Raw genomic sequence first — 124,990 nt, forward strand, 5'->3', positions numbered from 1 at the left:
AGGCTTCCCGCAGAGCAGGGAGCCCAATGTGGGGCTTAATCCCAGGATCCTGGGATCTCCCACGACCTGAGTCGAAGGCAGAGGCTTACCCAGGAAACCCTCATTTTTACTTATTAAGATTAATGGTAGAATTATTTAAACTAAGGAGGTATTGACACAGATTAAAGCAAGATGTCATGACGAGCAATGAGGAGGGCATAAGGGAAATGATATATTTATAGTCATGTGATATTTGTGATACTCTGATTCATAAGGAAACATTGATTACCATTAAAATCTCCTGTTATAAGAAATAATGATTGCAGTTCATTAAAATTGGACAGTTCAGAGCCTAAACTTAATGACATATGATGATTAAAATACTGGAATCTAGCATAAACACTCTTGATTTCGATGTTCTAATCTTCTCTCTATCATTTACTTAATTTGTGATCTTGGAAAATTTATTTTCTTCTCTAAACTTATTTGAAGAAATAAATTACAGGGAATAATAGCGCCTGTTTATAAGAGTGTTGTGAAAATTAAGTGTAGCTTTATAGAGTAAGGCTTATTATATTCTAAGAGTTAATTATCAAAATGTCATCAAAATCATTTGATAGTAATAGAATTTCAAGGAAGAATTGTAACTACGCACAATCAAACATATAGAAATATCTCCAAATAGCATATTATATTAGAATAAAAGTTGTTCATCTCTTAGTTACTGAACTCCAGATTATGATAGGATACCAGATTGCTTTCATTATATTTTGAATAGTAAATAATTATTTAAAGCATTTAAGGAAAAAAGGGCCACTAAAGAGATTATATTTCCATGGTTTGCCTTTTGTTCCCTGCTTCTTCATAAAATAATATAGTAATTATTTTAAAATGTCAATTACATTTGACAATTAGTTCAATTATGACAATGTTAATGAGAATATTGAATACTTAAGCAGAGTGGTAAGATTGAATATGGCTCACTTAATTTTTGAGAGAATGAATAGTAAAGAAGTGAACAAAATGAGTATAGACTACTGTTTTAAGAAGCTTAATGGTCAAGAGAAAGAGGGAGACTAATGGTCATTGATCATGTTGGGTGAAGAGCAATTCCAAAAGGTATCTGGAAACATAAGACTGAAATATAAATTCTTCAATGTTGCAGTTCCCCAGGGCTTTGAGTGTGTACCAATAATCTATTGCTATGTAACAGTTACCACAGACTTAGTAACTTAAAGCAATATGTATTCACTAGCTGCCATTGGTCAGGAGTCTGGAAAAAATTGGAATTCTGGTCAGGGTCTCGCAAGGCTAAAATCAAGTTTTTGCTCAAGTTGTTGGTTCTCAACTGGAGGCTGAACTAGAAGGTTCTACTTCAATTTCCTTGGGTTTTGGGCAGAATTCATTCCTTAATGCTATCAAATTCATTTTTGTCATTTGTTTCTTTAAAGCCCAGAAATGGAGAGTTGGAGAGAAAGGACAGAGAGAGAGAGAGAGAGAGAGAGAGGTAACGAATGCTGTTTTGGATTAGTGAGGTATATTCAGGATGTTATCACTTTTGATTAACTAAAAGTCAACTGTTTAGAGACCTTAATTACTTCAGCAAAATGCCTTCACTTTTGCTATATGAGGTAATCTAACCCTGGGAATGATATCCCATCACTTTTATGATAATCTACTTGTTACAAGAATGTTATAGGTTCTGCCTATATCCAAGGTGAGGGGATTGTAGAAAAGCATAGATTCCAGTCAATGAGAATCATGAGGGCCATCTTAGAGTTCTGTTGGCCATGGCCGGTCACCTTATGTATTATCTATGTCTAATAAGAACTTGGTGTTTATTAAGACATTCAACAAAATTAATTAAAAATACACTATAAAACTAATTGAGAGAGGAGAAATGTGAGAAACAAATGCAGAAAAATACTTGGCTTCAGGGAGAATGGAGGGAAGATGGCTACTTTGTAATGGATAAAAATTATCGAAGTTTCCCACTCACGACTGAATAATAAAGAGTTTTTATAAATCTTTGAGAACTTGAAGCTTTGCCTTTTGCTTGGGTAGTTTTGACTTTTGGTACTATACTATAAGCAAACAACCAAAAAGAAAAGGAAAGAAAAGAAAACTCTTAGAGTGACCCCACTTTTTCTCTCTATATTCTATTTTAATTTAATTTAATGTTTTTAAGAGAACAAAAGGATAACGATATTTTGTACCTCAGAGAAGATACACAATAGGTTTTTGAGCTAGTCACAGTGACCTACTTGCAAAAGGAACTATGATTAAATCTTTAAAAATAAAAGTAATAGAAGACCAAGATATGGGAAATAGAAGAAAATAATTTAATACTAAATTATCAGATATGTTGAGTATTGGCATTTGAAAATGGAAGCATGGGGAATTGCTTTAGATTCTAGAATAAAAAGAAGCCTGTCTCATAGTATTTAGAATGGTAGGAATTGGGAACACCTGGGTGGCTCAGTTGGTTATGTACAATTCTTGCTCTCAGCTCAGGTCTTGATTTTAAGGTTGTGAGTTCAAGCCCCGTGTCAGGGTCCATGCCCCAGTGTGAAGCTTACTTAAAAAATAAAATAAAATAAAATAAAATAAAATAAAATAAAAGTTAAAAAAATGGTGGGAATGGGAGTAGGAAACAGTGTGTGTGGTGATACACATTTGAAGACTATTAGATACGGCGTTTCATTTGCTTTGTCCAACTCAAGAGGCTATAATCATAATGAATATTTGGAAGACTCAAGGGATTAGACTGTTTGATATAAGGAATTACTTTAAAAATTAGTTCTGTCTGCAGAGTAGATCAGTGGCATGCCTTGTTCCCATATCTGAAGGTATTAAAGAAGCCTAAAACATCAATCAATAGACATATAGACAGTATCTAGGAGAAAGGCAGGACTCATTGCCCTCACAAGTGTTTTCTTACTGTAGCACTCTGGAATTCTATATACAAAGAGTGGCATTGAAATATAAAGGTTTGAGAAGAATGATGATAATGAATCTAGAAACAGAAAAAATTAACATGATTTTGTACAAATTTCTATAATGGAAGGAAAAATCAAATAGTTGTTATTGGTTTTAGAAATCTCATCACATTGTGGACAGATATCTTCTAGCATTGAATAATTTTGAGATCCAAAGCAGGGAGCAGGTAATGCGTGTGTGTCTGCTTTGAAGAAATCCAAAAATCCTCCTTCTATGGGCCAATCTCTATTTAGATTCTGAACTATAAATATTCCTTTATCAACATTTATGAAGTGTGTGTTGATCTTTACTAGGGGCTGTGGATTTAATGGTGGAAAATAAAGATTTAGGCTGATGAGTTCTCAGTCTGGTTCTCTGTATAGGGGAGATAACAAGATCACACATTCCATTTTATATAAAAAATAAAACCTCTTAAACAGCACTTGCTAGAGGCCAGGTTTACAGATACAAACTCAAGTTCTCTTCTACAACTTCAAGAGGCAGATACTACCATTATAGTTCTTTTATAGATGAGAAAATGGAAACACAGAAAAGCAAAGAGAGTTGCCCAAGTTGTTAGCATTAGTAAGTGGCAGAGCCAGACCTTGAATGAGGATCCGTGTTTTTCAAGTGCCAATACCAAGAGGCCTCTCTTGCAGAGGTGCGTGGCGGCCAGCCTGCACCCGCACCAGCTGAAGAGGTGTAACTATGTGTTCCTCTTCCCAAACCCACACCAGGGACATCTTGTTGGTAGTTTGAACTTAGCTGGGATGAAAATACTTATTACATTTTTTTTCCCCAGCCAGTCAATTTAGCAGCATCCCCCTGGCAGCTTATGGTACAGATGACATGATTTCCCTAATAGTTACACATGGGGTGCTTGAGGGGAAAATCAAAAGAGAGACATTGAAATCAGACGTGATGGGGAATGAGAAGTTCAGGATACCTAAGTTCATTCTTTATTTTTTTTTTCCTTCCAAGTTTTTATTTAAATTTCAGTTAGTTAATGTACTGTAATATGAGTTTCAGGTGTAGAATTTAGTGATTCCTTCTTGAAGGATGAATGTGAGGCAGGCTATCAGATGACTGGGGAAATGACCTCATAGGCCAGAGAAGGAAAAGAAATCAATAAGTTGTCATCTTAATGACAGATATCTGGCCTTTCCTGGAAGAGCCAGACTAGGAGAGAGAGTCCCAGCTTTCTCTCGCAAATATTCTCAAAGTCTGAGTATCTCAGAAGGACTGGCCTAAAAGATGTCATTTTAGCTGATCTGCAGCAGAGTCAGCAGAACCTGCCTTGTCAATATGGAAGTGAGAACAGAGAAAGATCACATGAGGTAGGACTAAATTGCAACTAAATTCATAAAAATGACTCTGAGAGGAACCCAGCAGACAACATTTCCACCAGGAATCTTAAGTACACTAAGGACTGTTCATTGTTGAATGCTAAGGGACTCTGGGGAAGTTAGAACTATTTCTCAATCAATGAACAGGTATTCTTTTTTTTTTTTTTTAAGATTTTATTTATTTATTTGACAGACAGATCACAAGTAGGCAGAGAGGCAGGCAGAGAGAGAGGAGGAAGCAGGCTCCCCGCTGAGCAGAGAGCCCGATGAGGGGCTCAATCCCAGGACCCTGAGATCATGACCTGAGCCGAAGGCAGAGGCTTTAACCCACTGAGCCACCCAGGCGCCCCAATGAACAGGTATTCTTGGGAACTAGTTACCTCTTTGTTAGGACAAGTGCTCAGTAAGAGACTGGGAAATCATTTTGTACGACGTGGATCAGGAGAACAAGCTCTGGATCTGGAAGCTATTGTGTAGCTACTTTTGAGCTGGGAGACTTCAGGAAAAACCTACTGTCCTTCAGTCTCATTTTTATCTTCTCTGTAAAACTGGGGTTCAGGTAACTGCTGTCTCTTTCACAATATTTTTTACTGGGATCAAATAACTTCGTTATTTTATTTATAAAGTTACAGCATAATTTACGCATACACAGGTATTTCTATTGGAGGATATTTCTTTGTGTGAGATATGACTCAATAGCTTTTCAACTTAACACTGATGGCATTTGGTGAGTTGCCATGAGGTAAAGAGCATATTTAATATCAATGCAGTACTTCCCTTCCTGTGTACTATACATAATAATGTTCCTAAGTCACAAATATTTAGCAGGCAACAACTATTGTTCTCAAGGTTAATGGACTCTGAATTATGTCATGATGCCAAGCCTGGTAATATACTGTTTAGCATTTATTTTTGGTAATAAATTATTGTACAAAATGCTCCATGCAATGTGTTGTAAAACTTTTAAGGCTGGTTTATTATCTGAATGTTTGTTCTTGCTTGTTTCATTCATTCTTCATGTATTAAGTAAGATACTTTTATAATAAAATGATCAGACTTCAACATATCAATTTGAAAACACATTTAAGAATATATTACGGTGTGGGGAGCCTGGGTGTCTCCGTTGGTTAAGCGTCTGACTCTTGGTTTTAGCTCAGGTCATGATCTCATGTCATGGGTTGTGGGATTGAGCCTGTGACAGGCCTTTTTGCTCAGTGGGGGGGTCTGCTTGAAAGAGTCTTTTCCTCTGCCCACTCCCCACATGCCTCTCTTTCTAAAAATAAATAAATGAATCTTTAAAAAAAGAATATGTTATGGTGAGATCAGTAGAGTTGTTACCAGCAAAGATCTTTTCTTCTTCTTCTTCTTTTTTTATTAACATATAATGTATTATTTGTTTCAAGGGTACAGGTCTGTGAATCATCAGTCTTACACAACTCACAGCAGTTACCATAGCACATACCCTCTCCAATGTCCATCATCCTGCCACCCATCCCTCCCATCCCCCTCCACTCCAGCAAAATTCAGTGTGTTTCCTGAGACCAAGAGTAGGTTTGTCTACCTCTCTCATTTTGTATTATTTTATTTTTCCCTCTTTTCCCCTATGATCCTGTCTTGTTTCTCAAATTCCTCAAATCAGTGAGATCATATGATAATTGTCCCTTTCTGATTGACTTATTTTGCTTAGCATAACACCCTCTAGTTTCATCCACGTTGTTGCAAATGGCAAGGTCTTGTTTTTTGATGGTTGTATAATATATATATATATAGATATATATTATATATACATCACACATATATATATCACATATATATCACTATATATATATATCACATCTTCTTTATCCATTAGGGGAATTCTGCCAGATGGCTTACCAGCAAATATTGATTAATTGCATTCTGGGAGGACTAAAGTATTTTGAAGGGAAAATTGTCAACTAAGGAATTAAAATGCAATAAGGAGATGGAGGTTTATGTTACTAAATGGTCCAGGGAGGTTAAATAATACTATGATCTCATTCGTATCCAGGCAGTAAGACCATCCTTGGTGACTTAGTGAGAGTAGTAGGTTTGGAGCAATAATGGGATGGAATGCAAATTGCATTGAATTGAAAAATTAGTGGGTAAGAGGAAGGCCACACACAGAGCATAGCCTACTCTTTGAAGAAGTTTTATTTTGAAGGAAAGTAGTAAGGTAGAGTGACCCTAGACAAGATGCAGGGTCAAGGACTAATTCCTAAAATTAGTCTGGAAGATCTGAGAACACATGTTTTTTTCTACTTACCTCTTCCTGGTCCTTAACATTGTGTCCAGGGCCAACTACCTAATTTGCAGGCTCAGTGTAAACTGAACAAGTGATTCTCCTTGTTTAAAAAGCTGAAAATTTCTTCCCTCTGTTCTGTGGTCTCCTTTTTTTTTTTTTGTGGTCTCTTTTGACATGTCACAGTGTGTGTGTTTTTTGTTTTTGTTTTTGTTTTTGTTTTTTTTGGTTCAGCCCTTAATGTTATGTGTTCTTGGGCACAGGAATGCCTACTGAGTGAGCTTAGACTCTCACAGAACCTAGACTCCAACCTCTCCCATGTCTGTGCCCAGGCTCCCTTGGGGGGCAGCAGGTGGCAGCAGTCACTGGTGGGGATGGGACAGCTGAAAACTGAGGGGGAGAAGGTAGGTGGTGGGAGGTGGGATTATATATGAGAAGACATTCCAAGTCCCTAGTACATGTCCCATAGTTCCAGCAAACTTCACTTACAAACCACAAATTCAAAGATAAAAGTATTAAGAACCTGGGCAATTGGCCTGATTGTGCTTCATATATAGTGTGCACCCAGTACATGTTCAATAAATTGAATCGATTTGTTTGCTGACTATCTAGTGAAGATCCGATTACACTTATGCAAATAAACATCATCATTCTAGACGTCTCTGGAAAAAAAAGCAGGCAAAACTTTGTGATTTCATGGCATCTTGAAATTTTAAAGGATTGCATGTGTTTTGGGGATTTTGGGGGTGTGGTGGAAATGGCCACTGATAATCATGATGGAAGTCTAAGCTTCAGCATGGCTTTTACCTTCTGGCTTAATTTTATAATCAGGATTAAAGTTAATATACTTTTACACAGGCTTAGATCCAGAATTAAAGTGCTTATAAACAGCCATATTCATTCTCTTAAACCTGTCTTTTTTCAGGAACAAGAATAGTAAGCAATTCTGACCTCAGGGGACAAAACCTAGAGGAATAGGTAGCAATGACACCTTGTTCATTAAGGACTTCTTCAGACTCAGAGAAGCACAGTTAAAGTTAACTCACATTTGGTTTACATAAACCTGTGAGGGTCAAAACACAATATACAAAATGATCTGTTAATATAAAAAAGTAAGTCATAGAGGTTGACAATTTATGAGACACAAATGTTGGCATTTTGATTTTTAATGAAATGTAATTTGTTAGATTCTGACTTTCTTTTGAGGTCAAACATAAGGAGTATGAATTTGAAGTCGAATGACTAAGTTATATTTAGATCATTATACAGGTGTGGTATTTTGACCAACTCATTTCTTTTTTTTTAGTGCTAGTACTGTAATATTGTTTTGTATAAAATGAAAATAATGATGATAATAATGCCAATCTTGCCCAACAAGGATAGACACACACACATACGCAACACACATGCACACATACAAGATAATTTAAAAACCACTGAATTTAATTAGTAGACAAAATACATATTTTGATCTATGTAAGGTCATGAGTTACATGAAAGATAGGTTTTTAGTAGAGTTAGGGTGATGAAAAAGAAGTCCATTTAATACAGGCTCATTATTAACTAGAGAGAAACCCTGGTTAAGAGCAAATTCAAGGCTCCCTAAAAAAATTGGAGTGCCTAGTAGAATGAACTCATTTGAAGCAAAATTTTTTTTTAAATTTCTTTTCAGTGTAACAGTATTCATTGTTTTTGTACCACACCCAGTGCTCCATGCAATACATGCCCTCCCCAATACCCACCACCTGGTTCCCCCAACCTCTCACCCCCCGCCCCTACAAAACCCTCAGGTTGTTTTTCAGAGTCCATAGTCTCTCATGGTTCACCTCCCCTTCCAATTTCCCTCAACTCCCTTCTCCTCTTCATCTCCCCATGTCCTCCATGTTATTTGTTATACTCCACAAATAAGTGAAACCATATGCTAGTTAACTCTCTCTGCTTGACTTATTTCGCTCAGCATAATCTCTTCTAGTCCCATCCATGTTTCTACAAAAGTTGGGTATTCATCCTTTCTGATGGAGGCATAATACTACATAGTGTATATGGGCCACATCTTCCTTATCCATTTGTCCGTTGAAGGGCATCTTGGTTCTTTCCACAGTTTGGCGACCGTGGCCATTGCTGCTATAAACATTGGGGTACAGATGGCCCTTCTTTTCACTACATCTGTATCTTTGGGGTAAATATCCAGTAGTACAATTGCAGGGTCATAGGGAAGCTCTATTTTTAATTTCTTGAGGAATCTCCACACTGTTCTCCAAAGTGGCTGCACCAAGTTGCATTCCCACCAACAGTGTAAGAGGGTTCCCCTTTCTCCATATCCTCTCCAACACACATTGTTTCCTGTCTTGCTAATTTTGGCCATTCTAACTGGTGTAAGGTGGTATCTCAATGTGGTTTTGATTTGAATCTCCCTAATGGCTAGTGATGATGAACATTTTTTCATGTGTCTGATAGCCTTCATGTGTCTTCATTGGAGAAGTGTCTGTTCATATCTTCTGCCCATTTTTTGATATGATTATCAGTTTTGTGTGTGTTGAGTTTGAGAAGTTCTTTATAGATCCTGGATATCAACCTTTTGTCTGTACTGTCATTTGCAAATATTTGAAGCAAATTGTTATGTGACTGAGTAAGCAGGCTTAGTGTTTTCCACCCACCCCTAGCCCTATATGAAGGTCCAAGACTGTGAGTAACATTCAGACTTGCAGAACTGCCCCCCACATGCTCTCCTCCTCCCACACCTCATTGACACCACATTGACATAGTCACCTCCCAAGCACCATGAGCTGCTACCACTCTAGAGATTGCTATAGAGACTGTGGATGCAGCTCTGACTAGGGGCATTCTGTGAGTGCAAGCACTCCCAAGGACTGGGATATGGATCTGGGTATGGCTATGGCCAAATGGGTCAAGCTCTGGTTCCAGCTACAGTTGCCATGGCTACCATTCATTCTGCTACAGGAGATGCTTTTTCTCTTGCTGTTAGAAAATAACTACCAGAACAGCCTTTGCTGCTGAAGTGGCAATAAGAAATCTCTTTCAAGGAGTAGTCATTGACTACTTTTATTCCTTTTAATGGTTTTTGCCCCAGATGGGCTTTAAGGTCAATGGAAGAAAGAAGACAAAATTCCAATTGTTTTCTGAACTTTAACCTCTTCCATCTTATGGTTTCTTTCCATGCTGTAGCCTTGGCCACAAGCATTAGTGCTCCACATGGGGGCAAATCAGCTCCTCAGTGAAATGTTTCTTTGAGTCTATTAAGTCTGTCAACAGTCTTAATTTGAATCATCACTGAGGGCAGGTTTTGTCATTTCCCTGTCTTTTTTTTCTTTCTTGTGATTTTATAGGTTTTTTTCAAACATTTCTCAAAATTTTTTCAGTAATTTACTGTTTAGTGACTAATTGCATCTAAAATAACACCCCCCCCCATATATACATGTGCACAGAAATCAGAGTTGTGTTTACGGTAAATGAATCTAGTAATGTGTTGCAGAATGGACTGGAAGAGGGGTGATATGAGTTTGGGAGAATGCAAGGGAGAGGTCATGTGGGCCTGAATGGAATATTGGCACCAATAAAGGGGGATAAATTATAGACTTCTGAACCCATTTGGAGGTCAAATTTTCGAATTCTGGGTAAAATGAGGGGAAAATACAAGAGAAGAGAAGCTCAGTGGATTTGTATGCTTAGAATACCTAGACTCATGAGGAAAGAAGTGACATGGGTTACTTTATATTATATATTATATTTAAAGTCTTATGTGGTAAGAGGGTTTTATTTGCTTTTTGTACCCCAGAGATCACAATTAGAACCAAAGGATAATAGTTATAGGAAGAATAACTTCTAAATGTACGAGATCTTTCCAGTAACTGTAGTTGTGAGAGTCAAATTGGCTATTCTCCGGGAATTCATGTGATGGCAGCTGCCCAGCCAAAGGCACTGCAGGCAAGACCACCACAGTGAGAACTCCAGGTTATGTGGTGGCCTAAGATTCTGAGAACTGTTCATCAAGAATGATTTGGGAGTATAGAGCCTAGCTGGCAGAGAAAATGATGTTGGCACTCAAAAAGACCAAAAAAAAAAAAAAATTGCTGTCTAATGTATTTGTAGTAGGGAAAGTGGTGAAGCAGGGAGTCAGCTTTTCACACTGCAAAGTATTGCAGAAAAATAGAAAGATTATTATGGCTGGTGTGAATTGCAGTCATTCTCTCTTCAAATATTATCAGGTTTTCTGGATACTCAGCAGTGTAGAAAGGAGTTGTTATCCAATTTAGAGACTAAGGAAAAGCTTGTATTATGGTACATGTTGTAGATAATCTATCTATCCTGTCATCTATCTAAATGGACCCCCTTCTCAGTGAATTCATAACCTCATGTAAGAATAATATGGTAAGATTGACAATGGAATGAAGTAATTGTTTTCATAGTGATAAGCTATAGGAGTTATACATACAGCAGGGTTATTTAGTAGTGTAAGAGTGACAAGAGTTCCAAGCAGAGGGGACACTTGAAATGAGGCCTGTGACATGAATAGGACTTGGCCAGTCAGACAGGGAGCGAGACAAACACTAGTCATGTGCATTTAACCTTGGAGAACTATAATCACTAACCAGAGCTGGAGAGGAGTTCCTAGGCTTTCCCTGTTCTCTTATGAGTATCTTGAAAGCAGCACATATCTCCTCCATGAATAAGAGAGGTCAGGGCAAGGAGGAACATCGGCTGATAAGCCATCATCAGAAGATTAAGAAGACTCGGCTCTGACACTCATCTGCCATATGACTTCAGGCTACTGACATAATCACTGAACCTCAGTTTCCTTTTGTGAACACTTGTTTGTCAAGTACCTTCTCTATTCATTTCAGAAGGTCTGAGAATGAATTGAGAGAACACGTAAAAAATATTTTACAAAACATGGTATGGGTGGACTGATTAGCAAGAATTTTCCGTTGTTTAATAAGAGGTTAGATAAGAAGATTTTGGGGGGCTACAAGCTTGAAAAAAATTACACCATGAGGGGGAAATTAATGTACATCACAGATTATGGGACTCTGTAGAACATATTTCACATGAAAATTAAGGATTTACTGCTTAATAAATCCTTAATCTTGACCAAATCTCTTATTATAAGATGATACCTAATCAAGCTTACTAAATAGACATAGTCCTAAAAATTAAGTACATTTCTACTATGGACTGATCTTTTGAGTCCTCTAGAATTTCAAAAAACCCACACCAACTTTATATAGGATAGGTACCTAAACATGTTCTCAAAGGATATATTTTGTAAATACAACATAAAATCATTCTTTAATTGCTGAACTTGAAAATATGGATGATACTGGATCCAACATCATTATGTTGACACTGTATTTTTAGTAACAAATTACTATGCAGAATGGTTAAGTCAGGTTGTAAAAATGTCACGAGGAGAGTAATTTATTTTCTGAAGGGTTTTGCTTCTTCATCATAAAGATGTTTTTAGTTAGAGTTTTTTTTTTAAATTTTTAAAAAATATTTTATTTAGTTATTTGACAGAAAAAGATCACAAGTAGGCAGAGAGGCAGGCAGAGAGAGAGGAGGAAGCAGGCTCCCTGCCGAGCAGAGAGCCCGGTGCGGGACTCGATCCCAGGACCCTGAGATGATGACCTGAGCAGAAGGCAGAGGCTTTAACCCACTGAGCCACCCAGGCGCCCAAGATGTTTTTAGTTAGAACATATATACCATAGAATAACCTATACCAAACTACAAAGTTATTACATTATGTGCAGACAAAATCAGTCTTTCAGTACAAATAAATACACGTATTAGAAAAATATTTATTATTACATGGGAATTTAAAACTATAGTGTGAGAAAAATGAGATGAGGGAATAGCATTTATTGAGTACAGTTTCTGCCCCCAAACACTGACTAGGCATGAAACATATAAAAAACAATTCTGTAATATGTTTAGACCCAATTTTAGAAAGAAGCAATTAGCATTCAGAAGATTTAAGCATATATCCAAATATTGTATAGCTCATAAGTGGCACACCAATATTTGAACATCTGTTTGAATTAATCCATCCATTATTTTATTGGATAGATATTGATCAAGTATAAATCATGTTACAGGCTTTGTACTCAGAGCTGGTAATTCAGGGATGCACAGAATGGAGATTGTATTTTTCATTTGTATCAGTATCCATAGTTGTGAATGGAAAGATATTGAAAATAATGCATAGAGAGAAAACATTTTCAATAATTTAGGGGTATTTTTACATGAAGGTGGGTGTTGACAGTGGCATTGAAAAAGAAAATCATCTATTCTAGGGAATTCATGAAGTAGAATTTATAACTTTGAATTTCGAGGATGACAGAAAAGAAAAGAAACTGAAGGTAAATGGAATAGGATATAATTTCTTTAAGCTTACTCTTAGGAGGAAACATAGCAGGATGATCAGATTAGACCAGTGATCAATATTTAGAAACAAGGTTTATTGATTGAAAAAAAATATTTAATAATAAATTTCTCGAAAAATGAAAGTTTTGTGTAGTCCCTATTGAAGGTTGGTTTTTTTTTTTAAGATTTTATTTATTTATTTGACAGACAGAGATCACAAGTAGGCAGAGCAGCAGGCAGAGGGAGAAGAAGAAGTAGGCTCCCTGCTGAGCAGGGAGCCAGATTCAGGACCTGAGCTGAAGGCAGCCTCTTAACTGACTGAGCCACCCAGGCACTCCCTATTGAAGGATTTCAATAAAGTTCTGAATCACCACTCTCTCCCTTGCTCTTGAAATTTGAGTATTCAGTAGAGGGAATGATCTTCCAGAGTTTATAATCCTTTCCAACTTAGATTTCATAGTTGTTACAGTGATTTCAAATTTTGGATTCTGCTTGATTCTGAAAATGGTGACTGAAGAAAACCTAAGCAAGTAACATAAGCCAAAAAATCTTCAACAAATAGGAAAAAGCCTCACTTCTTTACAACTGCATATTGTTGATGGAAAGTTCAGATATTTGCTATAGAGTGAAAAGAAAGGGTATATTTGGACTTATACACTTGCAGGTATAGAAACTTATTAGATGCATAGCTATAAACTAGAGTTTCTAGATCTCAGTGTTATTGATATTTTGGACTGGATATTTCTTTTTTGGGGGCTGTTCTATGTCCTGAAGAATTAGCAGCATCCCTGGTTTCTACCCCACCATATCCAAGTCTTGACTGTTGACAGTGCCTCCAGATATTGTCAACTGTCTGCAAGAGTCCAAGAGCCAAAATCACTCCAGGTTGAGAACTACTGACACAGATGTGTTGTTAGCTTCATTGTTTCTGCTTCTCTTGTAGTGTGGAAAGCAGATGAACACTAAGGTAGAGGTGGTGAAAAGGTAGAGTGGCCCAGACAGAAACACTAGATCTTCTTTTGAGGAGTCTTTTTACATGTGCACATGCTTAATCCTGGGACGAGAACAATGTGTGACCATCTTTGCAAATCTCCGGTTCCCAAGACAGCACTTAAGCTGTGGTGTGTGTTAATGAATTCAGCTAAGTTGCTGAAGGAATGCCTAACGAGTGAAGCAATCAACAAAAATGTTCAAGTTATCATTTTAAAACTATTATCATTTTCGAACTATGTGTGGAGATGAGAAAAACTCAGTCAGAAAAATAATGGGATTCTGGGTATGTTGAGTGAAAATTTAACATATTTTGCTTGGAAGAGGAGAAGCAGGTTAATAGATTTGTGGTGCTGTTCTGGGACTGAAAAGCTGGGAGGGTCTATGGATTGCAGAGACCAAAGCACTGTGGGTCGTGATACTGTTTCTTTCCTCCTCCACATCCTGCAGGAAGGGTGTGTGGTCTTCCTAAGTTTGCTACAAGAACCAGTTGTCTTTAAAGTTTATATTCTTTTAAATGGAAGCCCATAGAGTTTAAATGTGAGTCCTTCTGAGATGGTGACTAAAGGCAAGTGCAGAAGGAAGCAACAGAACAGGACTTTACCATTTACTTGATTCTAGTAGAACCTTACTGCATGAAAAGCATCATTAACAGTGAGCTACCCTACAGAAGAAGCAAGCTAAGAAGGAAAGAGCAGGGCAAGACATGCTGCTGAGTTCTGCAGAGCATCTCATTTTCTATTAAGTTCTAAATCTTCCCATAAATTTCAAGACAGTGCCACAGGTGTCTTTCTGGTCACTTCCCACTAACCTAAGCCAACTGGATCATTGTGATAAAAAGTTTGAGGGAGGGAGGTAGAGGGAAAAAACAGTCTGAGGAGTTCTGAAAAACAGTGTTGAACACAGTATTTACTGTATTATGTATGTGGATAAATTTTGTAATTTTTTAATATATAGGAATGCTGAGTTGAAGTTCACTGAAAAATGTATTTTCCCTAAGAATTCTTTGCTTATCCCAGTCACTTTCAGTATATCAGAAGGACATTTTGCAGTGGAGTGTTGAGCTGTGTTGCACATAGAATTTTGTAACTGAGGTAATGCACGGATGGTACTGAGGTTATATATATAGATACATATATATCAGATCCTAGTGGTAATTACAGGTATCTTCCTGCAGAATTACAATGGTTCACCTGAGGCTGTAAATATCAATTAAAAACAGATGAGAGAAAATAAAGAAGGAAGTCATATACTAGACATTTTTGGAATGTGGCAGGAATTTGAAGGTTAAAACAAACAAACAAGTGCTGTGTTCTGCTTCTGGTAATGTTTTGATCTTCAGCAGCAAGACCATTAATTCAATGTGGCATCAAAACACCTTGCTACAGTTCTTTTTCCCAGAAGTGGCTTCGTTTTGGGTCTATGAATTAACTTCCATGGTTTCTTAAATTTATCTTACATAAAATGTGAACCAAACACCAGCTCTGCCTAAAAGTTCTAATGTGGAAGGGACAGTGTTTATTCAAGAATGTCGTGTGGTGATTAGTGAAGAAGACAGAGTTTCAACAAACCTGGGCAAGGTCTATGACATTTGTCTACATATAGGGAGGGACAAAGAGGTAGATCATTCAATTCAGATACTAGCAGCAAAGAAAGGCATCCTGTAGGAAGTGACCATAGACCCGAGTATAAATAAGTTTTATAACTGAGAATTAAGGGTAGCAAGAAAAGTATTACTGGCATTAGAAATGACATTCACTTTCCTTTTTTCTATTTTTCCTTTTTTCTCACACTTACCTATGAAAAGGTAGGTGTGATAGAATAAATTGGAATAAAAGGAATATGTTATGTAACAAAATCACAATGAACATTTTTGTCAAAGATTGAGGACTTATGTTAAATGGGTAATTTGGAGAACCCTGAATAGAGTGAAATGGACATATAAATAGGGGTTAAAGTTGACTTATGGGCTCCTTTATGTCATAATAGTGTCAGGCACTGAAGGGGAGTTTTGCTGTAGATATCTTAAAGTTATTCATTCACTGTCAGCTTCTGAATTAAAGGTGCAATGGACAGTAGTGGTAGGAGAAGGGAATACTGGAATGCACTGATAACTTATCATGTGAAACTCTGCATAACTTATCATGTGAAACAACTGCATTGGAAGAAGTTTAGTTTTTGACTTAATTGGGGTATTCCGTTTTCTCATCCAAATAAAGTGGTTTGGCTATAAAAGGCTCTGCATAACAACACTTATATAGGTAAAAAAAGGACAATAAAGGAGGGTTGCTCCATCCCTCGGGACCTTGCGTGACCTGGTATGCGACAGGAGTAAATATAGGAGGACACGCTTATATAAAACATGTTATTCCACACTTACAGTCAGTGTGCCAATGAAAGTGAGTGAATTATCAGATGTTGAGCTGCTTCTTGGAATTTGAGGAGAATTGAACAAGGGATAGGGTATGGAAGTCCAGAGTGGGTGGGAAAGCCTGGTAAAACATTATAATGATTTCAGAAAGGAGATGGCAGTTATTTCCTTCCCTACAGGCAGAGGTAGATCTTATAGGAAAGAAGAGAGATTGAAAGGGACAATTTGTCTGAAATTGTCCCCAACCTTGTTGTATCAGGTGGATTAAATAATGGGAGATTGTGAAGTTGGGTATCAGTGGTACGTAGAGCACATGATTCTACTCAGACAATTCTTTGGCAGAGCAAATTAAAATGTTGCTCTTTAAATAAAATGGGAGTCTCCAAAATAAAGAGTTCATTTTTTCTGAGCTTTATTGATTCTTGACAGGCACAGACACAACACAGTTGCTTACATACTTGTTGGGTAAGTCAGGGAATGAATGGTATGCTCTATCAATTACTGGCAGTATAAAAAGGTCCAAGTGTAGTAGGGACCACACTTCACCACACATCCACTTGCAAACCATCTGAATCTTCTCGTCCTGACAACATGTGTTGCAACTACGGAAACTCCTGTGGCTACGGCTGCGGATGTGGCTATGGCTGTGGCTATGGCTCAGGCTATGGCTGTGGCTATGGTTCAGGATGTGGCTATGGTTATGGCTCCCGTTGTGGCTGTGGCTGTGGCTATGGCTCAGGCTGTGGCTGTGGCTATGGTTCAGGATGTGGCTATGGTTATGGCTCCCGTTGTGGCTGTGGCTATGGCTCAGGATGTGGCTGTGGCTATGGTTCAGGCTGTGGCTGTGGCTATGGCTCAGGCTGTGGCTGTGGCTATGGCTCAGGCTGTGGCTGTGGCTACGGCTCAGGATGGGGCTGTGGCTATGGTTCAGGATGGGGCTGTGGCTATGGTTCAGGATGGGGCTGTGGAAAAGGCTCCTGCTGTGGCTGTGGATATGGCTCTGGCTCTGGCTGCTGTGGCTACCGGCCATTTTGCTACCGAAGATGTTATTCTTCTTGCTGCTAGACCATCACTCTCCAAGCCCCATTTGCTTCTGAAATGACACCACCAAAGCAACAGCTAAAGCAAGAATCCATACCTCAAGAATTCTAGGAAATTGCATGCTGGACAGAGGCTTTGACCCCCAGTGATCACTTGTGAGGATGGGATCTTGAGGCTCCAGGCTGTGTGGTATCATCTGACTATTTCCCAAATGTTGTTCTTTGTTCCTTTAACCTGGATTCTGTGTTGGGACTGTGCCAGGGATCCTAACATCCCACAGTTGGACAAAAAACGTATTCTCAATAAAAATGGTTCTTTGCTTCTAACAAATCTCTGTGTTCTTGCTTGTGAATTACTCCTTCCTTTTGTGGTGTTATGGCTACTCTTGAAAACTGGGCTGACAATATGCTTCATGACCCAAGGTCTTCTTTGATAAAATACAAACATTTTCTCTCATCGTGCATCAGAGATGTCTTCTTCACTTATTTCTCAATTCTCTCCTGCTCAGGCACTCACAACCCAAAAGAAATTACACAGTATTTCAGAACTGTGCCCTGGAAATTGCACTGTGTTCATAATGAAGCTCGGGTGGGGAGAAGAGAAGGAGGAATGACACCTATTCAGGAGGTTGTAACTGAAGCCCGAGAGAGGAGATGTGGTCTGAGTGCTGAATTAGTGAATGGCATGGGTGAGAGAGTTTGTAGGGTTAATGAGAAATTAGAAGCAGAGTCCAATTATTCATGAAGAGCTAAGGGAAGGATAAGGAGGAGGAAAAATGTGGTGCCGTATCATGTGCATATGGATGGAAGTGCAAATATTTGTTTGTGCATATTAAGCTTGAAGAAATTGATTTAAGTCACTTGTTTGGCAAATAGCTTTGAATGTGTTTGATAGGGAACAGCCCCACATACTGAAGATACAGGAGCAAAATTGTAGCTGAGTTTCCTATTCTCAGAGTGTTTATTTTCTAAACATGATAACAACAACAAAAAAGAGAATCAGTTAAGACACATTTAGGCAGATAATTGCTGTGGAGGGATAAAACAGTTTCTTGGGGGAAGAGAGTGAAGGTTGAAGTAGTTGAGAGGAGGGTATTTTGGCATTTTATGTCAAATGAAGTGATGCCAGTCAGAAGAAACACTGCAATGTATGGTGGTAAGTGTTAAAGAAGAAGAGAAATACATTATGTTTTGGGTATGATCAGCGGTGCCACAGTTTTTAGTGGAAAGGAACAAGGATTAGTGCTTAAAGGTGCTCTCTAGTGCCATAGTTGATGCAGATACAAGAATGGGATGAAAAGCCCAGTCTACTCTCTGAGCTGGAGAGCTTACCACTTTGCGGGTTCTGAGTTCAACGTCCTTTCCTCATGTGACTTTCTAGATCTCCAACACTATACTATAACATAGAATGTCTTTTCAGTCTCAGTTTCCACGAACAGTGAAAAATGACTCCCTGTCTCTTTTTCACGACAGGGGTCACTGCCCAAATCTAAATCTGAAGTCCCTGGAGGTAGTAGCCTCCACCCAATGGCCAATTGCAAGAGAGATGGCTCTGCCATCCAAGTCAGCCCTGGAGTGAAGCTATGCCCAGGATATAATGTGTCTCATTGATGAAGAAACAGGGTATTTTAACGATCTGGACAGTTTTCACAGGTGGAATATCGGTAACCCTGATCTGAGTACTGACTGCGCTCTGGGCAAATCTGAGGTGGGGAAGTTCTACAAAGAAGGGAATGGAATTCTGATAATTACAGGTTGTTGAAAGTCTACTCATGTTTCATTATGTTCCTTGTGCTTGAAGTCTTTGAAAGAATGAAGCATATCAACAGCCAGCCGTTTATGTCATAATTTATACCCTATAAAGTCTTGATCATTTATTAGACATATAAGATAATTTGTACATCTGGAAAAATGTCTTTGGAAACCAACACATTTTTCATAATGTGAAATTTGAGACTCACTTAGTCGAAGAATATTTGAGGCTCTCAGCTTTCATGAAATGAGAACATCATGATTCTCATCATTCTTCTTTTTTTTTTTTTTTTTTTCTCTCATCATTCTTCTAAGGTGCATACCAATGCTTGAACATGTTTTTGTTTTAATGCATCTGATTTTTATGAGGGAAATGTTGAGTTCAAATTATGTACTAGGTACTCTATTTAGAACTAAGTGGTGATTCAGGGATGCACAGAATAAGAGGTTTTTTCCCCTGCCATCATGGGTTTGAATGGAAAGTTACTAGAAATTATGCAATAAAGATAGAAAAAATTTTCAATAGTAAGGAATATTGTGACGAGAAAGTGGGTGCTTGAAACGTAATGTGTCTATTCTAGGGAACTTGTGTATTGGAATTTAGAGTTATGATTTTCAAGAATGAGAGAAAAGTAGAGAAAATAAAGGTAAAGTTCAACTGGAACAGGATATGTTTTCTTTAAACTTCTTGTTAGGGATGAAACACAGCAGAGTGATCAAATAGACCAGTGACCAACGGAGGAAAAAGTAGTTGGAAGTACTCTCACCAAAGGAAAAATATCTAGTAATGAATGCTTTCAGAAAAGGAAATCAACAGCTTTATGAAAAGCTTTGCTGAAGGCATTCCCAATGCCTTCAGGGACTGAATGCCACACATTTCTTTGTTGAAATTATTCAGGACTGAATGCCACACATTTCTTTGTTGAAATTATAGTGTTGAGTAGAAGGAATCATCTTCCTGAGTTTGTACACCTTTCCATCTTGGATTTCATAGCTTTTATAGCAAAAAAATTTGAATTTTGGATTCTGCCTGTTTCGGAAAATGGGGTTTTAAGTAAAGCCTAGAGAACTAAGGTAAGCAAAAACATCCCAACAACCAAGCAAACAAAAAAATGAGCCTGCTTGCTTGCTTTCTTTCTTTCTTACTTTCTTTTCTTCCTTCCTTCCTTCCTTTTCTTTTTCTTTCTTTACTTCATGTCTGGTGATGGAATGATTTGATATTTGGTTTAATTGGGAAGAAAGGAAATATTGTATTGACATTTTATGTGAGATGTTTCAGTATTGCTGGGGGCTGTTCTGTGCCCTGAGGCTAGCATCTCCCCTTGTTTCTAGCATGAGGAGCCAGTAGGTATCTGCAGTAGATATCTGGGTATGAGAAACCTGGGAAAAAGTTTCGATGATTCCAGACAGGAGATGGCAGTTATTTCCTTCTCTATGGGGAGAAGTAGATATTTCAGGATAGAGAAGAGATCAAGAGGGACAAAATTTTCCCAAATTCCCTGAACCTTGTTATATAAGGTATATTAAATGATAAGAATTAGGAATAAAGTAAAATGTTGCTCCTTATATAAAAAGTGAGACTCCAAATAATGAACTCTCTTTTTCCAAGACATTAAGATTATTGACAGTGACTGTCACATGAAAGTTGCTTACATACTTGATGGGTAAGTCAGGGGGTGAATGGTATGCTCTTGCCAATTACTGACAGTATATAAGGGTCCAAGTATAGTAGGGCCCACACTTCACCACACATTCACTTGCAACCCACCTGAATCCTCTTCTCCTGACAACATGTGTTGCAACTATGGGAACTCGTGTGGCTATGGCTGCGGATGCGGCTATGGCTCAGGCTATGGCTCAGGCTATGGCTGTGGCTATGGCTCAGGATGTGGCTGTGGCTATGGCTCAGGATGTGGCTGTGGCTATGGCTCAGGCTGTGGCTGTGGCTATGGCTCCCGTTGTGGCTGTGGCTATGGCTCAGGATGGGGCTGTGGCTATGGCTCAGGATGTGGCTGTGGCTATGGTTCAGGCTGTGGCTGTGGCTATGGCTCCCGTTGTGGCTGTGGCTATGGCTCAGGATGGGGCTGTGGATATGGCTCTGGCTCTGGCTGCTGCGGCTACCGGCCATTTTGCTACAGAAGATGTTATTCTTCTTGCTGCTAGACCATCACTCTCCAAGCCCCATTTGCTTCTGAAATGACACCACCAAAGCAACAGCTGTAGCTAGAATCCATACCCCAAGTATTCTACATCCAGGAAATTGCATGCTGGACAGAGGCTTTGACCCCCAGTGATCACTTGTGAGGATGGGATCTTGAGGCTCCAGGCTGTGTGGTATCATCTGACTATTTCCTAAATATTGGTCTTTGTTCCCTTAATCTGGATTTTGTGTTGGGACTGTCCCAGGGATCCTAACATCTCACAGTTGGACAAAAAACGTATTCTCAATAAAAATGGTTCTTTGCTTCTAACAAATCTCTGTGTTCTTGCTTGTGAATTACTCCTTTTTTTGAGGTGTTATGACCTCTCTTGAAAATTGGGCTGACAATATATTTCATGAACTTGAGGGCTCTTCCGTGATAGAATACATGCATTACTTCTCATCGTGCACCAGATATAATGTCTTCTTCACTTATTTCTCATATCCCTCATGCTCAGGCACTCAGAACACAACACAACACAACACAAATCACATGTTATTACATAACTGTGCCCTGGACATCACTCTGTGTCTACAACTGAGGTGATGGGGAAAGAGGAGGAGGAAGGACACCTATTCAGGAGGTTGTGACAGAAGCCCAAGGGAGAGGAGGTGTGGTCTGAGAGCTGAATGGATGGATGAATGGCATGGGAGAGAGAGTCTCCACGATTAATGAGAAATTAGAAGCAAACTCAGGTGACTAATGAAGAAGTAAGGGAATGATAAATTAGAAGCAAAATGTGATATTGTATCATGAGCATTTTGATGGAAGTGGTAATGTATTTGTTTGGATTTTTTTGACTTTAAGAAGTTGATTTGTCACTTAATTTACAAATAGTTTTGAATGATTTTTTTAAAGTTTTTTTTGAGAGAAAGAGAGAGGGAGGGAAAGCAAGAGCATGCGCAAGGATGAGCAGAGGAAGGGACAGATAGAGAGGGAGACACGTAGATTCCTGCCGAGTGCATCCTGAAATTAAGAGTCTGATGCTTAACTGCCTGAGCCACGGGGTGCCAAGTTTTGAATGTTTCTGAGAGGAAACAGTCCTGCACACTTTAGACAGAAGCGAAATTGTAGATGGGTTTCCTGCTCTCAGAGTGTTCATATTCTACTAGGTAACAATAAGAAAAAATAAGGAGTAATTAAGATATATTTAGAGAGATAATTGTTATTGAAGGAATAGACCAGCTTCCTGGGGAAGAGAGTGAAGGTTGAAGCATTGGAGAGATAGTTCAGGGAGGTATTTTGACATTTTGAGTCAAATGCACTGATGAGGCAAGTCACAAGAAACACTGCAATGTATGGTAGTAAGTGTTAAAGAGGAAGAGAAATGCATTATGTTTAAGATATGATCAGTGGTGCCACAATTTTTAGTGGAAAAGAACAAGGATTAATGCTTAAAGGTGCTCTCTAGTGCCTCAGTTGATGCAGATACAAGAATGGGATGAAAAGCCCAGTCTGTTGTCTGAGCTTGAGAGCCTAGCACTTCGTGAGTTGTGAGTTCAGTGTCCTCTCCTCCTACACTGTATCCTGTAACAGAATGTCTTTTCAGGCTCAGTTTCCATGGGCAGTGAAACATGACTCTCCGTCTCTTCTCCATGACAAGGGTCACTGCTCAAATCTGAATCTGAGGTCCCTGGAGGTAGGAGCCTCCACCCAATGGCCAATTGCAAGAGAGATGGCTCTGCCATCCAAGTCAGCCCCGGAGTGAGGTCATACCCAGGATATAATTTGTTCTAATGATGAAGAAACAGGCATTCTTCAATAGATGGATAGTTTTCATAGATGGGATATTTGTATATCTGATGTGAACATTGATGGCACTCTGGGTAAATCTGAGGTAGGGAAATCCCACAAAGAGGGGAATGGAATTCTAATAATGACAGTGTGTTGGAAATCTACTCATTGTTTTATTATGGTCCTTGTCCTTGAAAGCTTTCTGAAAGAGGGAGAATATCATCCATTTAGCATCAATATTGTAGCTTACACATCCACAAAAGTCCAATCCTTAATTAGGCCTATATGATAATTCAGACATCTGGAAAAATATCTTCATAAACTAACACATGTCTTCAAAATGGGAAATTTGTGACTCTCTTAGTCAAAAAACATTTCAGACTTTCGGTTTGAATGAAATGAGAACAGTGTGATAATGTATCCAAATATCTTATAGTTTCTAACTGGCACAACAATGCTAGAACATGAGGTTTTTTTTTTTTTTAAAGTTTATTTATTTTTTAGAGAGAGAGACAGACACTGAGAGAGGGAACACAAGCAGGGGGAGTGGGAGAAGGAGAAGCAGGCTTCCTACTGAGCAGGGAGCCCAATGTGTTACTCGATCCCAGGACCCTGGGATCATGACCTGAGCTGAAGGCAGATGCTCAATGACTGAGTCATCCAGGTGCCCCAGAACATGCTTTCATTTTTATGCAACTGATTTTTGTTGAGGGAATACTGATTGAGTTCAAATTACATTCTGGGTACTCAGAACTAAGTGGCGATTCAAGGATTCACCGAATAAGATATTTTTTTCCCCCCTGCTATCATGGATCAGTATCCACAGATATGAATGGAAAGGTACAAGAATTATGCAATAAAGACAGAAAAATTTTCCAATAGTTAGGAATATTGTGACCAGACAGTGGTTGCTTGAAAAGTAATGTGTCTATTCTAGGGAACTTGTGCATTAGAACTTAGAGTTTTAATTTAAGAACAAGTATGGTGGGATGTATTTTTCTTTAAGCTTTTTGGAAGGGGTGAGATACAGCAGAGATATCAGATAGACAAAGATCCAACTGTAGAAAAAGCAGTCAGAATACTGATGAAAAATTTTAAAAATGAAAGTTCTCGGAAAAGGAATTCTGCAGACTTATGAATATCCCTGTTGAAGGCTTTCAATAAAGGACTGGATGGCACTCATTTCACTGTTGAAATTTTGAGTGTGGAGAAGGAATGATCTTCCCAAGTTTTTACTCCCATTCAACTTGGACGTCATAGTTGTCACAGTAAAAAATAATTAAAATTCTGGGGGCACCTGGGTGGCTCAGTGGGTTAAAGCCTCTGCCTTCGGCTCCGGTCATGATCCCAGGGTCCTGGGATCGAACCCCACATTGGGCTCTCTGCTCAACGGGGAGCCTGCTTCCCCCCTCTCTCTCTGCCTGCCTCCCTACCTACTTGTGATCTCTGTCAAATAGATAAATAAAATCTTTAAAAAAATAATTAAAATTCTGGATTTTGCCTGTTTCAGAAAATAGTGACTTAGGTGAAATCTAGACAACCAAGATAAGCAAAAACATCACACACATACACGCACACACACGCACACACACCATATAGTACCTTTCTTCTTCTCCTACTTCCCTTCTTCCATCTCTTCTCCTTCTTTTTGTTCTTCTTCTTCTTCTTCTTCTTCTTTTCTTTCTCACTCTCCTCCTCCTCCTCCGTCATCTACGTGTTTCGTGATGGAAAGTTCGGATGCTTGGTTTAGTTGGGAAGAAGGGAAATATTTGGAATTAGACACCAGTAAAGAGAGAAGCTAATTATCAGTGTGAAGCTGCAAACCAAGGTTTTTAATCTCAGCACTACCGATATTTTAAAAAAATCAGATGTTCCAATGTTGTTGGGGGCTGTTCTCTGTCCTGAGCCTAGCATCATCCCTGGTTTCTGCCACAAGGAGCCAGTTGGTATCTGCGGTAGATATCTGGGTGCAAGAAGCCTGACAAAAAGTTTCAATGATTGAGAAAGGAGATGGCAGTTATTTTCTTCTGTTTGGGCAGAAGTAGATATTGTACGTAAGAAGAGGGACCAAGAGGGACAAAAATTATCCTAAATTCCCCCAACCTTGTTATATCAGGTATGTTAAATGATAGGAGCTTGTGAAGTTGGGTATCAGTGGTAGGTTGAGCACATGATTCTACTGGGACATTCTTTGGCAGAGAAAATTGAAATACTGCTCTTTAAATAAAACGGAGTCTCCAAAATAATGAGCTCATTTTCCCCAAGACATTATTGACTGTTGACATTGACAGGCACATGAAATTTGCTTACATATTTGTTGGGTAAGTCAGGGGGTGAATGGCATGCTCTTGCCAATTACTGGCAGTATATAAGGGTCCAGGTGTAGTAGGACCCACACTTCACCACACATCCACTTGCAACCCACCTGAATCCTCTTCTCCTGACAACATGTGTTGCAACTACGGGAACTCCTGTGGCTATGGCTGCGGATGCGGCTATGGCTGTGGCTATGGCTCAGGCTATGGCTGTGGCTATGGCTCCCGTTGTGGCTGTGGCTATGGCTCAGGCTGTGGCTGTGGCTATGGCTCAGGCTGTGGCTGTGGCTATGGCTCAGGCTGTGGCTGTGGCTATGGCTCCCACTGTGGCTGTGGCTATGGCTCAGGATGGGGCTGTGGCTATGGCTCAGGCTGTGGCTGTGGCTATGGCTCAGGATGGGGCTGTGGATATGGCTCTGGCTCTGGCTGCTGTGGCTACCGGCCATTTTGCTACAGAAGATGTTATTCTTCTTGCTGCTAGACCATCGCTCTCCAAGCCCTATTTGCTTCTGAAATGACACCACCAAAGCAACAGCTGAAGCAAGAACACATACCTCAAGAATTCTACATCCAGGAAATTGCATGCTGCACAGAGGCTTTGACCCCCAGGGAACGTTTGTGAGGATGGGATCTTGAGGCTCCAGGCTGTGTGATATCATCTGACTATTTCCCAAATGTTGTTCTTTGTCCCTTTAATCTGGATTCTGTATTAGGCCTGTTCCAGGGATCCTAACATCCCACAGTTGGACAAAAAACTTATTCTCAATAAAATCATTCTTTGCTTCTAACAAATCTCTGTGTTCTTGTTTATGATTTATTCCTTTTTTCTTCTTTCTTTCTTTCTTTCTTTCTTTCTTTCTTTCTTCTTTTGGTGTTAGGACCCCTTTGAATATTGGGCCGACAATACCTTTTATGAACCTGGGATTCTTCCTTGTAATAATACAAACATTTCTTGTCATATGTGCATCAGCAATAATGTTTTCTCCTATTTCTTGTATCCTTCATGCTCAGGCAATCAAAACCCAACAGAAATCACAAAGTATTTCAGAACTGTGCCCTGGAAATTTCACTGTGTTCAGAATGAAGCTGGTGGGCAGCAAGAGGAGGAGAAGGGATGACACCCATACAGGAGGCTGTGACAGAAGCCCAAGGGAGAGGAGGCATGGTCTGAGTGCTGAATGGATGGATGAATGGCATGAGAGATAGGGTTTCCTGGATTTATGAGAAATTAGAAGCATGTTCAGGCAACGGATGAAGAACTAAGGGAAAGATAAGTTAGAAGAAAATGTGGCATTCTACCATGTGCATTTTGATGCAAGTGCACATGTATTTGCTTGCATATGTTGGGTTTAAGGAAATTGATATAAGTCATTTAATTTACAAATAGTTTTGAATGTTTTGAAGGGGAGTTCTCCTGGACATAGAAGCAAAATTGTAGACAAGTTCCTGCTCTCAGAGTGTTTATATTCTAAAATGTGATACCAAAAAATAAGGATTAAGTAAGATGCATTTAGACAGATAATTGCTATGGAAAGAATAAAGCAACTTCCTGGAGAAGAGACTGAAGGTTGGAGTATTGGAGAAATAGTTCAGGGAGTTATTTTGACATTTTGAGTCAAATGAACTGATACCTATTACAAGAAACATTGGAAAGGATGTTAGTTAAGTATAAAGGAAAAGAAAGGTTAATTATGTTTTGCATATGATTAGTGGTGTCACAATTTCTTACTGGAAATGAGCCAGTGGTTAACTAGTGGTTAATGGGGTGCCCTAGGGTCTTAATTGGGGTAGATATAAGAATGGGATGAAAAGCCCAGTCTACTAGCTGAGTTTAAGAGCCTACCATTTTGTGGGTTCGAGTTCAGAGTCCCTTCCTCATGTGAGGAAGATCTCTACAGATCTCTGACATTGTATCCTATTATATAGAATGTCTTTTCAGAAGGGTCACTGCACAAATGCTGAGTCTGAGGTCCCTGGAGCTACGAGCCTCCACCCAACGGCCAACTGCAAGAGAGATGGCTCTGCTGTCAAAGTCTGCCCTTGAGTGACATTATGCCCATGTTATTGTGTTCTAGTGATGAAGAAATAGTTCTTTTAAGAATTGGAGAGTTTTCACAGGTGGAGTATATGTAAGTCTGATCCAAATACTGACTGTGCTCTGGATCAATCTGAGGTGGGGAGATCCTAAAAAGAATGGAAGGGAAATCAAATAATTACAATTTGTTGAAAGTCTACTCATGTTTCATTATGTTCAATGTGGTTGAATTCTTTCTGAAAGCGAAGAATATCATCAATTAGGCATGGCTATCATAATTTATATGTCCAGTAAAGGACCAAACATTGATAAGGCATAGAAAGTAATTTGTACATCTGGAAAAACATCTTTGTAATCTAACAGATATCTTCTAAATGTGAAATTTGTGACTCTTTTAGTCAAAGAACGTTTGAGACTTTCAGCTTGAATGAAATGAGAACATTGTGATAATGTATCCAAATATCTTATGGCTTCTAAGGGGCACATGACCCTTGAACATATATTTGTTTTAATGCATCTTTTTTTTTTTTAATTGGAGAAATATTGTGTTCAAATTATGTACCGGGTACTCAGAACTAAGTGGTGATTCAGGGATGCAAAGAATAAGAGATTTTTTTCTGCCATCATGGACCAGTACCCAGAGATCTGAATAGAAACCCTCTAGATATAATGCAATAAAGATAGAAAACTTTTACAATAGTCTACAGGTATTGTGATTGGAATGGGGGTGTTTAAAAAGTAATGGGTCTATTCTAGGGAACTTGTGCATTAGAATTTAGAGTTGAATTTCTTTTAAAAAATATTTTTTAATATATTAGTCATAGAGAGAGAAAGTAAGCACAAACAGGGGGAGTGGAAGGCAGAGGGAGAAGCAGGCTCCCTGCAGAGCAGGGAGTCCGATGCAGGACTCGATCCCAGGACCCTAGGATCAGGACCTGAGCCAGAGGCAGATGCTTAACCAGCTGAGCCACCCAGGTGTCTCTAGAGTTTTGAATTTCAAGAATGACAGAAAAGTAGAGAAAATAAAGGCAAAAAGCAAGTATGGTGGAATGTATTTTTTTTTTTTTAATCTACTTGTAGGGATGAAATATGGCAGAGTGATCAGATATACAAGTGACCAACAGTAGAAAAACTAGTAGGAGGTATTATCAACTGAAGGAAAGATGTCGAATTATGAAAGTTCTCAGAAAAGGAATTCAGTAGATTTATGAAATCCCTGTTGAAGGCTTTCAATAAAGGACTGGATGGCACTCATTTCACTTCTGTTGAAATTTCAGTGTGGAATAGTAGAAGGAATGATCTTCCTGAGTTTAGGCTCCCTTGCAACTTGGATTTCATAACTATTACAGTAAAAAAGTAATTTAAATCTTGGGATCTGCCTGTTTCAGAAAACAGTGATTTAGGTAAAACCCAGACAACCATGATAAACAAAAACACCACAAAAAAACCCCAATCATATGACACCTTTCTTCCTTCCCTTCTGCCTTCTTGCCTTCCTTCTTCTCTTTCTTTCTCCTTTTTCTTTCTCTCTTTTTCTCTCTCTCTTTCTTTCTGGTAGGTGTTGGAAAGGTTGAATGTTTCCTTACCTGAGAAAAAAGGAAATATTTGGAATTAGACACCAGTAAGGCAAGAAGCTAATTTACTGATGTGAGGCTACACATCAAGGTTTCTAGATATCCACAATATTGATATTTCAAATCAGATGTTGCAATGTTGGGAATTGTTTTTTCTGTCCTGAAAATAGCATCTTCCCTCATTTCTCCCACAAGGACGCAAAGATATCTACAATAGTCATCTGGGTTCAAAAAGCCTGATAAGAAGTTATAATGATTCTAGTTTGAAAAGGAGAGTATTTGCACCGCCCCCCCCCCCCCGGGGGCAGAGGTAGATGTTTTAGGAAGATTAGAGATCAAGAGTGGCAAAATTCTCCTAAAATCCCCCAACCTTGTTATATCAGGTATATTAAACAATGAGAGGTTGTGAAGTTGGGTATCAGTGGTATGTAGAGCACAGGATTCTACTGAGACAATTCTTTGACAGAAAAAATGAAATGCTGCTCTTTAAATAAAATGGGAGAAAAATAAATAGAAGAGGAGATTCCAATTAATAAACTCACTTTTCCAAAGACATTAAGATTTTTGACAGTGACTGTCACATGAAAGTTGCTTACATACTTGATGGGTAAATCAGGGGATGAATGGTATGCTCTTGCCAATTACTGGCAGTATATAAGGGTCCAAGTGTAGTAGGGACCACACTTCACCACACATTCACTTACAACCCACCTGAATCCTCTTCTCCTGACAACATGTGTTGCAACTACGGGAACTCCTGTGGCTATGGCTGCGGATGCGGCTATGGCTGTGGCTATGGCTCAGGCTATGGCTGTGGCTATGGCTCCCGTTGTGGCTGTGGCTATGGCTCAGGCTGTGGCTGTGGCTATGGCTCCCGTTGTGGCTGTGGCTATGGCTCAGGCTGTGGCTGTGGCTATGGCTCAGGATGGGGCTGTGGCTGTGGCTATGGTTCAGGATGGGGCTGTGGAAAAGGCTCCTGCTGTGGCTGTGGATATGGCTCTGGCTCTGGCTGCTGTGGCTACCGGCCATTTTGCTACAGAAGATGTTATTCTTCTTGCTGCTAGACCATCGCTCTCCAAGCCCCATTTGCTTCTGAAATGACACCACCAAAGCAACAGCTGAAGCAAGAATCCATACCTCAAGAATTCTACATCCAGGAAATTGCATGCTGGACAGAGGGTTTGACCCCCCAGTGAATGCTTGTGAGGGTGGGATCTTGAGGCTCTAGGCTGTGTGGTATCATCTGACTACTTCCTAAATATTGGTCTTTGTTCCTTTAACCTGGATTCTGTGTTGGGACTGTGCCAGGGATCCTAACATCCCACAGTTGGACAAAAAATGTATTCTCAATAAAAATGGTTCTTTGCTTCTAACAAATCTCTGTGTTCTTGCTTGTGAATTACTCCTTCCTTTTGTGGTGTTATGGCTACTCTTGAAAATTGGGCTGACAATATGCTTCATGACCCTAGGCTCTTCTTTGATAAAATACAAACATTTCCTCTCATCGTGCATCAGACATGTCTTCTTCACTTATTTCTCAATTCTCTCCTGCTCAGGCACTCACAACCCAAAAGAAATTACACGGTATTTCAGAACTGTGCCCTCGAAATTGCACTGTGTTCATAATGAAGCTGGGTGCCGGGGGAAGAGAAGGAGGAATGACACCTATTCAGGAGGTTGTGACAGAAGCCCAAGAGAGAGAAGATGTGGTCTGAGCGCTGACTAGATGAATGGCATGGGTGAGAGAGTTCCTAGGGTTAATGAGAAATTAGAAGCAGACTCACGTGACATATGAAGAACAAAGGGAAGGGTAAGTTAGAGGAAACATGTGGTATCATGTCATGTGCATGGGACTGCATATATATTTGCTTGCATATGTTGAGTTTAAGGAAATTGATGTTTTTAAATTAAAGATTTTATTTATTTGAGAGAAAGGGAATGAGAGAGAGAGAGAGCATGAGAGGGAAGAGGGTCAGAGGCAGAAGTAGACTCCCTGCTGAGCAGGAAGCCTGATGCGGGACTCCATCCTAGGACTCCAGGATCATGACCTGAGATGAGGCAGTCACTTAACCAACTGAGCCACCCAGGCATCTCTAAGGAAATTGATTTAATTCACTTTTTGATAAATAGTTTCAGTGTTTTTGTAAGGGAACTGCCCTATACACTTAAGATACAGTAACAAAATTTCAGAAGAGTTTCCTGCTCTCAGAGTGTTTGCATTCTAATAGGTGATAATAAGAAAAAGAAAAAAAAAACTAAGATACATTTAGACAGATAACCATTATGGAGGGAATAAAATAGCTTCTTGAGGAAGACAGTGAAGGTTACGTATTAGAGATACGGTTCAGGGAGGTCTTTTGACATCTTGTGTCAAATGAACTAGTGTTTGTTACACAAAAGGGCAGTGTTATGTGTAAAGGAAGAAGAGAAATGCATTGTTTTGTGTATGATCAGTGGTGTCACAATTTTTAGTGGAAAAGAGCAAGGACTAGTGGTTAATGGCATGCTCTGTGTGTGAACTGGTGCAGATATAAGAATGGGATGAAAAGCCCAGCCTACTATCTGAGTTTGAGAATCTACCACTTTGTGGATTCTGTTTTCAGATTCCCTTCCTCATGTGACTTTTCAGTTCTCTAACATTGTATTCTATATTATAGAATGTCTTTTCAGGCTCAGTTTCCATAAGCAGTGAAAAATGACTCCCTGTCTTGTCTCCATGACAAAGGTCACTGCACAAATCTGAGTTTGGGGTAGCTGAAGCTAGGAAACGCTGCAGAATGACTGTCTGTAAGGAAGGTAACTCTGCCAACAAAGTCAGACCTGGAGTGAGGCTATGCCCAGGATATAATATGTTCTAGCAATGAAGAAAAAGGAGTTCATCAAGAGTTAGGTAGTTTTCACAGGTGGAATCCTGTGTAAGCCAGATCTGAGGACTGACTATTCTAGGTAAATCTGAGGTGGGGAAACCCTACAGAGACGGGAATGGAATTTTTGTAATCACAGTGTGTTGAAAATCTACTCATTGTCTTATTATGATCCTTGTCCTTGAAGGCTTTCTGAAAGGGAAGAATATCTTCAATGAGGCAGTGATATTGTAATATCTATTATCATAATATCAACTGATATCATAATTTATATACCCAGTAAAGAGTTGACCATTTATTGAGCCTATTAGATAATTTATACATCTAGAAAAATGTCTTCATAAACTAACACATAATCAAACTGTGAAATTTTGACCCTCTTAGTCAAGGAACATTTGAGACTTTCAGCTTGAATGAAATGAGAATATTGTGACAATACATCAATATATCAAATATATCAAAATATCTTAGAGCTTCTAACTGGCACAAAAATACTTGAACATGTTTTTGCTTTAATGCATCTGTTTTTTAATGACAGAAGTATTGATTAAGTTCAAATTATGTCCTGGGCACTCTATTTAGAACTAAGTGGTCATTCAGGGATGCACAGAACAAGAGGTTTTCTTTTTTCTGACATCCATCATGGATCAGTGCCCAGGGATCTGAATGGAGGTGACTAGAAATTATGCAGTAAGTGTAGAAAACGTATTCAATAGTTCAGGGGTATTTTGGTGGGAAGGTAGGTGTTTGAAAAGCAATGTATCTATTCTATTGAACTTGTGCATTAAAATTTACAGTTTAAAATTTCAAGAATGACAGAAAAGTAGAGAAAATAAAGGTAAAGAACAATGGGAATGGGATGTATTTTCTTTACGCTTCTCAGAAGAGAAGAAACATAGCAGAGTGATGAGATCAAACAGTGACCAACAATAGAAGAAGTTGTAGGAAGCACGTTCAATATAAGGAAAATGTCTACTAATGAAAGTTCTCAGAAAGGAATTCAGTACATTTACTAATATTCCTGTTGAAGGCCTTAAGTAAAGGGCAAGATGGCGCTCATTTCCTTTATTGAAACTTGAGTGTGGAGTCAAAGCAATGACCTTCCTAAGGTTGTACTCCCTTCTAACTTGGATTTCATAGTGGTTACAGGAGAAAATAATTTAAATTTTGGATTCTGCTTGGTTTGGAAAGTGGTGATTTAAGTAAACCCTAGAGAACCAAGATAAGCTAAAACATCACTGCAAACAAGGAAACAAACCCCCAAAAGAGAAATCTTTCCTTCTTTCTTCCTTTTTTGATTCATGTCTGGTGATGGAATGATTGGATATTTGATTTAGTTGGGAAGAAAGGGAATATTTGGAATTAGACACCAGCAAAGAACCTAATTTACTGATATGAAGCTAAATACCGAGGTTTCTAGATCACAGCACGATTGACATTTTATTTCAAATGTTTCAATGTTTTTAGTGGCTGTTCTTTGTCCTGAGATAAGCATCTGTCTTCCTTCCTACCACAAGGGGCTTGTAGGTAACTGCAGTAAGTATCAGGGTACAAGAAGCCTGGTAAAAAGTTGCAATGAGGGGACCTTGGTGGCTCAGTTGTTAAGCATCTGGCTTCAGCTCAGGTCATGATCCCGGAGTTTTGGGGTGGAGCCCTGCATCAGGCTCCCTGTTCAGAGGGAAGCCTGCTTCTCCCTCTCCCACTCCCCCTACTTGTGTTCCCTCTCTCATTGTGTCTCTCTGTCAAATAAATAAATAAATAAATAAATCTTAAAAGAAAAAAAAAAAAAGTTACAATGATTCCAGAAAGGAGATGGCAGCTATTTCCTCCCCTATGGAAAGAGGTAGATATTTTAGGAAAGAGGAGAGATCAAGAGGAACAAAATTTACCTAAATTCCCCCAACCTTGTTATATCAGGTAGATTAAATGCCAGGAGCTCATGAGGTTGGGTATCAGTGGTATGTACAGCACATGATTCTACTCAGATAATTCTTTGACAGAGATAATTAGACTGCTACTCTTTAAATAAAATGGGAGTCTCCAAAATAATGAGCTCATTTTTCCCAAGACATTATTGATTGTTGACATTGACAGGCACATAAATGTTGCTTACATATTTGTTGGGTAAGTCAGGGGGTGAATGGTATGCTCTATCAGTTACTGGCAGTATAAAAAGGTCCAAGGGACGTAGAAGACCACACTTCACCACACGTCTGCTTGCAACCCACCCGAATTCTCTTTCTCTGACAACATGTGTTGCAACTATGGGAACTCCTGTGGCTATGGCTGCGGATGCGGCTATGGCTATGGATGTGGCCCCTATTCTGGCTGTGGTTATGGAACTGGCTATGGTTGTGGCTATGGCTCCCGTTGTGGCTGGGGCTATGGCTCAGGATTGGGCTGTGGCTATGGCTCCTGTTGTGGCTGTGGCTATGGCTCAGGATTGGGCTGTGGCTATGGCTCAGGCTGTGGCTGTGGCTATGGCTCCCGTTGTGGCTGTGGCTATGGCTCAGGATGTGGCTGTGGCTATGGCTCAGGATGGGGCTGTGGATATGGCTCTGGCTCTGGCTGCTGTGGCTACCGGCCATTTTGCTACAGAAGATGTTATTCTTCTTGCTGCTAGACCATCACTCTCCAAGCTCCATTTGCTTCTGAAATGACACCACCAAAGCAACAGCTGAAGCAAGAATCCATACCCCAAGTATTCTACATCCAGGAAATTGCATGCTGGACAGAGGCTTTGACCCCCAGGGAACGTTTGTGAGGATGGGATCTTGAGGCTCCAGGCTGTGTGGTATCATCTGACTATTTCCCAAATGTTGTTCTTTGTTCGTTCCTTTAATCTGGATTCTGTGTTAGGACAGTCCCACGGATCTTATCATCTCACAGTTGGACAAAAAACGTATTCTGAATAAAAATGGTTCTTTGCTTCTAACAAATCTCTGTGTTCTTGCTTGTGAATTACTCCTTTTTCTGAGGTGTTATGACCTCTCTTGAAAATTGGGCTGACAGTATGCATCATAAACCTGGGGTTATTTCTTGGCATAATACAAACATTACTTCTCATCGTGCACCAGATATAATGTCTTCTTCACTTATTTCTCATATCCCTCATGTTCAGGCACTCAGAACACAACACAACACAACACAAATCACAGGTTATTACAGGACTGTGTCCTGTAAATCACTCTGTGTCTAGAATTGAGGTGATGGGGAAAGAGGAGGAGGAAGGACACCTATTCAGGAGGTTGTGACAGAAGCCCAAGGGAGAGGAGGTGTTGTCTGAGTGCTGAATGGATGGATGAATGTCATGGAAGAGAGAGTTTCCAGGAATAATGAGAAATTAGAAGCAGACCCAGGTGATGCAAGAACAACTAAGGGAAAGATAAGTTAGAGTAAAAATGTCATATCATATCATGTGCATTTTGACAGAAGTGCAAAAATATTTACTTGCAAGGGTTGAATTTAGGAAATTGTTTTAAGTCAGTTAATAACAAATAGCTTTGAATTTTTTTTCTTGTTAAGATTTTGTTTTTTTATTTAGAAGGTATGAGCAGGGGAAAGGGATGCTAGAGAGAGAGAGAGAGAAAATCTCTCTTTTTAAAAAATTTTATTTATCTATTTGTTGGAGAGACAGGGAACACACAAGCACGGGGAATGGCAGGCAGAGGGAGAAGCAGACTCCCTGCTGAGCAAGTAGCCTGATGAGGGACTCGTTCCCAGGACACTGGGGTCATGACCTGAGCCAAAGGCAGACACTTTATCTGGCTGAGCCACCTAGGCATCCCAGAGGGAGAATCTTATACACACTCTGAGTAGAGCACAGGCTCCAATGTGGGGGCATTCTCAGGACCCTGAGATCATGACCGGAGCTAAAATCAAGAGTCATTCTTTACCTACTGAGACACCCAGGCTCTCCATCTCTTTGAATGGTTTTGTTTATTTATTTTTATTATTTATTCATTATTAAAGATTTTATTTATTTATTTGAGAGAGCGAGAATGAGAGAGAGCATGAGCAGGGTTGAAGAGCAGAGGGAGTGGGAAATGTAGATGCCCTGCAGAGTTCCATCCCAGGACTCTGGGATCCTGACCTGAGCCAATGGCAGATGCTTAACTGACTGAGTCACCCAGGCATCCCCCTTCTCTTGGAATGCTTTTGAAAGGGAACTTTCCTATACATGGAAGATATAGTAACAAAGTTGCAGAGGCATTTTTTCCCCCTCTCAGAGCACTTATATTCTAATACGTGATAAGAAAAAATAGTAAGAATTAATTAAATTAAATTTAGACAGCTAATTGTTATTGAAGGAATAAAGCAGCTTCCTGGGAAGAAAATGAAAGTTTAAATATTGGAGAGATAATTCAGGAAGTTATTTTAACATTTTGTATCAAATGAACTGATGCCTGTTACAGGAAACACTAGAAAGGTTGGTACTAAGTGTAAAGGGGGAAGAGAAATGCATTACATTTTGGGTTTGATCAGTGGTGCCGCAATTTTTAGTGACAAAGAGAAGGCCTAGTTCCTTAAATGGGCTTGCTTTGTTTGGGGAACACATGAATGCAATCAAAATTTCTGATTGACTTAATGAGTTTGAGAGTATACTAATTTGTTGGGTTTTGACTTCAGGGTCCTTTCCTCATGGGAATTTCCAGAACTCTAACATTTATATCCTATAATAGGAAACGCCTTTTCAGATTCAGTTTCCACCAGACACTATAAATGAGTCAGTCTCATCTCCATGACAATGTTCACTGGGCAAAGCCTGAATCTGAGGTCCTTGGAGCTAGGAGACTCTACCAAACGGCCAGTTCTGATGAAGATGGCTCTGCCATCAACATCAGCACGGGAGCTGATGCTATGCCCAGGACACTATGGGCCCTACTGATGAAGAGACAAGTGTTTTTCAAGAGTTGAACAGCTCACAGATGGAATATTTATTAGTTGGATCTGAGAGCTGTGCTTGGGTAAAACTGAGGTGTGGAAATCCTACAAAGAAGGGAAGGGAATTCTAATAATTACAGTTGAAAGTCTACTCATGTTTCATTAAGTTCCTTGTGCTTTAAGGCTTTTGAAAGAAGAGTATCATCAATTTGGTATCTGTATCCTAATTTACATATCCTGTAAAGGGTCGATCATTTATTAGGCATATAAGGTAATTTATACATCTGGAAAAAAGTCTTCATAAACTAACACAAATCTTCCAAATGTGAAATTTGAGACTCATTTAGTCAAAGGATATTTGAGACTTTCAGCTTGAATGAAATGAGAACATTGGTAATGTATCCAAGTATCTTAAAGCTTCTAAGTGGCACACCAATGCTTGAACATGTTTTTGTTTTAATGCATCTCTTTTTGATTGGGGAAATAAATAACTGATTGAGTTCAAATTATATGCTGGGTACTCTACTTAGAACTAAGTAGTGATTCAGGGATACACAGAATAATAGTTTTCTGCCATCATGGATCAGTATCCTCAAATGTAAACGTACTAGAAATAATGCAATAAAGATAGCAAACTTCATCAACATTTCAGGGATATTTTGACCCAAATGTGGGTGTTTGAAAAGTAACATACCTACTTGAGGGAACTTGTGCATTAGAATTTATAGTTTTGAATTTCAAGAATTGACAGCAAAGTAGAGAAAATATAGGTAAAGAACAACCAGAATGGGATGTATTTTCTTTAAACTTCTTGTTAAGGATGAAACATAGCAGAGAGAGGAGATATACCAGTAACTAGTGGTAGAAAAAGTAGTTGAAAATACTCCCAACTGGAGGGAAAATGTGTAATAATGAAAGTTCTCTCAAAAAGAATTCAGTGGCCCTATGAAAATCTCTGTTGAAGTCCTTTTAAAAATGAGTGGATGGATCTCATTCCTTTGCTATTGAAATTTGAGTGTGGAATAGAAGGTACGATTTTCTTGAGTTTGTACTCCCAACTTAGTTGTCATAGTTATGACGGTAAGAGGCAATTTAAATTTTGTTTTTTTCCCTGCTTTGGATATTGATGATTTAGGTAAAACCTAGACAACCAAGAGAAGCAAAAACATCACAAACAAACAAACATATAACACCTTCCTATCCTTTTGTTTGTTTGTTTTGATTTAGTCTGCACATTAAGTGATGGAAAGGTTAGATGTTTGGTTCAGTTGAGAAGAAAGGAAATATTTGGAATTAGACAACAGTAAAGAGAGAAGGTAATTTATTGTTGTGAAGCTATACACCAAGGTTTCTAATCTCAGCATTATTGATATTTTATATCAGTTGTTATGATGTTATTGGGGGCTGCCCTGTGCTCTGACACCAGCATCTCCCTGGATTTGCTCACAAGAAGCCAGTAGGTTTCTGTAGTAGGTATCTGGGTGTGAGAAGCTCACAATAAGTTTCAATGATTCTAGAAAGGAGATGGCAGTTATTTCCTCCCTTAGGGGCAGAGGTAAATATTTTAGGAAATAGGAGAAATCAAGAAGGACATAATTTTCTTAATTCTCCCAAATCTTGTTATATAAAGTATATTAAATGATAGGAGCTTGTGAAGTTAGGTGTCAGTGGTATGTAGAACACATGATTTTACTGAGACAATTTTTGGCTGAACAAATTAAAATTCTGCTCCTTAAATGAAAAAGGAGATCCAAATAATGAGCTCACTTTTCCTAAGACATTAATGATTGTTGACATTGACAGACACATGAAAGTTGCTTACATACTTGTTGGGTAAGTCAGGGGGTGAGTGGCATGCTCTTGGTAATTACTGGCAGTATATAAGGGTCCAGGTGTAGTAGGGCCCACACTTCACCACACATCCACTTGCAACCCACCTGAATCCTCTTCTCCTGACAACATGTGTTGCAACTACGGGAACTCCTGTGGCTATGGCTGCGGATGCAGCTATGGCTGTGGCTATGGCTCAGGCTATGGCTGTGGCTATGGCTCCCATTGTGGCTGTGGCTATGGCTCAGGATGTGGCTGTGGTTATGGCTCAAGATGTGGCTATGGTTATGGCTCAGGATGTGGCTGTGGCTATGGCTCAGGATGGGGCTGTGGTTATGGCTCAGGATGTGGCTATGGTTATGGCTCCCGTTGTGGCTGTGGCTATAGCTCAGGCTGTGGCTGTGGCTATGGCTCAGGATGTGGCTGTGGCTATGGCTCAGGATGGGGCTGTGGAAAAGGCTCCTGCTGTGGCTGTGGATATGGATGTGGATATGGCTGTGGCTCTGGCTGCTGTGGCTACCGGCCATTTTGCTACAGAAGATGTTATTCTTCTTGCTGTTAGACCATCACTCTCCAAGCCCCATTTGCTTCTGAAATGACACCACCAAAGCAACAGCTGAAGCAAGAACACATACCTCAAGAATTCTACATCCAGGAAATTGCATGCTGCACAGAGGCTTTGACCCCTAGGGAACGTTTGTGAGGATGGGATCTTGAGGCTCCAGGCTGTGTGGTATCATCTGACTATTTCCTAAATATTGGTCTTTGTTCCCTTAATCTGGATTCTGTGTTGGGACTTTGTCAGTGATCCTAACATCTCACAGTTGGACAAAAAACGTATTCTCAATAAAAATCGTTCTTTGCTTCTAACAAATCTCTGTGTTCTTGCTTGTGAATTACTCCTTTTTTTGAGGTGTTATGACCTCTCTTGAAAATTGGGCTGACAATACATTTCATGAACCTGGGCGGCTCTTTCTTGATATAATACAAGAATTACTTCTCATCATGCATCAGAGACAATGTCTTCTCTGCTTATTTCTTGTATCCCTCATGCTCCAGTACTAACAACCCAACAGAAATCACAGCATTTTGGAACTGTGTACTGGAAAAAACACTGAGTCTAAAATGGAGTTGGAGGGGAAAGAGGAGGAGGAAGGACACCTATCCAGGAGGTTGTGACAGGAGCCCAAGGGAGAGGAGTATGTTCTGAGTGCTGAATGGATGGATGAATGGCATGGGAGAGAGTTTCCAGGATTAATGAGAAATTAGAAGCAGACTCAGGTGACACATGAACAACTAAGGGAAGGATAAGTTAGAGGAAAAATGTCATATCGTATCATGTGCATTTGGCTGGCAGTATGTGTATATTTGTTTGCATATACTGAGTTTGAAGAAATTGATTTAAGCCATTTGTTTGACAAATAGTTTTGAATATTTTTGTAAAGGAACTGTCCTACACACTGAAGATACCATAGCAGAATTGTAGATCACTGTCTTGCTCTCAGAGTGTTTGCATTCTAAAAAAGATATAATAATAGTAAAAAGAATAAATTAAGATACATTTAGACAGATAAGTGCTATAAAAGGAATAAAGCAGCTTTCTGGGGAAGAGAGTGAAGGTTATAGTATTGGAAAGATAGTTCAGAGAGGTATTTTGGCATTTTGATTCTAATGAACTGATGCCTTTTACAAGAAACACTGGAAAGTATGATAGTAACTGTTGAGGAAGAAGAGAAATATATTATGTTTTGGGTATGATCAATAGTGTCACAATTTTTAGTGGAAAAGGGCAAGGACTAGGGATATCGGTAAGCTCTAGTGCCTCAGTTGGTGCAGATAGAAGAATGGGATGAAAAGCTCAGTCTACTGTTTGAGTTTGAGAGCCTACCAGTTTGTGGGTTCTGAGCTCGGTGTCCTTTCCTCGTGTGACTTTCCAGATCTCTAACCCTGTATCCTATAACATAGAATTTCTTTTCAGGCTCAGTTTTCATGGACAGTGAAAATTGACTCTCTGTCTCATCTCCATGACAAGGGTCACTGCACAAAGTCTGAGTCTGAGGTCCCTGGAGCTAGGGAACTCCACAGAATGGCTGTTTCCAAGAAAGATGGCTCTGTCATTAATGTACACCCTGCAGCAAAGCTATACCCAAGATAAAATGTGTTTTACTGATGAGGAAATGGAAGTTCTTGCAAAAGTTGAACACTTTTCACAGGTGGAACATTTGTTAGTCAGAGCTGAGGAATGACTGCTTTGGGTTAATCTCAGTTATTCTTACAAAAAGATGAAGGCAATTCTAATTATTACCATTGGTTGAAAATATGCTTATTTTTTCATTATGTCCTTTGTTTTCAAAGATATTAACAATTCAAGAATACCATTTATTAAGCATGGAAAGGGAAAATTTATTTTCTAGAAAAGAGCCTTCACAAACTAAAATTAACATATGTTCAAATCTGAAATAAGGTGCCTGGGAAAACTGTTGTAACTTCCAGCTGAATGAAAAGAGGAAATGATGATCATGTTAAAAGGGAGTTTATTATGATAAAATTAGAGAAAGTGTGTGTGTGTGTGTGTGTGTGTGTATGTGTATCATTGGTGGATGAAGGTTGGGAAAAATGAAAATACGGCTTCACATATTGGGTCATAATAAAAGTCAACACTTTCTATAGTCAGGAGACGAGTTAAGCTTTAAAGCTTCTTCACGAAGTAACACAAAGTCTTTTTCTTTGATAACCCGTTGCATATTATGGTTGTAGTAAGTTGTAAAATCATTCATTTGTTCTTTTCAGTCATTTAGCAAATCTTAAAATCCATGTTACAGCTTCATGTTACGATTGGTGCTGCATTGTATTTAATTGGTTGTTTCTTCCAATAATTAAAAATGTTCATTTGGATACAAAGTAGTAAATCACGCATTCTCATTCTAGCTGAATGTGTGTTTATAGGTTTATAGGTGTTATAGAGTTACTAAAGAAGAATTCAAGATGGAAACCAAAATAAGTCATGACAAGAAGACTAGAAAAAGGCTAGAAATAGCTTCTAAAGGAGAATGACATATGAAAAGAACCATAAAGGGTGAGTTGAAATTAGTCTGTTACATGAGAGGGAAAATAAAATTCAAGGAAGAGGTATTTTAAAAAAAGAAAGTGAATAAGTTGGCAGCCACTACTTAAGTAGCAAATTCTATTGGAAAATTTATAATCAGCATCATCCCCATATGGGAATTCTGAGATTCTCTTTAGCTGCATTGTCCAATATGGTAGCCACTAGAGAGATATGGCTATGAGCACTTCAAAATTGGCTAGTCCATAATGAAATGCATTTTAAGTGTAACATACACACTAGATATCAAAGACTTGGTATAAAAAAAGAATGAAAACTATATCAAACAATTAAAAAACTGTTGAATGTATATTCTGGTAATATTTTGGGTATATTCAATGAAATATGCTATAAAAGCAATTCATCTGTTTCTTTTTATCTTTTTAAAACGCAGATACTGGAAAGTTCTAAATTCTATGTGTTTCATGATACATTTCTATTGTACAGTTTTGTTTTATAAGGTCACAACAATCTGGCCAGAAGGACTGTAGCCAGGAAGAGAAGTCGTGTTAGGCCACCAACAACCATCAAACGATACTACCATGTTATCCAGGTATTAGGAGTGGATCATTCTGAGATAGTAAGAACACAATAGCCAGTGCTAAAGACTTCAGAAGGTGCCCAGTAACAAAGTTTTAATCTGAGACAGTTTATTCAGTAAATGGGATTAATTAGTCATCTGTTTAAGATACCTGCCTTACACCATGCACAGAAGAAATGCCATATTGATTAAAATTGTAAACGATGAAAATTAATTTATTAAAATAAAGAATATGTTATAAAGTTTCAGGAATTTTGTAAGCCAGCTAATTTGAAACTAATCATGCTAAGAATATTTACACCATGGAAGTTGGCAAATCAGATTCCTTATCATCAGTCGAGGTCATTAAAGAATTAACAGCAGACCGTTGTCCACATCCCTCTTGTTACTGAGAATAAAATCATTTTTTTGAAAGTTTTACAATATGGATGTATTATTTATGAGCCTGAAAAAGAAAACAAATCCATAGAAATCAGTAAAAGAGATGTAGAAATCTTTGGAGTCTATATTAAGTTGATATCTATATTCCCCTGTGCATGAACCATCATATTTAACTACACTCTTCTTCTGCAAGGTATTATTTCCTCAAGGTCATCCCAATGACTACACTTCCAGGAAGAAAATTGTGATTAAGAGTGTAGGTTCCATAGAGGGTATTATGCTAAGAGAAATAAGTCAATCCCTGCTGAGCAGAGAGCCCGATGTAGGGCTCTATCACAGGACCCTGGGATCATGACGTGAGCTGAAGGCAGAGGCTTAACCCACTGAGCCACCGAGGTGCCCCCATAAGAGACTCTTAATAAGAGGAAACAAACTGAAGGTTGCTGGATGGGAGGGGAGTGGGGGATGGGGTAACTGGGTGATGGACATCAAGTAGGACACATGATAAAATGAGCACTGGTATTATATAATACTGATGTATGTCTGACCTCTATGTCTGAAACTAATTATGTTAATTAAGTGAATTTAAATAAAAAAAAAAGTATTTTCCAAGGAAAAAAAAAAAAAGATTCTAGGTTCCGGAGTCACATTACTTGTGCTCTAGTATAGTCTCCATCAGTTATTAGCTGTGTGATCATGGCATATTATTTAATTCCTCTGAGCCTCAGTATATTCAGAGGTAAAATGATAAAATAGTGCTAGATCAGGGTTGTTGAGAGTATAAAACAAACAAAATATGCAAAACTCTACCACCATGAGAACTCAGTAGATTTTTATTATATTTATTATTAGGTTGCTCAATATGAGATTGCTGTCACAACCATTTTAACACAAAAATTTATTGTTCAAACTTATTTTTGTTTTTATTAATGTTGGCAATATTTTAATATTTTGATAAGCTCAGAATTTTATAGTCCATTATTTCAATTCTCTCATATCAAATGCATGGGTACAATCCCATGTTAGATGTTTTGTACATCTATCATACATGTATTTCACAGTTACGAACTCTAACATATGCTCTGATACCAAGTAAATTGACACAGTGTTTGTCAATGTACTTTTCATAACAAACTAATGGGTTTTAGTGAAGTAGCTTCTTTTCTGATGGTTGGGTCTTCCTTTTTATTTTATCATCAAATTCTATTAATTACCAGAGAAGTTTCCATTAGATTTGGCAGATGGTATGGGATCTATCATAAAAAAAGTTTTTATTTTTTTTAAATTTTTTTAGCGAAGAAGTGATAATAGTAGGTTTTGGTTACAGTATATTGAAAAGTGAATGGGTAAGGAAGAGTAAAGATTGAAAATAATTTATTCTTTCATGTTTCATGAGGTGGAAGGATAGAGAGCAGTCCAATGGAAATGACGATTCATTCTCCCTAGAGTTTTTTGAAACATAGAACTCATCCTTAAACTTTAGATACATACTTTTAATTAAAAATTCTATGCCCTGGAATATGCATGAAATAGGTCTTCAAAATTCTTGTAAAATTAATTCACTGTTCAGCCACTGTCTGGAAAAAGATTCAATGGAACGATGAGGGTAAAATGGTCATGTCAACAATGTTTTAGAAAGAAAGCAGGTGACATGAAATGTGGAGGGGTCATGGAGTTTGCCAGAATGGAGCCAATGTTGAATATAGTTTAGTGGAAAGAACTGTGAAATTGGGGCAGTCATAACTAGAAGGCAACCAAGAGTCTGAGGCCTTAATTCTGACACGGGAGTTGTGGGGCCAAGTACTTTTACCTTATATTGACTAAAATTGGAGATGTCTAGAAAAGTTACTATCATTTCTACTTAAATGGTGACTTAAAGAATGCTATGAAGATTGTACTCTCACTGGGCAGATTGCGGATGCTGAGGGACAGCTCTAGAACCACAGTGTGGTGCTTAGGACAGGTAATGGAGCAGGTTTGAGAGGGGGCTAAGTTGTCTGCTGTGGCTCCAAGGTGAGAGCACAAAGAAAATTTCTATCCAGATGACCGAAGTGTAAAATATTGGTAATTTATTTTTATTTTTTTAATTTTTAATTTTTAAAAATTTTTAATAAACATATAATGTATTTTTATCCCCAGGGGTATAGGTCTGTGAATTGCCAGGTTTACACATTTCACAGCACTCATCATAGCACACACCCTCCCCAATGTCCATATCCCCACCACCCTCTCCCATCCCCCCTCCCCCCAGCAACCCTCAGTCTGTTTTTTGAGATTGAGTCTTTTATGGTTTGTCTCCCTCCCAATCCCATCTTCTTTCATTTTTTCTTTGCCTACCCCCAAACCCCCCACATTGCATCTCCACTTCCTCATGTCAGGGAGATCATATGATAGTTGTCTTTCTCTGATTGACTTATTTCACTAAGCATAATACCCTCTAGTTCCATCCATGTCATCATAAATGGCAAGATTTCATTTCTTTTGATGGCTGCATAGTATTCCATTTTATATATATACCACAACTTCTTTATCCATTCATCTGTTGATGGACATCTAGGTTCTTTCCATAGTTTGGCTATTGTGGACATTGCTGCTATAAACATTCGGGTGCACGTGCCCCTTCAGAGCACCATGTTTGTATCTTTAGGATATATACCCAGTAGTGGAATTGCTGGGTCATATGGTAGCTCTGTTTTCAGTTTTTTGAGGAACCTCCACACTGTTTTCCAGAGTGGTTGCACCAGCTTGCATTCCCATCAGCAGTGTAGGAGGGTTCCCCTCTCTCCACATCCTTGCCAGCATCTGTCATTTCTTGACTTGTTAATTTTAGCCATTCTGACTGGTGTGAGGTGGTATTTCATTGTGGTTTTGATTTGTATTTCCCTGATGCTGAGTGATGTGGAGCATTATTTCATGTGTCTGTTGGCCATCTGGATGTCTTCTTTGCAGAAATGTCTGTTCATGTCCTCTGCCCAAAATAATCTATACTCAGAAAACTATAAAGTACTCATGAAAGAAATTGAGGAAGACACCAAGAAATGGAAAAATGTTCCATGCTTATGGATTGGAAGAACAAAAATTGTGAAAATGTCTATTATACCTAAAGCAATCTACACATTTAATGCAATCCCTATCAAAATCCCATCCATTTTTTTCAAAGAAATAGAACAAATAATCCTAAAATTTATATGGAACCAGAAAAGACCTCGAATAGCAAAAAGAATGTTGAAAAAGAAAGCCAAAGTTGGTGGCATCACAATTCCAGACTTCAAGTTCTATTACAAAGCTGTCATCATCAAGACAGTATGGTACTGGCACAAACAGACACATAGACCAATGAAACAGAATAGAGAGCCCAGAAATAGACCCTCAACTCTATGGTCAACTAATTTTTGACAAAGCAGGAAGGAATGTCCAATGGAAAAAAGACAGCCTCTTCAACAAATGGTGCTGGGAAAATTGGACAGCCACATGCAGAAAAATGAAATTGGACTATTTCCTTACACCACACATGAAAATAGACTCAAAATGGATGAGGGACCTCAATGTGAGAAAGGAATCCATCAAAATCCTTGAGGAGAACACAGGCAGCAACGTCTTTGACCTCAACCGCAGCAACTTCTTCCTAGAAACATCGCCAAAGGCAACAGAAGCAAGGGCAAAAATGAACTATTGGGATTTCATCAAGATCAAAAGCTTTTGCACAGCAAAGGAAACAGTTAACAAAACCAAAAGACAACTGACAGAATGGGAGACGATATTTGCAAATGACATATCAGATAAAGGGCTAGTATCCAAAATCTATAAAGAGCTTAGCAAACTCAACACCCAAAGAACAAATAATCCAATATTGGTAATTTTAATGAGTGTGTATATTTTGCATTTGAGAAATTGAAGGAAAAAATAGTTCATGAAAAAAAATTTATGGGTCTTGCCATAGCTTTTATGTTATGGGGGAATTGAAACAATTCAACTTTATGCCTAAATAACTCATAGTCATTGGGCAAGAGTTAACTATCCTCAGCCTCCCTTTTCTCATCTGGAATGTGTATAAAAACAAACACCACAATTTCCTACTTTATGTTGTTTTTGTCAGCATCAGATGAAGTGGTAAAGATGAGTATATCCCAAAAGCTATGGAAGGAAATATAAATGTAATTAATAATTATTGTTATTATTATTTTTTCTTATAGGACATCCTATACATTAAATTAACAATTTTTACAGGTGGACAAAATCTCATAGGCTATCATTCAATGTTAATGAGTTGCCTAGTTCTTTAGATTCCCACAAAATAAAGACAAAGCTACTGGCCTTAAATAATTCACAATTGACTGAGGAAATCAGATAATTAAAACAGAATGTATTAATATAACATTCAGTACCACGATAGAGGTAGGCTATGGAAGAACAGAGGAATTATGCCTAATACTTGTTATCAATGTCCAGGATCACTTCCTATACAAGGTGTAGTCTAAATTGTGTTTCATGATCCTGGGTTTATCCATTTCATTCTTCCCATGTTAATCAGCACTCACATACTCACCAACACACATGGGCACGTACTCACGCACGCACACACACAGCACTCAAAAATCTGCTTTTTGAAAAGTGAAATGGGGGAAATCAAAGGGGGAGATGAACCGTGAGAGACTGTGGACTCTGAGAAACAAACTGAGGGTTTTAGAGGGGAGGGGGGTGGGGGGGTTGGGTAAGTCTGGTGGTGGGTGTTAAGGAGGGCACGTATTGCGTGGAGCACTGGGTGTGGTGCATAAACAATGAATCTTGGAACACTGAAAAAATAAAATAAAATTTTAAAAAAGGCTTTTTAGTGGGAAAATGATAATGGTGAAAAATCGGTTGGAAGGAGAGGCAAGACTGGTTAAATGGTGCTAGATTTGGTTGGTGGCATAGATAATGAAAAGAAACAGATGAGCCTCAGGGATTTTGTGAAGGAAGAACCTGTAAGACCCTAGACATCAGCAATGAAGAATTGAGAGAAAATTCTAGAGAAGGTAATATCTAAAAAGTATGCATGCCTTCTTAGCACTTAGGATTGTAGCAAATTCAGGGTGGTATATACAGTTATATATCTGAAAAACTGACATTGCAAAATCAATAAGACTAGTATTGCAGATGTGCTCTGCGTCTTTCTGGAGAGACTAGTCAGGGTGGGGTGAATGGATGACCACAGCATACAAATTTCTCAACACAAGAGCCTTTCTATGTGATGCTATGTGAAACAAGAGTGATTTGTACATTAGGTGCTCTATACCCAGGCAGGATCACCTATTACTAGGGTTATTTTAGGGGAGGGGTGGAATTAACCAGTTTTACATATCCATTTCCTGTTCTAAGATGCTATGGTTTAGGAATGGATTTGAGCTTTGAAGCCTGATTGTGAAAATAGTGATGCTGATACCAGGAAAATATAGAACCAGAAACTTTTATTTTGCTGTATCTAGGAGGAGAGGTCAGGTATAATATTTTGGATTGAGAAATCTTATTTTCATTGGGGATGTAGAAAGACTGTCAGAACTAGAGTCAAGATTCAACCACCCATGGTTAAATAAATTTAATGTTCCTAGTAGCCCTTGAATCTTGAAAGAAATTGCAGGCTTGAGAAGAGGAAGGACACAAGAGGTTGAATGGATAGATTATTCTCCTTGAAGACATAGAACCATATTTTATGAATTAGAGGAATGAGTATTCTCAATCATCAAACGCTTGTTGAGCTTCTAATAAAGGACATTTCATTATGTGCTATGAACAGAGAACTAAAATATTCATCCCTGCTTTCTAAAAGTGTGGAAAGACACACACACATAAACTCACAAGCTACAAAGATCAGAATACTACTATAATATAATTATAAGAAGGGTGTTTGGGAAATAGAGAGGAAAAAAAAACAAAAGAGAGGCCAAGACTAAGAATAAACAAAGAAAGGTCAGGCATATTTCTGAAAGAGAGACAAACTTCTAGCTGAAATATGAAAGATGGATAGAAGTTGGTCCATTATAAGGGGAAATAGTCTCTGGACAGGGAAAAAATCTGTAATACATTTCAGAAAGTGTCTATACCCTGGGACCTTATTGCAATAGATATCATCATGCCTGGAGGAAACATAATCACTATTTGGGCTAAAGGAATAAATTTGCAGGCATGTGTAGGATGAACTCTAAGGTGACCACTGATGACATGCACCCTTGTATGCTCCCTTCCCTTCAGTGTGAGCAGGCCTCGTAATTTGCCTCTTACCTTGGCAAAGATGATGGGATATCATTCCTGTGGTTATGTTATGTTTGGGGTTGGTGGATAAAACTCAAGATAGATAAATTTGAATTTTAGATGAAAACCAGGATAACTTTTTAGTATAAATAAATATGTTTCATGCTAAATCTGGCAAGTCTAGTTAAGTTATACAGACAGAGATTTCTCAGATGACCTGGTTGATACCTGGATATCAGTCATATCATGAGGCCCTGAACAGAGATCCCAGTTAGGCTGAACTTGGACTCCTAATCCACTCAGACTGAAAACAATAAATAGATATTTTTCTAAGATGCTATTTTTCTGTGATAATTTACACAAGTTTCCTCTACTGTTCTCTAAATTACCTGGTAAGAGGTGTGGTTGACTTGGGTGACCTGTCTACCATTTCTACATATCGATAGAGACTAGAAGGCAGCCATACCCATGGGTATCAAGGATAGACCCCTCTGGAGAGAAAGTGAATGAAAGGGTGGGAGACAGTAGCAGACATACTTGATGAGATTGGCTTGTGAACACAACACTGAAATAAATTTTATCTAGGACCCAAAGTGACACTGGAAATGAGAGACTCTGAAGCATGTGGGGATTGTATAACACAGTAATTTTCCAATGAAATGGGTACCATAAGAAACAGTAAACTCCTTGTTTGTTATAGCAAGTGTTCAAGACTCCAGTGATTAGAAAGGGAGACAAAGAGGAACAAACACTTGATCTTCATAATGTATTAGCTATGGGAATTTTACTTAATTTCCTAACTTCTTTGTGCTCCAATTTCCGTATTAGAAGTTATCTACCTCTTTCATATTTTTATTGGGATAAAATAGATTAAAATGTGTGAAGGAAACTTGAGATTTGCAAAAGTTTCAACAGTCTTATCAGAAAGTGTATCTGTGTGTGTGTGTGCTCTGATTTAACTAAATGAACATCTAGAGTTGATAAAGATTTATAGATGAATGGCTCTGAGGTAAAAATATATTATCAGAATGTCATAGTCATGGCTATTTGGATAAATAGGAACTCCTTAACATGAGATGTTTCTGTATAGGGCAGCACTGAGTTCCATTGGATTCCCCTATGAAGTAATTAGTGATTAGTAAGCTAGTCAAGGTAATTAGTTAAGCTCATTTTAATAGTCACATTTCCAAACAGAAACTTTGCTACCCTCCACAGAGTCTTGTTCCATAGAATATATCTTTGGAATCATGTGCTCAGATGATTGGGTGGTTGATGGAAACTTTCTTTACAAGCTTGTAATTGGCTCAAGACAATGCCTGGGTGACAAAAAACAAACATGGTTTTCTAATAAAACTGGAAGCCGTAATAATTGGTTCATTTAGAATATCTGGGTTTACTTCAGATTTATTGAAGAATTATGAATATTTCTATTATGTTACCTGAAGACAAAAGATTTGATTCTGCCTATGTTCAAAATAAATTATTGGTTATCCTATTCCATGGTTTTGTATTATCCATGAGCATAAAAACTTCACAGCTGGTGGAAATTATATTTTTTTTAATAAACAAATTTCATGTGTTCCTGCAAATTATTGTGTCTTTTGAGCCAGATTCATCACTTATGTTAGCATTTGTGGCCTCCCTGGAAGGTTGAACAACCACTATGTTAACTGAGCATTCTGCTTGATTTTGCTGTGAACATAAAACTAGTCTAAAATGTAGAGTCTGAGGGATGCTGGGCTAACTCAGTTTGTAGAATATATGACTTTGGATCTTGGGGACCTGAGTTCAAGCCCCACATTGGGCATGGAGCCTATTAAAAAAAAAGTAAAGTCCAATTAAAATAATCATATGGTTTCAGAAAGGAAGATCAGGTTAAATGTCTAAAGAAGTGACAACTAAACTGATATTTGGCAAATGGGTAGCTGTTAGAACAGGGGGAAGAAAGTTGAAGCAGGATGGGAGAACAGGTACAAAGTTCTCAGCAAATAGGAGTTCAGTGTGCTTAAGGACTATAAGGAGGTCCAGGGACAGGAGAGCCGAAAGAATCTAGGCTGGAGAGGTAAGTAGGGGCCAGATCACACAAAGCCTTATATTATAAGGTGTTAAGACTTCTTTGGATTTTATTTTAAGATACTTATTGGTTTATCCGGCCATTTGTTCTTGGGTTTGCATCTTCTTCGTTCCTTTTCTGCTTCTTTATCATCTCTCATATCAACACCTAAACACAAATTAACACTGCTTCTGTGAGTGTGGATTGGACTACGGAAGAAAGGAAGAAAGGTGTTTTGTTTGGAGGATATTGAAATAGTTGAAGGGAGTATGTTCTTTGGTCTGGACTTTGAAATTTGCAAGTACAGCTCAGAGACTGGGGGGAAGGGAGGAAGAGGCTCTGAGAGGGAGTACTCATAAGTGTGTTTCTCATTGCATTTTGTGTTGAGAGCACTATTTTCCCCCCATATTTTAAAATATTTGTTACATGGAAGATAGAATATTGGTTTCCTGGTTCCAGGAACCAGAATTAGATGAACATGTGTGGAATTACAAGGAGGCTAACTTCTCAATATGTGACAGTTTTCTAAACATAATGGCAAAAATGGATTTTGGTGTCAGAGAGGTTATTTAGCTCTGAGGGTGTCTAGTATGGGCTATATTACTACTTGTTCTAGATGTTACAGAGAAATTAAAACTTACAGGAGCCAGTTAGATCTGTCTGACTCTTACCACCTCTTCCTATTCTGATTTTTAAAAAGTGTTGATTTTATAAATTATACAAGGCCTGCAAGGCATAGAGTCAGAGACACTGAAAAAAGTGGTAATGATCTTAATGATAGGAAACAAGTGAAAGAAACAACTTTTATGGGTTTGGAAGATGGACAGAGGTGATGAACATATTTTAATATTTTATCCTATAGGAGAGAGATAAGGTGGAGATATGTTAATAGCAATCATATTAGCAAAGTAAGGCTCTAATATCAGCAGAGGTTTAAACTTAGACAAGGTTGTACCAGTTTGTATTCCTACCAACAGTGCATGAGGTTTCCTTTTTCCTCACATCTTCACCAATACTTGTTTCTTGTGTTGTTGATTTTAGCCATTTTGACACATGTGAGGCGATAGCTCATTGTAATTTTGATTTGCATTTCCCTGATGATGAATGATGTTGAGCATCTTTTCATGTATCTCTTGGCCATCTGTATGTCTTCTTTAGAGGAATGTCTGTTCATTTTTTTCTACCCATTTTCAATTGGATTATTTGTTTTTTGGGTGTAGAGTTGTATAAGTTCTTTATATATTTTGGATACTAACCCTTTACTGGATTTGTCATTTATAAATATCTTCTCCATTCAGAAGGTTGTCTTTTAGTTTTGTTGATTATTTCCTTCACTGTGCAGAAACTAAACAAATAAGTAAAGGAATAGAAGAGAGAGAGAGAAAGTCAAACCAAGAAACAGACTCTTAACTACAGAGAACAAAGTGATGACTATGAGAGTGGAAGTGGCTGGGGATGGATGAAATAAGTGATGATGACTAAGGAGTGCACTTTTGATGAACACTGGGTGGTATATGGAATTGTTAAATCACTATATTATACACATGAAACTAATATAACACTGTATGTTAACTGTACTGGAATTTAAAATAAGATAAGATAAAACATATAAAATAAAATTAAACAAAATAAAACAAACATAAAAACAAAAACAAAAACAAAACCCAACCCTAGACAAGACAAGGCAAAACAGAAATATTCTGTATTAACCTAAAGCTGCATTAGAGACTTCAGGGGGGAAATACTAGGGAGAAATCAGGAAAAGAAATATTGTGTATGGAAGCATCTTAAGTTACATTAGGAACTTTTCATGGAGGATTCTGAGAGATTTGAATCATATAGAAACTACTAACAAAAAGATTTCATAATAAAATGAGATCATTTAAAACAAGATGTTGAGAATTCCCCAACACTGAAAATATTTGAGGAGAGGTACTTGCGTATCTCTACTATATTATTTAACAGTACACTATCACAGATTATATATCAGATTAAGGAAACTTGGAAATGTGATTTTGATTTGGAACTGAACACTTCTGAGTCTCAGCCTTTGTTAAATGGCATTTGCAGTTCTTAATTTGCTGGTTTCACAGCTCACATACAGACATCTGAAAAGGGAATGTGTTCAGACAATAAAGCACTTTACAGGTAGAGAGTACTGCCTAGTTGTGTAGGAGGAGTTAGACCAAGTCACACTGTGATTCAGGTTAAACTGACATCTGAGTGGAAAGAGGGTGAAGACGGGGAAAAGTGTATTTGCTATCAGTCTGATTCTCGTAGAGATTTTAGAGAATGATCTCATGACTCAGGAGGGGCCCTTGGACAATGACACATTACTTACTGAACTTGAAACCTTCAACTGCAATATGGTCACACTTCTAAGCAGCAACTGACTTTACTCTTATGTAGTGGCCTGTGAAAATCTTGGAAGGCAGAAATTTACTTTCTTCCTATTAAATACATAGGCCTGTTTCCAAGGTAGGTGATTGTAACTTCAATAGATCTTCATGATTACTGATCTTCAAAATACACTATGAATCCAAGCCCTCTGGTGTATTGCTTGATACTGCATTTTCTTTTCTTTTTTTTTTTTTTAAATAGACTCCATGCATGGAGCCCAACGTGGGGATTGAACTTGCGACCCTGAGACCAAGACCTGTACTGAGATCAAAAGTCTGTCGATCAACTGAATGAGCCACCTGGGCACCTCTTGATACCACATTTTTACAAAAATAGTATTTAAAATGTGCCCAGCAAGGTGCACTGAGACCAAGCACATGGCGATTTGTTTTCTGAGGGAGTTGGGTCACTTTCAGAAAGTCATTATGAAAAGCATTAGTTAATATACATACACTCAAAACCAGGGCAATGTTAAAGTAAATCTTAAGATTTTAGTATAATAAATATATCTATACAAGTAAATATAGATATTTGGAAGGCTGCTGTTATTTGGGAATCCTTGTATTTGGATAAAAGAAAGGGGGAAAAGTAATAGAATGCATTGAGTTTCCACAATATATCAGGATCTGTGCTACCCTCGTACTTCCTATGTATTTTCTGTAGACCTTTGTCAAAATTTTAGGTATTCATATTTTTAATACCATTTAGCAGTGGTAGAAACTAAGGTTAACAAACCTGAAGACATTTTCCATGGTCAAATTGTTAGTAAATGGCTCAGCCAGGAAATGAATCCATCTGTTTGCCATGGAAAGCTATTTCTATCACAGAGCCTTAGAAACTTGGAGGACGCCTGTGTCATTTATCAACTTACTGCCTCTCAGCTTCAAATTCACTCTTCAGTAGATGCTCTGTGATAACACAAGGGGTTCCTTTAGGCATTTCTTCCTTGCTGTGAGCATAACAGTAAGCCTTCTGCATAGTGGTTGGTATCCAGATGTTGCAAAGGAAGCAGTTGTGCATTTCTTTGGCTGTAGCACTGGAGGGAAGAATATTCAGTAGTGTGGATGTGAAGATATCTGGTGAAGCTCTCCTCAGTCATGGGGCCAGAATGTGCTGGATCCTCAGTGAGGAACTTCAGACTGACAATCACCTTTATTTGACCCCTTCTCCATGGAAAGCTGTACCTTGAAGACTACTCATCCATGAATCCCTATTGGCCTCCTGTTCTCACAGACAACCAGATTCCCTCTACAGGTTCCCCCTGCCCCCAGTGTGTCGGTATCTCAGAGCTTCCCAGACCCTCTACATACCCACACCATTGGTTGTTTCTTCATCTGTACTCTGGAAAGAGTTGTCTCCTGCAGAACAAACATGGTCTGGCCAAACAAGTGAATCTGCTTTCCAGTGGGCTGAACTATTCTTTTCCAGTTTTTTTTTTTTTCTTTTCTGAGTAGTCTCCTACATTCTTAGGGTACCATATAGTGTTTCCTCATATCTTATACATACTCTTTTATCATGGTTTAATAATTTTCTTTTCCATGAACATTTCTCTGTTTAACCTACTGTGTGGTTTCTGTCTCCTGATTGGAATCAGACTGATACAGGGATCTTTCGTTTTAGGGTCATCTGTATATATATGGTGGTTGAATCCATGGCTACAGGTAAGCTTTAATAGTATATAAAGTGAAAAGCAAAGATGGAAGATAAAGTAACCACAAGAAGTCCCAAACTCAAGGAAAAATGAAGGACTGTCAGTGAAAGAGATGTCATGGACCAGAAACCCGTTCATCAAGGGAAATGATGGAAAACATGCCATCAAGTCAAAAGTAAAGATGAATAATAAATACTATAGAAAGGTCAACTATTCTTAATGTCTTGAGACAAGACATCCAACAAAAGTAGTGTAAATATACCTCATTATTAAAATATTGTTGATTGGGGAAGATCAGTGAGAATAAAATCAAGAAAATATTGTGGAGTGTGGAAGAATTAATTATTGAGTGGCTACATTTTAGTGGGAAGTATGGCTATATTGTGCCAACATAAGAGCATTCTGAGAAACCTCATAAACAGACAAACATTTAAGATCTGACTTAAACAAAGAAGTTGTTGAACTAAGGCATTTTCCTTGTTCTAAACTGGGACTCTTGGAATAGTTTGTCCTTTTTGTTTAAATAATGAATATTAAATACTGTACCTACCTGGAGTTCAACAACAAGAAAAAGAAGAGAATCCTAACCTGCTGGAAAAGGAATGGATAGACAAACTGTCCTCCAGAGAGAAGGAGAATGTGTCTGGGAGTAGATAAAACATGTTAAAATACTCAATTCCTTGTCCGAAATTCATGAAAATTGCTTTAGAGTTATTATGATGGAAAAAAAAATACTGGGAGAGGACAGAAAAGACACCAAGATGCTATGATGAGGATTATGGTAATGAGGGTGATGACGATGAACAGGTTATTAATAGTAGTGAGTAAAACTTCATGTTTAGTGGATGATTTCCAAGATGTTGAAAGAACAAAATAACAAACATGTATTTATAGGTCAAACATATTTTGGTAATGTGATACGTCATGGTCATGAAACACAATTATGGAAGTTAAAATTATGGTCCCATATGTTTGGGTGCTTAGAAAACCTATCTTTATTTGGTTTTAAGGCCTTAGATAATTCCTAGATTCGCAAGCAAATTAGAACATCTTAATAAACTTGTTGTACACAGAACTAGCTAATTTTAGGCAAATAGTTGTAAAATGAGAGAATAGAGGCCATGTGAGGTATGATCCATCCACCCCTGGAAGTATATAAAGGTCCTGGAAGAGGGGAGGATATCCAGACTTCAGGAATACTCTCCTACACTTCAACTGAAACCTCACCTCCCAACACCATGTGTAGTAACTACTGTGGAAACTTCTGTGGCAGCTGTGGCTCTGGCTGTGGCTACGGTTCCGGCTGTAGCTCCGGCTGTGGATATGGCTGTGGCTATGGCTCCCGCTGTGGCTGTGGCTATGGCTCCCGCTATGGCAGCGGATATGGCTATGGCTGTGGCTCTGGCTGTGGCTCCGGCTGTGGCTCTGGCTGTGGCTATGGTTCCGGCTGTGGCTCCCGCTATAGCTGTGGCTATGGATCTAAAGGTGGCTACGGCTGTGGATATGGCTCCCGCTATGGCTGTGGATATGGCTGTGGCTCTGGCTGTGGATACGGCTCCCGCTACGGCTGCGGATATGGCTGTGGCTATGGCTCTGGATCCTGTGGCTACTAACCATTTTGGTACAGAAGATGATATTCCTCTTGCTGCTAACCATCGTTGCATATTGTACTGTGCCTTTCAAAGGATCACTACAAATACAAGTCCTGTTGAAATCTCCCCATCCATGAACTTCACAGTGAAGTAAAGAATTACTACTGGCTGTCAGCAACCTGCCTTAACTTTGGAAAAGCTCTCTGTGGTTGATGGAGACTGCGTAGTTACATCACATCACTGAAGACAGAAGATCTTACTCTGATCATTTTTCAAATTTAAATTCTTACATCTTTTTCTCTGTCTCTGTACTGTGGCTATTTGCACAAGCACAGGCGGACTATCCAATTGGAATATATTAAAATGAAGCAAAAATAAAAAATTTTACTTACTAAGAAATCTGGTTTTCTTTATATCGGAGTCATCCCTGATTTCAGGGTTTGTGGCCTCCGGGAAACATGGGTGGCCACAACTCTGGATAACTGTTGATTGAATCCAACTATTGGTTCTTTTATGCATTTCTTAATCCATTGTATGTACATTCATTACATTATATCTGAACATAAACAAAATATCAAACCCCAAATTTCATATCTTGGGTGGATGAAGGATTAGAACAGGGAGGTCAATGAGAAGTAGAATCTGCCCATGAGGCTATTGCTACTAGTCTAAGACAGAAGCGGTTGGTTCGATCCTGGGTTTGAGTCTTGGTGATAAAGGGGCAACGATATTAATTTAAACAGCATTTTTTGAAATAGGCAAAACAAATTTTGGAGCAAGCTAATTAAGGCTGTCACAACTGCTCAAGAAAATCAGTGATTGTCACTCCTGCTGTGTGACTTTCACACTCAGTTTTAAAGTGGATCTTGTGGGGTGCCTGGGTGGCTCAGTGGATTAAAGCCTCTGCCTTCCGCTCAGGTTGCGATCCCAGCATCCTGGGCCCTGGGATCGAGCCCCGCATCAGGCTCTCTGCTCAGCAGGGAGCCTGCTTCCTCCTCTCTCTCTCTGCCTGCCTCTCTGCCTACTTGTGATCTCTGTCTGTCAAATAAATAAATAAAATCTTAAAAAAAAAAAAGAATAAAGAAGACTAGATTTAAAGTGGATCTTGTAAATGACTGCTGTCATGCTCACTTTCCCTTCAGGAAAAGGTAGGAGGGACAGATGGTGAACGACACCGGGTTTTTTAAACCAATGTTGTCTTTTTATTTGGGAAGGGGAACACTTCCCAGATAAAAACACATTTGCCTACCTATGCCTCATTGACCATTACTGTGTCACGTGGCCAGTCTCCCCAGAAGGTGGGTAAAGGGAAATGAACTGTAGACAGAGGTCGTGCTGGTCACCCAACAATGGGTAACAAAACCCCATAGGTCTTGAATATCAGGGGTAAAGGACAAAAGGTGGGGGAAGCAAAATGGTAGGTAAATGGATATTTGCCTTTATAGTAATTTGAGTTTGGGCTGGGGCACAGCTGATGTCTTCACGTAGAGCTTGTCTTTGAGTATAGAGGGTTACGCTTATAATCCCCTACTTATACCATGTTATTTGTCTACACAGGGCTCTTCCCCCTTCCCCCAGAACATATTTAGTTATTCTCTGTTATTTTTCTTTTATTTTCTTTTTCACTCCCAACCCACATTTGCAGCCATTTTGTATTTTATATGCAGTCATTGCATTTCACAGAAGTTCCAAGACAGTTGTTCATTATATTACATATTTTTAATTTATATAAATGACCTTCCTTCCTTCCTTCCTTCCCTCAGCATGATGTGTGTTGACAGATCCATCTACACTACTATGTGTGCATTTAGAATGTGATGGTACTCTATATAATTTATATACGAGATTTTTCTCTTTCACTGCTTCTGTGTTTCACACAATTGCCCCCAAGTCCCCTTCACCACAACATTGCTACAATAAACACATGTTCCACATGTGGGATTTTGTGAGACTCAACCCAAGATCTGAATTATTGGTGATATGGTAGTTCTATTTTTAACTTTTTGAGGAACCTTTATGCTGTTTTCCACAGTGGCTGTACCAGTTTATGTTCCCACTAACAGTGCATGAAGGTTCCTTTTTCTGCACATCCGCGCTGACGTTTGTCATTTCTTATCTTCTTGATTTTAGCCATTCTAATAGGTGTGAGTGATTTTTTATTGCAGTTTTGATTTATGCTGTTCTGATGATTAGTGATATCGTCTGTATATTTTCTTTGAGAAAATGTTTGTTTCGGTCCTCTGCTTCTTTCTTTTTCTTTCCTTTGTTTGTTTGTTTGTTTGTTTGTTTTTGTGTGTGTGTGTGTTGAGTTGTAGGAGTTTTTTAGAAATTTTGGATATCAACGTCTTATCAGAAATATCATTTGCAAATATTTTCTCCCACTCAGTAGGGTATCTTTGTTTTATTGATGGTTTCTTTTGCTGTGCAAAAGCCAGGTGACTTTTTAGAATGTCTGCACCAGTCCCAAACCCTAAAATTGCAATTCTTATGTCATCCCATCTATGTCAAAACTTGACATTATCTAACCTTCTAATGTTTGCTTGTTTGGCAAGTGAAAGTGATATCATCTTGTTGTTTTAATTTCTACTTCTCTGATTACTAAAAAGTTTGAATATTTGTATTTTTTAAAATATATGGTAAACTTTGTTTCTTTCTTCCATATCCTTTGACTATTTTTTCACTGGGGTTTCTGTCTCTTCTTACTGATTTGTAGGAGTTCATTGTATATTCTTCATATAATTCCCTTGTCATTTTTTTACACATGGCAAGTATCATCTAAACTATCATTTGTCTTTAATTGAAGATAATTGAAGATTATCATAATTGAAGATTTTGAATCCTATGATTTGTAATTTTAAGTTTTATTTAAGAAGATCTATCTTACCTTTATGTCAAAGATGTCCCGCAGGGCACTGGGGTGGCTCAGTGGGTTAAGCCTCTGCCTTTGGCTCAGGTCATGGTCTCAGAGTCCTGGGATCGAGTCCCGCATCTGGCTCTCTGCTCAGTGGGGAACCTACTTCCTCCTCTCTCTCTGCCTGCCTCTCTGCTTACTTGTGATCTCTGTCAAATAAATAAATAGAATCTTAAAAAAAAAGATGTTCCACATTACTTTTAAAGTTTTGCATTTTCTTTTAGATAATTAGTTTACATCTTTTTAAAAAATTTTTGTATTTTTTTTAAAGATTTTATTTATTTATTTGACAGACAGAGATCACAAGTAGGCAGAGAGGCAGGCAGAGAGAGAGGAAGAAGCAGGCTCCCTGCCGAGCAGAGAGCCTGATGCGGGACTCGATGGGATCATGACCCGAGCCGAAAGCAAAGGCTTTAACCCACTGAGCCACCCAGGTTCCCTTTTTGTATTTTTTTATTAACATATAATGTATTATTAGCCCCAGGGGTACAGGTCTGTGAATCGCTAGGTTTACACACATCACAGCACTCACCACAGCACATACCCTCCCCAATGACCATAACCCCACCACCCTCTCCCTACCCCCCCCCCCCCCGCAACCCTCAGTGTGTTTTGTGAGATTAAGAGTCTCTTATGGTTTGTCTCCCTCCCCATCCCATCTTGTTTCATTTATTCTTTTCCTACCCCCCAAACCCTCCACATTGCCTCTCAACTTCCTCATATCAGGGAGATCATATGATAGTTTACATCTTTATATGTTTTGCTTCAACTTTATTTTTCACTGTATTGAGCCAGTTTCTCCAATACCTAACCTGTTAAACATCCTGTCTTTTGTTAGTGATTGGTGGTACACTTTCCCTATATATTGTTTTTACGTATATGAGTCTATGAACTCTCTATCATGTTCTCTCTATACTTAGTCTCTTCACATATTTCAAAAGCTTTTTATAATGGCAGAGAATTAGGTTTATCCTGTGTGTTTCTACTGAAGAGAATTAGATACAACAGATAGAATGTAAAGACAAATAGACCTCACAAGAAATTTTTCTAATGGTTAGAGGACCGTGAAAATGCAATTGGCCTTCTTATAGGGATCCCCATCTGGAAGTTGTGCAAGAGTTTGGATCCCTTCTTATTGGAGAAATGAGTAAAGCTCTACATTCAGAACATGAGCTGAATTAATTGATTCATATTATTCACTTCTATTTTGAAATTTAGAGATTCTGTAAGTAAAGAATAATTTAAGGTGAGATTCAGGCAACCTGTGTAAGGAGAATATGGCCAGGGAAGCCAGAAAAATCATGTCCCATTTTGTAGCAGAAACAGGAGGAGGAGTATTGGTTTGAGGAGCACTTCAAAACCTTCACTTTGAGTCCGTATTTCTGGATTTCTGTACCTCTGTGCAGATGATTACCAGAGCAGGGAAAAGAGAGAGACCAGATTCAGTAATGCCTTTGCAGAAGAACTCATGACTGTGGTAAGGGATTAATGTGATGATGTATAGTCTAGTTTGTTTCTTGAAGGGGTACGGAGATCTGCTCATGTTGAATTGCCGAGAGATTATGAGATATGATGTGGGTGATAATAGTTCAGTTGCCTTGAGAAACTGATATCATTCCTGTAACCATGCGAAGACAGGTGGACTAATCACCCACCAGCAGTACATATACAGAATGGCAAAGCACTTTGCTACTTATTAGCTTTGTTACTTAGGTCTAGTAATGTAAGCCCTACTTAAAAATCAATTTCTTTACATGGAACTGTGGATAAAATATTTTCCCAATATTGGGGGTGGTTTAGACATAATATTTTCCAAGGCAATTTACGCAACATAAACCATGATAAAAAATTGTTAAAATGAATTTCTTTGCTCTATGGGAGGTTGCAAAGAGAAAGCAGTAATCAGAGCTTTAAAAGATTAATTGATATATTTATTCACACAGCTCTCTGAGACATATTTCCTGTAATTAGTGATAGACATTTTATAATTAACATTTTTATTCAGTTAACTCTCCAGTTGCAAGATTTTAAATTCTGAGTATATTAAAAAATAGTCACACTCTCAGACATAATCTATTTTCCTATGATGTTAATATTTTTCATGATACCAAAGTTTGAAATAGGAACTCAACTCTTTCCATATTGAAACCATAGAATGTCTTCTAGCCAAAAGTTTTATAGATACAATTGTATTCTTTCCATAATTACTGAATTGAATATATGTTATGATGCCAAGTCCAATGAATTGCTCTAGTATTCTGAGTAACAATTTATTATACAAAATGATTCAATCATTTTATAGTTGGTTTAACATTAAGATAATTAATTTTCTCAGGATTTGGTTCTATTTGCTTTCTTCATTAATGTTCAATTAATAGAGGGACTCCTGGGTGGCATAGTCAGTTAAGCATTAAGCATCCGACTGTTGGTTTCAGCTCAGGTGGTAACCTCGGGATTATGAGACTGAGCCCTGCTTTGGGCTCCATGCTCAGTGTGGAGTCTGCTTGAGGTTCTCTCTTCCTATCCCTCTGCCCCTTCCCCTGCTGCTCTCTTACATTCAAGTAAATAATGTATCTTAAAGTTCAGTTAATAGAGATCGAGTAGCTACATGGGGTACATATTTTCACACACATTTTCAGATGATGTTCAATTACTTAAGAACATTGCTTAGGGTTATAAATGGTGGAGCCAGAATTCTGATCTGGGTCTCCCTGGTTTCAAAAGGTTTTCTACATTATACAGATTTGTGAATTAACCTGGGAATGAATAATGTAATCCAGGTTTTAAAAGAAGCAAAGGCTGTTGGCCATCAATATTTGATTACAAATCAGGTATAGAAAGTAGCATGGGATCCATAACGAAAAGCTGGGATGGGACTTTAGTGATTATTTTTATAGGTGATGTGATGTTACCTAAGGGGACTATAAAGAACCTGGAAAGATTTTGTATTAACAAAAAATGTTGGAATATAATTGGGTTTAACTTTGAATTAAAATTTTCTAGGAAGACAAGAAGTTCTGGAAAACTGTTTTTTTGCAATCTTGGGGCAAGAGAAGTGATCATAACTAAAGAGATAAAAGGACTCTAAAGTAGAAAAAAACCCATGTTCCGTAAATATTGGCAATTTAAAAACTGTGGTAAAGGCTGACAAAATGAGGATTTGAAAATGTCAGAAAATTACTACTTGGGGTCTTTTGAAGACATGAGAATGAGCACTAGTAGTGAGAAAGTTAAATTTACTCTAAGAGGCTTGAAATACAACAAGAATTTAAATTAATATAACTAGACATTAACACACAATTGCATATTTTGTGGTGAAAATTTGTCATTGAATACATATTTTGAGATGAGTAGATTTCTGCAGTGGAAATGCAAATGTTTTTTGAAATCAATATTACATGGCAAACAAAATGCAGGTATCCTTGATCAAAGCACAGAGCTTTTTAAGAGCACTTGACCGTTTTCTGGAAATTTTCATATCTCATCCCTTCTCAAGAGCCAAGGGCTTTACATGACATAGAAACTATTGATATTGGTGCTGATTGTATACATACATGAGAAAAAATGTTTGAAATAATTAAGTAATTCTTACTTAAAAATACTTGAAATAAAATGCACAATAGGAAAGCCATTTAAATATAGTAAAGCAGTTTAACAACAACAACAAAGCAAAGTATTTTATCTAGAGCAGCCAAATAATAAAACGATTTCAGTTAAAACAAGGGAGCAAAAGCCTCAGTTTGTTTCTCAGAGTCCACAGTCTCTCATGCTTTGTTTCCCCTTCCGGTTTACTCCAGGGGGATGGGGGAGCCTGGTGGTGGGTATTATGGAGGGCACGTGTTGCATGGAGCACTGGGTGTGGTGCATAAACAATGAATCTTGGAACACTGAAAAAATAAAACAAACAAACAAAACAAGACAATAATGGAACAGTTGGAGTTGGTGACTATCATGATCATTACCAAGAACAGAGAGAGAAAAAAATAACAGACAAAAACATTGGAAAAAAATGACCTTTTTGATGATTATATTCTTGTGTATGGAGATAACTCAAGCTACTAAAGTAAGAAAAAATACTAAAATTAACAGGAAATTTATAAGATATATGGACACCAAAACTATTCTCAAAAAGATATTCTAATTACCCAGATTAAGAAAATGGTGAGAATAATTTTTATAATGTGATGTAATTCTAAAATTTTCAGGAAAAAAATTAAAAAAATGCAAAAGTCTATTTGAAGAACACTATAATAGAATACCTAATTAAAGAAAAAAGTCTGAAGAAATGGAAATGCAGATCTTGTCTCAATGGGAAGACTTATCATAACATGTAAATCTTCCAAATTAATATGTAAATTAAGCTGTCTAGTGAATTCTTCATTGAATACAGTTACTCTAAATGTACGTAACATACACTCCTAATACTTGCCAAGAAAAAAAAAAGGAAAAATATGTTTTTGGTTTAAGAATAGAAAATAGAAGAAAGAAATATAGTAAAGAATTTAGAAATAAAAAGAACATATAACTATGTGATATGTGATAAAATTTGTCATACAATACGGTGAAAAACTGATTTCAAATAGAGCTAATACAACAGACTACCCATCTAAAAAACAATAAATGTTGACCTTCATTTATAATTTCACTACCTAAAAAATATTCTGAAAGGATTAACAACCAAACATAAAAAAAAAAGTCCTGTAAAATGGAAAATCAAAGAGAACACATATATAATCTATAGAAAACGGATACTTTTACCAAGAGCAGACAGCTAGAAGCTATGAACAAAAAGATAGATGGACAAAACTGAAGATTAGAGACAAATGTGAATGTCTTCATATTATACAGAAAGCCTACAAACCAATTGCATATTAGGCAGAGGAAAGAAGTAGACATTCCATGAAAGAGAAATACAAATGTCAAAACATAGTAACAGGTATTCAAATTCTATCATAGCCAGAAAAATTAAAAATCAAAACCACCAAAATATTGTTTTTATCAGGTGAATAACAGTGTGCTTTTTTTTTTTTTTGTTAGGATTTTATTTACTTATTTGACAAACACAGATCACAATAGGCAGAGAGGCAGGCAGAGAGAAAGGGGGAAGCAGGCTCCCTGCGGAGCAGAGAGCCAGATGCAGGGCCAATCCCAAGACCCTGAGATCATGACCTGAGCCCGAAGGCAGAGGCTTAACCCACTGAGCCACTCAGGTGCCCCAACAGTGTGCTTTTTAAAAAAATTAAGACTTTATTTTAAAAGGAAAGTCTTAGATTCATAACAAAAATTTATGGAAAGGAACAGACTTCTGTATGCCCACTGCCTGCATGAATACAAAAACAGTTTTAATACCTGTTGCTGGCAGGGAAGTAGGGAAGTGAGTGCACTCGTGCAGTGTTGGTAGAAGTGGTTCCCCTGGCTCCTGTTAAGACTTCGGGGAAGGGCCCTGCTCTTGCTGTGCCTATAGGTCTGGTTGCTATGACTACAGACCATCCAGTGACCAAAGGCGCCATTTACCTTTCTCCTAGGTTGTGACTTTCAACACACTCCATACATTTTGACATTATCTTCTAAGATATATTTTTCCTTCTCTGGCCTAATGTTTAAATACCCTTCTTCTCAGTACAAGTTTGCAAGTCCCTTCTAAATACTTTGATGTTAAGTACTTGCTTATCAACAAAAAGATTTCAGGTTTTAGAGTCCATAAAATTTTAGAAGACCTAAAAATTCAAAAATTCACACATTTCAGAAAATAAAAACCACTTGTATTTGTTGATTCTACTTTGTCATTGTGATGTCAAGCATATTCTAGGAACAGCAGCTTAGAATGAGGTTTTTAATACAGCTTTCTTTGCCATAGGAATTGAGTTTTAAAATATGTAGCAGAACTAATTTATTTGCTATAATCTTTGGGTTACCTTTTGGGTTACCTTTTGCAACTATAGCATTGCTTTGGTTTAGGTCAAATTAAACATTTATTCTCAAACATTTCAAAACCAAGTTTTGTTTACTTCTTGACACTTAAAAATAAGCATGCACACATCTGTGCCCACAGTAGGTTTTGCATAGGGAGAAACAGTAGGTCTTTCCATTTGTTGTCCTTTGATTTTTATGTTGGCAGCTTTTGTGGTAAGAGATAATAGCTCACAGGCATATTTGGTATGGTGGGAGGAATGGGATTGTAGTGGCAATATCATTTGAATTGGTTGCCCTCAGAGGTCTAGCAAATTGTCTCAACCAAATATTTATAAACCTATGGTTTCTAACAAGGTCCCTGGGCTTCTCCATTCATTTAAAATTTTAAGTTTTGTTTGTATATAGTACAACTAGAGTTTCCCACACATGTCTTTGGCATATTTGAAAATACTTCAAAGCATTGAAAGAAAGAAAAGGAAAGTACTCAGTGTACTCAGTGCAAGACGGTGGTAGAATTGCAGGCTTCCAACCAAACATGAAGGAGAAGGTGTGTGAATATTGCCACGTAAACAAGAGGGACTCATGAAAGAGCGGCAAGACAAAGAAAAATACCCACCGGTCCAATTAGTCGTTATCCAGGAGATGATGCTTTCCAAGATCAACGTAAGTGGTATTTCTAAAGAAAACAATTCGAAATAAGAAAGAAAAGTATTCAAAGGCACAGTAAATGAAACTTTCAGTAAGCTGAGGAAATCAAATCTACTGATAACAAGTGCTGTAGGTGCCCATGAAGATGAAAGAAACGTAGCAATGAGGCATAACTAGGTAGAATTATTAAACTTTAAGTATAAATCTAGACTTCTACGTGGGATGGGCGGAAGAAATGTCACCCAAAGGGAACAAAAAGATTTTCTGTTCTTCAGTGTCTCTGCCACAGCTGGGATACAAGAAGAAAGTAGAACACTGATTATAATACTTTGAGGGAAAGAGTTGCTAAATCAAGAATTTAACGCCCCATCACAATATTGCCCCATGGGTTGAGATAATAGGAAATGACTTTCATATATACAAAGATTCCGTAAAGAGATCATTAATGTATCTTTGATGGAAGCAAAACCAAACCAAATAAAATTACTTAAAGATGTAGATCAGCCAACCCAGGATTGAAGAAAAAATAGTATATAAAGAGGGAAGTTTTTATTCCAGGGAGTAATGGTAAATACTGAAAGCATTTAAACATATAATTTGGTATAAGTAAAATATGTCTAAAATTGAATGAAGATATTAAATACCAAGAGTGAAAAAATTTAGAAAACTAGGAAAATGTTCACTGATTAAAAAACTAAGAATAAGAGCCATTTGAGGAGTTTGGAAATAAAAGAAATCATCGGCTATAAAGTAAAATAAAGACAAAGGCAAAAGCAAAGCACAAATACAAATATACATTTTCCATGAGATACACATGTAAAAATAAATCAGAAGTTCAAAATTCAAAGGAAGTGTAAAGATTGGTCATCAAACAGACACAAATATAAAAATGTTTGCAAGACAAATACTAAACTTTAAGCAAAGGTGACATGAACAACTATAAAGGAGATGTATGTTTTACGGATCTGAATTTAAACAAGTGACAGTACTGAAACCTCTAGTCAAAACCAAAAAAAAATATTGTATCTAGAAGTTGACAGTCAGTCAGTCCTAGAGTGGAACTAATTTCCATTTTAGTTCTTGAAAGATTATGTTTATCACAGATAAATAAATGGAATATTTAAAAAATTTCAAGAGTATATAGTAAATTCTATTCACTATAGAGAATCATCTTTTTACATATCCATAAATGTTTTTGAGATTTGAATACCATATGTTCTAGAAGGTAGAATTAGTGTAGGTCACAGATACTGACAGTACTATTACAAAGCTAGAAATCAACAACAGAAGTAAAATCATATTAAACAAGTAAATTTTGCAGTCAAAGAAGAAAATATTAACTCATATTCAAATTAAACAAATAGGAAGAATACATATATAAAACCCCCCGAGATACTGTAAAAGGTGTATGCAGAGGAAAGTTCAAAGAATTAAGCACTTTTGTTACATTCTTGATTACATAAGAGTGAAAGTGGACATAAAAGCATTGCATTTAAAAAGAATTGTGCAAGGAACCACAGAACAAACATAAAGAAACCAGAAGAAAATAATAGTTAAACCAGAAAATAGTGAAATAGAAAATCAAGAAGCAGAGGTGAATAAATCCGAAAGCTCATTGTACCATGAGTAGAGCAAGAAAGATACAAAGAAGCACAGAAATGAGGGATGAGGAAGAGGCCAAAGCTGGCAGACGTAGTTAAACTTACGGGGTAACATTTTGTATTGGTTTATGTTAAAAATGTTTATATCTGGAAGAAAATGTATTATTTTCTTGGAATTTCTGAATTTTGCTAAAACAAGAGACATATGTAGTTTAATATCTTTGCAATTATTGAGGAAATTGTTCAATATCCTCTCCTTAAAGCTATCCAGATAGCGTCAAGGACAGCCACTCAACACTTTAAGGAAGAGACAATTTTGAAGAGTTCAAATCATCTACAGATCATAGAAAAAGGTAAGAAAGCTCCAAAACTTGTCAAATAGGACAGAAAAATAATATTTTCACTATTGAGGCAAAAACGTAGAGTATTAACAAATACAATTACAACTGTATTTCATAGGCCCTTTGTAACTAAGTGATGTTCATTCTTGGATGGCTAGGGTAATATGAATTCATGTGAATTCATTTAAAGGAGATAAAATTATATTAATGTTTGAGAAAGATATTTGATAAAATAATGTTATTGGTAAAATTGATGAAGAATATCTTTTTCAAAACAAATTTTAATTGAAGGATATTTATCTTTCTCTAAACAAATTTTAACAACAAATTACTTGTTGAAACCCTAAAAAATTCCCACAAATGAGTAACAAGACAGTCCACAATCACCACTGTTTCTTTTAGCATTACTAGGTAATAAAATAAAATAATGAATAAGAACTAATATCATCTGCAGATGAGTTGGTTATTGACCCAGAACTCATAACAGAATCACCAAAAAATGTTTTAAATAAATATGAATTTATTAAAGGAGTCTGCTGTAAGTAAATATATGCAAATAAATACCAGTGAAATCTGATAAAGAATACACTAGAAATACAGTGACGTAAGGAGAGCCGAGGGTCATCCACTTACTCTATACCAGGGGCTCCCAAGCTTTAGCATGCATAAAGCTTGCTAGCACAAAACTGCTGGGTCCCACTGACAGGGAGGCTGATTCGATAGATCTGGTGGGGCTTGAGAATTGCATTTCTGACCAACTCCCCGGTGATCCTAACACTGCTGGTTTCTGTACTACATTTGAGTAGCCCTCTATTTTGTGGCTCTGAAAAGTTATCCAGTTACATTCCACAAGAAAAATCTAAACCTTGTAAAATCTTCACTACCCCTTCACTTCTGCTGCCCTAGGGAAACCCACTCCAAATACCTGAATTCTACTCTCTGGCTGGAGTTTTAAAATCCAGCCTTTAATCAGTCTCCGGACTCTCCCAGGCAGGTCCACGTGTTTCTACCCAACCCATAGGGAGCCTGCAACAACAAACGGTCTACCATGATCTCGAAGACAGTAACACTGCCATCCCTAAAACGTGGATGAGACCGGTGGATGAGGAACGGGGAAGAGAAAGAAAAAGGAAAAGAAGGTTGAAAAGATAGAAGGGAAGAGAAGGAGGAGAGACAGTATTTTAGAGAAGCACAAATGAAGCCTGAGATGCAGCCAAACTATTGTGAGGGGAGTTTTCTCATTGGAAGCTTCTTTGGATCTAATCCCTAAGCCTCTAGCTCTGGGCTGTGACCACACCTCCCCACTCCCCATTTGTTGGCCATTTTTCTCATCTGTTACAGTATCAGATTCACCTGATGATGGTTTTTGTAGGACAGGCTGGGGAAGTTTTCACTTAGATAACTGATTCTCAAATCTGAATGCACATCAGGTTTACCTGGAGAGATTTTATTAAATGCCAACACCTGGACCCCATCCCTGAGATTTTGATTTAATTGGTCTGGAGTGAGACTGTTGGCATTTTATAAAAGCTTCCCCAGGAAATTTAACTCACCTCCATGATTGAGAAAATGTTCCGTATCACCTCAAAGCCTGCAAGAAAAAGTGTGGCTAAGACTAGGAATTGAGGACTCCCTCTTGCAGAAAAGAGAAAATCTCTTTTTCTTTACTCCCACCTAGAAATACATGGTTTTCATTTGATTGAGACTAAATTCGAGTCCTTCTGTCACTAAATACATGTAGAGAACCTGAATTACCCTATTACAACTGCTGAGGACTCAGGCAGTTTACCATGTACATTGATTAATTTTATGGGTCCATTTGGTTAGGCCGTGGAGCCCCAATATTCAGTTAAACACTAGTCTAGATGTTTCTGTGATAGTATTTTTTAGATGAGATTAACATTTAAATTAGTAAACTTTGAGTAAAGCAGATAACCTTCCATATTGTGGGTGGGCCTCATCTAATCAGTTGAAGGTCACAAAAGACTGAGGTCCACCAGGAGAAGAGAGAGTTCTGTCTCTAGACTGCCTTTGGACTCAAGCTGCAGCATCAACTCTTCTCTATCTCTAGTCTGCTTTGCAGATTTCTCTCTTGACAACTCCTAAATCATGGGATCAATTACTTGAAATAAATCGCTCAGACCTCCTACTCTAGCCTACATATATCCTTTATATTTCCGATTATATCTTTATATCTTTATATATATATATAACACACACACACACACACACACACCTTTGTATCTCTTCTGTTGTATCCTATATATCATATATACCTCCTATTGTAGCCTATATATATATATATATATACATATATATATATATATAAAATCTCCCTAACTACTTACTTATTTATCTACTTATCTATTTCTAGTTTGTTCTGTTTCTCTGGAGATCCCTGATGAATACAAGATCTACTTAGGTGGAAATGAAATTAAATGCTAAGTCTCTGGGGTACATGGCACTTTTGTGCAATTTTGGCCCCTGGGCAGATTACCAATCAACACTGAGTTCTCTAAATTATCCTTAAAACCTTCTGAGCATGGGACCCTCTCAAGAGTCCTTAGTTTCAGTTTTTGCAGTCTCTGTTCTGGATCTCACCTCTAACCAGAGCCCCAAAGATGAGGTTATCCACAAGGGATGGTCAATGGGTAATTGAAATCTAATGTTTAGGTCTTAAAACTTTTCCAAATATTCAGAAGTATGTTCCAGCTAGACTGAGTTTTTAACAATAACTTGTCCTTTAAATTCCACTTTGAGCTGCATGATGACCCAGTTTTGGGGGAGAACAAGGCAAAAGTTGAAAGAAACATAGGACATTAACCTTCACTGCAAAACATTTTAGATTTAGAAGAATGATTGCACTGTTTCCATTATTATCTAAAGCTTTGTGAATCACAAAAAGTGCATTGCTAATCACCATTTGCCTTGCTTTAAGCAGGTCAGAGTGTTCTCAAAAATAAAAGCTTGGTAAATTAATCATTTGTGTCACCCAGGGCTATTTTATCTAGAATTGGTGCTTTGGCAACTAGGTGACTGATCCACAGTGTGTATGTATCATGATCACTCAGAGGGCTTGAAAAACACAGATTTCTGGGCCTTGCCCTTAGAATATCTGACTTAGTGGGGCTGGGGGAGAGTCTCGAAAATTTTGTTTTTGACAAGTTCTCAGGGGACTTTGATGATGCTGGTCCATGCGTCACATTTTCAGAAACTCAGGTTCTCATACGCTTGCAAACAAATGAATTAGTGGCAACCCTGCTTTCACCTGTGTTTAACACATGATCAAAGGGATTCACCGAGCACCTACTACGTGCTTGATAAAAGCTGTGATAGTTGCTGCCATGAAAGAACTAAGCACCTACTTGGAGAATCAACATGAACATCTCCAGAACAACACTTGGTGGGTAACAGCAATGTGACCCAAACAAAAAGATTGGCAGGTGTTCAGAGATCTCTGGGAACCACAGAAAGATTCTGTAGAGGGGGGAGACTTGAACTAGGCTTGAATAACTTGCCCAACGAGTAAGAGAAGAAGGAAAAATGCAAGGTGGAGCAATTACATGGGGACTACATGGGGTCTGAGGCAGAGAAGCAAAGGAGCATTAAATTAGTTGTCTAGGCTGGAAAATGGTGTCTCATCTATGTATGAATTTAATAAATAATTTGATGAGTACTATGACTTACAGTGGTGAGCAGGTTTAGAATGATTGCTGACGAGGTACATTGTAAAAGATCCATGATCCATGCAGAAGATTTGGAATTAGCACAGTATGAAATCCAGAACTTTAAGCAGAAGAAATCAGTGATAGGAAATATTAATTTAGTAACAATGTGTAGAATAGAATGGAGTGAGGAAATGCAAGATGCCTTGAGGGCTTGGAGCCACAGGTCCACTGTGAGATCCAAGAATGAGGATATTGGGTCCAGAATCAGCCTTGTTGAAATAAGAGTGAGAGGCCCAACGGGAAAGGATTGAGTTTAGTGACACAAATGAATAAAAGTGGCACTTTATATTGAACCTGGGTAAACATCAGGAGAGGCAGAACTACCAACAGGCAGAAATATGTTTAGAAGAGTTTTACTAAAAAGAAGTTGGTTTCAGACACTCATGATAATATCCAAGAAGGGAATGTTCTAAGTGAGTTTTGTAGATTCGAAGAGAGAGTACATGACTTAACAATTTGGAAGTGACTAATATGACTAATTTGTTATTTAAAGTTATAACCAGGGGAGAAAACACTTAGTCACTTTATCCCTTAAGTTTTCATTGAGCACCTTCTGTAAGCCAGCCACTGTGTTCGGAGCACAAAATGGAATTTAATGAGAGAAATCAGAGGAAGAGAATAGGGGAGTAAGGTCAAGGAATTGCATCTTGGAAGACTCCTGTAGTTAAGTTAGGATGACAGCAGAGTTGTGAATCAAGAAAACCTAAGAGAGGGAAACTAGCAGAAGGAGAATGAAGATGATATTGGAAAGGGTTTGAAAAAGAAGGTGATTAACTGTAGGGAATACAGCAGAGGCTGAGAAAAATAAAAATGGGGAAATTTGCTAGGCTTGGTGAAAGAACAAAACAAAACAAAACAAAACCGAAGTTCACATACATTAAAAATCTCTTAGAGAGGGGCGCCTGGGTGGCTCAGTGGGTTGAGCCTCTGCCTTTGGCTCAGGTCATGATCTCAGGGTCCTGGGATTGAGCCCCACATCGGGCGCTCTGCTGAGTGGGGAGCCTGTTTCTCCCCCAAAACCCCACCTCTCTGCCTACTTGTGATCTCTGTCTGTCAAATAAATAAATACAATTAAAAAAAAATCTCTTAGAGAGGAGGGACACCTGGGTGGCTCAGTCAATTGAGAGTCTGACTCTTGGTCTCAGCTCAGGTCTTGATCTTGGAGTCATGGGTTTGGGCCCTGAGCTGGGCTCCATGCTGGGCATGTAGCCTACTTTAAAAAAAGAAATCTCGGGGCACCTGGGTGGCTCAGTGGGTTAAGCCTCTGCCTTCGGCTCAGGTCATGATCTCAGGGTCCTGGGATCGAGCCCCGCATCGGGCTCCTTGTTCAGTGGGGAGCCTGCTTCTCTCTCTGCTTCTGCCTGCCTCTCTGCCTGCTTGTGCTCTCTGTCTGTCTCTCTGTCAAATAAATAAATAAATAAAATCTTAAAAAAAAAAAAGAAATCTCTTAGAAAGGAGTAGTCAGGAGAAGAAAGTGGAGTTGAGACAGAAGAAGAAAGAGCCAGAGAGAAGTAAAAGTGGAAACAAGGTAGGATGCCACACTAATGGATGGCTAAGGATTACAGGGAAGAAAAAAGAAGCTCACCCTCTAAGACAGAAAGGAAGCACAAAGGAGATATGATTTATTTTCAGTGCAATCATCCTCTTTCAAAATTAAATGTATGTATTTACATAAATCTATAACTATTAAATATTACTTGTCCATGATGTAATCTACTATAATTATATGTGCATTTTAAAGTACACATTTAATGAACACTGACTTTGAACTAAAGGAATTTCCACTAATATTATGATAGTATTGGATTTTTATGTGGCTATTCAATAGCACTGGATACATTAAATCTAATAAGTAGAAATTACATAGTATCTAGTGGGATAACAAATTGCTTATTTTCCATTTCCCTTATAATTTTTAATTTTTTTTTATTTTTGTGGACAGATGAAAGTTAATATTCACACTTTGTTTCTCCTGAGTTGGAGAAACTTTCATGGGGAATGGAGAGCGTGGGAGTTAAGTAATTTTCAGGGAAACAAAAGGAGATTTCCAAATTTGATGATATTCCAGGTATAGAACAAAAGCATGGACTCAAGAAGGAAAAATTGGTTTAAAAAATCAATAGTATATTTGATAAGAAGTAGAAAATAGGTGGAGGAAGACTATAAAACTTAGTTTTATCAGCACATGTTTGGTAAATTTATTAGTGGTTTTATGGAGAAGGCTGTTGTGGTAAAAGAAGCAGGTGTGTTTTACAAATGAGAGATTGGGAGTAAAAAGTTCTGAATTATAGTTAAGAGTGACACAAAATCATCATCTATAATTAACATGAGGACACTGATACACAAATGAAAAGGAGAATATGAGGAAGATGAACTACATTATGATACAATATAAATTTATTATATTATATAAAATTATAATACAATATAAATTTTTTACTTATTGAATGTGGTAAATTTTTACTAATGAGGAGTTGGAAGTACTGATGTAATAATATATTATCAATAATTGGGAAATTAAATAGAGAGAAACGTCCAGAACACTAAATGAATGATCATATGGTAAGGAAATACTTTCCACAACAACTGAGCATTTGGGAGATTGGGGAAAAATAGCAACCACAATTCCTTACAGGTACGGGAAAGTCCAAAACCTGAAAAGCAACAGACACTAAGTGAATCAAATCCTACAACAGAAGAATTTCACAAAACAAGCATTTGATGCAGTCCTAGTATCCCTAAGGCATTGGATGAGGCAAGATGGTTTCCAGAGTGCAAAATGCACAGAGCAAAATCAAACTCAAACAAAACCTAGAAGTAAGAGTAGGGTCCTCCTCTTTAAAAGTCTTACGCATATTGCAGTCAGTAACGTAAGACACTTATCCAAAGAAACACACAATATGTCTTAATATAAATTGTTTGCTGCAAAAGTGGTTCATTAAAGTATCCAATCTCAGCTTCAGATGTCTAATGAAATCTCAGTCCTCTCCCAGCATCTTAAACAAGGGTTTTTAACTCTCATGGTGAAATAGATACCATACTGAGGTTGAGTTGATACTAATTTGATAAAAGGTTGATTTGGCCCAATCAAAAGTTTATTTTGAAAATATTCAGTTTAATCCAGAGAAAACTGCCCCCCCCCCGCAAAGGGTTATTTATTTAAAAAGTAACCTGTATGAATTACATGACCTATTCCTGGTGCTGTGTAAAAATGCCAGTAGTTTCCTTTCAAAAGCTTGTATACTCATAAGATTTTCATATTCTAACATCTACTCTAAAATAGCACCTTTCAAAAGAATTTAGGAAGTTATTTCTCTGCTTGAAAGTTATTTTTATTGCAAGATATGTTAGTTTGTGGAACAATGTCTGGCTGGCTCTCTTTATATGGTGGTTCTCCTGAGGACATAAAAACGCTCCCAGTTGTATTTCAGTTGGTATTCCTATTTATAGCCCCGACATGTAGGAGGTGCTCAAGTAAAATTTAAGGGATAAATGGAAATTGTGAATACTGAAAAGGGGACTTTGTTGTATCACATTTGACAGCCATTTTTCATCTTGGAAATTCTGGTTCTTGGAACACCTTTTAATACCTGCCAGACCCGGGGTTCCTAGATACAGAGACGGAGGACTCTGCTTACGGAGACTCCCACACATCCAACACAATCAGGGCAAATACTCAAGGAAAGGTTTTTACCTTAAATCAAGAGTGATTTACCAGGGACGCCTGGGTGGCTCAGTTGGTTAAGTGGCTGCCTTCGGCTTGGGTCATGATCCCAGGGTCCTGGGATGGAGTCCCACATCGGGCTCCTTGCTCAGCAGGGAGCCTGCTTCTCCCTCTGCCTCTGCCTGCCACTCTGTCTGCCTGTGCTCACTCTCTCTGACAAATAAATAAATAAAATCTTTAAAAAAAAAAAAGAGTGATTTGCCAAATAATGGTTTCAGAGAAATAGGACATGACTAAGTGATTTGGACAAAGGGTAATAATTGCTCTATCTCAAAGTAGCGACCTGATTATGTCATTCATTTGCTCAGAACTTTCTCTTGTTCTCCGTTCCCCGTAGAATACATTCCATACCTCTTACCTTGATATTCAAAGAGCTTTATTATTTGGCCCTGTATTTCAGACTCTATTTTCTGTTTCTGCCCCTGCCAGGGAAGAACGTAGAAAAATAATCACTACCCTTGAAGAGTTTGTGTTCTTGTGAGAAGAACAGACAATAAACAAAACAAGTGAGTACAACACGAAAGGTTATAGGGTGATAAAGTCTGTGAAGAAATGTTAAGTAGGGGTGATAGGAAATGGAAGGCAGCCTCTAGTAGAGGACAAAGAACAGGACAAGGAGGTGGTGAGGGACTGAGTTGCATGGATACATGAAGTAGAAGTTGTAGGCGGAATTATAACAAGGAGGAGAGCCCTGAGTGGACTGTGATCGGAGTGTTTTGAGACCTATGTCATGTGATTTCTCTTTACTTTCTCTCCTGTATCACTTTCTATTTCCAGTAACTCACCCAATCACCTTGCAATTTGATTGTATATATTTCTTTTAACTGCACTAAGTTGGAGTTTCATTGAAAGTCTGTTCTGGGTCTTATTCATCTTTTTTTTCAGGGTCTAGAGTCATGTTCTGTAATTGTTTTTTATGCTCTCAATAAATGTTAATTGAATCGAATGCATATTTCTCAATTTACCTTCCCCCACCCATCCCCTCCTAAGCACAATTGTAGACTTTATGATAATATTGAAGGCATCTGACATGGTAAGGATTCCTGCAGCTCCGAGGTTTCTCTAGGAGCCTGAGATGGGACCTCTACAGAGAATGGGAGATTCTCATTGCTTTGAGTAAGAGTTGGGAGTGACTTTCCTTCAAATGAGGGATTTTCGTTCTCTTGTTCCTGTTGGGTTGGCAAAGGCTTTTATTGTTTGGAGGCCATGTAGACCATGAAGTCAAACACATGGTTGTTATGGTCCTATTAATTCTCACACGAGGAGATGAGCTTCATGAAATATTTATGAAGGGCCATCCAGTCTCAGCATCAAAGATGAAGGAGTGGTGTTCACTTTTAATATGATGGGAGGCAGCCTGATCTTTCATACAGCCCAGGATGATCTTCAGAGGCCCCTCAATGTCTGCAACAGAGCCTTTTTTATGTATTTGTAACTCTACTGAGTTAATTCCATGAATTCCACCAATTCATGTTCACCCAGAACCTCAGACTGGGACCTTATTTGAAAATGAGGTGTTCGCAGATGTAGTTAAGTTGGGGTAATAATAGATTAGGGTAGGTCCTAATCCAGTGACTGGTGTACTTATATAAAAGAAGAGGGTGATCTGGACAGATACATGCACATAGGGAAGGTGATGAGTAGGTACACATCAAGAACACCATGTGAAGACAGAGGCAGAGATTGAAAGATGTGTCTACAAGCCAAGGAATACAACTGATTGCCAGGAACAACCAGAAGCTAGGAGAGAGGCATGGAGCAGGTTCTCCCTCTGCCCCCCCCAAATCAACTAAAATTCTGCTGACACCTTGATTTTGGACTTATGCTCTCTTGAATTGTAAAAGAATGCATTTCTGTTGTCTTTAGTCAGTCAGTTTGTGGTAACTTGTTAAGAAACTCTAAAAAAATAATACAGAAATTTTCTCTAGGCAGTAGGTCAGATTTAATATGCATAGGTTGAGTGTGTGGACATGGAAGACCATTCCAGCCAGCCTCCCAGTTGACTCTGGATGACCCTGCCCACAATGTGGGCTGTGCTAATGGATGTAGGGACAATGTTTCAGGCAGCAACATGGCCATAGTAGCAATGCCAGAAGATTATCTTTGGTCTTCTGGGTAACAGTGATGTCATGGACAGTGATCATTAGACTTTTGGTAGTTCCTTCACAATGCCAAAATTGTCAGGGATGACCTCAGTTAGCAGAGTCAAGCACTTGGTGCAATACAAGGCTTTGGGGACCTGTCACTTTTTGTCACACAGTCTTGAGGGACTTGTCACCTCTCATGATTTAGTCTCATCTTAGAAACAGGCATTAGCAGAAGGAGAGTGACATTTTGGCTTCATTCTCAAAGTGAGGCCAAAAATTTTTTAAAAAAAGATTTTATTTATTTATTTGAGAGAGAGAGTTAGAGAGAGAGAGAGAGAGAGAGAGCACAGCAGGGGGAGGGGCAGAGGGAGAGGGAGAAGCAGAGGGGGAGAGAGAAACAGAGCCAAATGTGGGGCTTGATCCCAGAGCCCCAGGACCATGACCTGAACTGAAGACAGATGCCTAACCGACTGAGCCACCCAGGCAACCCAGGTCCAATATTTTTAAGGTGGTTAAGATGAGAAAACTTTGTGGAGTGTTGGAAATGTTTATTACCTTAATTATGGTGATGGTACCATGGGTGTTTGTTTATGGCCCCACTCATAAAATTATGTACATTAAAAATGTGCAGTTCTTCATATATCAATTTTTCCTCAATAAAACTGTCAAAAAGAAAGATTCAGTGGACTCTGCAACATATTCAGCCCTGGCATCACCCTGTTTGATATTGCTGGTATGTCTCTCCTAGAAGATGGAGTTAGGTTTCCTGCTTACTATGAATTTCATGATCTCAGCCTTGATAGTACCATTGAACTTGCATGAGTTGAATCATTCTTGTTGGGGTCAATGAAGGGGTTATTTATGGCTACAGTAATCACGTTGTCAGAGTTGAACATGGCCCTGGTCACAAGGTACCTAGTAAAGTCCAATCTGTCTACTCTAATCTTCACCATGATGTCTCAAGAATGCAGTTGGCATTGGAACCAAAGGTGTGGCTTTTGGTTGAAGGAGGAACAGAAGCCCAATTTAGCTTTCATAGATTTGCTTCCATAAGCTGTTATAAAATGGAAAGGTAAGAATGTAAAGCTATATTTTTTTCTTCAAATAATAGGTACAAAGCAGAAAATGTTTGGTATTTTATATATATATATACACACATATATATGTATATATATACATATATAGAAAATGTTTGGTATTTTATATATATGTATACATATATATACACATATATGTGTATGTGTGTGTATATATATGTTATATATATGTGTGTATATATAAAAAATACCAAACATTTTCTATATATATATAAATGTATATATGTGTACACACATACATATATATGTGTATATATACACATACATATATATGCATATATATGTGTGTGTGTGTGTGTGTGTGTGTGTGTGTATATATATAAAAATTTTCCCTCTCGGTAAAGCAATCAATAAAGGTTGTTTTCACCAGAGTTACTTGTTTTTGAAAAACTGTATATTGCCAAATTGACTTTTCTGTGAGTATCGGAAACAGGCAAGAACAATAAGATAGCATTTTATACCATTGTCACAAGCTTCTGTTGAGTGATGCATAGCTTAGCAACCAAATATTGATGTCTCCTGGAATGCTCCTTGATGAAAGCATGGGCATTGTAAATATCCCCCATTTCATAATGAATATTTAATGACACCATAATGTATGTCAAGAATTCTCACCCAATTCCTATAAAACATGCAAGGATGTACTGAGCAATATAAGTGTATTTTATAGGTGGTGAGATGGATGTAGATTGATGTCACATATAAGATGTGACAGTTGCCCTCATAAGTAGTAGTAGTAAACTTCACTTTGTATGAAGTACAATACATTACCTAAATTTTCTTTCTTTTTTGATTTCAAGTTGTTATTCAAATTATAGTTAACATATAGTATAATACTGGTTTCAAGAGTAGAATTTAGTGATTCATCCTTACATGTAACACCCAGTGCTCATCACAAGAAGTGTCCTCCGTAAGGCCCATCCCCTATTTAACCCATCCCCTGCCCACCTCCTCTCCATCAAGCTCAGTTTGTTTTCTATATTTAAGGATCTCTTATGGTTTGTCATCCGCTCTTTTCTTTTTTTTTCCCTTCCTTCCTCTATGTTCATGTATTTGTTCTTAAATTCCACATATGAGAAAATCATACAATATTTGTCTTTGTCTGACTGGCTTATTTTGCTTGGCATGATACACTCCAGCTCCATCCACATAGTTGCAAATGGCAAGATTTCATCCTTTTTTATGGCTTAGTAATATTCCTTTTATTGTATTTGTTGGTGAAAAAAGCATTTATACATTATACTAGTATTTTTAAAATACAATTTACATGTCAGCATCTAGAGATCAGCTTTAATCTTTTTTTTTTATGTTGTGTTAGTCACCAGAGAATACATCATTTGTTTTTGATATAGTTTGATAGTGTTCCATGATTCATTGCTTGTTTATAACACCCAGTGCTACATACAATATTCCATTATATATATATATATGGAATATGTATATATATATATGTATGTCTCTCTATATACATATATACATATATAGAGAGACATACATATATATATGTGTGTGTGTGTGTATATATATATATATCTCACCTCTCTTTATGTATTTTTCAGTTGATGGACATTTGGGCCTTTTCCATAGTTTGTCTATTGTTGATAATGCTGCTATAAACATCAGGTGCATATGCCCCTTTGAATCAGTATTTTTTTAGCCCTAGGGTAAATACCTAGTAGGGCAATCGGTGGGTTGTAGGGTAGCTCTATTTTTAACTTTTTGAGGAATCTCCATACTGTTTTTCAGAGTGGTTGCACCAGGTTGCATTCCCACCAACAGCGTAAGAGGGTTCCCTTTTCTCTGCATCCTCGCCAACACATGTTGTTTCTTGTGTTGTTAATTTTATTCATTCTGATAGGTATGAGGTGTTATCTCATCATGGTATTGATTTGTATTTCCTTGATGATGACTGATGTCGAGCATCTTTTCATGTATCTATTAACCATCTGGATATCTTCTTTGGAGACATGTTTATTCATGTCTTCTGACCATTTCTTAACTGGATTATTTGGTTTTGGGGTGTTTAGTTTGGTAAGTTCTTTACAGATTTTGGATATTAACCCTTTATCAGATATCTCATTTGCAAATATCTTCTCCCATTCTGTAGGCTGCCTTTTAGTTTTTTTGATTGTTTCCTTTGTTGTGCGGAAGCTTTTTATCTTGATGAAGTCCCAATGGTTCATATTTGATTTTGTTTGCTTGCCTCCGGTGACATGTCTAGTAAGAAGCTGATACAGCTGAAGTCAAGGAGGGTACTGCCTGTGTTCTCCTCTAGAATTTTGATGGTTTCCTGCCTCACATTTAGGTGTCTCATTCATTTTAAATTTATTTTTGTGTATGGTAAAAGAAATGGTCCAGTTTCATTCTTCTGCATGTCACTGTCCAATTTTCCCCACACCTTTTGTTGAAGAGATTGTCTTTTTTCCACTGGATATTCTTTCCTGCTCTGTCAAAGATTAGTTGGCCATAGAGTTGTAGGTCCATATCTGGATCCTCTGTTCTGTTCCATTGATCTATGTGTCTGTTTTTACGCCAGTACCATACTATCTTGATGATTACAGCTTTGTAGTAGAGCTTGAAGTCCGGAATTATGATGCCTCCAGCTTTGCTTTTCTTTTTCAAGATTGCTTTGGCTATTTGGGATCTTTTGTGGTTCCATACAGATTTTCTGTCTTTATTTTACATTGAGTGAAATAGTCCTCAAGTAGAAAGTTACAGATATTATGACTAATGTAATTGTACTTAGTAGATTTGAAGTTGGAGACATAGGTATGAAGAGTAATACCAACTTGTGATAATAGATTTCTTGATACTATTGCCACTAGTTTAAAATTATGTGGGAAGAAAAATAAGGTTTGGATAGGGTTTAGTTAAAAACATATAAAGGCCGTTTTGTCTGGAAACTATAAAATGTGTCTCAGAGGATGTCTGAGAGATAGAACCATGCTTTTTGTAATAAGTAGGGAAGATTTCTCTTTATACAGTGTTTTCACAGAACAGAAAAAAGGTAGCCTTGGAGAACACACTAGTCCAAGGCTATGATATTTCAGCTGGAGATACCAATGATTGAAGAAAAAAGATTATATAACCCTCAGGAGAGCAGATATTAATACTAGTTATGAATATACACAAAACTTTCAAATCAGTCAATTTCTTTGGGATTCCTTCAGAACAAGCAGATAAACAATCATATGTGTCATGCTTATTTTCTTAAGTTATATTTCCTGAATTTGCTGATTTGGGAATGGGTTGTTTATGTAGATGTGCTTCGATAAACTAATAAAATTAGAGTAAAAAATTACAAAGTTAAGTATAGGATGGAATTTATGAGGAAGGAAAAGCTGAACCATTAGTTCTAAATTTGGCCCTTACATAATGAGAAAAGGATGTGTCTTCAAAACACATTTTCTTGTTTGTAATTTTGTTTAGTTTTTAAATAAGTGGTAATAGAAGTTGATTGGCTATGTCATGATTCCGATTTTCCACAATGTTTAAATACATACAAGTAGAGGGTTATAACAAAACAAAATGTGTCATGAATACAACGAATACCTCTATCTATTAGGCCTATGAAGATGATCGTTTCTATTGTGACTGATGAGAGCAAAATACTCTTGTAGCAGCAGATAAGGTCTTGTACCTGAAAAGGTCTCTGGATGGGAGGACCACACAGTAAAATCTGCTGCATTTGTGAGAAGCATTGAAGGAGTGAGGTGGTGGAGCCTGTGGTGAGCCCCGCCCACTCTCATTTGCATAAGCTAGAGGCTTCCCCTGCCCCCACCGCTTGCTGACACTTTGTGTTGCAGCTACCAGGGGATCTCTGTTGGGTCTGTGCATACAGCTCTGCCTGGGGCTGTGCCCACAGATATGGTTGTGGTGCTGTCCCTGGGAGCTGGGGCTTCTGCCTGTCTTTTATAAATGGTGATTCCTCTCCTTGCTTGTAAATTAAATGCTTTCATAGCTCCAAACAGACTAGTAGACATAGCTGGTGTTAGTGACTGAATGTTTATGTCCCCCTATGCCCTACCCTACATTCCCCATGCCAAATTCACAGGTTTAAGACTGTTTTTTTTTTGTTTGTTTGTTTTGTTTAAGACTGTTTTAACCTCCAATGTGATGGCATATGGAGAAGAGTCCTAGGAAGTACTTAATGTTAGGTCATGAGGGTGGGACCCTCACAATAAGAAGGAGAGAACTAGGTATCTCCCATATCTGTCTCTCTTTCTCTCTCTGTCATATTTCTATATCCTCCAATAACCCAAGGAGAGCGCCAGAAACACCACCAGAAACACACCTTGTTGTCACCTTGGTCTTAGACCTCCAGTCTCCAGAACTGTGAGGAAGTAAATTTCACTTGTTTGAGGCAGCAGGCTATGGTATTTTGCTAAGCCAGCCTGAGCTGACTAAGATACTTGATTTCTGTAGTATTTCGTGACATTGTTTCTAGACATAATTCAATGTTAATTGTCATTGCAAGCCCATTTTGAGGAATGTCTATGACATGATACATGGGTCATGTTACTGTGGTCGTAACACAGCATGGCCAGATGGCAGATCATATGACTCTAAAATGTACCAAATTTATGTTATAATAGTATTGCTTGATCATAGTAATGACTCTTTGTCATGACAACTTGCTAGATTTTTATTACTGGTAAAATGTATACTGAACATACAACTACAAGGAAGGAATTCAATTTTCTGGAATATTATTTAGATGCAATTTCAGATTTGCTATATTTACATACAACAAAACATATCCAGGGTGAAAGATCAGCTGTGACCTATCTCTACCATCCTTAGTGGCTGTGTATCTGTCATTCATCTGTAAACAGAAGCTTTGAGAGTCAGAGGGAACATCTGGGGAGGCTTCATATTGCCATGTGGTCTTTGTTTCTCTATTTTATTGTCTATATATACCTGTGGACTCCATGACCCCCAAAACATGTAACTGACAAGGAAAGATACTTCAAACAGTAGCTTAGCTATCATTCAAGCAGAGCCCACAAAGCTGACAGCTTGTAGCCGGATGACAGAAAGGAGAACTAGTGCAGCTGACTATAGGAAAGCTATTTGGGGCCAAGGCTTTTTGTTTTTATTCTTTTTCTCAGTAGCATTTTATTTCTTTTTCTTTTTCTTTCTTTTTTTTTCTTTTTTACTATGGTAAGAACACTTTTTTTTTTTTTAAGATTTTATTTATTTGACAGAGAGAGAGAGAGCGCACACAAACAAGGGGATGGGCAGGCAGAGGGAGAAGCAGACTCCCCACTGAACAAGGAGCCCAATGCAGGGCTTGATCCCAGGACTTTGGGATCAAGACCTGAGCTGAAGACAGAACCTTAACCAACTGAGCCACCCAGGTGCCACTTTGCTATGGTAAGAGCACTTACCATGAGGTCTACACTCTTAAATTTGTAAGTGCACAACACAAGTACTATTAACTGTAGGTACACTGTTGGACAGCAGATTTCTGGAACTTACTTGTCTTGCACTATTGACACATTGTATCTGTTGAACTTCCATTCCCTATTCTCCCTCCCTCCCATCCCACCTACCACCTTTCTACTCTCTGTTTCTGTGAGTATGACAACTCTAGATGCTTCATGTAAATGGGATCATGCAGTCTTTGACCTTCTGTGACTGGTTTATTTCACCCAACATCATGCCCTTCAGGTTCAACCACATTATCACAAATGGCAGACTTCCTTTCTGTTTTTTAAGGCTGAATGATATTTTGTTGTCTATATCTATCACATTTTCTTTATCCATTCATCTGTAGGTGGACACTTAGGTTGTTTTGTCTTTTGGCTCTTGTGAGTAATGCTGCAATAATCGTGGTTGCAGATACCTCTTCAGGATTCTGACTTCAGTTCATGTGGATAAATACCCAGAAGTGGGATTGCTGGATTATATGGTAATTCTATTTATAATTTTTTTTGTAGAATCCCCATGCTTTTTTTTCCATAGCAGCTGCAACATTTTACATTCTCACCACAGTGTACAAAGATTCTAATTAGAGAAAACTTTAGTAGTTAGATGATGAAATAAGGTCAAGAACTAGGTCTCCTAGCAATTGTGTTTTTTTCCAGTTTTAAGTGTGCTGTTGTGATTAATGAGCAGAACCTTCCAGAGACGAACTATTCCATTACCACTGACCAGTGCTTCTTTCTTCTGTGTTAACATTGAAACCACCCATCATTTGGAAACCATACAACTTCTGCAACTGCATTCTCACAAAGGTTTTATGGAGTCCCTGCAGACATCAAGCTCCCCTCCAAAGGGCTCCATGCAAATAATTCTGAGTATAAGGGTCTATGACATTTGCAAATTGATGGATACCACAAACACTACAGTCTCCCATAGCACAATGAATGAGACATTCTCCTTAGTCTATAGGAGTACCTTTTGGCTTTCTTTCTTTCTTTCTTTTTTTTTTTAAGATTTTATTTATTTATTTGACAGAGAGAGAGATCACAAGGAGGTAGAGAGGCCGAAAGAGACAGAGGAGGAAGCAGGCTCCCCACCAAGCAGAGAGCCTGACACAGGACTCAACCCCAGGACCCCGAGACCATGACCTGAGCTGAAGGCAGAGGTTTAACCCACTGAGCCGCCCAGGCGTCTGGTATGTTTTCTATTACTAACAGCAAAATGATTGTTTTTGCAATCATGACACATTATGTAAGTGTCATGGGTTGAATTGTGTCCTGCTTCAGAGATGTCAGAGTCCCAACCTACAGTACCTGTTCATATGACCTTATCTGTACTCAGGGTTTTTGTAGATAACAAACTAAGGTAATGTCTTTAGGGCATGCCTAATCCAATACAACCCTTGTCCTTATACAATGGTGACTTAGACACAGATACACACACAGAGGGAAGATGATGAGAAGACACAGGGAGAACATAATCTACAAACCCAGAAACACTTGAGGTTCCCAGAACGCAGAGGGAGACTTGGAACAGATTCTCCCTCATAGCACTCACAGTTCCCCTCCTGCAGACAGCTTGAGGTCAGATTTTCTGCCCATGGAACTGAAAGACAATCAATTTCTAGTGGTCAAGCCACCCAGTTGTGGTACTTTGCTATGGTGGCCCCAGCAAGCTAATATAGAAACCTACTGTAAAGTGCTGGATATCACCAAAATAGGTTTTTTCTCTTAATTTATCAATTGGTATTATTTTCCTCAAACAACCATAAGGTGAAGATGTAGCAGGGAAAAGTTAATATCAAGAATAGGTAAAAGGAGTTTATCACTTCCATTAATATGACTTTTACTGTATTTAAAGAAGAAAACTTATAATGTTTATTTTTCTGATTATAAAAGTAGTATTTTATCACTGTATTAATTTATAAACCCAGAAAATTTAAAAAGAGGAATTAAACCATAATTACAGTAACTAGAGAAAATTACTTCTGTAATTTTATTACTTTTGCTTCCAGTCCTTTTACAAACTGTGTATTTGTAGGGGCGCCTGGCTGGCTCAGTTGGTAGCACATGCAACTCTTGATCTCGGGGTCATGAGCTTTGAGCCCCATGTTGTGCACAGAGATTACTTAAAAAAAAAAAAAGCTAACAATCTTAAAAACTAACTTAACTTTTCTGAAGAAAACAAGTTCTTGTTAATTTTCTTTTATTTTAAAATGATAGGATCACGTGGAACTAGATGGGTTAATACCTCATTCTCACATGTATTTGATGGGATGTACGTAAGCTGGTAATATAATTGACTTAACTTTTAAAAGCACATGTAATTTCATGTTTGTATTTGTCATTGCCTAAAATAGATCTATTTTTAAAAGCATAGCATGCTACCATTAGACATTGAAGTGTTTTATTTGGACTGGAATACAAAGCAGGAACCCAAATGTGGGCCCTATGAAATCGTCAAAATTACTCCCTAGCATGATGCTTTATAAAATGCTGTGTAAATGCTTCATAACCCACAGCTTCAGAGCACAAACAAATGTCATGAGCCTGTGGTTCCAGTCGAAGGTGGCCTGATAGTGCTTTTCCCAGTATGAAGACCATGGGAATATGGAGGAGTCACTAATGAGGTCATTTCTTTTCAGTGGCTCTCTCAGAATGAAATACATAAAATATATAAAAGTGGCCTTTATTATTAAGCTATAAATAGTAGTCACTGATGGTTTAACTCTAGTTCCTTCAGATCATGTTGCATTAACACCTTGTGGCTTATATATAGGAAGAATATGGCTGAATATACTAATGACATCTCACGTGTTTATTTACTCATATATTGGATTGTCAGATTTAGTAACTAGAAATATAGGACATCCGGTTAAATTTCAATTTCAGGTGAAGATCAAATGCTATTTTAGTATAAGGATGTCCCATGCAATATTAGTCATTCACTAATGATTGAAATGGTCATTCACTGAATGACTGAAATTCATGTTGGGTATTTCTGTATTTCACCTGGTAATCCCAGCTCCTACTTACATGCCTATGCTAGGTAAGGTTTAAGAGATAATTTTTTGTTATACGTTGTTTATAGCAATCAAAGGGAAAATCTGTTTACTCTAGACAAAGTGGTGGATACATAGAGAAGCTGAAAAAGAATAGAGAAAAGGAAAAATTGTCTTTCTCTCTCTCTCTCTTTTTTTTTCAGTGTGAATTCACCTTTTTTGGGCAATTAAATTTTAGGCCACCAGTTCGATATTTAAATTGTTTATAAAGGCATACTCCTTTTGAAATAAAAGAAGAAAAAAGCCTTGAGAGTACTTTTGATTTTCTCTGCCTCTACTCATCTGATTAGTACAGATTGTTTAGTTTGACATCTGGTAATTTTTATAGGAAATATGATACAGATTGTGTACTTTTGGAGGGGAAGATTACCCTATTTATATCAAATAGTTGAAATATTCATGAAAGTGGTGGTCTCACAGACAGACATAAAAGGGAAGACTGCAGGATCAACTGGATATAACATTGTATTATTTTGTGGGACAAAGCAGAATAGAGTAGGTGAAGAGAGACTGAGACTAGGGTTCAAGAATCATGTTTTGGTGTACCGTACGTGGGGGATGAGAGCAAAAGGACAAACCTCAGGACAGCTTGAGGAAATCCTCTGGAAGTGTTCTGGAGAAATGACATTTATCTTCTTTGGGAGGCAGGGGTGGGTGGGTGTGAGTCACATACTCCGGTCCAGAGAGATGTCGATGACAATTTATACAACACAGAAACTGAAAACTAGACATGGAGTAAAGGTCTTTTAAAATATGGAGCTGTAGAAATGAAATAAAAGTCATACTAAGGAATGGTCCATATGGAAAATGCGGTGGAGCTGAGAAGTGCTGATTCGGAAAAGAAGGAGGGAAGGTGGGAGAAGACATGACTGTGTGAGGGCTTTACATGGAATGGGGTAGGCTGGAAACTGATGCTTATTTCTTAAGTAAATTGCCTTTAAATCAACTGGAAGTAGGAAATGAATAATGAAGAGGTAAATGGACAACCACTAGATTAGGAGATAGATAAAGAAATTTAACATAGCACCGACTTTAGTGCAAGACATAATTAGGGATTAGTGAAGAGAGAGGCAGTGTGTTATTTTGCACCACGACACTTGTGGAATACACATTTGGATTTCATTGGGAACGTGTTTGTAGAGTACACAAGTTATTTCTGAAAGTTTGTGATTGATTTGGGGGAACGGAACTAAGGACCATTTAATGAGATGGGTTCTTATGACCTAAAATAAAATGATAATAAGCTTTTTTAAGTATAGCTTTTTTTGTGTGTGGAACAAGAAGACAAGGTGTGATATACATTCTGTAAACTTTTGATTATATAGAAAAATCCCAAGGCAGTACATGAAATTTTCTTCTGTAACCCACCTGAATCGTGACCTCCTGGTGGCATCTAGTTCAATTACTCTAGAAATGTATGTGGGAGATGGAAATATGGCTCCTGCTACGGTTGTGGGTGTGACTGTGTATATGACTCTCCCTGTGGTGGTAATGGTTCTTGTGGTTCTTGTTACAGAAGAGTCTATTGATTTTTGTTTCTAGAGTATCACTGTTGAGCATCCTGGCTCTTATTTAGGTCCTCTACAATCCATGACGTTTTAAGTACACTTAACTCCAACAGTACCCCACTCAAGAAAGTGGGGTATTGCTTGCTGACAACCTCATTTGTCTTCAAAATTCCTTTTGGTTCTAGACATATGTGGTATCATTTAGAGATTGAAAATGTGATTACAATGAAATTGTAAAGAATATGAAAATTCCATATGTGTGAGTCAACACCCACTTTAGACTTTTTGATCATTATGAAGCCAGACAACTATTTGGATAAGTTGAACCTTAGGTTTTTAGACATTGGTTCTTCAGATATTTTTATTTTTTATCATTTATATTCTTTTAAAAAGAAAGATTTATTTATTCTTAAAAGAGAGAAAGAGTTGGCAGTGGGGAGAGGCCAGAGGGAAAGGGAGAGAGAAAATCCTCAAGCAGATTCTGTGCGGAGCTGGGAGCCCATTATGGGGCTCGGTCCCAGGACCCTGAGATCCTGACCTGAGCACAAACCAAGAGTCTGAAGCTTAACTCACTGTGACACCCCGGTGCCCCTATCATTTATATTCTATTAAAACCTTGAATTATTTGGTAACATTTGACACATATTCAATAATAAATATTTATCAATTGTTTGAATATACCTCTAAATAGAATCTGAAAACTAGAAGTGATGTGAAGGTCTTTTGAAATAATAAACAAAAAATGAAGACTCTTAAAGATAATGTTGTAATCCAGATATCTATGGTGACTGGTGAAAGATGAACATGCATTGTAGATAAAGACACTAAGTAGTAGCTTTAAGTATGAATTTGAGCCTCTGTAAAACCTTAAAATTCCTTCATCAGTCAAGATATTTGTTGTAGATAAGCAGACTACCAAAACAACACATAATAAAGATTATATTTATGCTGGAGAGTTTTAAATTCTACTGAAAGAAAACCTTCAACAAAGTTAATGTGCCACACTTACTGATATGTAAATTTCTAGTATATTACATGATAACTGGGCAGAATTCATAAGTGATTCTCACAAATGTAATTAGCCACACAAACACAATTTTTAGTTTTCTCTTTTAACATTTTTTGTTATTAAAATTCCTTGAATTCATCAACCTCATTGAAATAACTCAATATCCAAATGAAAAAAATAAATGTGAACATTGACCTATATGTCACACCACATGAAAAATAATTTGAATTAGATTGCAGATCTAAATCTGAACATTAAATCATAAAATTCCTAGAAGAAAATACATCGACCAATATACAGTATTAAATGCCAAAATTAGTTCAAATTAGATTTCAGACTTGTTATTATTATTTTTTTAAGTAGACTCCCCCTAGTGTAGAGCCCAATGTGGGGCTTGAACTCGTGACCCTGAGATCAGGGCCTGAGCAAAGGTTGAGTTGGAGTCTTAACTGACAAAGCTACTCAGGTGCCCCTAGATTGCAAACTTACATGTTAAAGCTAAAACCATAAAATCCCTAGGACAAACACTTCTTTTCTGCAGTAGACAGTAATTTCTTATGAAGCAAAAAATGCTACATGTACAAAAATTTGATGAGCTTGGCCTCAAGATAAAAATTGTTGTTCTTTTTCTAAGGACCATTAGAAAATGAAATGAAAGCCACAGGAAGGGAGAAACATATTTCACATATATCTGGCAAAACACTTATTATAGATTACAAGTCAATAAATAAGAGATTACTTAATTAAGAATGGGTAAAAGACTTGACACTTCAAAAAGAAGATTGATTAATGGACCAAAGTCACCTTGAAATATTCTCAACACCTTTAGGCATTAGGGAAATGCAAATTAAAACCACAGAGTTACTACCACACTCACTAGAATGGTTAAAATTGGAAAGGCTAACATTAGAAGTGATGGAGCAGATGTGAGAGCAGCTGGATCTCAGACATTTCTGGAGCGATGTGAAAATCCACATTGGAAAGACATGATGGCACTTGTTAAGTGAAACATAGTTTATGATCTAGTGAGTCTGCTCCCAGGTGTTTATCCTAACTATATTAAAGACTAAATTTAAATAATCTTTTATATTGCTGCTTTCTTCCAAGAAAGATGAAGAAAGCAGCATACCACCCAGATCAACTACCATCAATAAGAAAATGAATAAACTGTGGTATATTCATTCAATGAGATACAATGTAGCAATAAAAAGAAATATTTTCCACTCCTCCTTCCCAAAATTATAGGGAATGAAAGAAGACAGTTACAAAGGAACACATACTGTAAAATTCAATTTATATAAAACTCAAGAAAAGTGAAATTATCTATGGGGAGATAGGTTACAGAAAAGTGGTTGCCTTTGTGGGAGAAGTAGAATTTTCTGGAAAGGGCCCACAAGCAAACCTTCTAGGGTCATGGAAATATTTTATATTTTTATTGGTGTTTTATGGAATTATACGTTATCATAACTTATAAAAATGTACAGTTAAGTTATGGAAATTTTAATGTATGTAACTATGCCTCAAAAATATGAAAAAAAATTAGAATGTACTCAGTTATCTAAAATTCTCTTGGATCAGTATATGAGTAACCTCTTACTTGAAATATTCAGGGATTTCTTGTACAAGTAAACCCCTATTCTGAGAAGGGCACCTAAAGGGCCATCAAACTGTGTGGGTCTTGATCATTTGGAAGTAATGACAGTGACCTCAAGGTTGAAAAAGAAAGGAGACAGAGCTTAATGGTAAAAATGACTTGCCAAACACATGAACACTGAACAGGAAATAAAAGTTGATAATTTTGCATTAACAGATAAAAATGATAATCAATATTCATGTAAAAAAAAGAGTCAGTGAGGGGCACCTGGGTGGCTCGGTCAGTTAAGCATCTTTTTTAGGCTTAGGTCATGATCCTGGAGTCTTGGGATCCAGCTTCCCGTCAGGCTCTCTGCTCAGTGGGAAATCTGCTTCTTCCTCTGACCCTCCACACTCTTGTATACTCTCTCCATCAAATCAATCAATCAATCAATCAATCAATCTTTAAAAAAAAGTCAGTGAGAGTCTTGATTTTTTTCATTTCTGATGCAAGGAAATGGGGAACTGGTTAGAAATCAAGGAAAATACTAGATCCCTAAGGCTTGGATTTTGATATAAGGCAGAGGAGGTTTTGTTCTTGAGGAGCTAAGAAAGCCATTCTTATGCGACTGTTCTACCTACAGCAGATTTCTCACAAATGCTCTCATAACTCTGCCACTTTTTTCAGGGTTATAGTCAGTGTCATTTCTCAGGAGGCTTTGCTAGACATCTTGCTTAAAATACAACCTAGTTTCTCTCCCTTTTCTCCTCTTCATCCCCCTTCCCTCTCCTCACCTTCTCTCCCTCCCTTTGTCTCTGTCTGTCTCTGCTGCTTCTTTCTCTCTTTCTGCATAATATTTGCAAATAGGGTAGTTTCAAGAGCACAGTCTGTGGAGTCAGGCTCCTCTCAGATCCCAGCTTGGCCCACTGATTATGTGGTCTTGCTTGAGTTACTTATTCTCTTCCTGACTCAGTTTCCTTACCTGTACACTAGAGTTTTCCTACATCTAGGATTGTTTCGAGATTTTTTTTTTTTTTTAATTTGACAGACAGAGATCACAAGTAGGCAGAGAGGCAGACAGAGAGACAGGGGGAAGCAGGCTCCCCGCTGAGCAGAGAGCCCGATGTGGGGCTCGATCCCAGGACCCTGGGATCATGACCTGAGCCGAAGGCAGAGGCTTTAACCCACTGAGCCACCCAGGTGCCCCTCTAGGATTGTTTCGAAGACTAAATTAGATAATCCACTTAAAGCACTTCAAATTGTTTCTGTCACATTGCAAGCATTCAATAAATATTAGCTACGATTATCATTATTACTATTTATTCTGGCTACATTTGCAACCACTACATTTGCAATCCTCAGAAATAAGCCTTTAGGAACTTGTACAATAAGAATAATTTGATGAAGCCATAAATGGATTATTTTTTCAAGCCAAATATTTACTTAATGTTTTATTTACTATTTTTCCTATTTTGTATTATCTTTGCAGATTTAGAAATCAAAATCCTTTTTCTTAGGTCCTGTGAATGTAAAATTAACCCAAAATAATACAATAAGTTAGTTTACAAATATAGATTTATGTTATAGAGTTGGCACACATGAGGACACACACATTTTAAACTAATTGTTAGACTTGCAATTTAGGTAAACTTTTTCCAGGTGATAGTATTATCCGTTTAAAAATTTTTTTTTAAGTTTTTATTCAAATTCCAATTAGTTAATATACACTGTAATATTAGTTTTGGGTGTACAACTTAGTGATTTAACACTTACATAAAACACCAGATGCTTATCAGGATAAGTGTTTTTCCTAATCTCCATCACCTACTTCACCCATCCCTCCACCCTCCTCTCTTCTGGTAACCATCAGTTTGTTCTCTATTAATAAGGGTCTGTTTCTTGGTTTGCCGCTGTATCTCTTTTTTCACCCTGTGTTCATATGATTTATTTCTTAAATTCCACATATGAGTGAAATCATATGGTATTTGTCTTTCTCTGACTTACTTAGTTTAGCATAATACTCTCCAGCTCCATCCACACTGTTGTAAATGGCAAAATGTCATTTTTAATGGCTCAGTAGTATTCCATTGTGTGTGTGTGTGTGTGTGTGTGTGTGTGTGTGTGTGTGTGTGTACACACATTACAGCTTTACCCATTTATCTGTTGATGAATACTTGTTTAAATTTCTTGGTTCAGAAAGCTGGAATTGTTTGGACGACTAAGTCAAAATCAGCTTTTCTCTTTTTTTTGGTTATATGTGTTACATAATTATAAAATTCTTTAACAAATCCCTTATTATTAAGTTTTCTAGATAACATTTATACAGGGTATATAACATTTAAATAAACCTAACAGAAATGAAAAATCAGCCTGTAAGTATTTGATTCATTAAGTTGTATTTCTATTGATACTCTTTAACCTTAGTTTTTATCAAAATTCTTTTTTTTTAAGATTTTATTTATTTATTTGACAGAGATCACAAGCAGGCAGAGAGGCAGGCAGAGAGAGGAGGAAACAGGCTCCCTGCTGAGCAGAGAGCCGGATGCGGGGCTCGAGCCTAGGACCCTGAGACCATGACCTGAGCCGAAGGCAGAGGCTTAACCCACTGAGCCACCCAGGCGCCCCTATCAAAATTCTTAAAACCACTCAGGATCTGCTAAGAACTGTAAGAATCTTAACCAACTTCTTTAGACATTAAAACTGAAAACTACACTACTATATAGCCAATCACTATTAGGGATTTTGACAATTTAAAAAAATATATTTATTTATTTATTGGAGAGATAGAGATAGAGAGAGATCTTGAAGTGGGGAGGAATAAAGGGAAAGGGAGAGGGAGAATCTCAAGGAGACTTCTTGCTGAGTGGGGGGCTCGATCTCACTACCCTGAGATCATGACCTGAGCTGAAATCTAGAGTCGGCTGCTTAAGCAACTGAGCCACTCACGTGCCCCAGATTTTGACTATTTTTAATAATCCTAGGAAAACACACTTTTTTAAAAAAAGATTTTATTTATTTGTTAGAGAGAGAGAGAGAGAGAGCGCGAGAGAGCGAGCACAGGCAGACAGAGTGGCAGGCAGAGACAGACGGAGAAGCAGGCTTCCCGCCGAGCAAGGAGCCGGATGTGGGACTCGATCCGAGGACGCTGGGATCATGACCTGAGCCGAAGGCAGCCGCCCAACCAACTGAGCCACCCAGGCATCCCGGAAAACACACTTTTTTCTAAATCTGTAGCCAGTTTGAGTATGTAGGGAATCTATAGTTGTTTGCTTTTATGCTGTAAGAATTGAGAGAAAGCACTTAACTGATCTCAGCTATCACTGGAGTCCATGTATAGAAAGCCTTCCATGTATATATACTATTAGCAGGGCACTTAGACTGAGTGGGATCGGGAACACTTAGAAGGTCCTGACTCCATCCCTGGGGTAGTAGAAAAATAGCCCTATGAGATTGCTGTATGTGATGAACTGAGACCAGGAGTATTTGTGTGGTGGTAATAAACAAATCTGCATGTTTTCCTTTGTTAAAAGAGCATGGATTTGGGGATCCCCACAGTCTTGCACTAGGTCTCAATGTTCCCATTTACTAACTGTGCATGCATCAGAAGTTTCTTAACCTATGGAAGCCTGTTTCTATTTTCCTTAAAAAGGAGATGATAAACACTAACCTCAGACGACTGTTATCATAGCTAATGAAATTATACTTAGTGCGTAGTACAGTATCATACTTATGGTAGTTATTCATTAAAGAACAGTATTTTTTTGTTGTTGGAAAAATGACTACTTGTATATTGTTTTAGATCAGATTTAAAGCAACCTTTAATCTTGGCCAACTTTTATGAGGTAGAAACCTCCAATTTAAGTTATCTGATTGTATTGTTTTTTTTTTTTCTTTGTCTCTTGCTTTCATTGGAATTCATGGCATGCAGTAGAATTGCTACAGCAACCTAAACTCTACGCATTTCCTTGTCCATACTGATAAATATCCAGATACTTGGAAGCATCTATAGGGTAATGAAATCTGAAATTTTAATATTTTGAAATTATTTAGAGTTATGTTGTTCCCCCCCACAAAATAAAACACCAAGAGATAATATGCATATTAATTTTATTTAAGAGCCAAAGTATAGCATCATCTTATATTAGATACATGCTACATCATCTCAATTTATAAGCACCCATTAAGTATTTAGCCTCCCCTGAATGACACCTGGGAACTTCATAGTTGGGAAAATAATAACCTGAGACTCAACTACAAAGCAGAGTATGACCTTCTGGGGAATGTTGTTATATTGCTTCAGTGATTTTTTTTTCTTGTAATTACTGTATTTGTTGTGTATTTTGCCATGTTGTTTTCAAATTAAAACCCAACATCATGGTGAAGTGCCTCTGGGAAAATGGATTCTATAGAAATGAAACAATTCGTTATCATTTGAGATTATGTACCAGTGAAAGGTCAGAGATATGGTCCTTTAAAACTCTAAACCATGATAATTCATCTTCACTCTCAGCATAGAAAAAGTAGACAATGTTCTTGTATTCTGTTATAGGTGGAATAAATTTTGGGCTATCTGTTTCACTTGGTCTTTTATTTGATATTCATGTTCACTAGTAATTATTAAAATATAAAATAAAGTTTTGATCTATAGATTTGCCATCTGTAAATCAGAACATTCAACCTTCCTTTGAAAACAAATAATGGCAGTAATAAAAACTTCAATTTCCAGTAGAAAATAAAATAGCAATAGCTTACAAATGGTAACAAATTAGTTAGTTTCTTTTATCTATCCATATTGTAGCTTGTTACAAAACAGTGAAAATATTACAATAAAGTATCCATTTTTGTTGCTAATGAATCATATATATTGCTCTTCTCAAATAAGAAAAAGTAGTTTCAAATGGGAGTAGGGGCAAATAATAGGTAAGGGGATATTTATTTAAAGTACCTCCTACCCATTTTCTATCAAAGTTTCAGAAGTACTTTTCCAGATTATATGCCAAGAGTCTAACTAATAGACAGCAATGCAAAACATAAATGGTTTAGGTCATTTTCTTTCTTAATTATTTAGCAGTAGTAGCAGGGCCAAAGGGATAGGGAGAGAGAATCTCAAGCAGACTCTGCACTGAGAGCAGAGCCTGATGCCAAGCTTGATCCCACCATCCTGAGATCATGACCTGAGCTGAAACCAGGACTCGGACGTTTAGTCAACTGTGCCACCCAGGGGCCCCTGGGTCATTTTCTATTAATTTAATCACACACCCAGCAATTTCTATTAAAGTTCTATATTTTTTTCCAATTATATACTAAGCAACAATACAAAACATAAACGGTTTAGGTTATCATACATAAATTGAACTTTCATAGTATTCATACATTAAATATCATAATAGTAGTCTCTGTGACCTCTTGGTTATGAATGTTCTTTATTAAGACAACAGGGTAAACATTCCTGAAGCCATGGCACATAGGAAAGATCATGGTAAACAGGTTTGGATATTTTTGTTTGCCATTATTTTCATTTTCCATCTCTTCATTGAGTTTTTATTTTATTTTATTTTAAAAAATTTTAAAAAGATTTTATTTATTTATTTGACAGAGAGAGATCACAAGTAGGCAGAGAGGCAGGCAGAGAGGGGGAAGCAGGCTCCCTGCTGAGCAGAGAGCCCGATGCGGGGCTCGATGCGGGGCTCAATCCCAGGACCCCAAGACCATGACCTGAGCTGAAGGCAGAAGCTTAACCCACTGAGCCACCCAGGTGCCCCGAGTCTTTGTTTTAAAGAAAAGAGTACCTATCTCTCTAAAATGTGCTTCCTGGTTAGAAACTTCATCAGAGAAAACATCACATAGGCAACACAGGGACGTATATTCTGGGCTCTGAATTTTTCTCCCTGATAAAACTTAATGGGATCCTCCTTTTTTCTTTCCTTTCCATGTACTTTGTTGCAACTTCCTGGTGCTTTTGGTGCACTTTGGACTCACCTCATTTTGTTAAGATGGTTGTGTTCCCTGGTCTCCGGAGCCAGAGAGGTAAAAGTTATGACCCTCTCTTCTGCTAGGGGGCAGTAAAATCCACTCCCAAGTACAAATGAATCCCAGTATAGAACCAGGCCTCAAGTTTTAAGTGCACACGGAAACGAAAACCAAACAACCAAAGCAAACAGACAACTTCAATTAACTTTATATTTTTTTCTGAGGCTGGACTGATTTAGTTTAAGGCAATTTTTCCCCTCAGAGGATTCGTTGTTTGAGGTACAACCACAGGGAAATGATAATTCAAACATCCTTTGGTTTCCTAAGATTTAAGGCACTCTACAGCCCCCCAGATAAAGCAGATTTCTTACAGGAAACTTCAAAATAGCCTTCAGTGTCAGTCCCCCAAGACTTCTTTATACAAGTCAACTTAGATTCGAGAACGTGGATGTTCTGCCCAAGGCTGATCAGTTGGTAGAGAAATGAGAAAAACTCAACCATCTTTGTTGTTAGTAAGGTGAGAGACTTCAACTTTATAATGTTGCAATTAAATTAAATGCTATGAACATGCACTGAATATTTATACTAAGTGCAAGGAAAGCAAATATGTACAAGACATGGTATTGATCGTTCAAGAAAGTACGGTATGGAGGTGGAATTCAACACTGAACCCACAATGTTATGTGGGAACTCATGAACTCAACAGGCTTTTGTAAGAACCCAGCCAGAAGGAAAAAATACAAACCACTCTCTGAAATTTTGTCTTATGTATGTTAATAGATATGAATTAGGCTTGCTGGTAACAAAAGTGTACAATAGATGGAATTTAAATATTTATTTTATATCCAGGACATAATGGAAATCAGAGTCCCATTTAAATAGCTGATGAGGAATTGTGTTCATGAATGTATTATGTCTTGTTCCTTCTTCTCCTCCTCCAAGGGTCACATCAGAATCTGTGACTTTCTGGTGTTGCTGATCGGGAGTGACATCCTCATTGTGCAAGCCTGTGATAGGGTTTTGAAATTGATCAGCTGAATTCTCTAGGGGAAGTGTGGAGTGCAGAGTCTTTGCTGAAGCTGGGAATTTATTATAATTTTTCTGTTTTCTTTGGAACCATACTAACTGCTTGGGTGTTCCCCTGAAGTTGTACCCAGATTCCTGCAGCTCAAGGTGCCCACAGACCTCCCTCCTCTTCCCTTTCCAGAGCATTGGGCAAGACTGTTCTGTTTCCCTCTCTTTCCCTCTGCTATGTTTCCCTCAACAATATTAAAACCTTTGTTCGTTTCTAAGACACTTAGATTTGAACAATGAAACAAGGAGTCCTTATTCCATGCTCCATCGAAATCTCATCCTGCGTCACTGTCAAACATACTCCTGATACCTTTGCTTGACTGCACCCTTTGTCAATGCAAAGTGTTCTCCTGGTGTGGAGGTTGAGGGTCACTGACATGAAGAGAGTTCTCAAATTGAGCGACGGTGGTAAGAGTCAATAATCTGGACTGTCTGGTTGGAGGGAATCATTTCACTAGAGTGGTTCTTGTTTAACTGGAAGAAGTTACCTTCTTCTCTCGGGAGGTCAGCCCGGTGGCTCCACCATCCAGGTGCAGGATGGGGGACCAGAGTGGCTTCTTTTCAGGCTCTTGTCCATTTTCCAAGGCTTGCCTGTCAGTACACTGTGGGTCACACCTGAACCCATGTCACCAACTGCCCATTTTGTCAAATATCCTTTTAACAAAGTAACTGGAGAAGTCACAGATCTGAATGGCAGCATTACCATTGACAGATGTTTGTTTCTCTCCTTTCTTCATCTAAAGAAATCCTGTTCATCAATCAATTTAATTTTGTGGTGTAAATGTACCTTACCCCCCCCCCCCTACTCCCACAGCACCCTGTCCACAGGCCTGTTGTATCATCTAACCTTCTGGTGTTTTTTTTCCTCCTCTCCACTCCCTTCTACCCCCTTGACTTGCCCTCCTCTCCTCCCTTCTCATCTCCTTCTTTTATTCATTGTCCTGGATGTTCATGTCTGTTTCCCTTATAGCACAATTCACTTCTTGTAAACACAGGGACAAGAACGTGGCAATTAGAGGTTTCATTTGTTCAATGAATGAGTGAGTAACAGGTTAAATGGGCAAAATAAGCAACTCTGGCTTTATGACTGAAATCTATTCTCTCTGATATTGATTGCAATTAAAAAAATCATACTTTTAATGTGAGAACACATTTTTTCAACATAAGAGCACCACATATATCCTTATTCGCCTGTAGTTAGCTCTTGTTTATCTACTCAAATCCCTCGAATCCAGCAGGTAAAAGAATCAGAACTTGACTGGAACAAAATCTTTTTTCTCATCTTTGTCACTGTTTTGTTCACCTCAGTAAGATTGGGAGTCTTTGTCTAGATAAAATTATCCATGCAATCAATATAAAACACAAATTATTTGGACAAAAATATATAAAAGTGCCTGAAAAGAGCAGAATGGGAGAGTAAAGAGAGATACTCTAATGAGTTCACATGGATTCTTTTTTCTTTCTTTCTTTCTTTTTTTTTTTTAAGATTTTATTTATTTATTTGACAGGCAGAGAGGCAGGCAGAGGGAGAGGGGGAAGCAGGCTCCCCGCTGAGCAGAGAGCCGGATGCAGGGCTTGACCCCAGGACCCTGGGATCATGACCTGAGCCGAAGGCAGAAGCTTTAACCCACTGAGCCACCCAGGCACCCCGAGCTCACATGGATTCTTAAATAGAATTCATTAAAGTGGAAGAGAAAGTCTTACATCAGTTTCAGAAGAGAGTGAGGTTATGTTAGAATGGCATCCGAAGGGCAAAAACGTGAGCAACATTTCAAAATTCACGAAAATAAATTCATTGGTAAGTTTTGTAACTAAATTATTCCATTTCTCTTATGAAATTAATATACAGTAAAATAACTAACATTTCTGATAAGGACCTAATACTTTTTAAAGGTTGGATGCCTGGAAGGAGAATCTGGTTCATGGGAAATTTTCCTTGTAACTTTCCCTTTTGCATTCTAAGTTGTAGTTGAGCATTGCTTTAGAAAAAGCATGAAAATATCCTAATTAATTCCCTTCATGCACAATTAAGGAGATGGAATCACTAACAGATGAAGAGAGGGTTGCTCTGTGTTTCATTATCATTATTTTCAAATAATATTAATTAAGCCACCTTCTGTGCTAAAGGGTGGAACTTAGTGCTCCATAATAGAAATGGAACAGATGTCGTCCTTGACCCTATGAATCACGGAAATGAAACATATGGCATTGTTTCATATATGTGCAGAATAAAGAGTGACTAAAAATGTAAAGTGATACTTAAAAATACATATTCAGCAGAAAATGTCTATTTATAACTAATTATTTACTATACAAACTGCAATATTTCCTTGTACATCTTGGTGACAGATACTATAACACAGAAATTCCCTGCAAAAGTTGATGTGTTTCAGATTCTCACCAGCAGTGTATGAAAGCGCTGATTCTGGGAATCTTCAATTGCTGGCTGGATATTAGAGACTCGTTTTCTCTCTTACCAACAGAAGAGTGGTGTCAAATGCTTTGGTACATCAGTATGTAGTCATTGAAAATAATTTTATGGCTCAATCTGTCAATGTGAGAAAGGTGTTCATGTTATGCAAAACAAAAGATTATCAACTGAAAAAAAAAGCAAGCGGATAGTCATATGTATATGACCTTTATGAATCTCCAACTCATGTGATTCTGTACCTGGAATAGTCCACGAATCATCGTCAAAACAACAATGCAAAAAATAAATAAAAAAATCTGAGCTTCTCTTCCAAATATGAAAGGGTGTTTCTCTCCCAAACATGAAAATGTGTCAAATTTGTAGCCCCTGGCAATGGTCTCTACTAAAGCAAGAGGGTTGTCCTTTGTCTCAATGCTCTAGGATTTCTACCACCCCTACATGGCCTCTCCTCTCTCATCATTCCTGCCCTTGTTTAAAAGGAGGGACTAATCTTTCCTCTCCACCTACAGTCTCTCTGTCCAGTCCCTTCCCATTCTCTGATTCAGTGTCACAGACTCTCCTCGAAGGTGGTTAATAAAAGAGAAACTGATCAAAAACAAATGTTTATATTGAAAATATTTATAAGTAAATAATTTTTGAGACCACTATATAATACCATTCTTGTTTTTTAAGTTAAAAAAAAAGTAAAAAAAAATGTGTTACTGTGAGTCTGTATTAATATAGAAATGATCGAGCTGTGAGCGCTGGTGTGTCAGCATCAGTTAACTGGGAGGTCTTACCATCTCCAGCTGCATCTGTGTGTATACCCAAGAGTGGAAGGGTCCATAAGTATGGTCAGATTTAGCTATATGTAATAATCCAAAATTGCTTTCCAAAGCAGTAGTTTCAATTTATATTTCTACCAGCATTAAAAACAAAACCAACTTACCTCTTGTGGGGCACTGGGGCTTTGGATAAGGTAAGATCACATAGGCTGATTCAATGGCATGGTTGCTGTTTTAGCTCACAGGGTGAGTAGTGTGCCCATGGGTGCTTATTTATTATTATTCTTCTTAACTAACATATAAGTTACATATATTCATTAATATGAATCAACATTACATGTTAGCTACTTAAAAAGAACAATAGAAATTCATTTTTTCTGTGATCTAAGAAGAATTTGGGGACTATGAATATTTATTTGAGTTTCCAGAATTTTCTTTTAAGAAAGACGTTCTAGTTCCACTTGAAGATGTGGTAACCATTCAGATTAGAACTTTGATTAGTCTCCTCAAGGTTTAGTTAGATACTAACCCTACCATCCCTTTGGTTTACCTCGATTAGCAACCAGCAACCTCTAGGAATTCAAGCTCTTTTCTTGCTTGACTTCAGGAATCCTGAAGGAAAATTTTAGATGGCTATAGTAGCTAGTTTCTTGTGACCTCCATATCCACAGTGAAATATTACCCCTAGCATTGTCTTTATATTTGACATTTTATCTGGTCCACATTATTTTTTTTTAAAGATTTATTTACTTATTTCAAAGAGAGAGAGAGAGAGAGAGAGAGAGTGCACAAGTGGGAGGGGCAGAGGGAAAGGGAGGAAGACTCTCAAGACTTTGTGCTGAGCACAGACCCAACGTGGGGCTTGATCTCACAACCCTGAGATCACAACCTGAGCTAAAACTAAGAGCTGGACACCTAAATGACTGTGCCACCCAGGTGCCCAGATTCAGATTATTTTTATAAACATTTTCCCCCTCAGTAGGATTATTGCATCTCTTAAATGGTGTGAAATCTATAAAAAATGATGGTATTAAACAGACAAAACAGAGGGTTTTATCTTTTTAAAAAAGATTGATTGATTGATTTATTTTAGAGAAAGAGTGTGAGTGAGGTGAGGGGTGGAGGGAGAGGAAGAGAGAGTCTCAAGCTGACTCTGCTCTGAGTGCGGAAGCCGACGCAGAGCTTGATCTCAAGACCCTGAGATCATGACCTGAGCTGAGACTGAGAGTCAGGTGCTTAACCGACTGAGCCACCTAGGCGCCTTGTGAAGGGTTTTATCTTAAGCCTTAGGACAGGAAATTAATACGGGAAAACCAGCCATTACTTTGCCAGAAAGAAAAAGATAGGAAGACTACCTAGAGCTACCATTCTGCCATTGTTCCTGTCTCAAAACATTTTCGTGTATTTGGAAAGTAATTAGAATATTTTTTTATTCTGTGGAATTATCCTAAATTATCCTCATCAGACTCTGTTCTGCCCGAGATAAATATAATTCTGCTCTCATTGTTCTATTTGCTCTGGATGGGCTATCTATGCCAGGACAAGGAAATGCCACTTAACAATGCCTCCATGAGGGTGAATCTCTCATCAGTGTTCAAATTCATACAGCTGTGTTTGTAGAGCAAAACATCTAATCTGATGACATCCAAGCTGGTAGGGGAGCAGAAAATAAATCAAACATCTGGAAAAATCATGAGAGAAACATATGCACTTTAAGAAGAAAAGAGCCACTTAGCTCTTTTCCCTTAGAACTACCTTAAAGAGGCAAATTATAAACTCACAGCAAATGAGTTACTATCTTCCGCTCAGACACCATTGTAGAATGGGTTAGTGGAATGATTGCCAGGCTATGACTCAGAAAAGTCTCTTAAACTGCTTGCAGTTAACTTTTTGCTTCCGGTACCCTGTCAAAACTCTTCTTGTACTGTATCTATCACACCGTCTTGCTGGGTCCAAATGTCAGTTCTTCATTATCAACTTCTTTGACCCATCACCAGCATTTACTAGCTTATTATTTCTTCCTCTTTGAATGTCTTTCTTTCCTTGAATTTCAAGTCTTCGTGCTCTCTTGTCTTCCTCTACTTTCCCGGTCAATTTCTCTGTTTCCTTCCTCAGACCTCTGTGTTTCTCTGACATATGTTAAGATGACCTTGTCTCAATCCCTGGACCTCTTGGCTTCTGCAGTTGCCATCTGCTTCTCTAGCATGTCGAGAGCTCATTTGGTTTTATAACTCTAAGTACGATGTCTAAAATCTTGGTGACTTAAAAATTTATATTCCCAGCTTTTATCTTTTTCCTAATTCATGTAGCCAACCGGCTCCTTGAAATTGCCACATTGTTTCTAATTAACACCTCACATTTATCCAGTCTAAAGTTGAACTCCTAATCTCCTCCCCGCAACCACCAAATCTGTCTTGCCTAATACCTTCTCCATATCAGTTGGTGGCAATTCCATTCTTCTAGTTGTGAAGGGTCAAAACTGGGAGACCCCCCTGGTTCCCCTCTTTTACCTTCCATACCCAACCCATCTGGAAACAGGCTTGGCTCTAACTTCAGACTCTATCTAGAATTCTCACCTCGGTGGTCTCAGCCACCACTATTGCTCACCTAAGTTATTGGAAAGTGCTTCACAGAGGTCCTTCTTCATCTCCTCTTGCTCTCCATAGTCTGTATTTTAATAGGGCAGCCAAAGCGAACTTTTAAAATGTGTGTCTGTACATATATCTGGTCAAAATCCTGGTAGTCTCTGTTTCACCCAGAGTAAAAGTGAAAGTCCTTAAGATAGCCTGGAAAGCCCTGCGGGGTTCTGGCGCTTGTTTGCCTTTTGAAGCTCTCTCCCTGCTGCTCCCATCATTTTGTCATCTCCAGCCACAGTCGCTTCCTTGCTGATTGTTCCAAGAACAGTTTCAGCAGGCTCCTCTTCCAGACTTGGCTCCAGCTGGAAGTCCTTTCTGCATATATCAGTGTGCTTTACTCCCCGTCTCCTTTCCTTTGCTCCATGAAGCTTCTCCAAAGACACTTCTTTCCATGACATCTCTTCTTTACTCCAGCTCTTGGAACCTACTGAAAGCCCTTTCCATACTCCACTTTTTCTTTTTCCCATATCACACTCTCTATCTTGTCTGCTACATCACCTATTATTTATGACTCCGAAAATTATCTCTGTTGCTGTGGGGGGCGGGCTACCTAATGGCACCCAGAGATATCAGACTCTGATGCCTGGGACTGATAAATGTTACCCGATTTGGAGAAGGGGGTCTTTGTACATGTGCCGAAGTTAAGGATCTTGAGAAGGGTAGATTATCCTGGATTCCTAGATTATCTGTGGGCTTTAGGTGAAATTGTATGTTTTTTTTTTTTTTTTTTTTTTTTTAGTCTTTATTTATTTGAGAACCAGAGAAAGAGAGAGAGAATGTGTGAGAGTGAGTACGCATGAGCGGGAAGAGGGGTGGGAGCAGAGAGAGAAACAGCCTCCCAACTGAGCAGGGAGCCTGGTGCAGGGCTAGATCCCAGGGCCCTGAGGTCATGACTGAGCTGAAGACAGGTGCTTAATCAACTGAGCCGCCCAGGTGCCCTGCAATCATGTGTTCTTAGAAAAGCAGATGGAGATTTAGCAGACAGAAGAGATCCGGCAATGTGATCACAGAGGAAGAGAGTGGACTGATGAAGGCACAAGCCAAAGAATGTCTGTAGCCACTGGAAAGTGGAAAAAGCAAGTGACAATTCTCCTGCGGAGCTTCTAGGGGGAACGACGTCTTGCAGATCCTTGATTTCCAGTCTGGTGGTACTGAGTTTAGACTTCTGGCCTCCAGAACCCTTAGAAAATAAATTTCTGTTCTTTTTTCTTCTGTTCTTTGAAGCTGCCAATCTAGTAATTTGTGTTAGCAGCCGCAGGAATGAATACAACCGTTAAAGTATGAACTCCATGAAGGTGTGGACCTTTGTACTTCTGACCCGCTAATGTATCTCAAATTCCTAAAACAATGCTTGGAGTGTAGTAGGTGTCCAGCAAATATTTGTTGAAAAAAGAATAATATCCATTTTCCTCTTTATATACTTATACCGATCTTGCCTACTTTTTTTTTTATAAAGATTTTTATTTATTTATTTGACAGACAGAGATCACAAGTAGGCAGAGAGGCAGGCAGAGAAAGAGGAAGGGAAGCAGGCTTCCCGCTGAGCAGAGAGACTGATGCGGGGCTCGATCCCAGGACCCTGGGACCATGACCTGAGCTGAAGGCAGAGGCTTTAACCCACTGAGCCACCCAGGTGCCCCCAATCTTGCCTACTTTTTAGGGATGTTTTAAAACTGAATTTGTGTTCTTACTATTCTTTCAATATTCTTTGACATTTTCTATTCAGCAGCAAATTTTAGTAAACATTTCCATTTATGCTCCAAGAATATACCTGATAATTTTCAAGCTTGTAGTGTTTGTCTCCACCATAGGGTTAAAATCCATTATTTTTTTCTTCTTCTGAAATTAGAATACAATATTCATCAGAAGGATGGTACTTTCTTGATTATGATTTTATGGACTGAAGAGCTAAGAAACCCATGGGAGACATACTAAATATTAACCGTATTTTAAAAAGATGACATACAATTGTGAGGAAAAATGAAAAAAATATATATATATAAAAAACTGAAGACTTTTTCCACTAATTTTCAAGCATTATTAATAATTGCTTTGCACAGCGCCGCATAACTTTTGTCGGGAACAGAATACACCTTTCTTAGTATCAGAGCCAGCATTTATCTGTAGCTTGGAAACCTTGCTGAGCTCTGTGTGTAAGGTCTTCTCCGGAAGCTTCAAAGTCGTCTTTTATCTTTTCTTTAGTAAGAAACTTCCGTCTGCTTACTACAAAAAAAAAAAAAAGTTTCATTTCTCCTTTTAAGGTGTCTACTTAGGTCCCTATTTCATCCTGTAGACTTTTATAAGTAAAAGCAAAAATGAAGTTTTCAACAACGTGATCTGGAAAATCCCATGATTATTGTTCTAAACAATGGTTTTCCTGCTGGGCTACATACTTCTAGATTTGAGCCTATTCTTGTCACCTTCCATTTGCACTGAACACACTTCCCCTAGCAACTGTCTTACTCAGAGATTTAAACACTAAACTAATTGTGCTACAGACTGATTTGAACATATACACTTTATTTTGAACAGCCTGGTGTTACTAAGCCAAGCTATAAGCTTTATTATATTTTAAGTACAAAGGGAAAATATACTTTCAATAAAAAAGAAAACCAATACTCTCTCACATTATTACAGCATTTTTAATCTTTGTGTGTTCTCTCTTGGTAATTACGTGGACAAATAAATTCTGTATGCATTATTTATATAATTGTAATAAAATATATGTATAATTTTGAAAACACTGATGCGCTGAACCACCCTTGATTCTTTTCACCTCTGAACAGTCCTACTTATGTTATTTTAGTTTACACCTTCATTATATCTCCTCCGGATTATGCTCTCAGGCTTACCCCTTCTCACCCTCCAGGCCATCTTGCCTAGTCTGATTTCTACATGGTGCCACAATGATCTTTTCAAAGAATAAAAGATTATCTCTGTCTATCTATAGATAGTTATCTCTATCTATCTATTATCTCTATCTCTATCTATATGCAGAGAGAAATGAAAGAGTATCTCATATCTATCATATATACATATGAACTCCTTCATATCTATGGAAGTATGCTCAAATCTTCAGTTTACTGCAAAGAGCTCTTAATCACGTGGGTCTTATTATCATTCCTTTCCATAAGCCATCTATCATGTCTACTCACACACACTTCACATCAGCCAGACGTACATACCTGTGGGTTTTCTGGAATGCTTTAAGCTTCACTCAGGCTATTCCCTTTATGGTTTGGACTGGACATTATCCCCTTTCTCTTCTAGTTAACCGAGCTGTAAAAATCTCAATTCAAGCCTCATGTCCTCTAGTTACTCAAGTTTCTTTCAACTTTCAGAGCATGCTAAACATTTATATTCAATGTAGCACTCATTTAGATTCATCTGTCTGCCTTTTGGTATTATGCAATTTACATATTTGTTTTTCCCCTCTGTACTGCTGTCTTCTTGTAGGCATAGAAATCGGTCTTGTTGTATCAACATCAGATACATCGTAGGTACTCAATAACTGCAGGATAAATAGATACATGATTAAGAGTTAAGAATGTTTGTGCATACATAATAAACACTTTCATGCATTCCTTTTTTCTATATAAATACATAAATACATGTATACATAAATTTATAAACATATTGTATTCTCCATCTCTCTCTCTCTTTGTGTGTGTCTACATTCACATACTCATTTTCTCTGGACAGCCCAATTTAGAAAAGTTGAAATATTCATGACATACTTAATTTTATTTTTTATTTTATTTTTTTTTAAAGATTTATTTATTTATTTATTTGACAGAGAGAGATCACAGTAGACAGAGGCAGGCAGAGAGAGAGAGAGGGAAGCAGGCTCCCTGCTGAGCAGAGAGACTGATGCGGGACTCGATCCCAGGACCCTGGGATCATGACCTGAGCCGAAGGCAGCGGCTTAACCCACTGAGCCATCCAGGCGCCCCATCATGACATACTTAATTTTAAAATGAGCATTTTAGCGTTCTTTCCATCTTGCTTCTTTCTGCTTCCATTAGTTTCCTTATGAATCTCTGGGCTATTCGTTGCTTTCCTTTTCGTGGTCATTCATGCAACTTCTTTCCATTCTAAATATCTGAAGAAATGGCAACTAGAGAAGCTAGGCATACAGAGGGATAACCAAAATTTATTTTCTTTTAGTTTTTCTTGAACATCACATATGTGAATCCATCTTAACTCTGCTTTTGGAAAAACAAAAACAAAAACAAAAACAAAAAAAACCCCTTGCGTATTCACTAACGTTCCTAGATTGTCTTTGAAGGGACCCTGACCAAATGAGCCTCAGGGAAGAGAGAGCTGGATCATAGAATTGTCCTCATTTCTCAGACAGGATTTCTGACAAGTACTTTGGGTTTTTTTGGTTTTGTTTTTTTGTAATCTTGAAAAGTGATACATCATCCCAGGCATTGGGGTGGGCCATAATTCAAGATTTGGCTGTATGAAAATCTAGGGAGAGATAACTATCCTGGCATTTGGGGGTAAGAGCCAAGTTTTGTGGGACTTGGTGCTTATACAAGTTAGGGGCCATTTTAGGAAAAATACAGTTTTATTTTTATTATTATTTTTTAAAAAGATTTTATTTATTTATTTATGAGAGACAGAGAGAGAGAGAGGCAGAGGCAGAGGGAGAAGTATGTTGCCTGTGAAGCAGGGAGCCCGATGCAGGACTCGATCTCAGGGCCCTTAGATAACGACCTGAGTTTGAAAGCAGATGCTTAACGGAGGGGCTCCAGGAAAAATACAATTTTAAAAAGTTTCATTGTGTCAGTGCATTACATTAGCTGTGTAACAAATGACACCAAACTTAGTGGCTTAAAAAACAAGTGTTTATTATTTTGCACATTTTTTGTGTGTGGGTCAGGTTTTGGGAGTGGCTTACCTGAGTGTTTTGGGCCCCATGGACCTCTCTGTAAGGCTACTTTAGTGTATAGGACATCATTACTGGCTTTCTCCAGAACAAAGCATCCAAGATAGAGCAGGGTGAAAGCCTCAATGTCTTATGACCCTGCCTCAAAAGTCACATTCCATTATTTTCTCAGTGTCTTGTCCGTTATTCAGGTCAGCTCTATTCAGTGTGGGGGACTAACAGGGACAGGAAGGCCAGGCAGTGAGCATCATTGGGGGCCATCTTGGAGACTAGCCATCACATCTATATTTGAAAACTTAAAAAGAAATAAAGTTATGTAAACACAATGTTAAGGGCCCCTTTCTGGTCTTTGGGAACATGTATCCAAATGAAGAGCTCGTGAGCTTGCTGTTGCCTTCTCCAGGGTAAATTTCCTTTTGCAAACGTCGATATCTGCCACAGGCTTTCTTCTTCTTTGATAAAAAGCATTGAGTTAAATTCATCATCACACAGTCTTTGTATTATCTTTCTTTGTAGCTCTTGTCCAAGACTCCAACTGTGACCAGTCCTCAGGATTCAGCATACAGTGTGGTCATTTAGTAGCAAATTTATCCATCCATATATAGATACAAGTAGGTAGTGATATGATGTTCTCACATTAGGGGGTTTTGTTTTGTATTTTAAGGAAATGGAAAGAACTTCATGAGTCTATGCACACAGCATCATATGTTTCAGGTTAGAGCCCTCTGACTGTTACCCCTATCACCTCTGAATAGTTAGAATGGATTTTTTTGTTTGTTTGATTGACTAGGCAGATGTGCCACCTATTTGTCATAATAATACTGTGTGATAAGTAACCACACACATTCAATGGCAAAGAACTACACATGCTTATGGCTCACTGTCTGGTGCCATCTGTGTGTTGGCCATGGGACTCTTCTTATCTGGACTGGATTTGATCACATGTCTGGGGCTTATAAGTCTGTTGGTTCATCTAGATTGAGCTTTTCTATAAATGGTTAGATGACTCAGTTCTGGTTTATGTGTCTGTTCTCCTCCATTAGACTAACATAGATATATTCTCTCTGTAAAGGCAGAAACACAGAAAGCAAGTAGAAAGACACAGAAGCTCTTGAAGCTTTGGCTTAGAGCTTGCACACTATTCCTCTATCTCATTTTACTGGCCAAAGAAAATAACATAGTAGAGCCCTTAGAGTTGGAGGATTACAAAATTATATGGGAAAATGCATGAATACAGGACTGAGACACAGTTTGGAACCATTCTGCAATCTTGACTATAGAAACTTTCACTCTCGTTCCTCAGGAATCCTCAGATGTACCATTTTTGAAGCTATATTTTCTATGAGGCAGAAAACTTCCCACATAAAGACAGTTTTTTTAAAAATTTTAAATATTTTATTTATTTGATAGAGAGAGAAACAGCGAGAGAGGGAACACAAGCAGGGGGAGTCGGAGAGGGAGAAGCAGGCTTCCCGCTGAGCAGGGAGCCTGATTCCAGGCTTGATTCCAGGACCCTGGGATCATGACCTGAGCTGAAGGCAGACTGCTAAGGACTGAGCCACCCAGATGCCCCAAGACAGGTATTTTTTAAGTCAAAGTTATGTGAGTCTTAAGTGGGTAGCTACCATTATGTTGGAGCATGTTGCCTTTGAGTTTTTCAAAATATTTAGCTCAATTTTTCTGCTCACAGATTAGACAGTGAGTATATATAGAAGTCTATATGTGCAACCAGGATGTTGAGAAGCAAAATTTGTGGCAATATGAAAATGCAACTTCATTTCTGTCTCTTATTTCTATAAGATATGTTTAGTATGGGCAAATTTTCTCTGCTCTTTGATGAAATCTGTCAGATAAAGTTTCTCACCAGGAAAGAATATAATAGAGTATTGCAAAGTGTCTTCAGTCATTGATTAAATGTTAAATCCCAGATATTAATCTGGGTCTGAAGTATTAAAATGATAAGAACATATGAAAGGGCATGCCTGAATTCTACCATCTTTGAACATTTTCCTACTCTGTGAACTTGACTTTTTCCAATAGTTTCATGGGCTCTTTGGAGATGGCCATCATTGGGGAATGTTCTCTTGACATCCTTGACAGGGGCAAAACCATTTCTGTCATGGTGATGATTTTTGATTTCTTCCTCAGTCTTCAGGAAACTAAAATTCATCTGCAGATTCTGGCTGTATCTTCCTGGGACCCAGTTAGACAGATGACACACCGAAGGCTCTTTCCTATGTATTCTTTATCTGGTTTATGTAAAACATACTTCTTTTTCTAAACAATTCAGGCAGATCCTCAAATAACCACTTCCAACCTGATGCCCCAGGATGCTTTTGCTTGCTCAAGTGTCAATCAGGAAAAGCTCTCTCTATCTCCCACCTGCAACAAAAGGTACTCAAGGTTTCCAGTCAACCCATGAGAGTTTCCCTCACCAAGTTTGGAGTAAAGGAATATCTCTCTCCTTCAGTGATTTAGGGATGAGAACTCACAGCATGTCAACAGAAATTTCTAGGACATTTCTCTATAAATATCTCTTTTCTTCTTCTTTTTCAAGCCATTTATAGCCTGAAAGTGTGTGATGGAATCCATGAATTCTGGACGTGGGTTTCAGTGATCTTTTAAAATCTAAATTTTGGTCCAGCAACTTAACATCTTTTAAGTATATTTTATTTTTGTGATTTCTTGGAAAATTGAATTTTTGAATCTTTTTATATATGCAAGTCCCCACTTAGACCCATCCTCCTTTTCCCCACTTCAAGTAGAGAGAAATTTTGAGTAAGAGATGCACTACCGTGGGTTGTCCCGGCGGGGGGTGGGGGGGCGGTGGTGTCCCAGTGATCATGAATAGATATCTCAAAAAAGTGGGAGAGGAGAAGCAGCAAGTTAGTGGCTTATTGTTCTTCTCATTTCCGCCCCCTACCCAGAACCTTCTCATTTTCATATAAACATTAATTTGCTGCTGTATTTCCAGTTCTAGGAAGATAATACACTGCTTAGTCCTATGTATAAAGCAGAGTCCTTGGAAGAAGTTGAGAACACGTGAAGGCTCTTAAATTCCTTTCAGTCCCTTAGAAGAAATAGTGTGATCCTGGTATTAATAACATGATGACCTTTCAACTGCTTTTTGCTGATGAAAAATGGGTAATCAAAGTCTTATCATTGGTAAATAAAGAATATGAGGGAATTTCAAACTTTTTGATCTCACATGGTTTTGAGACTAGAGCCTTAGGTCTTTCAAATGAGAAACTTCTCTTTGAAGACCAAAGAGGGAAGAATCATAGTGTATTCTTTAAAGTCCTCGTTGTATCATACTTGAGAGATGACTGCAGAACACTGCCCTCTGGTCAATTTCTTTACTTTTTAATTGGTTAAACTATCCAAAACATAACTTGGGTCTCTTATAGGCCAAAGTGGCCTGGGGATTCCGAAGCCATTCTGCAGGAAATCTGTGTGTCTTCCATAAAATGAGCTGATTTTCTCTGAACTACATATACTTTGTAGTTGGAACCTTTAGTGTCCTGTGGTTCTCGAACAGATGTCCTAGGTGCCAGAATGATAGCTCCATTTTATGGATCCCATAATTTTGGAAGGGAGTGGTAGAACAGGATTATAAACTGACTTGGAAGAAAAACTGCTAGCCTAACAAATATTTTCTATTGTGCTTTAAAAAGAGGAATGTATGGCAGTTGTGTTTATTTTTCAACATTGTATTTATTTATTGTCAGTGGTTACTTACCCGGGAACCCAGGTTTTCTTCTGCCGTTATGTTTTCTGTTGCAAAAATTCTATTTTGTATTAGCCACATTAACCCCTGTTAAGCACGCCTTTTCTGTTCATTATCACGTTTTTTACATTCTTTCCACATGCGGCCCTCAGTGAATCTGGACATCCAAGACATTGGACGCTTTCTACAACTTTCATAGACCCAGTGTCTAGGGCAGAGAGAGGATAAGAAGGATGCCTGAATTCAATATTCTGTTAGTCATCTCTGGTTCTGCGATGTATCATTACTTAACCACAACAAGAACCTCCCAAATGATCTCGTTAGTTTCAATCTTTTCCCTCTTTCATTTCTCCCTTGTATGCTGTCAAATTAACATTATTCGAAAGCACAATGGTCATTGTGTGATTCACCGGATAAATTTTTTAGGCCTCCACCGTCACTTGGGCTTTTCATCCTTGCCATCATATGCTGTCACGCTTTTCTACTCCTCTCCTTCTGCGTACCAGACGAACTGATCTATTCACAATCCTCTGAATGGTCCTTTTGTCTCTGCCTTCTTTTGTTTCTTCATGTCTTCCCATCACTCCAAATTGCCTTGCTTCTTTTCCTAAATGAGAAGTTCAGCTGAGACTCCATCTCCTTTGAAGTCTTTCATCTCTCCTGACATTTATTTCCATGGTTTTATATTTACACACTGCAATGTCATCTGCTAAAGAAAACCTATTGAGATCCACGGCTTTGTTGTTCAAAGCTTTGGATACATTTGAGGAATCATAAATCCATGCAGTCATTGCTAGAGGTACTGAAAAGGGACCCAAAAATACTTGCATACACCTCCTTTTAGGTACTATTTTATGATCTAGGTTATTTTTACAGAAATTAATATTGGTGTCCCTTGCTTCGCTCCAGGATGGCTCCCAATCCAGGGCATTTTCCATCTACCAAAAGTAGATCATCTCAAATACATGCTCTGTGATTTGCAGAGGAAGTGCTATCCCAAAAGGAGATCAACCATATATGTAAATGAACTTGATAGAATTAAGAAAAACATATTAACTTTGAATAACCCTAGCTGAGCAATCAGTTCTGGTTTATCACAATTTGGTCTGATGATACGTTCCTTCTTGTCTATCTGCGGCCCGAAGTGTTGGTCGTTTGGAATGGCATTTGTGAGCTATTACACTGGGTCCCTGCTTCTGCCCACACAGTTTCTTGAAATGTGATTTACTGCTGCCTTCCCCAGTTGGTATCCATTTATTATTTTAAATTTATACAATAATGTCACTCAAACTTGGACGGCTGTCTATTTCATATGCTTCTCAGATGCTGTGCTTATATTGCAAGATCAACCAAGGGAGTGGTTATGGAAATCATGCAAGTCACTGATTACACTCTGAAAGGCAGGAGTGCCTAGCTCCTTGCAAATGCCATCTGTGATATGAGGTAGTGTTAGAATAGCATGTCTTTTAAGAGGCTCATCGAGCTGGAGCATTCAGGGAATCAGCCCCTCATTCTAATGAGTGAAAGATACATGAAATATTTTAGTTAGATTTTGCAGGTAAGAGGACAGTCACACTGCCAGTTTTATGGTGATGATTAAATGAAAGAATGCATGCAACTCACTTAGTCAAGGGCATGGAAAACAATTTGTTATTATTAGTAGTACCTTTGTCATTAAGATGATCTGAGGAATAATTTTGCAAACCTCACTGCGATTGATCTTTTTATGGATAGAGAAAGGAAAGAGCTGCCTCTGCAGGCATACTTTCTAAAAACCTATCTCTGAAATTCAGTTACATAGAGTATCATCCCTAGATTGCAAATCACTTCTGGAGAGAGCTCTCTTCCTCCCCAGGATAAGCCGGGTCTCCCACCATACACTCTAATGACTTTGATGCTTTGCCTTTGGTGCTCTCAGGGACGCAATCATGTCCTTGTAGACATTTACTTTATTGTTTTTATTTTTGTATTATCTATCTCCTTAAGGAAATTTTAACCTCAGAAAAATCAGTGTGTGGTTCTGTGTTGGGTATCCCCACCTCCTGCATTGAAGAAATGCTCAGTAAATTTTTCTTTTATGAATGTTGAATGCATGAGTAAATGCGGAGAAACTTGGGAGCCATCTGATAGTCGAACAATCCAGTGTCAGCAGATCCGAATTTTAGTTTTGGCTTTCACACTAACTATCCATGTTACCTGAAGTAAGCCTCCAAGTCTTAATATCTTTATGAAAGGGTTTATGCTAAATCAGTGGTTATCAACCCTGCTTATACATTATAATCCCCCGGAGAGATTTTTAAAAGCATTTAATTTTAGGCTCCATCCCAGTGGAATTAGATTCTCTGTGAGCTGGACCCTGGACCTGGTACATACACATGTTAAGCTTCTCATGTGTTTTTAATGAATATCCAGGTTTTAAAAATCACTGTATTAGATTAATGAAACTTCTTCCATTTCTAAGTCGAAGTTATTTTGCTTAGACTTCTGAAAAGGCTGGCTGTTCTATTAATTTATTTGAGTGTTTGGAATGATTGTTTGCACATAGCAGGACCTCTATAAATGTTTTTGTTGCTGAACTAGCAGAGAGTTCTACTAAGTTCATGAATACTAAATGCAGGAGATTAATCTGGTGACTGGATTGATGTGCTCCTCTCTCATTTTATAGAAGGTTCAGGGGAAACAAGCTTCACAAATTAGCTGAAGATAAATTAGAAAACTCTGTAGCAATGACAAGGAACTTGTGGTGTCTGCACTGAAGATAATTAGATATTTTTAAATAAAACTGGCATTTGTGATCATGTAATCACGTACTGAACTCTTCCTATACACAAGAGTTTTAAGCATTTTTTATGTAGTGAGTAACTGAATACCAGTGACACCTTACAATATGCGCTATTGTCCACATAGTACAGAGGAAGCAAAGGAGGGACAAAGAGGGTACGAATCTAGGAACTGGTGGTGGGGAATCTAGATCCGAACTCGGTCTTTCTCTGGAAATGGGGCTTATTTACCCTTATTCTTGGACAGTGTCATTTTACAAAGTACAAACTAGCCAGAGCGAAGTGATAATTCAGGCATGAAATCACTCTTTCAAAAGTAAATATATGATATTCTGAGAAAAGATGGCATTTAAAATCAAATAAATTATTCCTTGTTGTCCAGTGGAAATTTCTACTTTTGGCACCATGGGTTGAAACTACCAAGGTATATGAGTGATCTGTTTCTGTGTAACAAATCATCCTAAAATATAGCAACCTAAAACCATACATATTTCTTAGGTCATTGTGTCTGGGGCCCAGGAATATTGGCATTTTTTTTTTTAAGATCTTATTTATTTATTTGCAGACAAAGATCACAAGTAGGCAGGGAGGCAGGCAGAGAAAGAGGAGGAAGCAGGCTCCCCACTGAGCAGAGAACCTGATGCGGAGCTCGATGCCAGGACCCTGAGATCATGACCTGAACTGAAGGCAGAGGCTTTAACCCACTGAGCCACCCAGGTGCCACATATTGGCATGGTTTAACTGGGCTCTCTGCTTCAGGGTTTCTTCTGAGGGTTTAAATAGGGATTTCCTGGGATGATATTCCTAAATGAAGGCTTGACTGCATAAGGATCTTCTTCACATGCTCACTTACATGGTTGTGAGAAAAGTTCTGCTCCTTGAGGGATGTTGGACTGGGGGCCTAAATTCCTAAGTGACCTGCAGCCACACCGTGTGACCACCAAGTCATTTGTGAAGGGTCAAGAAGAATGTCAGCAAGGACAAAGTCCCAGATTTTTATAACTTAGTTTCAGGAGTCACATCCCTTTACATTGCTGTATTCCGTCTAACGGAAGAAAGTGGCTAAGCCCATGCCATACTCAAAGAGAGATCACATAAAGGTGTGAATGCCTTGAGGTCGAGATCATTTGAAAGTCAACTTAGAAGACTGTCTGCCACAAAGGAAATGCCCACAGGGAATGTACATCTGGCTCTCCCTAGGGCGGTGGCTGCTGATTTTGTTACAACTGCGTATTGCAGGACCATGGAATCTTTGGTGGCTTGGCTGTGGTCATGTCTCTAACTATGGATATTGCAGTATCTAAATTTCTTGACAAGATCGACAATTTTTTTCTGCCTTATAAATTTTGTGACCTCTTATACATCCAAACAATGACATACTCTGATGTAAAAATTTCACAGCGTGGTAATGCTCCATTATTTATTGGCTTCCCCTCCCTTAGCCTCAGTTTAGCAACTCCTAAGGAGGCAAGATCACAGATTCATCTCACTCTGTCATACCTTGAAATCAAACTGGCCGAAAGACCTATGCTCAAAGAAGTGACATTGGACTTTATTATTTTTTATTTACTCATTTATTTATTTAAGATTGTATTTATTTGTCAGAGAGAGAGAGAGAGAGAGAACGCACAAGCAGGGGGAGCAGCAGGCAGAAACATGCAGAGGGAGAAGCAGGCTCCCTACTGAGGAAGGATCCTGACATGGGACTTGATCCCAGGACTCTGGGGTCATGACCTGAGCAGAAGGCAGATGCTTAACCCAAACGAGCTACCCAGGTGACCCGACATTGAATTTTTATAACCCCCAGTTGTGTTACTTAGATAATTTGTCTTCTGTTACACCCATGAGGAAGTGAAAATAAATCAGATTCCTAACAAACTTAGATCTAACTAAGCAAGCCCGGCATTTTTTTTTAATTGCACACATCAATAACTTTATATTCTATTATATTTTATTGGACCCTAGGATTCCCACAGGGATCTGTTTTTGTGTCACATAAAGGAACTGCACTGGATGATGAAGTTTTATTGCTCCAGATAACTTACACCTTATTTATGTAAATATGTGCTCTCAGAATTAGGATAAGCCCTGAGTCAGGTTAGCACTTTCCATTCAACTGACAGCCCATGACAGAATCATTGTCATCATTCAGGCTGTTTCGGGATGCAACACAGGATAATGGCATTACAGGTCATCTTTGACTACACATGGGGAGATGTGTCAGTGTTCGTGCTATCATTTTTGGAAATAATTTTCATTAAGTCAAATTAGTACAAAAGAGTCATGTGCATGCAATATTTTGTGAGAACATTTAGGTCCTAATCATTTCATGTTCTCATTTGTACATTCAAAGATTGGAGTAATGTATCTATGAGCCAAAGAGCATCAAAGATTTCTGGCAACACCTAGGAGAAAAGTATGGAACAGATTCTCCCCTAGAAACTTCAGAGAGACCATGGCTCTGCAGACACCTTGGTTTTAGACTTGTCTTCCAGAACTGTGAGAATAAATTTGTGTTGTTTCAGTCCACCCAGGATGTGGTACTTTGTTATGGCAGTTCTAGGCAATGAATATAGGACTGTGTTCCCTGTTAACTACCTCTGGCTTTTAAAATGTGTACATCTTGTATGTCTAATGTATTTGGAGGCAAGAGTGGGAGGAAAGCACATTTTCTCATGAGAAAAAAAGTTATGAAATTAGAATTCATCCCTTTTTCAACAAGAAGCCATTAGACAGTAAGTAACTCCATTTATTCACAAACATTCTCAGCCATTCCTGGGGTACATGTCACCTGCAGCTCCAGGAAAGAGAAATTCACATTTGGACTCAGAATGATGCATCTAGAACACAAGAAGCCCATTGAAGGGAATAAACACAAATAGCAAACAATGCTTGCTAAAGAAGATTAAGCATCTTCATTGAAAAAGTGAAAATGTAAACATTTGAAAATATGAGTATAGGAAAAACAGATGACAGCAGAGTTAAAAACAATTTTAACAAGGGCAGCTATAATTAAATCTTGACAATTGCAAATCAAATACTGAATTGTTTGAGGTGCCAGGGGAGTCAGATCTGAGTGATGGACGTAGGCTGACTCCTGTGTTTATGGTGGACAGCAGCGTGGGGTTCCTAGACATTGGGGAGGGATCGCCAGTTACAAATAGTGGGTAAGAGGAGAATTTCTTATCATGTGAAATTGAGCTGATGAATCTCTAGGGAATTCTTTTAAGCTGTCAAGATTCTCTTTCTTTTTTTGTTTTAAAGTTTTATTTATTTATTTGAGAGAGAGAGAGAAAGAGAGAAAGAGCGAGCGGGGAAAGGGCGGAGGGAGAGAGAGAATCTTAAGCAGACTCTGAGCTGAGTGCGGAACCCACTTTCCCTACTTGTCCAACTCAGGCCTGATCTCATGACCCTGAGATCATGACTTAAGCTGAAATCAAGAGTCAAAAGCTTAACTGACTGAGCCACCCAACCACCCCATAAGCTGTCAAGATTTTCAATAGAAGCAATAGATTTGTTTTCTCATAGCACAGTGGATGGCGGCAGCCATTATCAATATCTACCCTAACTATGTTCATTGACTTGCCCCAGAACTGCAAAGCTCCAGTGATAGCCACACCCTAAACCCCCATACCAACAACCTCCACTACCATGGACCCTAAAGGAGGTTTCTTAATAGCTGCAGCACAGTCGTGGGAGATCAGGATGGGTGAGAAAGTGCATGGTGAATGTCCAAAGTTTGACTGTTACTTCATCTGGGAGCTTCATGGAACACCAGGAGTGTCTGTGGAAAATTCCAGGGCTCCGATTCTTAATTCCATAAACTAATCAGTCTCAAAATGATAGCTAATTCTGGTGCATGTAAGTGGAAAAAAAGTGAAGATGATAGAATCCTTATGACAAAGTTAGGATTCTATGACCAATAAGAAAAAAAATAAGAGCTTTATAAACCTTTGTTTATCCTTTAACTTAAATTGAAAAATCCATGGCCTGTGTATGAATCCCGAGATTCATATATAAACTGAACACATTCCTTTCCAGGGCTGGGGAATTCAGCTAACCGCCAGAATATGCCTGACATTTCCTTTATATTCAAAGCAGATGTAACCTCTTTACATCAGTAGAAAGATGAGCATTTTCAAATATAGTTTTTTCTCACACTGCTTCTTAATACCATCTCATGGCGTCAAGCTGAAAGCAGTCATCTGGGGATGTATTGTAATGTTCTTCAGCTGAGAGTGTTGGATTTCATTTTTGTTGAGATACCATTCCTAAAAATAATGATTCCAGTTTCACACAATAGAATTCAGGAGTGTTACATTTTTTAAATGAACAGAAAAAATATGAGGAGAATACAAAATCTAGCATTTCTAAGCTGAGACTTTGGGAATATGTATTATCTGTAAGAAACTTAAAGCTGAAACTTAAAATACTAAGTGATTTAGCCTAAGACCCATCAGAAATATTCATGGGTGAGGGCACAGAGAGGCTAGGTACACATGCATTTTTGTGTGTGCGTGTGTGTGTGTGTTAAGATTTTTGAAATAAAAATGCAGAGTTGCCAACAGCATTGGATTATGCAAAATAAGTACCTATGAGTATGTAGTTGACAGGGTACATCTGAATTTACATCTTTATTTCATCATTACTTATGTGGCTCATAGATACATGGATGGGAAACAATTCCTCTGGGTGGAAAAGAGTCAAGTTCGTAACAGGAAAGTAGTAGCAAGATTTTGCTGTTGTTTTTATAAGAAACTGGTCAAGAAAATTGGTAGGGGAAGTTTTTTGGGGTGTGGGTTGCACCTGAAACTAGCCCCTTTCCTTTGGGAAATACCATTGTGATCATCAGAAAGCCTCCATAGTCACGGCAGTAGAGGAAGGGAAGGCTTCCTCTAGGCACCAGCAGCAGGCAACTTTGCACGGTTTTTCCGAGCAATGATCACATTCTACTATTGTTCAGAGTCACACAATACAAGTTAATAGTATCATAATATAAAGAGCTATGGAACTCTTGTGACTCAGTAATGTCTGAAAACTGGGAAAGTGCTTGAAAGTGAGCATTTCTATCAAGAGCGTGTCAGAAAGGATACAAGGTTGGGGTACCTGGGTGGCTCAGTCAGTTATGCCTCTGACTCTTGACTTCAGCTTAGGTCGTGATCTCAGGGTTGTGAGACGGAGCCCCACATTGGGCTCTGCACTGAACGTGGAGCCTGCTTAAGAGTCTCTCTCTCTCTCTTCCTGCTGCCTCCCTCCCCACATATGCACATGCTCTTGCTCTCTCTCTAAAAAAAAAAAAAAATTAAAAAATAAAAAATAAATGATACAAGCCATTAGTCAATTTAATGAGAGTTGATGTGAATAAATAAATAAATAAATAAATACTGTTAATTTATATTATGTTTATATTTTTAAATAACTGATCAGTGAGTTGACTAAAAGTTATTTTATACTGTGGGTTCTAACCTCTCTTTTACTTTCTTGCCTTCCTTCCTTCCTTCTTTCTTCTTTCTTTCTCTGGTATAATACTCTTAGTCAGGAGACCCATGGGAGAAATATAATTGGCCAGACCCTGTTACTATTAATACCCCTATGTCTTAGGGCAATAAATGAAAGAGTAACTGAAAAGGTCTCTTTGACTAAGACCTGTTTATATTTGTGTGTTACACACAGCATCTTTGAATATGGTGGGGCAGGTCATACCTAAGGGTACCCACCCAAGGGTGTGAGTGGGGCTGAAATGACTCCATACTATTCCTTTTTTTTTTTTTTAAGATTTTATTTACTTATTTGAGAGAGAGGGACAGAGAAACATGAGGTAGGGGAGGGGCAGAGGAAGAAGCAGACTCCCCACTGAATGTGGGGCTTGATGTAGGGCTCAATCCCAGGAGCTGAAGTGACACTTAACTCATGGCCACCCAAGCACCCTGCCATAATGTTCCTTTTAAAGATTGAAAAATATTCCATTGCATGAATACACCACATTTTATTTATCCATTCATCAATTGATGAACAATTGGATTGTGTCCTCTTTTTGGTTATTATGAATAAAGTTGTTATATAAACATCTGTGTTCAAGTTTTTATAAGGATGTATGTTTTCAGTTGTCTTAAGTATATATTTAAGAGAGAAATTGTGGGTTATACAGAAACTCTAAAATTAACTTTTTGTGGAAATGCCAAATTGTTTTCCAAAGTGGTTATACCAGTTTACATTTCCAACAATGTGTGAGGCTTCCAGTTTCTCTCCTTGCCAACATTTGTCGTTGTCTGTCATTTTGATTACAGACATCTATTATATGTGAAGTAGTCTCTCATTGTGATTTTTGGTTTGCATTCCCCTAATATTTAATGATGCTGAGCATCTTTTCACCTGCTTATTAATCATTTGTGTCTCTTTTTTGACTCACTGTTCACTCAGATATTTTGTCCATTCTTTTTTGTTTGTTTGTTTTTAAGGATTTATTTATTATAGAAAGAAAGAGAGCATATGAGGGCGCCTGGGTGGCTCAGTGGGTTAAAGCCTCTGCCTTCAGCTCAGGTCGTGATCCCAGGGTCCTGGGATTGAGCCCCGCATCAGGCTCTCTGCTCAGCGGGGAGCCTGCTTCCTCCTCTCTCTCTGCCTGCCTCTCTGCCTGCTTGTGATCTTTGTCTGCAAATAAATAAATAAAATCTTAAAAAAAAAAAAAAAGAAAGAGAGCATATGAGTGCATGTGCATGAGTGGAGGGAGGGGCAGAGGCCAAAAATCTTAAGCAGACTCCCAGAGAGCATGGAGCCTGACATGGCGTTTGATCCCATGACTCATAAGACCATGGCCTGAGCTGAAACCAGAGTCAGGTGCTTAACCGACTGAGCCACAGAGGGACCTCCTTTGTCCATTCCTCAGTTTGGTTATGTGTACTGTTGAGTTGCAAGAATTTTTAAAATATTCCAATTACAAGTTACTTCTAGGATATATAAGTTGCAAATATATTTTCTCATCCTATGGTTTGACTTCCCATCCTCTTATTATTGTCCTTCAAGGCAAAAATGTTTTTAATTTTGATGAAGTTCAGTCTATTTATTTTTTATTTTGTGGCTTGTGCTTTTGGGTTGTTATCTAAGAAAGATTGCAAAATCCAAGGTCATAAACATTTATGTGTATATTTTCATCTAAGAGATTTGTACCTTTATCTCTGACACTTAGGTTTTAATCTATTTTGAGTTACTTTTGAGATGATATGAGATATGAGGTAGGGTCTAGCTTCATCCTTTCGCATGTGGATAGCCAGTTAAGAATAGTTAAACCTAGGGGTGCCTGGGTGGCTCAGTCAGTTAAGTGTTGCCTTCAGCTCAGATCATGATTCCAAGTTCCTGTGTCGGGCTCCCTGCTCAGCAGAAAACCTGCTTCTCCCTCTGCCTCTGCTTGCTGCTCTGCCTACTTGTGCTATCTGGCAAATAAATAAATAAAATCTTAAAAAAAAAAAAAAAAAGAATAGTTAAGCCTACTACTTACTCTTCCGCATCAGCTGGTCTTGATCTACCTGTCTAAAGTTAGTTGACCATAAATGTGTTTGTCTTAACTCATCCTAGCACCTAAAGTCTAAAGTCCCTGAAGATTGGCTTATCTAAATATCACCTAAATGAGGTATGAGTGATATGCAAGGAATTATTCATCTTGAGGAAAATTCCTCTCCAGCTGCAAAATTGTGAAACCAAACAAGTTATGTGCTTCTACAATGCAGTGATGAGACAGACATAAGGTAGACATTTCCACTCCAGTAGGGGGAAATAGGGTCCTAAGGAAGTCCAAAGCCTCATAGGGCAAACAACATCAAACCTTCAGTTTTGAGAAAAATCCTCTTTGGCTCAGTGCTCTGCTCTCTAGACTCACTAAGGTGGTAATCCCACCTCTGAAGGTCTCCCAGGCTGGTGTTGCTTCACTGTGGCTCTGGGTGACCCTACCACCATGGCTCCATCGTCGGGTGCGGTCCCTACTGCAGCTCTCTCCAGGGACCTCTCTCCTGATGTACTGGTGCCATGCTGGCTTGGCTGAACTGGAGAGGAATTAGCTCTGCCATTCCACCTCGGGTGCTTGCACTAAGGGTCTATACTAGGACTGATAGTCTCTGAATTGTGTTTGGTTCATTCTTCCATTGTCTGAAAGGGCAGCACCTGGCTTCTGTTGAGATGGATAATCCACACTAATTTCCTTGTCAAATGGTTGCTTGGCCTTACTCTTAATGCTCTCACCTTCTGTGACGTGGATAGGCAGAGGTTTGTCTAGATCCTTAGTTCAGCTTTTTATTAGCGTAACAATTCTCTCTTTACATCACGTCTCTTTTCTCACACTCTACTAAAAGCAGTCTGGAGGAACGAAGCCACTCCTACAACACTTTGCTTAGGAATCTCTTCAGCCAAATATCCTATTTCATTGCTTGCATGTTCTACCTTTCACAAAACACTAGAACACGAACATAATTCAGCCAAGTTCATGGCTGGTTTGTAAATTTGCTCCAGTTTCTAATAATAGGTTCCTCATTTCTGATTGAGACCACCTCAGAATGTCCTTTACCGCCCACCTTTCTACCAACCTTCTGTTCATGACTGCTCGTATTTTCTAAGAAGACAGAGGCCTTCTCTACAATTCTGCTTCTTTTTCTTTCTCAGTTTGCATCAGAATTGACTGTAATGGTCCATTCACAGCAATGCAATCTTTTTCTGGTGTACACCTTGAAACTCTCCTGCCTCTACCCATTACCCAGTTCCGAAGCCACTTCCACATTTTTAGATATTTGTTTCAGCAGCACGCATCCCCCCTCCTCCCAGCTTTTTGGTACTGATTATGTCTTATTCCATTTGGGCTACTTCCCAAATATACCATACAGTGGGTGGCTTAAACAATATTTATTTCTCACAGTTCTTTAGGCTAAGAAGTCCAAGTTCAAAGCTCCAGCAGATTTGGTGCCTGGTGAGAGCCTTCTTCCTGTTTCATACACATCTTGCTACATCTTCACATGGCAGAAGGGGTTCTCTTTTATAAGGGCACTAATACCATTCATGAAGGGCTCTATCTTGATAACCTTATTATCTCCCAAAGGCTCCACCATCACTTTGGGGGTTAGGATTTCAATATATGAATTTTTAGAGGATAAAAAAATTTATTCCATAGAATTCTGTTTCATACTTTCAGTGGGCTTTTCTAATTCTTTCTTTGTTCCGGTACCTGCAACCACATGTATCTATCATTTCACTGGTTACTTCTTTTGGGAGGACATTTTTGACTTCTCAGGCTAATTTGGATAACTGTATTTCTTATATATTCCTATGAAATTCTTTTCTTTATTCTGCTAATAAAGATAACTCACTTGTCTTTATGTGTGGGCTGAGTTCTCAACAAGTGTGTTCCAGAACACTATTCACTATATATCCTTCACAGATAGGCTGACAAATTTTAATTTATATAAAACATTTGCTAATACCTTAACTGAGAATATCTCCTGCTTTCGTCATGGAGTGAGTTGTCAAATGTGCTGCAAACACAAAAACAGTCAATGCTAATGGACTAGAATGTTCTTAATGCCCTTACAGATCCTCTAATAATCTTTTAACAGCCAGGTGCC

General features: G+C 38.1%; 7 protein-coding genes across 7 annotated transcripts; all 7 read left to right on the top strand.

Moving 5' to 3' along the window:
- Positions 1-16,897: 16,897 nt before the first annotated feature.
- On the top strand, positions 16,898-17,371 carry LOC308350848 (uncharacterized protein; the record flags this gene model as incomplete). The annotated part of the gene is made up of 1 exon (XM_080816316.1): positions 16,898-17,371. The coding sequence occupies one exon, from the start codon at positions 16,898-16,900 to the stop codon at positions 17,369-17,371; it is 474 nt and encodes a 157-aa protein (XP_080672442.1).
- A 3,518-nt stretch (positions 17,372-20,889) lies between these two features.
- On the top strand, positions 20,890-21,261 carry LOC308350870 (uncharacterized protein; the record flags this gene model as incomplete). Its single annotated transcript, XM_080816334.1, has 1 exon — positions 20,890-21,261. The coding sequence occupies one exon, from the start codon at positions 20,890-20,892 to the stop codon at positions 21,259-21,261; it is 372 nt and encodes a 123-aa protein (XP_080672460.1).
- Positions 21,262-25,481: 4,220 nt separating this feature from the next.
- On the top strand, positions 25,482-25,829 carry LOC308350881 (uncharacterized protein; the record flags this gene model as incomplete). The annotated part of the gene is made up of 1 exon (XM_080816342.1): positions 25,482-25,829. The coding sequence occupies one exon, from the start codon at positions 25,482-25,484 to the stop codon at positions 25,827-25,829; it is 348 nt and encodes a 115-aa protein (XP_080672468.1).
- Positions 25,830-29,691: 3,862 nt separating this feature from the next.
- Positions 29,692-30,021, top strand: LOC308350892 (uncharacterized protein; the record flags this gene model as incomplete). Its single annotated transcript, XM_080816351.1, has 1 exon — positions 29,692-30,021. The coding sequence occupies one exon, from the start codon at positions 29,692-29,694 to the stop codon at positions 30,019-30,021; it is 330 nt and encodes a 109-aa protein (XP_080672477.1).
- A 4,051-nt stretch (positions 30,022-34,072) lies between these two features.
- On the top strand, positions 34,073-34,444 carry LOC308350859 (uncharacterized protein; the record flags this gene model as incomplete). Its single annotated transcript, XM_080816326.1, has 1 exon — positions 34,073-34,444. One exon carries the CDS (start codon positions 34,073-34,075, stop codon positions 34,442-34,444), a length of 372 nt encoding a protein of 123 aa, XP_080672452.1.
- A 4,221-nt stretch (positions 34,445-38,665) lies between these two features.
- Positions 38,666-39,097, top strand: LOC308351898 (uncharacterized protein; the record flags this gene model as incomplete). The annotated part of the gene is made up of 1 exon (XM_080817853.1): positions 38,666-39,097. One exon carries the CDS (start codon positions 38,666-38,668, stop codon positions 39,095-39,097), a length of 432 nt encoding a protein of 143 aa, XP_080673979.1.
- A 17,033-nt stretch (positions 39,098-56,130) lies between these two features.
- On the top strand, positions 56,131-56,505 carry LOC308352398 (uncharacterized protein; the record flags this gene model as incomplete). Its single annotated transcript, XM_080818654.1, has 1 exon — positions 56,131-56,505. One exon carries the CDS (start codon positions 56,131-56,133, stop codon positions 56,503-56,505), a length of 375 nt encoding a protein of 124 aa, XP_080674780.1.
- Positions 56,506-124,990: the final 68,485 nt, after the last annotated feature.

Source organism: Martes martes (genome assembly GCF_963455335.1).
Source record: "Martes martes genome assembly, chromosome: 1".
Lineage (NCBI taxonomy): Eukaryota > Metazoa > Chordata > Mammalia > Carnivora > Mustelidae > Martes > Martes martes.